This window comes from Canis lupus, chromosome 16 (assembly GCF_048164855.1).
Source record: "Canis lupus baileyi chromosome 16, mCanLup2.hap1, whole genome shotgun sequence".
Lineage (NCBI taxonomy): Eukaryota > Metazoa > Chordata > Mammalia > Carnivora > Canidae > Canis > Canis lupus.
This window is the reverse complement of record NC_132853.1, coordinates 732,781-855,268: the sequence shown is the minus strand read 5'-3', so window position 1 is coordinate 855,268 and position 122,488 is coordinate 732,781. Positions and strand designations below refer to the sequence as shown.

The window sequence follows — 122,488 nt, the reverse complement described above, 5'->3', positions numbered from 1 at the left end:
CGCAGCGGTTTGGCGCCTGCCTTTGGCCCAGGGCGCAATCCTGGAGTCCGGGGATCGAATCCCATGTCGGGCTCCCGGTGCATGGAGCCTGCTTCTCCCTCTGCCTGTGTCTCTGCCTCTCTCTCTCTCTCTCTCTCTCTCTCTCTCTGTGTGTGTGACTATCATAAATAAATAAAAATTAAAAAAATAATAATAAAATAAATAAATATTTGATGGATGAATGAATGAATGAATGAATGAATGAAAGAAATACCCTGTAATCAAACAGGGCTGTGTGTGACTCCCAGCTTTACCACTTGGTAGCTATATGTACTGAGCAAGTTACTTAACCCCTCTGTGCCTCAGTTTCCTCCTCTGCAAAATGGGGACAATATTAGTACCATCCTCATAGTGTTGTTATGAGGATTAAATGAGCTTATGAAATGCTTGGTATGTTGGTCAATGCTTAAAAGGCACTGTATCAGTGTTTCTTAAATGATCCAAAAAATTAATAAATAATGACTATTATTTATACACACACACTATCAGGAGTTTACAAACACCGTGAGTTTGTTATCTCCTTGGACCACCTCCATTACCCTAGGAGGGAATGTTACACACATTTTACAGGAAACTGAGGCTCAGAGAGGTGAGGTGACCTGGGTCTTCTGGTTGTTCCACTGCAGCTCCAGATTTTCAGACTCTGGCTTCTCTGCTTAAATCCCCTGAAAATATCCATTTGTAAGCCAAGAATGAAGGAGGGAAGAAGGAGCTGCAGGCATTCCAACCTCTCAGAGTGCCTGGAAAGGAACAGATTGTCTGACCCCGTTGCTACAAAGGACCACTCTCCTTTCCATCCAACCCAAGGCTCTCTCACCGGGCTGCCCAGTGCTCTGTGGGGTGTGTGTGTGTGTGACCAACGGGTTGGGAGGAAAGGGGCCCAGCCATGTGGCCAGGACCACAGGACCGCATCAAAGAACTGGGTGGTGAGTGAGGACTGTCAGCTGCCTGCCCACAGCGAGAGAGGAGTGCTGGGTTTGCAAGTGCCCCAGAATCCCCAGATCTGGTCCCCTCCCCCAAGCCACCCTCCAAGACAGCAACAGGCTCTCTCTCTCCTGGGGGCATCTCACAGCCAGAGCACAGGAGTGGCCTCACTGCTTTATGATTTTTCAATTCCACACCCACCCATCCTACAAATAATCATGAGATAAATCTGGGCCAACTTCCAGGACAGCTGCTGGAGACTTCTGCCCTCACAAAACTCTCAGACAGGGAGGTGAGCCTCAGAGGAACAAAAGACTAAGGGTGGGGAAGGAGCCTTGGGGATCTCCTTGCAAGGCCCACCTGCCCAGATCCTTAGGAGGATCGCAATTCCCAGATGCTGCAGGTTCATAAACCCGCACCTGATCCTGCTGCCTAGCTGAGGCTACAGGTCCCATGACCAGGCTTTGACTAGCATGGCATCTCTGGGTGCCCACTCCCTCAGCTTCTCTCCTGCTCACCCCGCCCTGCTCTAGCTCCTCAGACCCTCTCACCTCCTTTGCCCATCCACGTGCTTTAAATATTCTCTTGCTCTCTTGGCATAAAGGAAAAAATATGGACTTTAGAGACATGCGCACCTGGGTTTCCATCACACTAGCTGTGTGACCTTGGCCATATTGCTTAGATCCCTTGGGTCACAATTTCTCCACTATAAAAAGAGGGATAATGTGATGATTTGAAAGGCTGTTGGAACACTCAGTGTATAGTAGGTGTTCAATAGATGCTACATTTCCTTTTCCTCGAGGGCTGCTACCCAAGAGTTGGATTAAGAGACAAACAGGGAAAGCCTTCTGGCTTTTGCTTTCCCCTTTTATTCTCCTTTTTAATCTTGCCAGGGGTTCACCCAAAGAGAACTCCTTCTTGCAAAAATTAATGTTCTATGGGGGACATTAACATATAACCAAGAAACATATACAAATATATGTCTATATACACACATATATAATGGAATATTACGTTAAAAATATTTTTAAAAATCAGCCATAAAAAAGAAGGAAATCCTGCCATTTATAACAAACTTGAAAACATTATGCTAAACGAAGCAAGTCAGACAAAGACAAATACTGTCTGTACATGTAGAATATTAAGAAGCCAAACTCACTGGCAGTGGCACCTGGGTGGCTCAATCAGTTAAGCACCCTACTCTTGGTGTGGACTCAGGTCATGAACTCAGGGCGGTGAGAGGGAGCCCTATGTCGGGCTCTTCACTGAATGTGGAATCTGCTTAAGATTCTCTCCCTTAAACGAACTAGGGGTGGCGGAAGGGGAGGAGGGCGGGGGGTGGGGGTGACTGGGTGACGGGCACTGAGGGGGGCACGTGACGGGATGAGCACTGGGTGTTATTCTGTACGTTGGCAAATTGAACACCAATAAAAAATAAATTTATTTAAAAAAAAAAAACGATTCTCTCCCTCTGCCCCTCCCCCCTCTAAAAAAAACCCCCAAACACAAAACTGAACCAAACCAAACTCACAGAAACAGAAAGCAGACGGGTGGTTGCCAGAGGCTGGCAAGTGGAGGAAATGAGTGGTGGTCAAAGGGTACAAACTTCCAGTTACAAGATGAATACCTCGGAAGTATCGATGTACATTGTGGTAACCGCGGTTAATAACACTGTGTTGTACACTTACAAGTTGCTAAGAGGGTAGATCTTGAACGTCCTCAACACACACAGAGACAGTAACTATGTGAGGCAATCGATGTGTTGACTAAGGTTATCGTGCTAAGCATTTCCCAGTGCACACCTGTATCAATCACCGTGTTGTACACCTTAAGCTTATAAATGTTATATGTCAAATACATTTCAATAAGCTGGAAAAAAATTCTATGGGATATTCATTCTCAACAGGAGTGTGTCCTTGCTACGGAGGCATTTAAGAATCACTTCTAGGGGGGGTTCCTGGGTGGCTCAGCGGTTTAGCACCTGCTTTCCACCCAGGGCATGATCCTGGAGTCCCGGGATCGAATCCCACGTCAAGCTCCCTGCATGGAGCCTGCTTCTCCCTCTGCCTGTGTCTCTGCCTCTCTCTGTGTCTCTCATGAATGAGTAAATAAAATCTTAAAAAAAAAAAAAAGAATCACTTCTAGGTATTTTTTCAAGTCGCATACACACACAAGCACATGCGCACGTTCGGTGAGATTTTGATATTCCCTTCTTCTGAGAGCAAGATGCAAATCACATCCTTAGTGAGTCTCCATACCAGTGGAAGTGCAGAAAGGTAGAAGATGGGAAAACACTGAGATGGGTCATTTATATGCCAAACCATCTCAGAGGCACAGATCTGCTGAGATCTCAAGATCTCAGCCTGGCATATCTCCCCTCACCAGGTCTGTCCTTGGTATCTCACTTCATCTTCCTTCCCTGGCAACATAATTTGGATTGTGTAGGATCTGGGCTCCTCCTTACTCCTGTCTACTCGAAATCCTCAACTTTCTTATCCAGACCAACCCAACCTAATCAACTCAGCTCAATCTCCCACAATTCTCCTAAATTCAACTCGAGTCAACTCAACACAAAACAACTCAGCTTAATTCTACAAAGTTCAGTTTGAAGTAAACCAGCTCAGCTCTACTCACTCGACCAAACCCAAACCCAACTTCCATGCATTCCAATCAAACTGAATTTTATTCACCTCACCCACCCCTACATGATATAACACAAGTCTATTCCACCAAAACCAAACCAACCAAAAACAAAACAAAACAAAACAAACAAACAAAAAAACAAACAAAAGAAAAACCCCAAAACCAAACCAACCATGCTCAACTCAACTAAACCCATCCTGCCCAGCTCAGTTTTTCTCCCTTTGTATCTCCTCCTTCTTTCCAACACTTGATACCTACATTCCAATCCTGACTCCCACTACCAGATTTTCCTATCTTTCCCCAAATAGTCAGGCACAAAGTTAATGCCTCATTTAAAGGAAGATGAGGACATTTTTCTTTGGACTTTCTACCTTCTTGCTCTTCCCTCAACCCTAACCGTATCCTCTTGTAGGTAATAACCTCCATTTACCTCTCGTTTCCCACCATTTGTCTCTACCCTTTTTTTTTTTTTTAATTTTTATTTATTTATGATAGTCACACACAGAGAGAGAGAGAGAGAGAGAGGCAGAGACACAGGCAGAGGGAGAAGCAGGCTCCATGCACCGGGAGCCCGAAGTGGGATTCGATCCCGAGTCTCCAGGATCGCGCCCTGGGCCAAAGGCAGGCGCCAAACCGCTGCGCCACCCAGGGATCCCTGCCTCTACCCTTTAAGGAAGACTTGAGGCCATGAAGCCTCAGACATCCCAAGCCTGTGCGGGCTCTCCTGTCTGCACACGGTACTCCCAGGGGCATTATGTCGGAGGACATTTAGATTGGGAGGCCAGAGGGTTCTAGTCCCAGAGGAAATCCGAAGAGAAGAAGAGCAACCACCAGACCCAGGCACAGTGCGGGCAACAGCAGGAGCTGGCTTGACCCCTAGGGGGCAAGACACTCTGCTGCTGACTTTCCTACCCATCCTCCTGGATCTCTTTCTAATCATTTATGGCTGCTCTGTTCCTGTCTTTATCTCTCAGTCTTGGTCTCTGTATCTCTGTATCTCTGTTTCTCTCTCTCTCTCTCTCTCTCTCTGTCCTCTCGTTGTCTCTGCCTCTGTGGGTGACCCTATCTTTTCATCTCTGTCTGGAACGCTCTCTTCCTCTTTCGGTATCTCTCTTGCTGCTAGCTCCCTCTTGCTGCTCAGTCCCTCTCCATCTCCGTCTCTATTTCTGGCACAATCTGCTTCATGTTCCACGCCTTGGCTGGGTAACTCTTTCTCCTGAACACAGATGCCTCCATCTCCTCATCCCCTCCACTTTCTCCCTACCGAGGGAGCAGCAGTCATCCCAGGCTACCTGAGAGCCTCCCCAAGGCTGCTGAACCCCGAGCTCAAGCTGATTCCTCGCTCAGGAAATCACAAGTGTGCCCATAGCGCTGGAAAGGAGTTCAGGCCCATCTCCTTGTTTTATGAATGAGGAAATTGAGCCCCAGAAGTAGCAAGGGACCTGCCAAAGTTCATTTAGAGTTAGTGGAGCAAGAACTAGACACTATCACCTAGAGACCTCAGACTCTGAAGCCAGAGTAGGAAGGTCTGGGTACCAGACTAGCTGGGAGGTAGATGGAAGGACAGTGACACCTGCTCCCAGAAGCCATCTGCATGAACACGGGAATTACTTGCCTTCTACATCGTCTCAGAGCAGCAATTCCTCGTCTCTCTGCCTGTCTGCCTCATAGTAACCTGTATGCTCTGGGGGGCAGGGATGGTGAGAAGAAAGGAGACAAGAAGCATCCTGGGTGCCCTTCTGGTGAAGGTCATTTACCACTGAACCTGACCCTTCCTGACAATTTTGAGAGAACAAGCAGGAGGCCCTCAAAAGGCTTGGGGGAAAGGAGGAGATCAGGGTCTGGCCTCCTGCTGCAGTAGGGCCAGGGCTGGGGTTTTAGTCAGACTGGAGCCAGAATCCAGCCCCTGAGCCCTCAGCTGCAGGCTCCCTGCCCAGCCAGGCACAGCCCCAAGACTGTCTGGGTCTTGATCAAGGTGAAGCTTCGGACCTGGCCAAAGGCCAGGACTGCATTCCTCTTCAGCCCCACCCGGCACCAGGCTCCTGGCCAATCTGGGCCCCAGCAAGAACCAGAGACCCCTGGTGGGCCTGAGCCAGAGCCAGGCTGCAGAAACGACCCTTATCCAGCCCAGAAGGGAGGCCCCCAATACCTCCTCCTAAGCCAGTGACTGGCACACATATAACTGCTCTGGGGCCGCCTCCCTCAGCAGCATAGAGTTCCTGGGCTGCCGCCAGCCCAGGCTTCCTCAAAACCCTAGAAGGTCCGAAAATAGAAAAGGAGAAGAGAAGGCTGTAGTCAGTGTGGTGGACCGAGGAGAACTTGGGGAAAGAGGGGAACTGGTTCTAAGCCGTGGGCAGACACCACCAGGACCAGCGCTGGCCTGACCTCCAGTACTCCCCCACCCCTCTTGCCTAAGCCTCCAGCTGCCTCTCTGTACAAGGGACCTCAGATCCTTGGCCCCCCCCAAGACTCTACTGAACAAATCAGGAGGGACACCTGGGTGGCTCAGTGGTTGAGTGTCTGCCTTTGCCTCGGACCGTAATCCCAAGGTTCTGGGATCAAGTCCTGCATCAGGCTCAACCACAGTTGAGTCTCTGCCTCTCTCTGTGTGTCTTTTATGAATAAATAAATAAATCTTAAAAAAAAAAAGAAATTAAAAAAAGGGAACAGATTAGGAGACTGTGTCCCAGAGAAGGAAAGAAATTGCCCAAGGAAATATCAGAAAGGGAGACAGAACGTAAAGACTGCTAACTGGGAAACGAACTAGGGGTGGTAGAAGGGGAGGAGGGCGGGGGGTGGGAGTGAATGGGTGACGGGCACTGGGGGTTATTCTGTATGTTAGTAAATTGAACACCAATAAAAAATAAATTAAAAAAAAAAAAAAGAAAAAGAAATTGCCCAAGGACAAGTAGCAGGAGAAGGAGCCAGAATCTGGGCTCCTGGCCCTCCTAGGCCCTGCTCCTTCACCAGCAGGCTCTCGGGTTAGGGTTCTTTTTGGGTCCCAAGCCTGCCCCATCTGCTCAAAAGGCCAATTTCAAGTAGTTTCCTTCTCGTGTGAACTGTCCTAACCCGAGAGTGCCCTGTTCCTCAGAACACACAACTAAGCTTGAATCCCAGCTCTCTGCAAAGCCTTGGGAAGGCAAGGCTCCTCTGCTCCTCCTGCCACTGTTCTCTGATCTCCACCTGGCCTGGCTTTTCCTTCCCCTTTCCCCAGCCTTCTCTCCCCACTGCCACCATGGGCCCAGTGGAGCCTGGGGTAGGCAGGGAGAGGGGCCTGGCCCTGCTTCCACCCACTCTGGGCCCTCCCTGAACCCCCAGATTGGTCCCTGTCCCTGCAGCAGACCTCGCAGGGCTGGAACCCACTCGCTCCCCTGCTACCCCTGCCACCACCAGGCAGCCTTTGTTCTTAGAAGGTCCTTAAACTCTTGAAACTGAAACCTGCTTCCCTGGATTCTCTGCTGCTGCCTCCAGGACCTTCCTCCACCTGATGTGCCCTCAGAGGTGGGCAAGCCGTGCACCTTCCCTGACAGCACTGTTGCTTCAGGAGGCTCCAAGGTCAAATCCTGCCTCAGCTACGACCAGCGTGTGACCTGTGGGACTCTGCCCCATGTATCTCCTCCCCTGGCTGATCCTAATCTGTATCCTTTCCCTGTAATAAATAATAACTATGAGCATAAGACTTCCAGTGGGTCTTGTGTATTTTAGCAAATGATGAAAGCCGAGGGGAGTTTGCAGCACCTCCCGAACTCACAGTAGTGTCAGAATGACGGCGGTGTCGTGCAGACGCTGCTCCCTGCCCTTGTAGTTGGCCCCATGTCACTGCAACTCCTCTCATGCAATACCCACAACAACCCTCTGCAGTCAGTGCAATCGCCATCAGTCCTGGTTTACGGTTTAGGAAACTGAGTTAGGGAACCTAACCAAGGAGGCACTAGGGGTAAATGACAACGGTGAAATGTGAAAGCAGCAGCCAGGCACTGAAGTCTACAGCTGTGACCACTGTGCTGTGGCACTGCCCACCTCGGGATGCCGAAGGGGGACCCATGAGAACTGGCAGGGGAGAGTTTCCAGAGGGCTTCCCTGGTGAAGAAGTTGAACTTTGTCCTGGGACCAATGGAAAGCCAGGGGTGATTTTGAGCAAGGAGTGACATGAGCAGCTGCACATTTTAGCAAGGTCTCCTGGATGCGGAGAAGACCAACTGTGGCTACTGCAACAGATGGGGCATGGGGACAGCGGCGGGGGGGGCGGGGGGGGGGGGGAATAGTGGTGGTTGGACCTGAGCCTTCGTCTTGGTGATAAAGAGCAGTGGACACATTCCAGGTCTACCTAAAAGGCAGACTTGACAGGACTTGGGGACAGACTGGATTTAGGGAGTAAGGCAGTGGGAGGGGGCCCAGGGTAACACCCAGGCTTCCAGACTAGACGATCATGGTGTTAAGTCCTTGAGATAGGGTAAGACCAAAGAAGAACAGATTTGGGATGCCCTACATGACCATTAACGACCCCAGAGTCCTGAGGGCCAGGGCTGCCCTCACCCCAGGGCGCAAGGCCCTGGTCGCCTGCCAGCTTCAGAGCAGGAAAGCTGCGCCTCACCTACCCCAGAGTTGCCACCAGGTGGCAGCATAGGCCACCTTTTCCCAGGAAGGCCAGGGAAAGGAGGAAGACGGAGCATCTCCTGGCTTCAGATGCAGACCATTGGAGAGACCTCCCGAAATGGACAAAGGAGCCTCCCCCAGGGGCCTGTACATGTGAGTTCCTGCAAGTGCAGCATGCAAAGATCCCCGGATCTAGGAGGCAGGAGTCCTGGGTTCTAGAAACTGCCTGTGGTCCACGGCCAGCACCCGCCCCTCTTGGTTTCTCCCCTATAAAGAGCACTAGCCCTGCACAGGAGCCAGAAGCTGGCAGGGGACTTTGAACTGCATCTCTACCCTTCAACCCCTAATATCTGTGGCTTTCAAATATATTTCTAAAGGCAGCAATTTTTTTTTCTTTTTACAAAATCCCAAGTGCCTCATGTGTAACACAGAGAACAGATTCATACTGATGTGCTCCAGCTCAAGTAGAGCCCACGGAGCCCACAGAGAGGATGAAACCCAGACCCTTCGCCTTGGCATCCAAGCCCTTTGCTCACTACCTCTCCGTGCCTCTTCTTACCCAGACCACACCCTTCTACTCTTTCAGCTCAGACTGGACTTGCCCTTGGGAACGCACTTCTCCTCCCCTCCTGATTCAAATCCTCCTCCTCCCTTACTGTCAGGTCCCTCATCACCTCCTCTGAGAAGGCTCTTCCAAAGCCCTTGGTGGAAAGAGTCACTCCATCCTCTGCACTGCCCCACACTTCAGCCACCAAGCACCTGCTGTGGCTAGGCACCTGCAACAAGCCAACAGTCCTTCCTCTTGCTCTGAAGGTCTCATGTTCTATGCACACTCACACACCTCTCTCCCTGCTCCTGAGGACCTCCAGGTGGGGACCACGCCCCCAGTAGAGTATGTACAGCCTCACGCAGCTGGGGCTAGCAGACCGGCCTCTGCCCCAGCAGGCCTCCTCAATCCACATTAGCAGATAGCTGATCTTTCGTGGGTCTTTGCTTTCCCCTCTGTGTAATGGGGGCTGCTATTTTCTAAGCAGGACTCTGTATAGGATCAGGACTGGCTACATCATCTGTGAGGTCCAGCGCAAAATGAAAACGTGCAGCCTCTTGTTCAAAAATTACTTAAAATTTGGGATGCCTGGGTGGCATCTGCCTTTGGCTGAGGTCATGATTCCAGGTTCCTGGGATGGAGTCCTACGTCAGGCTCACCACAGGGAGCCTGCCTCTCCTTCCGCCTATATCCCTGCCTCTCTCTGTGTCTCTCATGAATAAATAAATAAATCTTTAAAAATAAAATAAAATAAATAAATAAATAGAAATTAAAGACAATAATAGTATATCATTGAGCCAAACACAGATCGTACTCCCATCAAGCTGCCCATGAAGTTTCTGCACTACACAAGGGGTCTGAAATGTAATCAGCCTGCACCCAAATGTGGAGTTTTGTCTGCCAACAAGTCACTTTTTTCTTCATTCAAAGGCACTGTCTGCTGCTCAAGTTGGATGCAGCAAGGCTGCATCTGCCCCAAAGGGAGTGACTATTCCATAAGTCACACAAAGTTATGGTATTGGCCAGTGGCAGCCCTGTCTGAGTTCTCTAAGATTTCATGACCCAGGCACCTGAGCTGCACTCGTGGACTTTTTGTTGAATGACAAAAGGGGACCAGAAATTGGACATAAGACATTGGAAAGCAGGGATGAAGCAAGCTAGCCCATAACTGTGGCCTGTTAATGTTTGATGGGCGAGTAAACGAATGGCCAAGTGAGCGCTGAAGACTCATCCCTGGGTGGCTCAGCGGTTTAGTGCCTGCCTTTGGCCCAGGGTGTGATCCTGGGGTCCCCGGATTAAGTCCCACGTCGGGCTCCGTGCATGGAGCCTGCTTCTCCCTCTGCCCGTGTCTCTGCCTCTCTCTCTCTCTCTCTCTCTGTCTCTCATGAATAAATAAATTAAAAAAAAAAAAAACAATAGCCAAACTGTGGAAGGAGCCTCGGTGTCCATCAAACAAAGAATGGATAAAGAAGACGTGATCTATGTATACAATGGAATATTCCTGAGCCATTAGAAATGACAAATACCCACCATTTGCTTCAACGTGGATGGAACTGGAGGGTATTATGCTGAGTGAAGTGAGTCAATCAGAGAAGGACAAACATTATATGGTCTTATTCATTTGGGGAATATAAATAATAGTGAAAGGGAATAGAAGGGAAGGGAGAAGAAATGTGTGGGAAATATCAGAAAGGGAGACAGAACATAAAGACTCCTAATTCCTGGGAAACGAACTAGGGGTGATGGAAGGGGAGGAGGGCAGGGGTGGGGGTGACTGGGTGACGGGCACTGAGGGGGGCACTTGATGGGATGAGCACTGGGTGTTATTCTGTATGTTGGTAAATTGAACACCAATAAAAAATAAATTTATTATAAAAAAATTTTTTTATTTATGGTTTATCTCTTTATTGTTTCTCCTTTTATCAAAACCTGTCACAGCTGGGGGCCAAGAGGAAGTAAAACAAATTGCCACAAATATTCCCCCTTGTCCCCAGTCAGTCTTCCCCCACCCCTCACCCAGAGCTTCCCACCAACCCTGGGCACACATGATCATCTCCCCCCACCCTCAGCCTTCTCCCAGCAATAAATACAGGTGATCGTGATTCGATGAAACCAAAACAGATTTCTCCATCTTAAATGCCCCCAAAAGGGACAAAAAGGGTGCAAAAGAAGTTTAATGCTGATACCCTCTTCAGGAAGAGTGGAAAACTTCTTTCCCCCAACAGACAGGGGAGATAGAACTGCCCCTGTGGGAACTGCAGCAACTCTAGAAGCAATCAGGAAGAGAAAAGGTTGGGATGGCAGGGAAAAGGATGCTCTTCAGCAACCTCACTCCTTTGATCCATTCATCCCTTATCAGGTAAGGGGTGGTCGCAGTGTTATCAGTGGGGCATATAAAGGGGAGGGCTGACAGAGAAAAATTAGGTGAAAGAAATAAAAGGAGAGAGAGCAGTCTGGTGGGGAAGGGGAAGGAGAAAAGGAGCCCTAAAGCTCACTGCTCTCATCTTCCAAGAAGCGGCATCAACACACAAGAGGTATGAATGAAGAGCGTTTAGAGGAGATTCAGGGCCCCCAAAAGAAAGGAAAGAGAAGGGAAAGCAAGGGCCTCTGTGGGATTACAGAGCTAAGAGAGATTGAGAAAACATCAAGTCTGGGGTTTGCCAACCGTGTTCTCCAAAGCTATAGGGATCTGCAAACGTGTGTTGGTGATAGGGAAAGACCAGGCGCTCAGGGATTGGGTCCCCTTCCTGCGTTTTGACTTTTCATCTGTCTCACACTGGCCTTCCCATATAAGCTTTTGTTTAAAGAAGTTTGCTGGCTCTGGAAGGGCAGGGACTCGCCCAAAATCCCACTGCAAAGCCTAGGGAGAGGATCAAAGATTTGAAGGCAGAAGTCAGCCTTGAGCTCCCAGAGGAAAGCCTAAGGCAATACAATCCAGGCAGCAGAGTGAACATCAGAAACTGGAGTTTTGACCATAAAGTTGAGGGTCCACTTCTGGGTTCTCTATTCTGTTCCACTGATCTATGTGTCTGTTTTTGTGCCAGAACCACACTGTCTTGGTGACCACAGCTTTGTAGTACAACCTGAAATCTGGCATTGTGATGCCCCCAGATACGGTTTTCTTTTTTAAAATTCCCCTGGCTATTCGGGGTCTTTTCTGATTCCACACAAATCTTAAAATAATTTGTTCTAACTCCCTGAAGAAAGTCCGTGGTATTTTGATAGGGATTGCATTAAACGTGTACATTGCCCTGGGGAACATTGACGTTTTCACAATATTAATTCTGCCAATCCATGAGCATGGAATATTTTTCCATCTCTTTGTGTCTTCCTCAATTTCTTTCAGAAGTGTTCTGCAGTTTTTAGGGTATAGATCCTTTACCTGTTTGGTTAGGTTTATTCCTAGGTATCTTATGCTTTTGAGTGCAATTGTAAATGGGATGGACTCCTTCATTTCTCTTTCTTCAGTCTCATTGTCAACTAATATTCGATAAAGGAGGAAAGACTATCCACTGGAAGAAAGACAGTCTCTTCAATAAATGGTTCTGGGAAAATTGGACATCCACGTGCAGAAGAATGAACCTAGACCACTCTCTTGCACCAGACACAAAGATAAACTCAAAATGGATGAAAGATCTAAATGTGAGACAAGATTCCATCAAAATCCTAGAGGAGAACACAGGCAACACCCTTTTTGAACTCGGCCACGGTAACTTCTTGCAAGATACATCCACGAAGGCAAAGGAAACAAAAGCAAAAATGAACTATTGGGACTTCATCAAGATAAGAAGCTTCCACACAGCGAAAGAAACAGTCAACAAAACTAAAAGACAACCTACAAGGGGATCCCTGGGTGGCTCAGTGGTTTAGCACCTGCCTTTGGCCCAGGGCGCGATCCTGGAGTCCCGGGATTGAGTCCTACGTTGGGCTCCCGGCATGGAGCCTGCTTCTCCCTCTGCCTATGTCTCTGCCTCTCTCTCTCTCTCTCTCTCTCTGTCTTCCTGTGTGTGTGTCTCTGTGAATAAATAAAGTCGAAAGGAAAAGAAAGGAAAGAAAGAAAGAAACTGGAGTTTGACCCAGGACAGGAATGTGGATTCAGTGCAGAGGATCCCCGACAAACCAGAGGGTGGAGGTCAGGGATGGTAAATCTCAGCTCAGAGAAGAGATTCGAGGTCAAGTTCCAAGTTCAGGGGTCAAAGATGAAGGCCTATTCTTGGTTCGTTCATTCAGTAGGTATTTACTGAGCACCTACTATGTACCCAGCATGGTTCCAGGCCCTGGGATATAGCAGTGAACAAAGCAATGTCCCTGCCCTCACGTGGCTCACATTCTGGGAGGCAGGGGTCTGTGTGCAGGAAATAAAGATGCTTATAAGGAAACAAATGAGGCAACCAGCTAGAGATAAGTGACACAAAGAAAATTAGAGTGGGAGGGAGAGACTGCCAGTAGGTGGGCTAGCTCATGCAGGGCGGTCAGGGAAGGCCTCCCTGAGGAGGTGACATTTGAGCTGCACTCTGAATGAGTTGGGGCTGCCAGTGTCCCAGCTGGGGGTGGGGGGTGTAGCCGCCTGCCTGCTGGGAGAGCCTGCAGATCCACACAGTGAGGTTGGGCAGGCTGGGCAGGAAGTCTGGCCCCCTGTAACCATATCCCCAGGAAGGAGGAAGCCAGGAAGGCGCTTTCAGCAGTTGTATTCATCAAGGCCGGCTGCAGTAACCCCGGGCAGCACCAGAGGCTCCTTGGGGCCCCTCTCCACCTTCAGCCGCCTGGGGAGGAGACAGCCAGGGAGGGAGGGCAGCCTAGAGCAGGCCTTGGATTCTCTTCCAGACAATAAATGCTTCCAGGTTCCTGGGGAGCATTCCTTGGGTCACAGCTCCATCTGATCTCAATTACCCCCGGTGTAGGGTTCCAGGGCTGGGTAGGGGCAGGGGTGGAGGGAAGGCCGCTTCTGCGTAATCAGAATCTCCTGGCCCGGTGGTGAAGACACCCCGGGACAGATCCCCTCAAATTTCAGGATTCAGGGAAGGGGTCCTCCCTGGAAGGAGAGGTTTGGCTGTGGTGGAGAGCCTCTGCTTCATGTTCCATTTTGCTGTGTGACCTGCTGTGAGTCACTTAACCTCTCTGGGCTCCTGTGGAAATGCAGACAAGTTCACCTTTTCCTTCCCAATGAGGCAAGAGTGCAGCCCAAGCCTGGACGGCAAAGCTCCGTGCTGTGTGCTGAGCTGGGGTGGGCTGGAGTGGGGTGGGGTTGCTAATCCCTTACATTTTCCTGCCTTGATTAGATCTTAACCGTCCTGCAAATACATCCCCACCCAAGATCATGGTGCCAGGGTTGCTGGGATTAACAGATAAAACAGAGCAGGGGCACACCACCCCCACCTGCAACCTTCCCCAACTTGCTCGGGCAACGCACTGTACCTCTGGCCTCAGCTAGCTCATGCCCCTCTCCAGGGGGGGTGTGAAGGTCTAATGAGTGACAAGCCGAAAGCCCCTTTGAAGAGATGCACCCAGTAGCCCAGTAGCGCTCACTGGATCACGTTTGCAGTCAGCAGCCACCAAAAAGGGCCCTACCTCGAAGCGCCGGGAAAGGCTCGCGTTGGCAACGTCCGCTTGCCACAGTTTCTGTGATTGATGACCTTGGGCAGGTCCTTCTCCTGGGGCCCCGGAGCCGCAGGGCCCTGTCCGCCCGCCGCACGTGCAACCACGTCTGTTTCAAATGGGCTGGTTATGGAGACCTTAACTGAGGTGACATTTGAGCAAAGACACACAGGACATGAATCACAAACAAATATGCACATCTCAGAAGGGTTTGCAGCGCGCCCCCAGGCAGGTGCATCAGGCGGGCACATACACTGCGACCCTCAGCGCGCCCAGAGGTCCATGCCTAAGCCTTGGCCTGCACGAGCACCTACGGCCCAGGGGCGACGCCCTGCACACGGCCGGCACACAGATCCAGCACATGCCGGCCTCTATGACACCTATCGCCTCTACGCACGCACAAACGTGCCTGCCATGTGCACGTGTGCACGTCTGTGACCACGCCTGCGTCTCAGACATCTGTCATCACCCCCATTTCCATACATTCATCAACTCACAGGTACGGAGCCCTGTGATAAGTGAATCTCACACATCACATACCTCAAGTACATGGTTTTCTCTAATTTCGTAAGACACTTGTCAATATAGTACATCATGATACATTTGTGTCCGTGTCGGAACACGTATCACATGAGCATATGCCCAAGGACATTTAACAGAAGCCTCGAGTAAATGCATGTCCACACTCTGCACACCCACAAACACACCTACACACGCCTCTCTCATACAAACCTGCTGTATGCACCTTTCCCGCATGTTCCCTTGTACCTATTGACAACTACCATGTGCAAATAATAGTGATCACATTAGTGCCAGACCCAGTCATAGGTGCTGAACTTGGATTATTTCATTCAGTCCTTAAGGCAACTTTATGCAACTGGCACTATTTGTTTAGCCTAGCAGTTAAGAGCTCAAAATGTGGTCAGGCTGCCTGGGTTTGAACCCCAGCCATCCCACTGTCTCACCCGAGAGCTTCAGTTGCCCGGTCTGTAAAGTGAGGGCAACTGCAGTCCTTACTTCAAAAGTTATGTGAAAAGCCAAGAAGACAATGCATGGGAAGCATATAGTACAATACCAGGCACATAGCAAGTGCTCAGTAAATGTTCCCTGTGACTTTTATTATCCATTTTGCAGATGAGAAAAATCAGTCTCAACGAAGTTAAGTGATCTGCCTAAAGCCACACAGTCTAGAAGTGGAGGAGGCAAGCCTCAAGCACAAGTCTGTGTGACCACACAGTTCAAACACAGTTCAAGTCCTTGAAGTGCTCCACTGCTCATGCTTCCATATTACACAAGAGACACCGGGCGCGCGCGCACACACACACACACACACACACACACAGCACATTCCATGCAGACTCCATATGCATGCATCACATAGCTCCCATTGTGTAGATACGAATTCATTCAACATTTATATAATCCAACCCATCCACCCAGCCAGGCACCCACCTGGGTGCTGCGGGTATTAGCGGGAAGCAAGCCAGGCTGCTGTCACGGCACTTACAGACCGGCACACACAACTTAGGGCACATACTACACATGACCTGTGAACACACTTCATGTCCACATGCAGATAACCTATACATCGAGCCCAGGTATACGACTTACTTGCACACCTCATGGTTAAACCAGCTGCACATAATCCGTGTAGACACGTCTTCCATCATTCATGCATACTCAGTATGTCCATACCACGAGTACCACAGGCACCTCCTCTGTATGCGTCACTCACACATGGCCACTGTACACACTGTGCTTAACCTATGTCCACATATTACATATACCCAGCCCGTGTCACTCATGTACCTGTTTCCCTTTCTGCCCCACGTGGGCATCTTGGGAGGCCCAGGTCAGCCCTTCTGAGCCGGTTGGCGGGGAGGGGGTGTAGGAGGTCAGAAAGACAGGGCCTGGACCCCCATCACAGGGGAGATAAGGTGGCCCGTGGCTTCACAGCTGGCGGCCAGGAAATTACAGTCGACACCAAACCAAAGCAGCCCCTTGGTGGACCAGGTAATCAGGCCTCTCCTGGATTCAGCCTGACAGCTTAAATGTTCTAATTCCGCTGCCAAGGGCCCAGCTCCCAAACTCCACGGCCCAAGCCTCGGCCCTCCGTCGTAATTGGACCCACGTTTTCATTACTTTGAGATTAGACAGGTCCCCTCCGGTCAGGACATCCGCAGCTGCATGGGAACCAGCCCCCAGCACAAATGCATTTACCTGATTATGGAGTTTATTTTATAGCAATTGCTCTGGAGTGCTGGAGGCCCCCTTCGCTCCACCCCCTGCTCCCCAGACCCTAGAGGCCTCTACCAACCCAGGACAAGTAGTTTCTGCCTAATGTGCTGAAGCCACCTCCCCCAGGTCCTGCAATCCTGGAACCCGCCTACTGGCTCCCTCACAGGGACTAGTTCCCTTTTTAAAAAAAAAAAAAATCACTTGAGGAATTTGAAGACAGAGGGAGGAAAGAGCATTCTAAGACTCTTATCCTAGGGTACAAATAGGAGTGACTGTCCTTGTTTCATTTATTCACTCAACAAAACATGTGTTCAGTTTCTGAGCTTATCGTAAAGCCACTGATGGGTGAGGACGTTCGTTCACTAAACATGGAGTGTAACAGGCCAGACAAGACTGTGCAGGGGGCCACGGCTTTCCCAGACATCACAGACATCACAGTCTAGCAGGGATGGTTAGAGGTTTTCCTGGTGCTTGGTTTAAGCTCAGGTGAGGGCTGGAGACCTACCAGAGTTAAGAAAGAGGGTTGGGTTGGCCACTCTTGATCTCAGGGTCATGAGTTCGAGCCCCATGGGGGGTGCAGAGGTTTACTAAAAAATAAACTTTAAAAGGTCGGGGGAAGCAGCGTGTGCCTCGCTGGCTCAGTCAGGAGAGCATGTGACTCTTGATTTCAGGTTGTGGGTTCATGCCCCACATTGGGTGTAGAGATTAAATAAATAAACTTTTTAAAAAGAGGGGGTGGGGATGGAGGCATTTCAAGCAGAAAACACGGCGCAAGTGCAAGAGCCTGCAGAGAGAGCCTGGTGTAGGAACTGGGAAACGATAATGAAGTTCAAGTTTCAGGTGTGCAGGGCAGAGGTGAGATTGAAGACAGAGGTCACCAGGACTCCGATCATAAAGGGTCTTGCTTAAAATTGCTGGTGCTTGACCTTGAGGACCCAGGAGCTATGGGAGGGCTTTGGAGGGACCCCCTTGCATAGCACATCCGAACATTTTAAGTACTTGCTGTGTGCCGCACATGGTTCTGACTGCCTGTGCGTGATGACTCAGTTTATCCACATGTTAGCCCCATGAGTGAGGCAGAGACCCCAGGCCCCACAATCCCTTCTCCACAGTAAAGAAATCCTAAAAGCTTCAATGACCAAAAGGTTTTACACAGGTTTCGTGCCATGCCATGTGGTGCCAAAAGTGACTTGAATCAAGTAGAAGCTATTTTTGTTCATTTCACCACCTGATGTGAATATTCATGTTTTGTTGGAAGAAAAATGAATTTGATTATAAGAAATGCCCCAGACCCCACTGGGAGGTTATACGTTGTATGGGCTACGTCCTGTATTAGACTTCAGACTCAGAAAAGCTCACAAACCATCTGACTTCACAGGTTTTAGAAAAGGGACTCTGGGTTTTTAATAGAAGCCTCATTTCACAGATGAGAAAACTGTAGAGTGAAGTTAAGTGATTTGTTTGCTTGAGATCACATAGCAGGATGGTGTCAGAGTCTGGCCACAGCAGCACACATCCTGTCGTTTGGCTTTTTATGCCCTGGAATGGGGGTCTGAGCCTGCCCCAGGGGACAAAGGCGTCGTGCTCTAAACCTGGTCCTGTGCTAGCTCAGGGGCCTCTGACCTTCAGCTGTGCCCCGTCTGGGCATCCTTAGTCTCAGGTGGGGATGGGCGGATCAGAAAAGGGAGCCACCTTGGCCCAAGTCTTGCAGCAAGAGAGCAGCAAAGGTGGGAATGGGACTTGGGGAAGCAGTCACCAGAAACCTGCCTTCCCACTGTCCTGAGAACTGGCAAGAAGGAAACAACAAGCTGGGCCAGGTGGGGCCGAGGAATGGGACCCCCCAGTAAGAAGTAGATCCAGGTCAAGAGCCTTAGCCCCAGGCTGCCCGGGGGCAGAGACATGGTGCCCCCGTGTCACCCTGGGTGACAGCCCCCACCCCCACCTCTATCCCCAGCAGGGCTGCCTCCACCCCACCTCTGGCTCCTGTGTCTCCACTTGGCGTCTGTGCCCAGCCTCCTCCAGGAAGCCTTCCCTGATCCCTCTGAGCCAAGGGTCTATCTTCTTATTTGAGCCCTCCAACCCTGCCTTCTTCACTCTCCTTCACTAATCAAATGTTAAGCTGTTTATTCACAGAGCCTCACCTGCCCAGAGACTGTGTGGTCCTTCCTTTGGAAGAGAACTGACAACCAGCTTTGGAGACAGACTAGACCAGGGTTCAAATCCTGGCTGGATCTGACCTGGGACAAATCATTTTACTTCTTCAGACCTCAATTTTCTCATTTGCAACGTGGGAGAAATAATAATGTCACGTCTCTCAGAGGCTGGCTGTGAAGGTGAAAGGAGATCCTGTCAGTGAAATGCAGGCCTCTACCTGCGGGAGCTGCTGCTGCGGTTACTCCTAGCATCCTGCGCACGACGGACTTTGAGTAAGTTTCTATCTTCTGACCATGACTTTCCCTGCTATGAGGGATGTTCCATTAAAACAGCAAAACCCAGGGGCGGTCGTCTGCCCTTAGCTTGGGTCATGATCCTGGAGTCGTGGGATCGAGCCCCACATCAGGCCCCACATCAGGCTCCCTGCTCAGTGGGGAGTCTGCTTCTCCCTCTGTCCCTCTGTGAGCTCTCTCTCTCTCTCAGAATAATAAATTAAACAAACAAACAAAAAACAACAACCAGTCCCGGGCCTGGCCCTGAGCCTACCAGGCCTCTCTCACCTCATCTCATAAGCCTTCCCTTTGGAATTCTGGATTCGGCCTTTGTACCTACTACGCATTCATGGCTCCCTGTTCCCTTTCAAAGATTTCTTACCTCCATGCCCTTGCTTGTGCCATTTCTGACCCCAGGCATTTCTTCTCCATCCATGCCCTCTTATGCATGTCTGAATTCTACTATTCATTTGCTATTCATTCCTTTATTTGTTCACAAAAAAAAAAAAAAAAAAAAAAAAAGCTTTACCAGATGTGTACTTCGTGCTCAGCTCTGTACCAGGAACTTTCATTAACTTACCTCACTCAGTCCTCATGCCAGCCTTGCAAGGGAAGGAGTTTTATCTGCATTTTACAGAGGAGGAAACTAGACACAGAGAGGTTATGTCACTTTCCTGAGATGACCCAGCTAGCATGGGGCAAAGACCTGCCAGACTCTGGAGCCCAGCTCTTTCCTCTTTGCTCTGCATGCGTCAAGGCCCAGGGGCAGAAAGCAATCCTCTGTGCCTGAGTGAGCGAGAGCTGAGTAGGGAAAGGAGAGGAGGTGGCAAGGGGGTGAGGACTAGATTTTGACTGAGCTGGGGGAGCAGGTTGTTCTGCAGGGAGGATGTGCCTGGAGGGGAGCCTGCCACAGACAGCAGCAGACTTGAACCCAGATCCACGATAGGGGACTCACGGGGAGGATCCCAGTGTGCTTGAGGAGTCAATGCGAGTCCTCCTCTACGCTGCGCACCCCCACCTCCCAGGCCAGGGCGAGACTAGGTCCGTGATGGCTGTTTTCCTGCTCTCCTTGACCAGGCCTGGAATATGGGTGGCCCGGTGCTGGCTTCTGCAGGAAGGCTCCAAAGGGTTCAGACGCCCACCCACAGCCCCACCTCCTCCTTCCAGGGTTCACAGGTCGAAGGGAGGCAGCCCTGTGCTCTCAGATTCACCAATCCCAAACAGAGGCCAGCTCCAGTAACTCAGGCAGCTGAGAGCAAGCTAGCAGATGTGGCCTGGCAGAGAGCAGCGGCAGTCAATCACAGAGAGGTGGGGGGCGGGGTGGAGAGCGAGGGCCAGGGAGAGGGAAAGAGGAGGAAGGGGCAGAGACGGACGGGACCGGGGATAGAGACAGGGACAGACAGGGGAGAGAAAAAAGCACCCGGAGATGCAAACAGAAAGAGGAGCCTGGGGAGGCTGAGAAGCAGAAAGTAGAGTGGTCCTCAGGGCCTGCATCAGGAGGCTCTGGCATCAGTACCGTGTGGCTTTTAGCCCCACCTTCCCCTCTCTGGACTCAGTGGTCCCACTGGCAACATGGGCACAAAATGGTGCCCCCTGCTTTGGTTCAGATTCCTGGATCTCCGTGACCCTGGTCTAGGGAGCTGAGGTCAGTGATGGGCAGGGGCCTGCACAGACCCGTCTCGTTCATGCCCAGGGCTGTGGCTGTGGCTCTGTCCACCTCAGGCTTCCGGCTGTCCATGATGACGACTGCAGCTTGGGTCACATCCCTGATGGGTCCCTGACTACTTGTGCATCCACGTCTCTCTCTGGGCCCTAATCCTCCACTCTCTGTTTCCATGGGGAGCTTTACGGAGTTTTGGGATGCACAGACCCCTGTCCTGGCAGATCCTCAGGTCTGATGTCCCCATCCTGGTCCTCTCCCCTCGCCCCCATGAAGTGTGCAGCCATCAGCCCTGAGGGTCTCCTGACCACACACAGCTTACTCCCCACAGTCCCCTCCAGCCTTGTGCCTGGTATTGAGTCCAGGCCTGGACTATGAACCATGATGGTCACCAGGAGCATCTGGAGGACAGACCTAGATTGGGAGGCTGGAGGCTCCCTCCTGGGACAAGCGGCAGGAATTGGGAAGACCAGCCCTAGGAGAGGTGACTCGGAAGAGCACAGTCCCGAATGCTGGCCTCATGGGGGGGCCTTGAGGGAGCACAGGTGGGCCGGGGGCCCAGAGCACAGGGTCAGGGCCGAGAGGGCTCATGCTCCTGGGCAGCATCCAGTCAGTCAGGAGCTGAGGAAGCTGGAAGAGGCTCGCTACAGGCAGGGAGCTCCTCATCCCCAGGGGAGATCAAGTGAGAGCTGCTCTGCCTCTCCACGGGAATGCAGTGGAAAGGGTTTTCATTACCAGATAAATGAGGGATCAGAAGCTTTCTGAGGCCCAATTCCGAGAGCATCCTGCCTCTCCACCCGAAAAAGAGCACAAGAAATCAAGAAAGTGGCAGAGGGCAGCTGCCCAGATTTCAAACTTTCCCAACTGCCTTGGCTGGCTTTTTTTGAGTTTTGCTGGCTGTCGCTCAAGCCCACAATGATGATACTATGAAGGCAATAATAATAAAAACAATTGCATCCGCTGGGGCAGAGCTAACATTGGGCAGGAATGCTCAGCGGAGGCCCCACCGGTTGTTAAGGTGCTGAAGTGCATCCGCACCAGTTGTTAAGGAGCCCAGGTCCCAAGCGCCCTGAGCACACCCCGGCGGGCCTAGCAGCCGGGGTTGTAACCCCCCTTTCACTCTCTGCCCTGAAAGCCTGCCTGACTCTGAGCATCCCTGGGTCTAGCTAGTTCCCCTGCAGGAAACGTCCTCCGGAACGGAGATAGCCCGCCTCAGCCGCAGAAGCTGCCCGGGGCGGCACCCCCTCTGCCAGGGCCCCTCTCCCAAAGAGCGTGAGCAATCAAGGCCCGCTCCCTCCCGGGGCTGGTGCTGAGTGCCCGCCTCCTCTGGGTCCCTCACCGGCTGCAAACCCAGCTCATTTGCATGTGGATCGTGCCTGCCACCATGGGTGCTGGGGTCAATTGAAACTCAAGAAAAGAGAAGAAATTTATGCAAAACTGTTGATTGCATTTGTATGTAATGAAATCATCCAATATTCATCTGACTATAGAATCTAATCTGAGGAGAGAACTGAAGGACATGAGTGTCACTGCAAAACCGTAATGAGCCACTGTAGTGATTAAAAAAGCTCTTGAGCCTTCTGAAAATCCAGGCAGAAATAGTGTCTAATCAACTCTGAATATAGGAGGCGAGATGGGGCTGGCGCGCTGCGCACGGCCCGCCGCAGTCCTGGGGGCGCGAGGTAAAGCCCGGCGGCCCGCTCTGGGGTCCCTACGCCGGGCCACGACGCCGGGCCACGACCGGCGGGGGACCCTGCGCTGAAGCAATCGCAGCTTGTGCCGCACGAGAAGAGCCCAGAGGCCCCGCCTGGGTCCCTTGCTTCGGCCCTGGGAAGGAGAAAGGGTGTGGGTGGCTGGGACGGTCTCACCTGGACACGCCCAGGGCCCGGCCAGCCTGAGTGGGGGAGAGGCTCTGCGCCTCTTGGGAGCCCTGGATCGGCACCGAAATGCCACCTCCTCTGGGAGGCCTTCCCGGACTTCTCCCTCTATACTGGCAGCTGCCACCAAACCTGCACCCAGTGCTCCACCCCTCACCTCTGCTTTGCCTGCAGCACTCAGCTCAGCCTGGCGTTGTCACTCTGTCGCCTGTTTAGCATCTGCCTCTTCCAAGTGAGCTCTCGGTGAAGGCGGGGACCTCATGGTAGTTTGTTCACCTCTGTGGTGTGTGGAGAACTGGGCTCAATATGCTAAAAAAATACGCTAAAAAAAGTTCTGCTATTGAGCAAGACTGAGTAGATGCTCAATAAATGCTGAGTGAGTCCATTTCAGAGGGCAGCCAAGCATGTTTACTCGATCTTTCGGCAGGTGCTTGAGGGCACAGTGTGTGCCGAGCGAGGTGGTCTCTGCTCCCTGGAGCTCACGGTCTGGGCAGGAGGCAGACCCTGAGGAGCACATGGGGCGCTGTGCTGCTGGCTCAGCCCGTGGCGGTGTGAACCGCAGACAGAGGGTCCGGACCCCATCTAGGAAGGGCAGGGCAGGCTGCCAGGAAGCAGTAAAATGAGGAGGCTGCCGAAAGGACAGCCCGGGCCAGTCGGGCAGGGTGGGTCTGGGGTGCCTCAGGCAGAGGAGTGGCAAGTGCAGTCCGGGGACCAGTGCCTGCAGGGACACAGGATTCAGGGCCGGAGCCACGGGAGCCGAGCAAGGGAGGGCCTGCTGTGAGAGGGGTTGGAAAGAAGGTTCCGGTCAGACCCTGCTGTTAGAACTTGAAGCAAGAATATGGGGCTTTTTCCTGCAGGTGACTGGGAGCCGGCATCTGAAGGGAACAGCGTGATCTGCGTCGTCACCGCACGGAGAACGGGTCCGAGGGGCCAGCGGCGGAGGAACAAGGCAGGTTCAGAGGCTGTTCAGTTATCCAGACGGTGGCAAGATCTGGGGGAACTTCTGAGCAGGCCATTTTAAGATCATTGATCTGACAGCAGGAGATGGAGCGGAGGAAGGGAAACCAGGTGGGAGGCAGCCATTCCCTCATGCACTCATTCACTCACTCACTCATTCATTCATTCACGCAGGCACGCACTTAGCATTCAACCTACAGCTGAGTGTGAGCCACCCTTCCCCACATCCTGATTTATGGTTCCCAATCTGCTCTGGGCTTGCCTACCAGGTTACCTATTATTAAAACAAGTTCTAAAGTTGGAGTCAGTAGCTTCTGAGAATCCAAGGGATTCTGTGGATCATGAGGCTGCTTTTTTTGGCTTGGACTTCCTGACATCAAAAAGGCCTTGTGAGTCATTTGCTTTCTTTAGGCCCCGAGTTCCTCATCGCTGCCAAGAGAGAGCCAAGCAAGATGATCTCTAAGTCCCATCCCTGGTCCCCAAACTCTCAGTTCTATGTCCTGTGAAGACATCATGACACCACAATGCCCAGTGGACTGCAAGGCCCCAGGTGAAGTCTGCCCTGCTCTGTACGTGGCCGGGGGAGCTGGAAGCTGTGAGGAGGCTGGAGCTCATGTCCAGCTCTGCCACCCACTTGTTCTTCTGTTTATGAGTGACTTGGTCTCTCTCTGTGCCTCAGTCTCCCCCCAGCTACTGGCTCCTTCCTGTGCGGGGCAGGGTTTAGACTGGCACACAAGGGTCCTCCTGGGCTGTCGCCCACATTAGACCCCCCTGTACATTGGAATTCCAGGAAACTACCTTCAAAAACAAACACACAGGGAGATAGGGGAGTTGCCTACAAGTCAGGAGAGCCATGCTTCCCCACTGCCCACACCAGAGACACACCCTCCTCCACCTAACAGCTCAGACCGTGGTCCCAGTCCCAACACTTAGGGCCATCCGGTGACCCTGAGCAAATCGTCTAGACTCAGAGTCCTCACCCATAAAACAGGGGCTCTGTGAGAGCCAAATCAGATGCCGTAGCTCAGGGCAGAGCACGGAGTGAATAGATGCTCAGGAGATGGGGCTGCAGTTAGGGCTGGGCCATGCCTGCCTGGATGGGCAGGCAAGGACCTGGTTCCTCTTCCTGCTTTGGCCTCCACAACAGCTCCGTTTTACCAGCAACTGGGACTCACTGGGGGCCAGGGGAATTCAGGGATTCTTTTAAAGGGTATATTTGGGTGGGAGGAGCTACATGTCTCTGCCTCACTAGGGAGGGGAGATGGGACTCGGCTGGGACTCAAGCTTCGGCTTAGTTATCAGCAATGGTGCTACAAACACCAGCAAACTAGGACCAGGTGATTTCCTGGTCAGCAAACAAGACCTCCTAAACATTTCTGAGTAGCAGCTGCCACCCCCAAGGTCCCATTCTGAAAGGAATGCTTTGAATTTCAGGAGCCTACTCCTCTCTCCCCCAAAATTGGTTGTGGGTATCGGAGCTATGATGTCATCAGAGCCTTGGTGATTTGCCTCCTACGGCGGTGGATGGGAGAGCTTGACCCAGTCTACGGACACCCCCTAGCTGGGTACTGCCTCTGTGTGGGCCTGGGGCCGGAAGTCCCTGTCTGCTGGGGGGCTCCTGTCCAGTCGGGAAGTCAGTCCACGAACATCACAAAGGGAAACACAAGAGGGAAAGCGCTTTGAGCCCTGAGAGGCGGATACCAGCAAAAGGGGAGACCACATCTGACTGGTGGATGGATTTCTGGAAGGCTTCTTGTAGGAAGTGGCACTGAGCTGGCTCTGGAGTATAGCTAGGATGTCTCTCTTTCTCTGGGAAAAAAACAAATTTAAACAAAACCAGAAAACAAAGGAATAACCAACCGTTCCTATTTTCACAAGCCCAAATTCACACTTGTAGAGTTTTCATTTCTATCCACATACATGAGATGATTTCAGGTACCTTTACACTCTTCCCCCCCATCCCCAGTGGCAATCACCATTATGAATTTGGCAAGTATCGCTTCACACACACCCCCCTTAAAAATATATGTATAATGGAAAATAGAGTCAGGAATAATTTTTAAAATTACTTTGTGTGTGTGTCATGCTAGTTTACGTAAGGGCGTCACATTGTACCTACGACTCTGCTTGCTCTTCCACTGCCTTTTGTGTTTCAGGGGCTCTCTTCTTATTCCAACACGCAGCGTCCCATGGAAGCACCACGCTGATTTACCCCCGGAGTGGGCAGGGTTTCCATGGATGGAGATCATCAAGGGCTGACATTCCAGGTAGAGGAAGTGATGGCAGCAAAGGCATGGGGATAGGAAATGTGGGGGGTGCATTTGGGGGCTGGCAGGGGTCCAGGGTGTCCGAGGAGGGAGCATCAGGCATGTGTGCGATTGCTGAGGGAGGCCCTGAACCCCGGGCCAGGAATCTGCACTGGCACGCTGGACATCTGGGGGGGTGGGGACAGGCCTTCCCCCACTTAGAACCGCCCTCCACAATAATTCCATTTATCCACCCTCCAAATCCTCCCTGGGGAGGCCTCTGTTACTCTTTCCATTAATTGTCTCATTAATGACCCACTGAAGTCAAGTACCCATTGTTCTCTGGACCTGGGGCAGCCTCCCTGGCTCTCTCCCCTGGGGGGGGGTGTAAATGTCTTTCCTTCCCCGCCTTCCTTTGGCCACCATCCTTATCTGGTCCCTGCAGCCCTGGCCTGGCTGCTGCCGCCTCTTCCTCCACCCACACCCTGGGCCCTGCGGCCACCCCCACCCCGGCGGGGCTGGTACCCCCCATGCCTCCCTCTGCTTCATTCTGTCCCCCACTTGTTTGCGTGTGTCCCTTCCCGCGCTGCTGTGCTCGCTCACCCGCTGTCTCTGTCTCTCTTCCTCCTCTTTCCTTCCCTTCCTCCTCTCTATCCCTTAACTGTGTTCCTCTCCCCGGAAATCCAGAAATCTGGCGTTTCTCCCTTCGCATGTATTTATCTCCCTGTGTCTCTGTCTCTGTCTCAGCATCTCTCTCTAGGGGTCTTGGAATGTCTCTCCGGGTGACAGTGAGACTGTCACCCTGGGTTTCTGTCTCCGTCACTACTTGCCCACTCCGTACTTGTGTGTGTGCATGTGTGTCTTTGTTTCTGATTCTGCCTCTTTCTCCCTCTGGCCTTTGTGTCCCTCCCTCTCTCCCTCTCTGTTTCTGTCTCTGTCTCTGCTCTCTCGACCCCGTCCCTCCTCCCTGTGTGTCTCTGAATCCTCTTGATTGACTATTGTCCTGTATCCAACCCCGGCCCCACCCCCAGGACTTGCTCATCCACAGGGTCCCCAACTCCCACACAGGTCAGACTACTTCCTTCTGTTGCCTGCTCCCTGGTGACAGCTCTGGCTTCCCCTGGAGGACAGCCTCAGGACCTCAGCGTAGGAGTAGGCTGGAGGTCCCACAGCTACCAGACTTTGGGATTCATACATCCGTGAAGTTAAAAAGAAAAAAAGAAAAAAACCCCAAAGAACAGAGGTGACCAACAGAAGGCGACCGTTTATCTTTCTAAATGGGATTTTTTTTTCTTTTAGAATCACCAACTTCTCATGATTTGTGATAGAAAGAACATTTAACACCAAAAGTAAAAGTATAAAGAGCAAGATCTAACAATACAGGATTGCTCTTTACATTCAATAAATTTAATTTTCTGAAAACATTTGCAACATTGTCTGTATTTTACTTATTCTGCCCCCAAATAGGAGAAGATGTTGTCAGGGACCGGCCCAGTTGTGCAGCCCCTCACTGTACCCACAGGGAAATGGAGTGACCTTTACTTGGGGTACTTAGATTGGGGCAGCCCCGGTGGCTCAGCAGTTTAGCGCCGCCTGCAGCCCAGGGCGTGATCCTGGAGACCCTGGATTGAGTCCCATGTCGGGCTCCCTGCATGGAGCCTGCTTCTCCCTCTGCCTGTGTCTCTGCCTCTCTGTGTGTGTGTGTGTCTCTATGAATAAATAAATAAATAAATAAATAAATAAATAAATAAATAAATAAATAAATAAATAAATCTTTAAGAAACAAACAAAACAAAGGGCAAGATTGAGACAAGACCATAGCTCGCAGGCACCTCCTACACCTTGTGGGGCCGGTTTGCTGAAAGAACTTCTGAAGCTGCTTGACTGGGAGTCAGACACCAGACGCCCTGCATTTTGTGTCTTCTGCTGGTCCTGTGTGTCTCTGAGCAATTTAACCCCTCCCTGTGCACTTCCCTCATTTATAAAATGAGCAATTAAGAACTAGCATCCTAGAGCTGCCTCATACCTAGCGAAGGTCCAGGACTGTTAGCCACTATCATCATCATCATCATCATCATCATCATCATCATCACCAAAGGGGGCAATTGGGCTGAGGCTAGAGCCTGGGAGAGAAGGCTCATGCACCCCAAGCCACCTCAGGGCAGGGGCAGGGGACAGGCTGTGCCCCACAATTTGGGGGGCGGGTACCAGCCTATGAGGCAGCCTTAGGGCCTTGGACCCCAGCAATTCTGCTCTGCAGGGGCCAAGGGTGGCCTGGCACTAGGGAAGAGACCTTCCCTTGCGTCTTCAGGAGCCCACCCAGCATGTTTGGGTGACCCAAGCCCAGCAGCCAGCACTCCAGTCACCGACAGACACTTCCAATGGGAGTGAAGGCGAAGCTCCAGGTGGCATTCACAACTGCAGATGCCAGCAAGGGAGAACCTGGACAGCAGAGGAGCAGGGTGGACGCCAGGTGATCAGGGACACCACGGGAGGCAGCCTTTAGATGCTAAGAAATTCTGGAGGCCGATTCTGCAAGATGAGGTTGGAGGTCTGAGTGAGCAGGTGAGAATAATTAGGGAAACTCTGGGTTACTGATGTTGAGTTGACTTCATTTGTATTCAAGGCCCAGGCAGGCCCTGGACAATTGGGCAAGTATTTCCTTCACAGCTGCTCTGAGCCAAGCACTGTGCTAGTCATGGGATGCAAAGATTAAAAGAGCAGAGAACCTTCTTTTCAGGGATTCATACAAGGCGTATCTCGGGCCTGTGGTGTACTGTCTCCGAGGAAGGCCCAAGACACAGGCAGAGCCAGCCTGAAACATTTGGCACTTCTGTTACCCGGTCCATACCACTCGAGGATGTTAGGGAGGAGAGCACTTCAAAGGTACAACTGACAGGTTGGTGACTTCCCAGAGGACCGTGTGAAGGAGAGGGAGGTGACAGGTGGCTCCCAAGGTCTTGGTTTGGCACTTGCTTGGACAGCAAGGGCATTTCCAGGAGGCAACGCAGGGGAGTGAGCAGGCCTGGCGGGGACACGTTTTCCAGATGGCGCCTGCTGAGTTTGGGGTGCTAGAGGTATATGTAGGTCAGTGGGCACACACACATTTAGGAATCAGGAGAAACATCAAGATACAGAAACGAATCAGTGCAAGGAGAGCTGTGGCGGCTGGACAAATTTTGCCTATTGGGTGGGACGGCGATCTAAGGCAGCGTGTAGCAAGCAAACAGCCAAAGGAGACAAGACACGGAAGTGGAGGAAAGCAGGACAAAAATTCAGAAAAGGTAATAATAGCATTGAGCTTAAGCACTAGTTGCCTTGGGGTAGTTGGGAGAGGCGTATCACCGCTAGAGATCCAGAGGCTTAGACGGCAGAAGTCACTGCACACCCCGGTGAAGTCTGTACACAGCTCAGCAGGCAACAGGGAGCCATCGAAGGGTGTGGAGCAGAAGACAGGGTGTGATGAAGGCTCTGTCTCAGCTTGAGCTAACAGCATGTGATGAATTAAAGACCAGAGCAGAGGAACGTGAGGGACAGGGACCGCTACTTCTTTGTTCATTCAACAAGCAGTGAACCTCCTCTGGGCAGAAGCAATCCTCCTCCTCAACCTAACATCCAGCCCCTCATCTGCTAAGGGTTTAGACACCAAAATACCTAATATTAATACTGCATGCAAAAAAGAGTAACCGTAGGGTTCTACTAAACATTTCAGTATTATCAATACATTTGAATGAGTTTAGGCCACCTCCTAAAAGAAAAGGAGTCAGCCGGACACCCGGGTGGCTCAGTGCTTAAGCATCTGCCTTTGGCTCAGGGCGTGATCCTGGGGTCCTGGGATTGAGTCCCGCGTCGGGCTCCCTGCATGGAGCCTGCTTCTCCCTCTGCGGTGTCTCTGCCTCTCTCTCTCTGTCTCTCGTGAATAAATAAATAAAATCTTCAGGGGGAGAAAAAAAGCCTTAGAAAGGAAAGAAATTCTCACACCTGCGACAACATGGATGGACCTGGAGAACATTGTGCTGAGTGGCTATTCCCCGAGATTATGACCCCAGCCCAAGGCAGACGCTTAACCACCGACTGAGCCACCCAGGTGCCCCGTAAAGATAATTTTTAAAAGGAATTTCAGAATGGATCATAAAACCTAGCTCCAAAACAGAAAGCACACCTAAAGCAGTGATTTAGAAACCTACAAATAAAGGAATGGGAAAGATACATCAAACAAATGTGAACAAAAAGCAAGCAGGGGCTGTGATCTTAAGAGAGGACCAGAACTCAGACTCCAAGCACTGAGATGAAGACGAGAAGAGCCAAGCTCTCTGGGCATCGGACAACCCAGCAAATCATCCAGGAGAAATTATAGGAAGTGCAAGAAGAAATAGGAATGCTAATAACAAGACTGAAACACCCCACTTCCAGTCCCAGACTCATCAAAAGGCCAAAAATTAGAATATGGAAAACCTAGTATGTAAATATAACCCTTTCCTGTCTCCCTTAGAGCTACCATCCCTTCAGCATTTACTATGTGCCGCCACCTCCCATGCAGCTTTCAACACACCTTTATTAGACACAGGTAAATTGTTTTATGAAAGGGAGCTTTGTGCTTCTCTTTCGATTACCTTTGGGGCCAGGCGCAGTACTGAGTGCATTCTGAGTAAGTACTCAGTGAAGACTTGCGGACTGAAGCGCACTAATTAAGGACCTACTTTAAAGTCAGATCTGGGGATCCCCGGGTGGCGCAGCGGTTTAGCGCCTGCCTTTGGCCCAGGGTGTGATCCTGGAGACCCGGGATCGAGTCCCACGTCGGGCTCCCTGCATGGAGCCTGCTTCTCCCTCTGCCTATGTCTCTGCCTCTCTCTCTCTGTGTGACTATCATAAATAAATAAAAAATTAAAAAAAAAAATAAAGTCAGATCTGAGTTTCAAACTTCACTCTGGCACTGACTAATTGTGTGACCTTGGACAAGCTAAATGCCCATTCTGAATTTCAGTTTTCTCACATGTAAAGAGAGCGGAGTAATATTTACACAGCATAGCATTGTTCAGAAGTTTAAATGTAGTAACACATGTAAGGTGTCCAGCGTGGCACCATTCTTCAGCAGGCATTCAGCAAATATTAGTCTAGGTTGAGGAAGAATAAGTAAAACTCAACAAAACAAATAAACTTAGGAGTTCCTATTTCTCAAAAAACAAAAAAATCATCTTTAAATAGAAACATCCTCCAGGGATCCCTGGGTGGCGCAGTGGTTTGGCGCCTGCCTTTGGCCCAGGGTGCGATCCTGGAGACCCGGGATCGAATCCCACATCAGGCTCCTGGTGCATGGAGCCTGCTTCTCCCTCTGCCTGTGTCTCTGCCTCTCTCTCTCTCTCTCTCTGTGACTATCATAAAAAAAGAAAGAAAGAAAGAAAGAAACATCCTCCAATGCATGTCAAATGATTTTTTTAAAGATTTATTTATTTGAGAGACAGGGCAGGGAGGGGTGGAAGGCAGAGGGAGAGGAAGAAGGAGTTGCAAGCAGAGTCATGCAAGGAGCTCGACACAGGGCTCGATGCCACGATCATGACCCAAGACGAAACCAAGAGTCAGATGTCCAAATCGATGGTGCCACTCAGGCAACCCTGGAAAATGATTCTTTAAAAATATCATGGGGGGGGGGGGGTCCCTGGGTGGCTCAGCGGTTTAGCGCCTGCCTTTGGCCCAGGGCGTGATCCTAGAGTCCCGGGATCGAATCCCACGTCAGGCTCCCGGTGCATGGAGCCTGCTTCTCCCTCTGCCTGTGTCTCTGCCTCTCTCTCTCTCTCTCTCTGTGACTATCATGAATAATTAAAAAAAATATATCATAGGGGTAGCAGTGAAGTAAGTTAAGATACATCCATATTATGGAACACTGCACTGCAACAAAAAAGGGGTGAATTGCAGCTCCATGTTCACATATGAAGAGATGGCCATAATATGTTGCTGGATTTTTTAAAAAAAATAGCAAGCTTCAGAATATGAACACAATAGTTCCCTTCCCTGCTTCTTAAAAATTATGTACATACAAAGGTCTGAAAGGATACACATCTAATTGCTAAAGAGGAGTAAGAATGGGAACTTAAGAGAAGTTTCTCTTTTAACTTTTTATAGTTTCTTTTGTAACTTCCAACACACACACACACACACACATGCACACATACACATGCGCATGCACACAAGCATATAAAACAAGAAAAAAACAGGACAAAAGTTCTTGAGTTCTCTTTGGCCTCCATGTTTTGTGAGACTTAGAAAGCTGGTGAGCTGAACGGAGGAGGTGGTTAATCCTTGTGCCAAAGGTAGGAATTTCCATCCCAGCTTTTCCTTTTGAAAGAAAGAAGTTCAAGGAAGGAGAGACGGAGAAGGCATTGCTCCAGCATTACTCATTACTCAGCAGATCCAAATAGGTAGTCTCATCCCCGGTCCCTGCCACCATGGCAGCCCTGACACGGAGAAACAGAGAAACTCTTTGATAAATGTCAACTGAAATAGAGCAATCAGCTGAAAGCCATTTGCTGAGCCGTCTGGCTGCCCTGGGCTCGAGGTTTTCCTTTATTCATTTATCATGATATACAGCTTTGGCCAACATACACACAGGAGAGAAATTATTGACATGTGGGACCCAAGTACAGAAAATCTTTCATTTTCCATCCCCCTCCCTCCCCGTCTGTTCACCAAATAAGTTTTTGTTTATTTAAAGACTACAGAGGATTTGGCTGTTAAGAACCAAATGCCTTTGGAGTGGAGTTACAACATAATTTATCATTTCCTCTGTTTATTAAAAAATCCTGCATCTTTGAGAAGTACATTTGCTGTGAGTGGGGGATTTCGGCCACTCACAAAAGACAATTGCAATGCCCCGCCATGTGGTTTACTCCAAAAAAGGGTCCTTGATTGCTGTTTCTATCCCTGTTCTACCCCCAGCTGACTTCCAATCCTGTGATGGCACTCAGGGCTGGGGTTGGACTGAGGACAGGTAAGCAGGCCAGGAGACTATGTTAGCTTCTTTCATTTTTTACCTGACTCTGACCCTGAACCCCCACCGGCTGTGCACAGTGTGCTCCATCAGCACCAGCAGAGGGAGAAGAGCAGACCTCCCACAAGGGGCAGGATCTCAGAGGAGTCAGACAGCAGGAAGTCTGGATGCTGCTTCGAGGGAGTTGCAGCCAGGCCTGGTGGCTGCCCGAGTAGGTTCCTCTCTAAAAGCAGCCATCTGGCAGAACTGGAATGAACTTCCTACCTTCCACCCGGAACATTTTGGATAATGACTTAGTCTAGTGTGCCATGCACCCCTCAAAGACAGACTTGGTCTAGTGTGCCATGTACCCCTCATATCTTATCTATTTTACATGTCTACCCAGCATGCAGCACCGTACCTGACATACAGTGGGTGCTCACTAGATGTTTATGCAGGCTGCAGGATGCATTGGGCAGAGCACAGGCTTTAGATCAGGCCTCAGTTTGAATCCCAGCTCTGCCACTTGCGAGCTATGTCACCCTGAGCAAGAAATCTGACCTCTCTTGAGCTCCTCCCTCTCTGTAAAATGAGTCTGACCATGCATAACGAAACATTTTATCACTTACTAGGCTTGTCACTTTGGGGAAGTTATCTCATGATGTCAAGTCTGTTTTCCTATTTGTAAAATGAAGATAATATACATCTCACAGCTTACCATGAAGATTAAAGATACTGCCTAGAACTGTATCTAGCTGTATTACGGCTATAGGATAGCTACATTATAATGAAAGAAAAGAATGAGGTAATTACTAAAGAAAAGGTAATTACTAAAGAAAAAAACCATACTTAACCAAAAGATAAGCCACAACAAACCAGTCCTCTGTCAATAATAGGCGGGCCCTAGGGAAAGGCAAGATTGGAAAGTGACAGAGTGATGGTACTATGATGGAAAGAAAAGAAAAGCAGTCAGCATTGTTGAGTGGCTACTTCGTTCAATTCATTCACAACATATCTGAATGCCTACTGTGTTCCAGGCATTATATCAAGTCCTGAGGAAAGTGAAGCTCTATGGACTAATTATCAAAAAGAATACTGAAGGTTCCGCTAAAAAGCAGTGGACAGCGCTAAGAGCCGACAACAGGTGTTGTAGGCTGGGGAAGACGGAAGTAGGTGATACCCAAGCTGAGACCCGAGGGACGAACAGGACTGGCCAGGTAGGTCAGCAGTGGCAGGATGGTCCAGGCAGAGGAAAGAGCAGGTGTGACAATGACTCCAGGCAAACGTATTGTCTGGTGGCTTGATACACAGGTCCTTAGAGAATGTTAATCCAGATGGACCACTCCTTTGTGGTGGTTATTTTTTCCAATTTATTTTAATTTTACTGTTAGGTAAAAATGGGCCTGTAGCAAAGGGATCCAGTTGCAGGTGAAGGCCCAAATCAGCCCAGAGATCAAAGTTGGGGACAGGGCCCAAATGATTGAAAAGGCAGCTCCTGAGATGAGAAACATAAGGTGCTGAGCCTGCCAGTGGTCCTGATCGCTTGGCAATGTCAGGATCAGGGCAAATACCCTGAGTAGAGGCCATCCACTGGCAGCAGGGACTCCTGGAGGCCCACCCAGGCAGAAGGCCAAAGCAGAATGGGTTGGGCAGGGAGCAGGAAGAAGAGAATGAACAAGTCTGGGTGTCCCTCTAGAAGGTTGAGCCACACAGTGACAACTGCATGATGACAGCCTTCGGCGTGGACAGGGAAGAGAGGCACCAACTTGCCATCCACGGGATCCAAAGAAACCAGGCTCTGGAGTACCGCTGCACCAGGTGGACTCTCATCCAAGGAGTTCTTTGGTCTTCACTGCCAGATGCCTGTCCAGCTCTGCAACTGTATCGTCAGCCATCTGGCTGATCTGTGGGGACACAAAAGGAGACGGCTCGAGAATAGCCTGGGACAGGGCAGGGGAACAAGCATTCCAAAATTATGTACAAGTTATTTGGGAAACAGCAATGGTGACAAAAGCTCACACTGTTTAGTCCCAGCCAGGCACTGTGCCAAGAACTTTATATACTGCCTCGTAACAGCAGCCCCATGAAATCCTGTCATTATCCTCATTTTGCAGATGAGGAACCTGAGGCAGTTGGGTCACCTGTCAGGACACATAGCTGCAAGTAACAATTACAAAATTTAATCCCCAGTAGTCTGATTTCATAGCCCCAAATTCTTAATTCTTATTACAGGAATACAGAGAAGCCGGCCTTATCGGTCACTAATGACTCTAGAATTTCCTCCACCTCAGACACCATGCTGTATAAAGGCCTCGTACTAATTGATAAGACTACTAAGATCCCAATAATTAAGCAGGAAAAAAAATATTGAACAAAAGAGTACATCTGGTTAACAAACATGGAAAATTCAACAGACACTAAGGAATGCAAATTAAAACAATATATAATTCAGTTATTGTAGTTAACAAAATCTGATGTTGTAGCTTTTAATTACAGTATTCAATGCCAGAAAGCTATGGTAAAATGGATGAGCTCATATATCAATGATAGGAATTCAAATCAATGCAAATGTCCACACCGGTTTTTAACTCCTAAATTCTCTCAACGGGGAAATTACCACATGGATGGAATCTGAAAAAATTTTTCTAAAGTTCCATATGCAAAAATATTTATCTAGGCTTTATAGTTAAAGATTTATTTATTTTTAGAGAGTGGGGAGGGGCAAAAGAGAGAGAGAGTCTCAAGGAGACTTGACACCAAGCAAGGAGTCTGATGTAGGGCTCAATCTTACAACCCTGAGATCACCACCCAAGCCAAAAACCCATCACCACCAGAGCTAAAATGAAGAGCTTAATGCTTAACTGACCGCACCACCCAGGTGCCCCCATCCAGGCTTTATTTTTAATAATGAAAAATCAGAAAATCTAAAGTGATATAACACAGAAGTAGTTGAATACATATAGCCATTAAAAATGGTTGAGATTATCCACTTCTTATGGAAAGGGTTCAAATATGAGTAACATTCTAGTACATATTTCTTTTCTTTTTTTTTCTAGTACATATTTCTGAAATGTTTGAAAGTTTATAACAAGTATGGATTGCTTTTGTAATCAGATAAACAGAAATAATGTTTCAAGATATTCTTTATAATACCATGGGAAAATGCTCATGTTACCTTTAGAGTTAAAGAAAAAGCCAGATCTCAAATATGTTACAAAAAATGCTTATTTCTTAAAAATGGAAGGAAACATCTTATAGAAGACCTAGTGTAGGGCAGCCTGGGTGGCTCAGTGGTTTAGTGCTGCCTTCAGCCCAGGGCGTGATCCTGGAGACCCGGGATCGAGTCCCGCGTGAGACTCCCTGCATGGAGCCTGCTTCTCCCTCTGCCAGTGTCTCTGCCTATGTCTCTCACGGATAAATTAAAAAAAAAAAAAAAAAAAAAAAAAAAGACCTAGTGTATAGCAAATGCTCACAAAATATTTACTAAATGAATAATAAAGGTTTTCTGTACTTTTCTATATCTTCCAAATTTTCAAAAATAAACATGTATTAAGAATGAGAAACAAAACACAATACAATTTAGTAAGTGTTACAGCTTCCCCCCCAAGTCTAAAAGGGACCTAAGACAGGAAGCCTTCAAGGATGGGCCCAGGATCTGTGTGCTCAGCCGCATGACGGCTGTCTTACATATTTGCAGACCACAGGCCTTAGCCAAGAACTAGGAACGAAACGCACTGGAAAGGAGAAAGGCTAAAGAGGATTTGGAGCAATTGGCCCCAGGCAGGGATACAAACAGGCTCTCACCATAGCAACAGCTGCACTTTTTGTAGCTGGAGGAAGCAGTGTCAGGGGCTGCTGGGCATGCTGGCAGAGCGGCTGCACTCAGAATGGCTGCTTGATCCCTCTTCACTCAGCCACATACTCTTCAGATCCTGCTGCCCCCGCCCGGAATAGTTGCCTTGCATGCAGGGTGGCATGATGCCCAGCAGCACTCACTCCAGCGCCTGGAAGCTGGCAGCCTGGGGCAGCCAGGAACAAGTGCCAGAAGCCTATTCTGAAAAAATGTCACCAGGGCAATTTGGGAACAGGAATGAGGACTGGGGGAGAAAGAGTACCAGGGGTAACACTGTGATAATATGGGAGCCCGGTTAAATTCTCAGTGGATGACAATGTGCAAGTCACTGAATCTCAGTTACCTCATCTATCAAATGGGGATGCTGGTCCCTTCCTCAGAGAGTAGTTGTGTGGGTTAAAAGCATTCATGAATATGCAAGCACAGTTTAAACTGGTTATTTGCTATGCAAATGCTGCTTGTGCTACTCTGATTTTTATTATCACTTCCTGACTTCTTTTCAAATTAATCAATTAATGAAAATATTTACTAACTTTCTACCAAATTATAGGCACAAAGTGCCCTTGAGGACAGTCTGCCTGTAAGTTCATCTTTTTCATCTTTATCAGACTTCTTAAAATAATGATGATTAACATGGGGTGCCTGCCTGGGTGGCTTAGTCAGTTGAACACCCGACTCTTGATTTTGGCTCAGGTCATAATCTCAGGGTCGTGGGATGGAGCTCCAAGTCAGGCTCCCTATTCGGGGAGTCTGCTTGAGATTCTCTCTCTTCCTCTCCTTCTGCCCTTCCCCCTGCTTGGACATTCTCTCTCCCTCTCTCTAAAATAAATAAATAAATAAATAAATAAATAAATAAATAAATAAATAAATAATCTTAAAAAAAATAATGATGATTAACAACAATGACAACAGCACCAGCAACAGTTCCCTCTTACCTAGTATTACTACATGCCAGACACTGAGCTAAAAACTTTATATGACTTATTTCACACTTTCTTCAAAACATATGAAATGCTATTATGCCCCTTTAAAACACTGAATATTTAACCATTTATCCTGACAGTTGCACAGTCGTTCATGGCATGCAAAGGGGTTTTGTCCTCTGTTATTTCACTCAAATCCAACAATTACACATAACTTCTATAAGGCAGGTGAGAACAGGTATTATCTCCATTTTACAGAAGAGTAAACCAAGGCATAAAATGTTAACTAACCTGCCCAAAATCACATTAAAAAGTCAGTAGTGTGACTGAGCCAGGAACTTACCCACCCTGATTGCCTTTGATGAGTCCCCAGCACCTGGCCTGGTCCTTCCTCACTCCAGTCAAGCTGTGTGAGTCACTCCAACAATCAATCCCAGCCCCACATTCATAGTCAGAAGGGCAGAGAAAGGAATGGGACAGACACATACTGAGGACACAATTACTGAGGACTGGCAAGCATGTCAGTCACTTTTCAGTATGTGTGTCACTTGGTCCTCTCACCAAACCTGTGAGATGAGCACCCCTCTTCCCACTTTATAGATGAGGAGACAAGCTCAAAAAAGTGAAGCTATTTGCTGACCCTAGCAGCGGAGAAGTGAAAGAGCTGGGAATTTGAACCAGTCAGGCCTGCCGCCACAGCAAGAGCCCTTTCCATTTTAATCTGCTGCCTCATAAAGACCATATCAATGGCTGTGGCACCAGCAGCAGCAGCAGCAGCAACGTCACATTTGCTCCCTTCTGGTTCAGGAAAGTGAAAGGAGGAGACAGGAAAGGGGAAGGCAGGCGCACACAATGCATGGCTGGGGCAGGTAGGTGGCAAGTCATCCTCCCCAAAGCCTGGCTCAGAACACCCAGTGCCTCACCCACCCCAGCCTCCCCGCCTGCTTGCCTGCCCACTAGGAGCCCTTCCCTCCTTCTGCCCATTAGCACCCAGCTTCACTTCAGAGCAGCAATTTCTCAGAAAAAGGCGGCAGTGAAAGGATCTTGGCCAGCATTACTGGTGATTTCTGCCAAGCGCTTTAACGCTCAGCAGGCCCATTTATAGCAAACTGAAGCAAAGGTGAAACAGCAGGCTGGCAGATGTCAGAGTCCCGAGCGGGTAGGCCTCGGTCCTTCTTCTGCAGAGCTGGCCTGGGCAGCTGGGTGGGGAAGTTGGTGGGTAGGGGTGGGTGAGGATCAGACGTGGTTATAGGCATGCAACCTACAACTTGATCCCTTCATTTTTATACACCAAAGAAACATTTGTATAATGTTTATAATACAGCTTTTAAAAAAAAATCCGACCTCAAAAGAATTTTGGAATGTAAAAAAAAATCCCATAAAGAATAATATTTAAATTGTTCATAATCCCATTGCCTGAAATGACCACTATTAATATTCTCAAGTGGATACGCTGCCAATCTTTTTTTTTTTTAAGATTTTAAGTAATCTCTACAACCAATGTGGGGCTCGAACTCACAACCCCAAGATCAAGAGCTTCATGCTCTACCGACTAAGCCAGCTAGGCGCTCCAAACTAAGCTGCCAATCCTTTCATGTACATGAAGATTTTCATTATAAAAATGGAATCATATTATTATACTGTTATGTAACCTACCTTAAAAAAATAAATTCCAAAAGAAACTTATTTCTGCAATATATTTTTTAAAAAGATCTATTTGAAAGAGAGCGAGCTGTGGGGAGGTGCAGAGGGAGAAGGAGAGAGTCTTAAGCAGGCTCCACACTGGGTGTAGAACCCAACTTGGTGCTCAATCTCCAGACCCTCACATTACAACCTGAGCCAAAATCAAGAATCAGACGCTTAATTGACTGTTCCACCCACGTGCCCCTGCAAAATGTTTTTATAACTGTCTCTATATAGAGATTCCAGTAAATGGATGTAGAAGAATTTATGTTCCCACTGTCAGAAATTTAGACAGTTTCTAATTTTCAACTATTATGTATATAATACATTAACAGATAATAGGTAAGATTCTTGACAATTTATTTTGAATAAATTCTTTAGCCACTGAGTCAGAAATGTATGGAATTTGGTATATACTGCTATATTATCCTTTTGAAAGGTTGTATAGAGTTATATAAAAAATAACTGAATATTTTTTGTGGAGTATAGAAGTAAAGACAAATCTTCCAAGATAAGCATCATTTCAAACTCACATTAAAAATTCTGGGTTCAAGGGATGCCTAGGTGGCTCAGTCAGGTAAGCATCTGCCTTCAGCTCAGGTCATGATGCCAGGGTCCTGGGATGGAGCCTCACATCGGACTCCCTATATATTGGGTTCCCTGATCAGTGGAGAGTCTGCTTCTCCCTTTCTCTCTCCCTTTGCCTCTCCCCCTGCTCATGCTCACTCTCGCTCTCTCTCAAGTAAATAAATAAAATCTTAAAAAAAATTTCTGAGTTCAAATGTTAGGGATTAGAAAAGGCAAAATTAAAAAACAAAAACAAAAACATCATACATTCTGAAACCCCTGTGAGTGATTTAGGCAGCACATACCAAGAATCTTAAGAATATGTATTCCCAATGTGCAATAATTCCACAGTTTGGACTTTATCCCAGGGAAATCATCTTAACAAAAATTTATGTATAAAAATATTCACTGCAACCTTATTTATAACAAAAAAGTTTAAACAAACAAAATGTCCAACAAGAGGCCTATGAAAGTGAATTATGGTATAACCACAAGACGGACTATTCTCTAACCATCAGAAATGGCTGTTTACAGACAGTTTTTTAAGACACGAGAAAATGCTAATGGTTTAATCCTAAACAGAAAATAAAAAGCTGAGTACAGAACCATATGCATACTACATATCCTCAGATACGTTACAAACTAGGTAGTTAAAAAAAAAAAAAAAGAGGGAAAGCACAAATACTCCAAAATATTAACAGCAGTTGCTTCTGCAATGTGGGCTTATGGTGTGAACTTTTCCCCATTTTTTTTTTTAAAACAGTCTTCTGAACTCTCCCTGTTTTCTACAGTGAGCATACATTACTTTGATAATCAGGAACAAAGTAAACAAATAAATTTTTAAAAACCTTGATAAAACAACAATCAACCCCCTGCCTTGCTTATTTTAAAAATGAAAACAAAAACCACAGACCCAAAACTCCAGCTCAGTGCCTCCTGGCAGGAAAAAAGGACAAAATAAAGTGTGCACAAGTCTGTCTCCTAAAGATTTTCTTACTCCACTTATGATAGATAATAAAGGCAGTTATTAACACTAATGGTAAGAACTCATGTTTAAATGAGAATATCTTAATAAAGATTGCTGCACAGGATATGTTATGTACATACACTGTGATCTTTTATTTTCTAGTATTAGCATGCCATCACGGAGAAAATGTGCAGATCTGCACTAGAATGTTACCAATGGTCATCTCTGGGTGATGAAATTTCAATTACTTTCTTCTTCATTAAAAAAAAATATTATACTACCATGCATAGCTTAGTATCAGAAAAAACTAATAGTCATTTTCATTTCGAAAGATAATAATAATCAATAGCAATAAGCATAGAAGAAACAAATCTAATCTGAAAAGGAAGGTGAAAAGCCAGGTGCTAATGTGAAAGCTTCTAGCAATGTCTTTGTCAGTGTGTTTGATCAAGGGTATACTGCTTATCTGATCATTCTTTCCTCTTCAGCGTACATGGACATGGGCTCTGGTCCCTGACGCAGAGGCCCAGTCTTGCTGAGTGAGAAGTGCCTGGCACGTTCCTGAGGTCCAAGGGTTTACTGTGAGGAAGCAAGGAACAGGTCAAGGGTGGACTGCAGAGATGGAATATCCTGGGGAGATGACCACCTGGGACCAAGGACAGACTCCTACAAGGCCTGACTAGTGCTCAGAAAAGACCAGCCTCATCTAGGAACCTCTTTTAGCTGATGCAGGGAAAGAAGAGGCCACAATGAAGGCAGGAAGGGAGCTCTGAGGGTCAGGAGGGGCCAGGTGTCAGATACTCTAATGGTGTAGAACTCTAGCATGTCTACAGCAATCTTTTAAGCTAGGAATTACAAACCCTTTTTTACAGAACAAGCAGACTTCAAGCAGTCAGGTAGCATCCCCAAGGTCACAGGACATCAAGTGCAGAACCACCTTGATGCAACTCTGGTAACATCACAGGGATACACCATTAGGCTTCTAGGTTATTAATTACCATCTGTGTTGGCTTTTGCAGAATTATCTGGGAGCTTTTTAAAAATATACATTCCTGGGGAAACCTACTAAAACTCAGTGAATGAGGAGCAGAGCCCAGGCATCCTAAATGTTTTCCTGGGTGATTGCTAGGGCTGGCCTACAACTGTCATTCTAACTGCTGGTCCAAGAGAAGGGAGCGGTTAGTCAATTTACGGCCTTCTCCAGATGTCTCCCTAACAGCGCTCATGCTCCTTGCCTCCAGCCTCTAGCCTCCTTACTCCCCATCCTGCCCACATTCATGTTTAATCTTCCTTAAAAAATGTGAATGCAGAAGCTTTGGGTAAGCCTTTAATTTCATGCTAAATATCATTCTACCTCCTAAGTACTGCTAAATTCATCTTCCTATTTTAATTCCACTGGTACCACTCAGGTTCAAGCCACCATTTCCTGGATGGATTTCTGCAACAGCCTCCCTGGCCTTCCGGCCTCCACAACCTGTTTTCTACCCAGCCAACACAGTCATCTCTCATGAACACAGATGTGATCTCCCCAGTCTGGAAAAAAGTCTTTCCAGGGAGTTAATGTATCAGAATCACCTGGGGAGAATCTAAAAATAATCTGTAGGCCCCACACCAGACTCACTGACTCAATCTCTGGGTATGGAGCCACAGAAACCTGTATTTTTATAAGATCCTTAAGTGATTGTGATACTGTGGTAGATTTGATTACTGTTCAACAAATATTCACACCCTCCCCTAGACTTCCACAAACATATATATTTCCCTGTGCTGGTGACACTGGGCTTGGCCCATATGATTTGCTTGGCCAGTGGGATGTGCCAAGAGCAGGTGCTTCAAATGTATTTGAATGGTTGGGCTTAATCTGTTGGCATCTGCTGTTGAAAGGTGTCCTAGGAAGCCTGTTGACTCCAGAAGATTGAGGGACAGAGATAGCAGATCTGAACCCAATCTAACATTTAGAGCAAACCCACTGAGCCCAGCCTAGAACAGTGACTCCCCAGCTGAGCCACAGAAATGAGACTAAGAAATAAAGGCTGATACTGTAGATCACTGAGTTTTGAGGTGGTCACAGCATTACTGTGCCCACAGATGACTGACAGACCTGCATAGCCAGCATGGGAGTGTCTGGACAGGCTGGAGTCCAAGCTGCTCAGCCTGGTTTTCAAGCCCTGCTATGAATTAGCTGCCACATCCATCCGCTCCCAAGCCTCAGCCAGTGTTCACACTACAATTACCCACCTGCATACATTCTTTTACACAGTACCTTTGCCCGTGTTATTCTACCCACCCCCATCCTTCACTATCTTATAGCACTTTGTTCAAGTGCCGCTACTCGGTGCAGTAAGAACACTGCTAAGTCCTCACTCAGAGTCCAGCACTCAGAAGAGCAACCCCCCCAACCCCCCCCCCCCCCCCCACACACACACACGTGCGCACGCGAGAGAGCATTTGCATCCAGGCTCTGAAGTTAGTCTGCCTGCGTTGGGATCCATTTCTAACTGACCAGCAGTGTGACTTGGAGCAAGTTAGTTAGCTTCTCTGAACCTCACTCTCCTCACAACTTTGTAGCGACAAGGATACATGAAATGATAGAAAGCATTCAGCACGGAGTCTGGAGCCCAGTGCATCCAGGCTCTGAAGTTAGTCTGCCTGCGTTGGGATCCATTTCTAACTGACCAGCAGTGTGACTTGGAGCAAGTTAGTTAGCTTCTCTGAACCTCACTCTCCTCACAACTTTGTAGCGACAAGGATACATGAAATGATAGAAAGCATTCAGCACGGAGTCTGGAGCCCAGCAGAGTAGAGTCCATGGCATCGTCCCTTCCTCCATGTTCCGATGGCTAAGCCCAGAAACAGAGGCTCAGTCAATCCTGATCGTGCCAAGGAAAGAGTCAGGGGTATTCTGTTGTACTCTCCCTCTCTTCAGACATGAACAAGTGGTTCCCTGGGTCAGACACATACGTACCACAGATGCTGGCAACAGTACCTGTTTTTCTATGAGCCTAATGGTGTCCTCCGAGACCTTGTCCTTTGATTTCTTCAGCTTATTCATTGCATTGGTACGAACCTTCCGTAAAGAATCCTTGGCCTTGTTGGTGTTCTGTTTGGCCAGTTTCACCATCATTTCCCTGTGCTCCCTCGTTACTCTGATAAAACAAAACAAAAAAATATTCAATAAAATCATCCTATACGTGAGCTGCTGGCCGAGAATTTAACATCACTGTGTCTACTTGCTCAGCAGGGAGTAGCTTTGCTCTCTGTCAATGGTGATCTTGACGTTCCCAAACGATGCCCACAGGTGTGCTCAGGGCTAAGTAAGTTCCTGGTGAGGGAGGTGAGGACTGCTTAAAAGCTTGAGTCAGGGCATCCTGGCCACACCATTACTGTATGCATAACTGACTTGTCTCGTCAGAGTCCCCATACAGAGGAGACAGTGTACATCAACTGTTAAGCGCTGACTATGGTCCATGTTAAGTGCTCAATGCTGACAGGCAGCGATTGTTAGCTTTAACTCTATAACCATTCTCTCCCACTAAAGATGTAGCACAAATGAGCACATGAGGCTATAGAAAGCGCGCCAATAAATCTCTAAATCACCCAGGACTCCTGGGTGGCTCAGTGGTTGAGTGTCTGCCTTCAGCTCAGGTCGTGATCCCGGGGTCCTGGGATCCAGTCTTGCATCAGGGTCTCCACAGGGAGCCTGCTTCTCCCTCTGCCTGGGTCTCTGCCCCTCTCTGTGTGTCTCTTTCATGAATAAATTTTTAAAATCTTTAAAAAAAAAAGCAGTATCTTTCATTAAAATAAAAAATCTCTAAGTCACCCAAAATAAGTAGCTATCCTCAGAATCTTACTAATTATTATAGTAAACTACTTATGAATAGCCTCAAAACTGACCAAGATGCAACATGAGCCCTAACACATGAGAACCGCCACGTCAGTTAACTTCCACAAAGAAGCCATGGGAGGGTCTGGCACATGTGAGTACTTGCCAAACATCAGTTATTTCTACCGCTTCCTTTCTCATTGTATCACCACCATGAGTACTTGGAGGGCCTGCTACAAACCCCTGGCACAGGCACTTTATAAGCTGGCTCTTACAACTACACAAGGCACTTATTATTATTATTTTACATTTACTCATCACAACGACCCAGCAGTCGCCCCGCATGCACGTTTGTTCTACCTTTGTTTCCTTGTCCTCTAGATAATGAGGACCTACTTACCTATCACAACCAGGGGTGGGCGTGAGGGTAACACAGTGAACACTGACCAACTGACCTTTGTTCTGCTCTTAGGGAGCTCAGTCAGGGAGAGAGGCAAGGAAGGAGACACAATGAGTGTGGGAAGGGAAGCAGAGAAGTACAAGGTGTCACAGGAGCACTAAAGCAGCTACATGGACTCATCAGCAACTGTCCGAGTTGGGGCAGGGGGCAAGAAAGGGGAGACCCTCCTGAAGAAATAATCTCTAAATGGGGTAGTCTTCAGGTCGCTTACTAGTGGTTTGGTTCTTACTCCTTCCAGTAGAAAGATATTTTCCCTATTGGCTCTAAAGTTTGGTGTGGTACCACAATTCGCTTTGGTCAATGAAATGTGAGCAGAAATGGGGGTGTCACCTCAGGGCAGGAGTGCTAGGAGCTGGTGTGTGCTACCCCACATTTGCTTCTGTTGGCTGCAATACAAGTGGATACAGAGCTCCTCCCATCAGCTTGGGTCCCAGAGTGACCATGATAAACAGCGCCCATCACACAGCCTGAGCAAGAAGCGGATTTCTGTGATAAGCCATGGAGACTCTGGGGTTGCCTGTTACTGCAGCACAGCCCATCCTGTCCTGACTAATACGCACACTAGGATCTGAAGAACAAATGTAGGTTGCCTGAGCTGGCATGGCAAGGAGGGCTTCCAGGAGGAAGAAAGAGCACATACAAAGGCTTTAAGCCGCAAAGAGACCATGTTGCATCCAAGGAGTTACTGCAGGACAGATAACAAGAGAGTAACAAGAAAAGAAGCTGGAAATCCATATCATGGAGGTTCTTGCAAGAACATGAGCCCCATTTTACAGATGAAGAAAATGAGGCCCAAGAAGTTTGGGGCCAAACCCAGGCTGACCTGTCTCAAATGCCAACAGTCTTAGTAAGACAAAATTCCTCGGCTCCTTGGGTCCTGAAATAGACATCACTGGATTACGGTTCTTGACCGTAATCAGTGTGGTTCTTGCTTGGTAAGGACGAGCAAGTTCTAGGTATATGTTCCATGTGAAACAGTGACAAACAGGTGTTAAAGATTTAGTGGCATCTACCTGCTATTCTTCTCTCCGCCAAGATGAGAAAAAAAAAAAAAAATCAAAGAATTTTGAGGGAAGATGAGCTCTGAAGACAAAGCAGATGTCTGCATTATAAATCAGTCCTTCTGGATTCAGTTATTTGAAGGTATTCTCAAAATAGAAATAATCCTGATTACTGCCATTATTAAGCCTGTCTATGCCAGGTGAGTACTGTAAGTACAGTACCTCACAGACCCCCGCAACAACTTTTCCAGCTAGATTCTCATCCCCCTCCCATTTTCCAATGAGGAAATTGAGGCGCACAGATGTTGAGTAACTTGCCCATGGGCTTGAGTGACAGGACAGGGATTCAAATCCAGATCTCTCTGGCCTACATGCTTTCCACTACTCTGTGCTGCCCACCCCTTGCAATCTATTTCAAATAAATTATGCACTGCTGCCATCACTTCTGCTTTCAGGCAGAAAGCTTTTCAAAGTCAGTAATATGAATCTTGGGACTGAAAAGGACAAAACCACCATGTCAGGAGTTTAGGGATTTGGATCAGATCTTGTTACTTTTATGGTTTTTAATTCATTGAACAAAAATCAGGCTGACATTTTAGGTCTCTTTTTTGTTCTGCCAAAGCATATGTCAGTATAAGGAAGGAACAGGGAAATTTAAACTTGATCCACTGATTCAAAAAACTTAATCCTGCTGAAATACTAGGAGGGGGAGAAAATTAATGAATCTAAGTCTGTAAGAAACCTCTTAAACTTCTCTAAAGAGAGATATTTCAATCTTTTATTCCATATATAATTTGAAATGGGTATTCCACTGTTTAGACAACCTTTAATAAAATAAAAAATTGACTTTCTTTTCACTACATTGTTATGTTTACACTTTACAGGAAGACAAAACCCGTATTTTAAAAAAAAAAAACATTTAAATTGGGACTCAAAGAAATCTTAGGAGTAAAAGGCTGTATAAAGAAAATCGTAATATATATAATTTGGCTTTATAACAACATATTATTTTGTATTTACTAATACAAGTGTGACATTAGTATACTATTGACACCAGACAGCTTCCACACATAATAGTATCCAATTATTGACAGTAACAAAAACATTTCAGTTTCAGGATGCAAGGGAGGCAATAATCTAAGGAAATGGAAAGCGGAGTGGGGGGTGGCAGGGGCAGACACAGAGAGGGCTGAGAGGAAGAAAGGAATATGCATGCTGGTTCAGGGTGCTGGGCTGAAAGGTCTCTCAAACACAAGTTCAGAAGTAGTTGGGGTGACAGAAAGGCACTGGTTTCAAGTCAGCCAGGCCTGTTGCATTCTCATATCTATCACTCAGAAGCTGAGTATCCTTGGACAAGTGACTTAATCTCTCTGAGCCTCAGATTCCTCATCTCTAAAATGGAGACAATAAAAACCCTCCCAGGGAGACAGGGAGAAGCAGACACAACATATATAAAGCACCAATAAAAGACAGCAGCATATAGTAGCCTTGAATAAATGATAGTGATTATGAATGTTTTAATCAAATACACTTAATTACTTCCTCATGAAACAATGAGGGCACATCTGTTTTAGAAAAGAATCATACTATATTATGGAAATATTTTAATTCCTTTCCAAACCAGTGATTAATACATCTGATCATCTCCATCTCGCATTCATGGAGTTCTCTGAGCACACGCTAGTTTGTACTCAGGCTTCTGCACTCAGCCAGTTAGTGCTGAGTACTCGCTCTGCACTTGGCGTGCATTCATTCATTCATCAGGCACTGGCTGAGGCTCCTGAGTTCTGTGCCAGATCCCGCGCCAGGCAGAGGAGCTCCGGAGAGAAGGCAGGCCTGGTCCAACTTCCCCAGAGGCTCAGCCCAGCGGTGGAGACAAACTCATCAGCCATTTAACTTAGAAAGAGCCTGAGTGCTGCTAGGACTGAGGGGTGGGCCTTCCACAGGAGGAGCAAGCAGAAGAGTACAACTCATTCTGCCTCTAGATTTGGAATATGCCTTAGAAGCATTCTGGTCCATGGCAGAAGAAAAGAGAGGGCATTTCAGGCAGAAGCACAGTAGGATATCTAGTGGTGGGAGGGCAGAAAGCTGCAAAGGTCAAATTTGTTCTGCAGGCCTGGACTTTTCAAATTCTTCTGTAGCCACAAACTCTGGCTTCAAAGAAAACCAAGGCAGAGGCTCCAATTCTAATGTATAAAACAGATAAAAAGAGAGCTCTTCCAGCTAATGAGGGGAAAGGTACTAGGGGGAAGGCTGATGCTCTATCCCAGGCCTCCAAAGCTTAGTCTGCTCTGACCCCCTCTACTCCTGGGCCTACCACTAGCTGGCTGAGGGACCTCAAGTAAATCATTTAAACTCCCAGGGCTTTGGTCTTCTCATCTGGAAATAGAAATTAAAATCAAACAAACAAAAACACCCCACCATCTACCTTTTAGAGGTCATGTGAGGATTTCATGAGAGAATACATAGGGTGTACACAGTACAAAAGCCTAGTAGAGAATAAACAATCGGAGAATGTCAGCTGCCTTTGCTGCTGCTGTTTACGTGTTGGCACTCACTGAGGCATCTTCAAATAATGAAGAGTTTATTCTTGGAGGTTTTTATCAACAGAGAAATGACAGGGCAAACAATCAATACTCCAGCAAGATGACTTTTTGAGATCCTACTAGTAATTTAACATCTCATGTACATTTTATAATCTATATGCTCCCAGCATGTAGCCTTGAAATTTTCTCTTTTCAATACTAATTCATTCATTTTGTTTATAGTTTCATGCAATAGCTGTTTACTGGGCACATATTATGTGCCAGCCCCAATGCCAGACATGAGGGATGTAGCATTTACAAATAAGAGTTTACTGTCTGGGGATCCCTGGGTGGCGCAGCGGTTTGGCGCCTGCCTTTGGCCCAGGGCGCGATCCTGGAGACCCGGGATCGAATCCCACGTCGGGCTCTCGGTGCATGGGGCCTGCTTCTCTCTGCCTGTGTCTCTGCCTCTCTCTCTCCCTCTGTTACTATCATAAATAAATAAATTAAAAAAAAAAAAAAAGAGTTTACTGTCTGGTGAGGAAGGCAGTCATTAAACAAACACATGCACAATTAATCAATAAGTTACAGTCGTAATAAGCACAATAAAGACACACAGAGTTCTATGAAAATAATTAGCAGGAGAGGAGAATCTGACCGAGGTCCCCTGGGGCTCCAGGAATGAAATGTGGGAACATTCAAGCTAAGTGACATTTAAATTAAGATGTGTATGAGTATAGGGTCTGGGGGGATCATTCCCACCCTCGGGAATGGTCCGTGTCAAGTAAAGGCATCTTTCCAGATCAGAAAGTGGGTACTGCTCTCTGAGGGACTGAAACAGACCGTGAGGCTGAGGACACAAAGAGTAGAAAGACTATCCCAAGTGTGGAGGCTGGCGAGCCTGGCAAGCTCAAAAGTATGTACACAAGCCCCTCAGTGTCACACTGAGGCTCAGGAGGTCCACTGACAAGTGAACAGACAGGCGCGAGTAGTATATACACACAGTACAACTTCATTCAGCCTTGAAAAGGAAGGAAATCCGACACGCAATAGCATAGATGAATCCTGAAAACATTATGCTAGGTGAGATAACCCACTCAAAAGAACAAATGTGACTCCACTTTATACAAGGTATCTAGGATAGTCAAATTCACAGAGACAGAAAGGAGAATAGCAATTTCCAGGGACTACATGAGGGGTTAAGGGAATGGGAAGTTATTGTTTAATAGGCAGAGACTTCTTTTTTTTTTTTTCTCAAAGGTTTATTTATTTATTCATGAGAGACACAGAGAGAAAGAGAGAGGCAGAGACATAGGCAGAGGGAGAAGCAGGCTCCTCACAGGGAGCCCGATGCAGGACTCAATCCTGGATCCTAGGATCACGACCTGAGCCGAAGGCAGGCACTGAACTGCTGAGCCACCCAGGCGTCCCATAGACTTCTAGTTTTGCAAAATGAAAAAGGGTTCTGGAGATGGTTACACAACAGTGTAAGTATACTTAATACCACTGAACTACTCATTTTTAAATAATGTTAAGTTTCTTATGTATATCTTACCATGATAAAAAAGTTTAAAAGAGTCCTAGCAGGGGCACCTGGATGGCTCAGTGGTTGAGTGTCTGCCTTTGGGTCAGGTTGTAATCCCGGGGTCCCGGGATCAAGTCTTGCATCAGGCTCTCCACAGGGAGCCTGCTTCTCTCACTGCCTGTGTCTCTGCCTCTCTCTGTGTGTCTCTCATGAATAAATAAATACAATCTTAAAAAAAAAAAAAAAGAGTCCTAGCAGATTGTTCCTAAGAACAACATGGAGTCCAATGAGTTTGAGTAAGGCCCAGGAAGCATGATCAGATTTGTATTTTGTGTAGACAGCAATGTACAAACGAGATCTAAGCACATGGCGAAAGTTTACCCAAGAGCCTCCAGGCAGGCAGATAGGAAGCCATGGACTAACCCTGTAACAGTTTCTTGGCTGGATGATGAAGACAGCAGCCTTTTCCGCTAGGGTCGGAGAGCCTCCTAGCATAAGGCAGGAGTTTTGGCTGAGCTGGCAGGGTCACACCTTATTTGTACATACTGCACCAGGCAGGTCTTCCAGTAACATCCTGGATGGGGAGCCTTCCTGCAAAATTCCTTGAGCACGTTCCCATGAACAATAAGCAGAGGGCATGCCCTGATGGTAACTCACACAGTAGAGAATCCCCCAAACTGAATGATACTTCCTATTGTTTCAGGGAGAATGGGACACACGTACAAAGCTATTCACCAGGTGTATATCAGAGGAAGCTATGCTCAGCGTGGGCAGTTACAGTAAAGCCCAGTTATGAGATGTCAGACAATCGACTTCAAAAGGAACATTGGTTACTTAGAGGGGACTTCAAAAGGTGGAACAAACATGCTCCAAAGCCAAGGAGACCTAAGCTGGAATCCCCTTGGCTCTGCTACTTTTTAGCTTCAGAACTGTAAGCATGCTACTCAACTTCTCCAAACCGGTTCTTTGTGTATAAAATGGCAGGAAGAATGTTATTATGAGGGCAGAAGCAAGTCTGAGATTACACGGTGGTAGCAAGGGGCTGGCCCGCCTCCAAGTGTGTGCATGACAGGTGCTCACTACAAGGTGGCTACCTTCTTACTCTTACCATAGACAAGATGTGAATGGTGAGGGAGAAAACCATCAGTAGGATTTAGTGGCTTGAGCCTGGGCTGCTGAGTGGATGGTAAGCAGAGAGGGAAAGAAAGAACAGAGGAAAGCAGGCAGTGGGGGCAGTGGGAGCCATGAGTTCTCTAGCAGCTGTGAGGGACAGGCTGAGGGAGAAGGAAGCTGCACTTCCAGGGAACGTCCATCAAAACACATCTCTGACAGCTCCACTGAGACAAACCCCACCACCTCTTCACCGGCTTCTGGGAGACTTCCCCCCAGTAGGAGCATCAGCCCGCAATCAGCAGCAGACACATGCCTGACTTTATTGTTTGTTGGTGGGCGCTGTCCACTGCTTTGGGGCCACTGGCCCCGAAGGAAATGTTTTTGTTTGTGTAGCCCAGCCAGACTTCCTATGCTTATGGGTATAATTTCCCCCTCCCTTCTTTCCTCACCCCTACCACCCCCAGCTCATGAGCCTGTTTTACAGACACTAATGTCTCATAAAGACATCAGGGGTCATTTTGGCCCAAAAGAAATCATACCTGCACTTTGGAGGGACTTCTACCACCTGTAGTAACTTTAATTCTCTCTGGGGACACAACTGGCCACCTGCTTTCAGACAATGGTCCTGTGACTCTTAAAGGCCTGGCTAAGCCAGACATACCATGCTGAAATACAGCCCAGCAGGATGGAGAGAGAAAGGAGGCTGAGGTTGGGGCTCCCATCTTCACATTCTTAGCAGAGTGGCCTTGATTAAGTCAGCCGACGTCTCCTTCCCTGTCACTCCTGCAGGATGGAACCCAAGTCCAAAGATGAATGCGGGAAACTCTTCCCTCAGCTCTCACATACAGGAGAAAGAACACAGGTTTGGTGATGAAGGCAGACTTGGTTTCCAATCCTGGCTGTGACACCTATAATCTGGGTGACTGAGCACAGGTAACTTGACCTCTCTGAACTGAGAAGACATCAAGGGAAGCACTTAGAAGAACAGTTCCCGAAGCCAGACAGCTGGGGTTTGAGGCTCAGATGTCTTAGCTGTGTGGCCCTGGGCAATTAATTTTACCTCTTTGCCTCAGTTTCCTCATCTGTCAAATGTGTATATTACCATTAACTCAAAGTAATACATGTGCCAGCACATGGTGATGCTCAATAAACATTATTATTGTTATTATTTCCTCAACTGTCAAATGAAGGGGAGTAATAACAACACAACCTTTCTTCCAGAGTGAGTGTGAGGAGCAAAGGAGCAGATGGTTAAGGAACTCTGCCTATTACGTATTAACTATTCAAAAGCTGTCAAGCTGTCAGTAATAAAAATACTGATGGTGTTTGCTACTGACAGAGCACAGCAGAAGGGGTACAAGCCCTGGCTCTGAGAAAGACTGACTGCTTTTCCACTTACTAACTTGTGACATTGGGCACAGAGAACACCATTCCCCTAGGACTTGGTTTCTTCATCCGTAAAAAAGGAGTAACTGTATACCTACCTCAAAAGATTGTTAGGGATCTATCACAGTGAATACAAATAGCACCTGGAATAGCAGTTTAGGCTATAGTAAGTGCTCGTATTCATCTATTCCATAAACCCTGATGGCATTTTTACATTCTTACTACACACGAGGCCCTGTTCTTTTTTTTTCTTTAAGATTTTATTTATTCATTCATGAGAGATAGAGAGAGAAGCAGAGACCCAGGCAGAGGGAGGAGCAGGCCCCATGCAGGGAGCCCGATGTGGGATTCGATCCGGGGACCCCAGGATCACGGCCTGGGCCGAAGGCAGGCGCTAAACCACTGAGCCACCCAGGGATCCCCACGAGGCCCTGTTCTGAGGCTAGGGATACAGCAACGAATGAAACTGACAGAGCAACTCGCATCCATGTTCTAGTGAAAGAGAGAAACAAATTAAGTATAAAAAATGAAATGTGAGTGCTATGAAGAAAATAAAGTGCGACAGTGAGGTAAGGAAGAACCCTGTTACTGTCATACTAAAAGCATGCTTGCATTTGCCTAGACATCTGACTCAGATGGCATCTGCTCCCCTTCAATAATAATGATACCTGACATTTGCAGAGCTTGTTCCCTGTGCCAGGCCCTGAGCTGATAATGCACTCTCTGGGCGTTAGCTCTGTGAATCCCAAGACATAGTGACACTCTTACCTGGCTTTACAGATAAGAAAAGGGAGGCTCAGACAGATCACGTAACCTGCCCGAGGCCACATGACAAGTTCCTAGCAGATCTGGGATGTGAGCCCAAGGCAGTTGACCCTTGCATTCCAGATCTCCCTTGTTGGTGCTAGACAAATCAAAGCAGCTATTCTTACTAGTGGAAGTGGTAAAAACAGCATGGCTCCTGCATTAAGGCCTGCTTAGATATATAGTTCATTACTATTCCTCCAGCTCCCCTAGAAGTCCAAGTGCAATGGGGTGAAAGGAGAGAGCGGGTCCTTAGAGGACTGCAATGGAAAAGTGATCTGACCTATAGCAGTGGGTTGCCACATTCCATACATAGGTGCAGGACACAAAGTGAGGAGGACAGAGAGGTAGGCAGAAGAGTCTGTCCTTTGGGGTGCAGCTTTTGCATAGTTATTGGTGGCACTTTCTCCTCCGTCCATGCTCCTCTCTGGAATCCTGACTGCACTTGTTTACGTGTTTCAGCCCCACGTATGTGCCAGGAGGGAGTCCCCGTTTCACACACATGGATCCTGAAATAGTAGGAGGCGTGCCTGAAAAGCTGCAGGCTAGATGGGAAGCCACGACACCGGGGAGGAGGTAGGCCCCCTAATAGTGCAGGGAGGCCTCCTGAGGGCCTGGAAGGCAGGAAGAAACAAGGAACTGGAACTCAGCCAGCAGAACTAGTGGCCCTGACCTAGCAGCGATGGCAAGCAGGCGGTGGGAAGGAGAGGGCGGGAAAAGCAGCTGTGGTGACTCAAATGCAGTTTGCGGATGCCCCAGCCCAAATGAGGTCCTCAGGCATTCTTCTCGGACTTTTTTCTCCCTTTCAGGATTGCTGAAGGCTTGCATGTGTGCAGGTTTATAAGAAAAGGGTGTTTCCTGGAATATATACATCAGACACACTACTTGGGTCCAAGGTCCACGAGGCACTAAAGCAGTCAGATAAGAAGGCCACAGAGCTAGGAGACGGATTCCAGGTCGGCAGCCCGATGAGCAACATGACACAGAACATGAGCTCTGGAAGTAGACAGATTCAGTCTGAATCATGACTCCTCTGCTTACTGATCTGTGACCTTGAACAAAAACTTTCTGATGCCCCAGTTTCCTTATCTGTATTATACCCATCTCAAAAGGGTATTTCTCTGCAGCAGCAAAAACAGTGAGATTACCATGAAGAGATGTACACAAGGCATGGTTAAGCAAAGAAAAAAAAAAAGCAGATATTCAATCCTTTTTATGTAAACTTAGGATTGTATATGCATCTTTTATAATTCGGAAAGATATACACCAAACTCATGTTACTTCATGGAAGAATATTTGGGGAACAGTAAAAGAACTTTTTATTTTTCTGTTGGGTTTGAGTTTTTGCAATAAATGTGTACTATTTCTACAATTATGAGATGAAAGTTATACGTCTAGAAGTCGAGTACCCAGAATATATAAAGAACTCTTACAACTCAACAAAAGGACAAACAACTCAATTAAAAAATGGGTAAAGAACTTGAAAAGATATTGTTCTAAAGATATACAAATGCCAAACAAACACATGAAAAGATGCTCAGCATCAGCAGTCATGAGGGAAATATAAATCAAAACTATAATGAAATACCACTTCATACTCGCTAGGATGGGTAGTAATAACAACAATAAACTAAAACAACTGTTGGAAAAAAAAAAAAAACAACTGTTGGCAAGGAGATGGAGTAATTGGAACTCTTATACTCTATTGGTAGGAATGTACAATGTGCAGCCCCCATAGAAAAGTTTGGCAGATCCTCAAAAAGTTAAACAGAGCTGTCATATGACCCAGCAACTCCACTCTTGTATATATACCCAAGAGAACTAAAAATATATTTACACAAAAGTCTGTGCAATGACGTTTATTTTTTATTTTTTTATTTTTTACAAAGACGTTTATAGCAGCAGCATTATTCCTCAGAGCCAAAAAGTGGAAACAATTAAAATGTTCATCAACTTAGGAATGGATAAATAAAATGTGGTATATGCCCCTACAATGGAGTATTATTTAGCAACAAAAAGAATGAAGTACTTCTACATGTTAGAACATGGAGGAACCAAGAAAACACTATGCTAAGTGAAAAAAGCCAGTCACAAAAGACCACATAATGTGTGATTCCATTTATATGAAATGCTCAGAACAGGGAAACTAGAGAGAGAAAACAGATTAGTGGCTGCCTACAGCAATCTCAAGGTGGGGGGAGGTGAGCGGGGCGATTAGAGGATATAGCTGGGAGTGACTGCTAGCAGGTACAGAGTTTCTTTTTGGGGTGATGAAAAGTGTCCTAAAATTGATTGTGGTGATGTGGCACAACTCTCTGAATATACCAAAAACCACTGAATTGTACAGTTTAAGTAGGTGAATTACATCTCACTAAAACTGTTAAGAAAGGTCATACGCCTCTCTGGTTCTAGTCATTGAATACTGCTCGTGTCCTGGATGGAAAGTGGAAGGACTGATAGCACACCTGTTTCCTCGCCTGGGGAATGGCAATGCTGATACTGCGCCCTGCAACAGTCAACAATCAGCACACAGGAAAGGTCACAGAGATGCTCTGAAACAACAGCTACCTTAACAGCGACCACTTAAAAAACTAACATTCACTCTCACTGCCTGCCTTTCTTTCCTCTCTTCACAGGTGTCAGGACTGAGTCATGCTCCAAAGGCTCTCCCCTCCACCCCTGCTCTCGTTCCTCTTGATCTGTCTCAGGAGCTTCTCCCAATAAATCTTCCCCAAAGTACATATGGCTATTATCCCATTCTACAGATGAGGACGCTGAGACTCAGAGAATTGAAATACCTAGTGTAAGGTCACGTAACTCCCTTTATTGGTTTTGTTTTCGTGGCTTTTCTTACTGTAACCTTGGCTCCCCCCAAGCTTTCAGTGCTGCCTTGCTCTGGCTGCATCTTAGCTCCCCACCCCCAGTTGACTCAGCCTGGGGACCATCCTACCTTGACTTACCCAGCTTGTTCTCCCTGGAAAAAACCTGGTCATCGTTCGTGAGAAGCCATACATCAGCACATGGTGGGGAAAAGCACTTGGGAAAGGGAATCCAGGCTGGGAGAACTCTAACTCTGGGCTTTTTACTAGAATCTGGTAAAACATGTGGGTCAGATCCTCCTCCAAGCTGTCACTTCAGAACAAAGTCTGAGGGAAGGAGCCTGGCCTGGGCATAAGGCCTGTCATCCTCGAGATGCCCAGAGGAAAAGTGGGAGCTGACAATGGCAACTCTCTGGCTGTTGGGAGGCCTTGCCAAGCAGCTCAGTGGGCTGAGGGTGTTAAGAAGAGCCGAGGCCCCTCTGCTCACCAGAAACACAAAGCAAATCTCACACCAACAGCCAGGACTGGTCCTCAGATTTTCTGATTTGGGATATACCTTGTAGGAGGTCTTATTCACCATAATTCACATTCAAGGAACAAACTGAATGCTCATTAACAATCAAACTACAGTGTTCCTGAGCAACTGAAATTCCAAGATAATTATAACCTCGTGACTCAACTCCTCCCATCCCTAAAAATGGAGGAAAAGATAGAAAAAGATGGGGGAGGGAGTTAGTGAGAAAGGGGGAGAGTTAAGGATCAAAGGAGCAATCACTAAACAGAAGTAAAATATCATTGGTTTTACTTCCAAATAATCAGAAAAAGAATGTTTCCAAAATTTCTTTACAAAGAGAAGTAGATAATGCCAAATGCTATAAGATAAAGGAATTAGGGACACCTGGGTGGCTCAGCGGTTGAGCGTCTGCCTTTGACTCAGGGTGTGATCCCGGAGTCCCAGGATCGAGTTCCACATATCAGGCTTCTTGTGTGGAGCCTGCTTCTCCCTCTGCCTATGTCTCTGCCTCTCTCTCTCTCTCTGTGTCTCTCATAAATAAATAAATAAAATCTTAAAAACAAAAAAAAGACAAAGGAATTAAAATTACACATGCAATCTGCTCAGGAATGGCCCTTCAGCCTGGGTGACTTTCTCAGAGGGGTACTGCAGGACAAGTCTCTTCTCACCCAATCCTCCTCTTTCTTCACTGGTGGCAAACCTGCCTTCTATCTCTTTCACGGGCATTTCCTCCCATAAACCTTTAGCACATCTGGTTCTGTCCTGGCATGTGCTTCTCATTGGACCCAAGCTGACATACCCAGAGAGATATATCAGGGATTTGAACCCCAAAACCCTTGTGCTTTCCTTTATACCTAGAGATTAAGTTGTGGATAAATCAGGTAGCTAGAACCAGTGATCATTCTCAGAACTTCTCTCCCTGGACTTAACAGCCGTGTTCGGAATGGCCAACAACTTTCTCCTCTTTAAAATGCTTTGCTCCATTTCCCAGTCCCATGCCCTCCTGGTTCTCTGGCCACTTAGTCTCCTTTGCTGGCTCCTCCTCACTTGCTGACTCATAAATCCTGAAGTGGAACATCAAGGCCATTAGCCACCAAAACCCTTCTCTTCATGATCTACATTACTCTCTAAAATAATCTCCTCTAATTTCACAGCCTCCTCTACAGGTTCCTGCCTCCCAGAGGCCCACACCTGTCCTCTAACTCTAAACTTATAAATCAAACAGCCTACTTGCCCTTTCCACTTAGATACCTCACAGTATCTCAAAATAACTACGTATAAAACCAGTTCTTCCCTTACCCCCAACTTGCCCTCCTAAGCCTGCCCTGTCAGTGAGTACCAATTTAACCCTTCCAGGTGCTCAGAACAAAAACCCTGGAGGCATCTTTGAGTCCTCTTTTTCTAAATTCACAATCTACCAGCAAATCCTGGCAGCTTTTTTTAAAAAAAAAACACATCCAGAAGCAACCTTCTGACCAACCTCACCATTACTAAGCTAGTCCAGGCCATTATCACCCCTAGGTCACTGCAATAGCTCCTAACTGGACCCTGCTGTCACCCTTGCCTCCTACAATGGAATTCTCAAAATAGCAACCAGTATGATCAAAGACTAACTCAGATCACGTCACTCCCCAGCTCAAAACCCTCTCATGACTTCCATTTCATTCCCAGCAAAAGCTAAAATCCTCATAATGGTCTATAAAAACTCTGAAAGTGAACTTTGTGTGTCAACTTAACTAGGCCACAGGGTGCCCAGATATTTGGTCAAACATTATTCTGGAAGTTTCTATGAGGGTGTTTTGGGATGAATGTAACATTTAAATCAATAGACTGAGTAAAGGAGTCTGGATCTGAGGAGCTCTGGAGGGGTCATTTGGGTGAGCTACAGATGGCTGTCTTGCCCTGAAATGTCCACATGCTAAGAAGCTCAGCAATACACGGCACACTGCTGCAAACAAGCACGAAACCATCAAGCAGCAAGAGCTGCACTAAAGCTTCCCTGTTCCCTTGTTTCCTAGGTACATTCCCCCTGCCCTACCACTTCCTACTCCAGGTAGAACCGGAAGCAAACCTTGAAGATCCTTATGACACCGTTAATGAAAGAGAAAAACTTTCAACAACCAACATTTTCAACTGGGAACTAGTTAATATTGTGTGTAAAATGCAGCTGCTAGGTGTCCTTTAAGAAGAGAGTGGAAGAATTCTCATCAGAGAGTAATGACACATTGTTAAGTTAAAAAACAAGTGCAGAACAGTATGTGTAATTTAATCCCTTATCATTACGAGAAAAATGGAGGAGACAGAAACACATGTTTGAATCTGCATAGAAAAAAGTCTGGAAAATCAAGGTGCTCAGAGTGGTTCCCCATGGAGAACAGGATGGAGGTATTTTAATTTTTTCTTTAATTCTACTTAAAATAAAATCAATGCGGACATTGATGAAAAATAACAAAAAAGGAGAACAATCAAGACAGAATGCAACCTCAGCAGGGAGTGAGTCAATCACACGTACTTTTATTTCTTCAGTGAATTCATGATTCCTTACAGGTTTTTTTAAAGGCAGATATGAGGTCCGTGCTCTCCAACAAGTAGCTTATTCTACTATCTGTGGTTTTCTCACAGCAATTTGGTAAGACAATGAGCAAGGGAGGGTGTGTTTGTGTGTGTGTTTCGGGACACGAACAGGGTCGGGGTGGAAATCTGGCCTGGTGAAAAGGATCTCCTGCTCAAAACTTTTCAGGGTCCCTGATCACTTTACTTAGTGAAGTAAAAGAGTGAAGACCTTTGTTCTAATGTGGCTTCTGCCACTTAGCTTTATGACGACCAGCGTTCATTTCCATGAGTTTCAGGTGCCTCACCAAACAGGCATTAGAATCGTCTCCTGACCTCATCAGAGTGTTGTGAGAATTTGGGGAAAAACTATAAGGCATTCAGCACAGCACCCTCAGGCACCACACCTGCAGAGCAGGTGGTTAATAAACAGTACCACAATGTGATTACATAAACAGGTAAGAAAAGCAGAAGGAATTATTTCACTGGATCTGACACATTAACAGGAATGTTCAAAGACTCTATCCAGTAGGCTGACTTCTCTAAATGAAAGAACACTGGCCAGAGGAGAAAACAAGAGCTGTACACACTGCCTGTGAGTACAGACAGAACCCAGCCTCTGAGGCTCAGTGGTACCTGTCCTGAGGCCAGTCACGAGGAGAACCTGTGCATAGCCACACGGGACTGTATTCCCGGAGGCTGGGAAAGACTGACTAGGAAAGGCTCCCAGTCAGGCCCGTTGTGGATTTAGGATTTATCTTCCCCCTACTTAAAGATCTAGTAAGAGTCACATACTCAGTAGACTCATTTAAATAAGAATATAAGAATCAGAGGATTATAATGAGGATGAGGTACTAGCTGAGATCTGCTGCAACTGCAAATAAAACTTAGCTCTGGGCAGCCAGAATTAAGGCCAGAAACCTTGCAGACTGATCATTAGGCAGAGGAAGAATCAAGATCAATAAGGAAAGGCAAACTTTTCTAGAACTAAACTTGAAATTTTACTTTTTTTTTTTTTTTTAAGTTTTTATTTATTCACAAGACACACAGAGAGAGAGGCAGAGAAATAGGCAGAGGGAGAAGCAGGCTCCCCGCAGGGAGCCTGACATGGGACTTGATCCGGGGACTGTGGGATCACGCCCTGAGCCAAAGGCAGATGCTTAACCACTGAGCCACCCAGATGCCCCTAAACTTGACATTTTATAAACAGAAACTAATCCTAGGAATGTATGTTTCTGGTTCCCTCACACCTCCTAGCCTCCTAACAGAAGGTTTAGCATATTATTTTCCCCCTCACAGCTTTGCCAATTACCAGCTATCTGACCCGGAACTAGGCCCCACTTCTCGGGATCTCAGTGTCTTCATCCTTAGAAGGGAACAGTGTTCCTGCCTATTTATGAAAGAGAATGGAGAAACATTTGCTAGCATTCACTGGATATTGGCTAAGCATCAAAATCTTTGTGTACACTATCTCACTGAAACCTCCCAATAATCTCAGAAGGCAGATCCTGTAAATGTTTTACAGATGACCTCCCTGAGACTCAGAGAGGTGGGGACAGTTGCCATCAGCACACAGCTAAAAAGCAGGACAGGATGAACTCAACTGCATGCTTCTGTGGTACCAAGGCAGAAATTTAACCATAATACTTTCCCACTTTCCCCGTCTATGTCAAGCCCCTAACAGGTCCTGGGACATAGTCTGTACTCATATCAGTTCCCTTCCTCGTTCCTAAACTATAATTCCTTCCTTCTTCCTAAACTATAATTATGTATATCGAGAAAATTAAGTTTACTGAAATAATATCAGTACCTTATATAGTTTCTTTCCTCTAAGGAGATCATACAACTTAATCTATTTTCTCTACTAATCCCACCAAATCTCTATATATCATTATGTATTATTTCACTTATTTTACAAGTGAGGAACTAGAAGGCCTCAGGCTGCTAGGGCGACGTGCACAGTCAGTCATATGGGAGTTACTGCCAAAACCAAATAAAAACCTTGGTCCTCTATGTCTAAATCAACCTTTATCCTCTCGTATGACACAGCCTCCATAATGAAGAACAGATCATTCATTTTTTATCTGGAAAACTACCAAATTTATAATTCAGTAAGGGGCCTCATGACCTTACCACCTTGTCAAAGGGAAGTAAGTATATAAAAAATGAGATTTGCAGGAGCAGACGGTTTTGGTCTGTCAACTTTCTCTTAGATTACTCCCATTAACTAACATAAAATAATGTAAAATAGAATGTAACAGATCCCCAAGTCTTTGGGAATTTAAATAAAACTCACTGATCCTTCAAACTTACATACAGTGTACATTCACTAACTCCTCTCAAGTTGCAGAGGAGCACATTATGTCAACTGGATCTTTGCAAGAAGAATAGGATACACAACCAGGCCACTCTCGGAAGAACCCAAGGCAGCAATGAGCCTTTAGCAGCATAAATCCATAGCATCCACAGACTTTTCAAGTTCCAGAAGGATCTGGCAGGCCACGGAGACCAATCTCTTCATCTGGTATACAAGGAAGCTGAGGCTCGTGGAGGTTAGGTGGCTCTTCCAAGATTTCACAGACAAAAAGGCAAGTACTAAAAGCAAACCTGCTGACTGCTATCCATTCCACTTGCAAGTCTTAACATCTGATGTCCATGAATACACTTTCCACAGTCATTATGACCCATCTATAAAGCAGTGCAGCAGAACAAGTATGTAGTCTAGTAAGAAAAACTGAGAAGGATGACTGCCCATTACTGGCCATGTGATCTTGGGCAAGTCCCTTAATTTCTTTGAATTTCAAAGTTTTCATCTGTAAAGTGTGGGTAATAGTAAATTCCACAGATAAACTGCAGATGGTATAAAAAGGGGACTGGACACAGCCTGTGAGCTCCACGAAGACAAACATTAGGTTTGTATATCCCCAGCCCCTGACACAGAGCCTGACACATGGTATATTTGTAAAAAGTTGCTGAGCAAATTAATGAACTAACCAAGCAAACAAGTACTAGACTTGAACCTAAGTCTACTTGGTTCTTAAACACTAGGTTCTACTGCTCCCAATCCATATGATTTCAAAGCACAGCATTAATTCTGATTTACAGAATACAAAGAATGATGGAATAAGACAGGCGATTTCTAGCCATAAAGTGGGGAACAAAAGTTCAGTGGGGAAAGTTCCTGGACTTTCAGTGTTAGAAATTAATTCTTATTGCTAGCATGGTATATCATGAGGCTTTAGAATCAACTAAACCTGGCCTTAGGTCCCAGCTTTAGCATAAGCTGAGTGATCTGAGATATTATTTTACCTCTTTGAGTCTAAATTTCCATACCAGCAATAAACATACATCACAGGGATTATGTGAGAAGTGAGGTAAACATATATAAATACAGGATAGTGTTTAGTCTTTTTTAGGGAAAAGACTCTATTTCCCTTCTAGTTACTTGAGGCTTCATTCATTCATTTCACTTAGGTCTCTGCTCAAATGTCACTCCCTTTCAGGGCATGTGGGTAGCTCAGTCAGCTAAGCATATGACTCTTGATCTCAGCTCAGGTCATGATCTCAGGTTTGTGAAATCAAGCCCCATTCAGGCTTCATGCTCCACACTCAGCATGGAGTCTGCTTGAGATTCTCTCTCTCCCTCTCCCTTTGCCCCTCCCTCTACTCATGTGTGCTCTCTTTCTCTCCCTCTCTCTCAAATAAGTCTTTAAAAAAAACAGTCACTTCCTTTCTGAACCTTCCTATCTACAATAAACTCCCGCTAATTCCCTATCCCTTCACCCCACTTCTTCTTTTCCATAGTCCTTATCATCACTTGACATCTCATCATGTATTTGTCTTTGTTCACTGTGCCTACTCAACTAGAAAGTAAGCCCAGGAGGACAGCAGCCTTTTGTTGTTTATTTTGTTTACTGTTGTATCAAGCCACCAGGAAAGTGTCTGGCATGTAGTTAGTACTTATTAAATATGTGTTGAATGACTAAATAAGTTAATTCAATGCTGATTTGGGACCTGCTGTCTGTGAGGCACACTGTGCAGGAAGAGGGACTTAAAGATAATAATGCTATGAGGTGACAGAAGGGGAAACTACTTCTATATGCTGTGGAATCTGCAAAGATTCCTTCTTCACCTGGACCATCACAGCTGACTCCTGGCTATTCTCTGTGACTACTCTGTCCCTCCACATTCCATTTGTTAATTCACAGCCAGAGAGACCCCCAAAAAGTCAACATTGATCAGAACACTCCGTTTAAACCCCTCCAGTGGCTTTCCATTTCAATGAGAGGAAAGCCCACACTCCTAACCGCAGCCTGAAAAGCCTTTCCCACCGTTCTCTCTCCCGCCCTCCCTAAGTTTCAGACACTCTGGCTTTCTTGTTCTCAAACATGCCAAGGTCTTGTTATTAAAGACCTTGGAGTGTTTCTTTTCCTTTTTAATTAAAAAAAAAAAACCAAAACATACATTTTTATTCACTCAAAACCCTAAGTTCTATTTACATAATTAACAATATTCTGTTCTAATGCCTAAAAGTTTCAACAAGCAAGGACCAAAGTAAAAAGTAACTCTCTGAGGAGCATGAGTTGGAGATCACAAGTGTCAAGGTCTTTTCTGATTTGTGGCCTTTGTGCTGGCTGTTCACTCTGCCTGAAAAGCTCTTCCCCACCATTTAGCTCAGCAAAAATGTTACCTCCTTAAAGAGTCCTCCCAGGCTGAAGTTGTCCTTCCACCATCACCCTCATCAAGGCACTCTACTGTGTCCCACCATCTTTTCTTTCCTCGCAGTATTTCATTATGTGAATGACTTTATTATTTATGTGTCCTACCTTCTCAAACAGAATGTACACACACTCAGACAAGAACTTTGTCAGGTCTACTGCTGCATCTCCAGCCCCTAGTAGGCAATCAATAAATATTTCTGAATCAGTAAACTGGATCTCAAAAGATGTTGGAGTTTGCCAAGACGAGAGTACAGGTAAGGTATACTACCAGTCTAACAGTCTTGATGTATTTATGTCCTTCCAGGGACAAATGCCCCATTCCGTCAAAATATGTGAATTTTAACCAAACTTACTTGGGGATGGGTACCCGAATTAGTGTCCCTTCCACTTCTGGGTTTAGATTCATTCCACTTTCTCTTATAGCCTTGATAGCTGCAGCTGTACACTGAAAACCAGATCAAAAGGTAAACAGAATTAGTAAATAATTATTACCAGATGCAAGCCCTCTGTCGATAACTGGCAACCCATCTTGGCAGAACATGGAAACATTTAGTTCTGTTACCAGTAAGATCAGGAAGTTACATTGGTGTAGAGTGCTTTGATCAAGCTGAATAGCAAACTATGTCCACTCCTGGTACCAGTATATTGCGGGAGGGAAGAAAAGCAAAGAGAAGGAAAAAATAAAAAGAAAACAGCTCTGCTTCTTTGAAAAGATTTCAATGGTTTGAGGCAACACAGATCAAAACCACAATAAATCCTCAAGGGAGGGGGGCTGGTCTGTGCAAAGATTGGTGTAAAGACAGATGAAAGATTTTATACATTAAAAATTCCAGTTGACATTTTACACTCAAAATATACCAGTGCCGATTTGGAATGAGTAAATAAATTTAACTCATTCGCATCTATACTCACACCAACCTCACTCATGTTTTGGAATGAGCAATGAGTCTCTGCTGGGTATGTGCTCTAGGAAAGGCAGTATGGGCTCTGGAGTCAGATATATCTCAGTCCACGTCCTAGCTCCCCTAACCATGTGACCCTGGGCAACAGTCGTGACCTCTCTGAGTCTCCATGTTATAATCTGAGACCACGCGGGACTGCGACCTCACAGAGGATTAAATGAGATAACATGAACAATGCAACCTGCTCTGTGCCCCACACACAGTGACACCCAGGCAAGGGGCCTTATCATATAAACTCCCTATATAAAGGTAAGAATATACAAATCCTCCAAACATGGCTAGGTTGATATCATCACTCAGCTGATGCGCTGCTGTCCAATCTGACATCCTTCAGGCTCTTCTCTGAGTAGTCTTGCTCTCTACTGAACTAGGTGGCACAATGGTACATTGGTTTCTCAACATGTGGGTCATCTCACCTCAAGCAACATTAGAACTACACCTGCTATGAAATCCCTTTTTTTTTTTTTTTAAAGATTATTCATGAGAGACACACAGAGAGAGAGGCAGAGACATAGGCTGAGGGAGAAGCAGGCTCCCCATGGGGAGCCCAATATGGGACTCGATCCCAGGACCCCGGGATTCAGGCCCTGAGCTCAACCGCTGAGCCACCCAGGCATCCCTGCTATGAAATCCTAAAAGATAAAGTAGTGTGGAAGAAAGATACTTTCATTGGCATGACAATGTGGAATTCATAAAAAAAGGCCTCTGACATTTGCAAAGAATTTTAGGTGTGACCAAAGCCAATCTACTTCACTTGGATTCACAGGGCCAGTTCTTGGCCTTAAGCTCCTCCCTAGACTTTGCGGTTTAATGAATGGGGTTTACTGCATACCTATTCTACTTTTCTAGGTTTGATTTTGATTTTTGAGGGTGTGCCTACAAAGTTTATCCATTTCATCCTAACATGACTTTAATTCTACAGGGACATACAGTGTTACCATAAGATCAAAAAGATAAATTGGAAGTCCACATGCAGATGAATCATTCCTTTGAGAGACTGTACACAGAATATAACAGTGTGACTGACCACTGCTTAAAATAGTAAATTCTTAAAATGGTACCTCTAATGACAGACCATTGAAGCTGGAAGTAATCTCTGACATAACCAGGTACAGTCCCTTCCATATGTATATAGGGACCCTGCACACATATACCATCTTCCCTGACAGCCAAGAGCAATGGTGGGGAGGACCTCATCCACATACTTCCAGTTACTGGCAAAGTTAGGAGGAGACTCCTGGCACCTCAACTCTCCACCCAATGACATTATTTCGAATTTTCTTCCAGATCTGTTAGCTCAATGTATTCAGTAATTGAGGCATGGAGAATCTGATTTTTTTTTTTTTTTTAAATAGCCAAAAATAGGGGAGCCTGGCTGGCTCAGTTGGTGGAGCATGTGACTCTTATCTTGGGGTTGTAAATCTGAGCCCCACATTGGGTGCAGAGATTAAAAATCAAATCTTAAAAATAAATGAATAAATAAAGTAGCCAAAAATAATTTGGAATTGGCCTGGTGTATAAAGGCAATGGTCAAGGTAAATAAAAGAGCTGGATAAAGAAAAAAATTTCTCCTCCATTTCTAAAGTTAGCAATAAAGGGAGAATCTCTACTTTGAAGAAGTAGCCTGATCTCAAGTCTCTGAGTCCCCCTCTTCTGAAGCTTCCCATGGAGAACTCACCTGTCACATCCCACTGCCACCAACTGCCTATGGTCATCTGGTCCACCCAGTCTTCCCATACAACCTTCTCCCCTAGACATGGGAACACCCACTGCTGTTTTGAAGCTGCCTCAATATGTACATCTTCCCAGTACAATTACAGTGCCAGGTACATGGTAATGCTCAGTAAAAGTATGTTGAATAAGTAGATTAATGAACTGGCTCAGATCTGTTAGAAAAACCCAACTCCTCATTTTTACTTCATGTATATCCCCCCCCCCAAAGTTTATTTTATACTTTTTCTGTGTCCTTTCATATGTGAAAGAAAAATTGTGAATCAGAGGTTTCATTTGCCAAGAAACCCATTAAAAGAGGAAATCTAAGTATGTACATTTTTGTTTGATACAGTAGGATATAGAAATTCAGGGAATCAGTTATTTGCCAACATGGCTTCTCAACTACTCATGGTGCAAAAAGGCACATATTTCTACTGCACTTCCATCCCAGCCTGTACCCCCTTACTGATGGGATGCTGACCAGGACCCAGGGCAAATGAGCTGTTCTTAAACAGTAGCACTGACCAACTAGTTGTAGCTGCTTGGAGTACTGTGTGGAGAAAGTTCACAGGCTCCATCTAGGGTCGGGTCAGGCAATAAAGAGTACTGTGATCCATTAACAATGTCTGCTATTGGTATTCTTAAGCTAATCTACATTAAAGGATGAAAGATGATAAAACTTCCATAGATAGGTGAACAAGAACTTTGACAATCTGGGTTCAAGTCAACTTTGCTAGGGCTATTTTAATTACTGGCCTTCCATTTTCTATATCCCAATGAGTCCCTCATGTGAAAAATCATGTGTAAAGGCAGGAACCCTGGTTGTTTTTAAAATTTTTTATTTAAATTCAATTAGACAACAGTACATCATTAGTTTCAGATACAGTGTTCAACCATTTATCAGTTGCGTATTAATCCTGGCTGTCTTAATCATCAATGAATTCCCAACCCCTCAAATAGAACTAAATAACTCATAGAAAATAAGTTACTGCTGAATTAATGTAGGAATAGTGAAAGGAACACAGGCTTTAGTGTCAAACAGACCCGTGTTCAAATCTTGACTATCCTGGGATCCCTGGGTGGCGCAGCGGTTTGGCACCTGCCTTTGGCTCAGGGCGCGATCCTGGAGACCCGGGATCGAATCCCACATCGGGCTCCGGGTGCATGGAGCCTGCTTCTCCCTCTGCCTGTGTCTCTGCCTCTCTTTCTCTCACTGTGTGCCTATCATAAATAAAAAAAAAAAAAAAAAAAAAAAAAATTCAAATCTTGACTATCCTAACAGTGTGAACATGGGAAAGATATTTAACTTCTCCAAGCCTCATCTATAAAATGGAATAAATAATGCTTCATCTTAGAGAGGACCTATGTCGATCACTGAACAAAAATACGAGAAAGTAATGCCTGGCAACACAGTAGACACTCAATACACATTAGCTTTCTTCCTTCTACAAGAGCAATAGAGGAGCCTGTTCAATTTTTTTTTTTTTTTTTCTCATTTGCCTTGTTCAAATCAAGCTGTGGTTTTTACTCCCTTCTTTCCTTTCCCATCATTAACTCTAGCTGCAGGCAAGTTTATGGAAGGCAGCAACTGTGTGTATCATTTATCAAGCAGGACACATGTTAAACAAATGCAATGCAGTTTTCTGTCTTCAATGCATTTGAAAAGATTATGCATGTAAATCTGCATCGTGTCACTATGGCATGACACAGAAATGCTCAGGTTTGGAAAGAAAGCCAATTGCATGTGAAACAGAAAGGAATTACATAAACACAGAGGGGATTAGCTCAGCATTTTGAAGCTAGGAACCTGGTTATTCAATGGACAGTTTCTAAACTGGAGGAAGGAAATATTTAGTTAGAGCTATTTGTTTAATATATACACCAGATGAGATAAAGGAATTCAAAAGACAATGTAACTCATACTTCCTCACTCTGTCCTTGTAAAGAACCTCTCTACTGAGATGATTATGAAGGTTTTTGTTTTTTTTTTTCCTTCAAAATTCACAGGATTTCAACTTAAGAGAAATGGCAAAGATGCTTTGGTTGAAAAATGAAGATATACTCCAACTTCCTAAGAAAAAATTAAGCTGTTAATACTTCCTCCTGCCTCATAAGATGCTCTGGTGGCCAATCAGATGCTTCTTCTGTGAATGCCATTTGCTATTTAATAACAGAAGTGGCTGGCTCTGAAAAGCAATCTGCCTGATGAGGTCTTCAAGCTGTGTAATTAGGAGGCTATTCCCTAAATTGGCCCTTGGTGCCTATGGGATCAGATGAACAAGGCAGAAGGCCTCAGCCATTCAGAAGGAGCCAGGAAGGGAAAGAGTTGACGATTCTCTTTTTGTCCATTTCTCTGCTTCTCAGTTACACCAGGAAAGAATGCCCTCCTTCCATCAGTCTAATGACAAGTATTCATCCACTTGAGGAAAATTGACTGAGTGCTTCCATGTGCCAGGCACTGTGATAGGTGCCAGACACAGTGAACAAGTTAGATAAGATTTCTACATTCCAAGCTCACAATCTAGTGGAAGTGAGACGGAAGATAAAGATGTAAACAAATGCCTCACTGTTAATGATGAGTATGAGGAAGAAAATGAACTGGGCTATATAACAGAGGTTAGCATGGACAAATAATTTAGATTGAGATTAGGGAAGGCTTCCCTGAGAAAGTGACATTTAAGCTGTGATCCAAAATACTAGTAGCAATTAGCCACACAAGAGTGTTCCATGCAAAGGAAACGGCATGTGCGAAGGCCCTGAGGACACAAATGGTGTGTTGTCTGAGGAACTGAAAGGCCAGTGGGCCAAGAGCAATGTACAGGGACGACAGTGGCATAAAACTACAGAGATGAGAGACAGGCAAGGGTCATATCATAATGCAAAGCCTTCTAGGCCACAATAATTTTTTTTCTTAGAGATTACATGAAGCCACTGATAAATTTAAAACATGGGAATGACATAATCTAATATGTATTTATGAAAGTTCACTCTGGTATGGAAAATGGAATGGGGGAGTGGTAACAGCACCCCCCCCCCGCCCCCCGCAAAGTATGCCTGCAACATTAGCTACAGTAGCCCTCTGAAACAGTTTGCTCAGAGGCAGGGCAAGATGGCGGAAGAGTAGGGTCCTCAAGTCACCTGTCCCCACCAACTTACCTAGAGAACTTGAAACAGTTTGTTCTTATCAACGGCTTTCCCTTACTCATACCTCTAACCCTGTCTGTCTAATCCAACAGGTTTCACTCTGGTCTCTGGGAAAGAACTACTGAAAGAGACCATTGGAACAGAAAGGTACTTCAGATTCCTTCACCGCATATTAACAGATTAGAAAATGGAGATCAGGGATCCCTGGGTGGCTCAGCGGTTTAGTGCCGACTTCAGCCCAGGGCATGACCCTGGGATCCCGGGATCGAGTCCCACATTGGGCTCCCTGCATGGAGCCTGCTTCTCCCTCTGCCTATGTCTCTGCCTCTCTCTCTCTGCGTCTCTCTCATGAATAAACAAATAAAATCTTTAAAAAAAAAAAAAAAAGCAGGGCCGGGTGGGAGCCTGGGTGGCTCAGTCAGTTAAGCATCTGCCTTCAGCTCAGGTCATGATCCTGGAGTCCTAGGGTTGAGCCCTGCATCAGACTTCCCTGTTCAGCAGGGAGTCTACTTCTCCCTCTCTCTTTGCCCCCCCCCACCCCCCCGTTCTCTCTCTCAAATAAATAAATAAAATACTTTAAAAGAAAATGGAGGTCAAACAGCCACCTGAAGGGAGATGGGACCAGGTTCCAGATTCCCCAGGACCTCCAATCTGGTCAATTCCAACTGAACCAATAAGGAAAAAGCCATTTATCTTCCTCAACTAGACTTAAAATCATAGCCTCCAGGTTGCAATGATCTAATGCAAACCATCTTTCATCTTGGAAGCTCCGTGCTCTGTGTAGTTCTACAATGATTATTCCAGAAAGGAATATGAATTCCTGAGGGTCTGCTCTACATGTTAATGCAAAGGGCACAAACTGAGGGCCCATGGACCAAATATGGCCCATTAATATGTTTTGTTTCATAGTCTTCAAAAAAAAAAAAGTGAATCAATTATCAACATTTAAACAAAGATCTTTTTTTTTTAAAGATTTTATTTACTTGAGAGAATGAGCAAGAGACAGAAAAGCACAGCAGGGGGAGGGACAGAGGGAGAGAGAGAAGCAGACTCCCCACCAAGCAGGGACCACCCCCTCAATGTGGGGCTCAACCCCAGGACCCTGGGATCATGACCTGATCCAAAGGCAGATGCTTAACTGACTGAGGCACCCAGGTGCCCCTAACAAAGATCTTATATAAAATGTGAGTTACTGACTTCTTCTAGAAACAAAAACCTTAATATCAAATAACACTGATTACCAGGTGTACATTTCTGCCTGGCAAGGATCAGTAGAAGCTGGGCAGAGGCTGCTCCCTTCAGACAGGGTGCAAGCTCTCCCACTAACCCCAGTCCCTTCCATTTGGCTAAGTGCCAATCACTGCATCGCCACTATTGTTTTCCTTAGATGGAGACTGTTTCAGTATTCAAATTACTTGCCTGGTCTTTTAGTGTTTGAGTTTGCAAAGGAATTTAGAAACAGGAAGAGAGCTTTCCTTAAATCCTTAAGTTCTCTTTATCATGCCTTCTCTTGTTTCATCCCAAACTGGAGGGAATACATCCTCTTGACTTGACCCAGCCTCCTCCATTCCAAAAGAGACCATGAAGAAGAATCCTTTATGGGCAAAGCCACCTCACCTCTGGGAAGCTGGCCATATTCACCAAAATCAGGTGTGGCGACTTCATGGAAATCTGGCCAATCTGGTTTAGAGCAAGCTTCCCATTAGCAGTTACCACAGTGATACGGTCAAGGGATCCTAGAAGCAAAGTCACAAAGTCTGAGAATTCAGAAGGAATTCCACCAGCCCCACACCCAAGTCCCTACCTAATTCAGATTCAGCTAAGATCCAGGGACTCCTTATCAATGTGACAAAACTGCTCAAGGGGCTTTCACAGGAGCAGCAGTGTCATGTACTGGAAAGAGCTCTGAAATGTTGACAGAATTAGGACTTCTTTACCATCAACCAGGATGGCCAACCATAAATGGATTATTCAGAGACACAAAGAGAAAGGCAGAGAGGGGTCCCTTTAGACAAATTGGGTGTTGTCCCAGCAAACTGTTGTTAGAATAACATAGTACTTTACTATGGCCCAAAGATTTGACTTGAAGTATTCAACCAGATTCAATGTCATTGCAAGACAGGAGGTTATTGATACCACTGGCTTCAATCTGGAAGAGTCCAGGACATATAATGGTATAAGTCTCCATGATTCTGAAGACCAATAATCTGGGTTCAAGTACCAACTCTGCCACTGCCTGATTGTGTGACCCTGGGCAAATCCCCTCAACCTTTTGGCACCTGTGTCCTGATATCTAGATGTAACATAAAAATTGTACTTCTCTCATAAGGTTGTTATGAGGATTCAGTGAAAGAGTTTCTGGAAAGCATTTGTAACTATCTTGGCATATACAAGTGCCCAGTAAATGTTAAATTATTTCTTGACTTTTGTCTCAGTTTTAACCAAACTATTCTACTTCCAATTTCTCTAATATAATCTTCTCTTTCTTGCCTCAGGACTCTGAGTATATATTTTTCTTTCTATTGAGAATGCTCAGGACACCCGGGTGGCTCAGCAGTTGGCATCAGCCTTCAGCTCAGGGCATGATCCTGGTCCGGGGATCAAGTCCCACATGGGGCTCCTTGCAGGGAGCCTGCTTCTCTCTCTGTCTGTGTCTCTGCCTCTCTCATGAATAAACAAATAAAATTTAAAAAAAAAAAAAAAAGAGAGAGAGAGAGAGAATGCCCTTCTCTGCTCAGTTAACTCCTGCTCATTCTTTAACACTCAGATATAATAACATCCAATCTCAGAAACCTTATTTGACCTCTAGGCTGCATTACAAATGCCCTTATGAGCCCCCAAGGACCCTATGTACCCTTCTATAATAATTAGTATTTGCTGAATATTTCCTATGAGAAGACATTGTGCTAAATGCTTTCTATAATGTCTTTGCTTTCATTCTCACAATGACTATGCAATATTTGCACTACTTTATGGATGAAGAAACGAGGGACCAAATGGTAACTTGTCCAAGGTCACAACAGTTCTTCATAACGGAGCCTAAATTCAACCCAGGTCTGGCCAACTCTGAAGGCATGGTCTTCACCATTCTGCTTTGCTATATGGTTTTGTCCATCTTGGTTTACTTGTCTATTCCTTCACATTAGGCTCTAGGCTCTTGGAAGGTAGGAACAATGTCTTTTCTTTCTGTATCTACAGCACCTATTAATCAGCACAGTGTAAGTGCTCAATAACATTTTGGTGAATACATAAGTGTGTAGATGGACAAATGAATGGAAAAGGGTAAGAACAAACACATGAATAAATCTATACCTTAGACAACTATTAAGAGCAATCAACTTCTTTAGAGATAGAAATTGCTGGTAGACAGCTGGAGGTGTGAAAGGAAAAGTGCCTGCTGGTTCGGATAGTAATGAAAGAGGATATGTAAAATTTGGCATGCAGAAGACTGGCTAAGTTCAGTTTCACCCAGTCTCTTCATGGCCCCAAGTTCTACGGAGAACGTTACACAAACATAACCCTGAAGAGAAGGAGGCAAAGAGGAAATACCAATGGGAGGCCTTTTGAAAATGGATCTTAGCTCAGCTTTCCTGATTTGCCATAAGATCCTTTGCCACAGAAGTTGCAACGTGGGCTTTTCAGTATGCAATTGTGGTGGTTCCCATTCCCTAAATACATATCGACATAATGCATCAAATCCTTTTCCCTCAATCTGTCCCCAGCGAGAATCTCCCTCAGCCTCATTTCTGCCCCTCATTTTCTCAGAGGTTAACATTTAACAAATTACACTCCCTACCTCTTTCCAGGCCCATCATCTTTTTAAGTTCAACAAGAGTGGAGCTTGCTGGCTAATTTTAAGTATCACATTTCTCCCTGAGCTCCTCTCAAACTGCTCTCTGGTTTCGGCTGCAGAATGTTAACAGGCCAGAAAGCACAGGGGAGACAAAGCACTTTATCAGTTTCATACCTAAAATAATAAGCAAGTTTAAAATAAACAGTTGGGAGAGATTGAATGGCACGCTCTACTGCCAGCAAAGGCAGAAATGCCCTAGTCCAAAGTTTGACAAATGACGGAATGGTCTTCTGATTTCACATAGGATCTCGTCTCTCTGAACTCAGTATGTTTCTCCTGGTGTTTATAAATGGAGCTGTATATTTTTCACTTGGTTTTCTTAAGAACAAGTTCACAAAATATTTTCTAGTTTCCTTAGGAACTATCCCAACCAAGATGTGAGTGGGAGCAGCCCAAGCTCCCAGAGATAACTTCAGAGGGGGTCTCAGGCTTGACTCTAGGATGATGACAATTTCCAAAAGGCCAATTTAATAGCAATTGGATTTTTCCTGCCTGCCTGCACCATTAGCTGACAACTCACTTCTTCCATCACATCTGCAAACAGTTCTCCTAGACAGTTCTGACATTTCCCACTTAGAAAAGCCACTTTCAGGAAGTTATTAACCCAAACGGAATCTTCCTGGTCAAACTCAGGGGTACAGATATGCCTCAGATGGATAGGTTTGCAGCCACTTGGTTCCCAGAAAGCCATAAGAATGGCCAAATAGGATAAATCGGAAAAATCAGACCAAAGATGTCAGTTACTGTGAGATTAAATACCCAAAAATGTTTATATAGCATAGCCATAATAAAACTCCCATTTTCTGAGAGTGCAATTCCATGAGAGCAAAGATTATGCCTATTTTTTGTTCACCACTGTGTACCAGCATAATACTTACTTCAGAGTAGACAAATATTTGCTAAATGGATGAATCAGGTATTACTGTTAACTATGAGCCAGGCACTGTGCTCCAACCATTCTGTATTTATTTTAATACCTACCCCAAAGATATAAAGTAGGAATTAGACAAGGAAACTGAGGACCAGAAAAGTAAAGTAACTGTCCATGGTCACCAGTTAGTAAGTAAGTAACAAAACTGGGACTGAAACCCAGCTCTGCCAAAGCCATGATCTTTCCACTATGCCCCTCTCCAAAACTTTGGTTCAGTCACTAACCTGGTGAGGTCCTTATACTGATAGTTTTATTGAAATTATCTTTGAGTGCTTCCATCACAGACTTCATTTCTTCATCCACCTCTTCCAAGTTGATTATATCCTCAACCAAGGCAGCATTAAGATTCACTCTGGTTTGGAACTGTCCTTTCCCTTTGGCTAGAAAGTCAACAATCATTGAATAAAAGAACAGCAGCATAGACAGAGATAATAAACAATTAGTGAAGAAGTACCTACTAAGTGCAGGGAAAAAATGCCAAGTGCTAAAAAATTGTACATTAACAGTATCCTAAGAAAGAACTTTAATTATTGTTCACTAGGTCCCCAGAACTGTGCTAATCACTTTCTGAGATACTAGTGAAGACACAGGTTTTATAATGAAATACTTCAGGTGAAAATCCTGACTATGATGAATACCAGTTTTATGACTTTGGGCAAGTTACTCTACTTTTCTGAGTATCGGGTTTCTTGCCTGTGAAACAGGGATAATATCTGTACTGCCAGGTTGCTATGATACAAATTAAGTAATTCAAATACCTAAAAGAGCACTGTCCATATGGCAGGCACTCCATAAATGAATTCCTTATTTTTTAGAAAAATAAACTGAAAATGAGAAAGGTAAAGTGATTTGCCTAATGTCATAAGGTCCTGGAATTGTAAAGCCAAGATTTGGTCCCAGATCTGTCTAATTTTAAATCCAAGAACTTTCCATTAGATTGTCTCTGAAAAATCTAATTGGAGACACAGGAAACATATTAATTCATTTTAAAATGAATACTAAGGGAGGATATGCAAAGTATCTGATAGCCAGGACAGATAAAAAGAACAACAGTAGTTAACAAATATTAAACACCAGTAGTGGGGGAATCCCTGGGTGGCTCAGCGGTTTAGCACCTGCCTCCGGTCCAGGGCATGATCCTGGAGTCCGGAGATCAAATCCCGCATCGGGCTCCCTGCATGGAGCCTGCTTCTCCCTCTGCCTGTGTCTCTGCCAGCCCGCCCCCCCTTCTCGTGTGTGTGCGCGCGCGTGCTCTCTGATGAGTAGATAAATAAAATCTTTAAAAAATAATAAAATAAACACCACTAGTGGTAATAACAATGGTTTGTATTTCAGAAAATCAATAGCAATGGCAGCTGAATAAAATTTGATTTTATGCCTAAGCCACCAGTTCTTTTTCCATATACATTCTATATATATAGATCACTCCCATGAGTAATACAAATATTCCTGCCTTTCTTCATGGAAAGTAGGTGAAGGGGAAAAAAAAAAGTAAAAATACTAAGTAATACTATCTTACATTTGTTAACTATTTGACAAAATTTTTTTTTTAAAGATTTTATTTATTTATTTATGATAGTCACACAGAGAGAGACAGAGAGGCAGAGACATAGGCAGAGGGAGAAGCAGGCTCCATGCAGGGAGCCCGACGTGGGATTCGATCCCGGGTCTCCAGGATCGCGCCCCAGGCCAAAGGCAGGCGCCAAACCGCTGCGCCACCCAGGGATCCCTATTTGACAAATATTTATTGAGATTTATTCACAACAAATTTCATTGAACATCTACAGTGGGCCAGATCCTGTGATATTTCTAGAGTATATATATATTTTTTAAGATTTTATTTATTTATTCATGAGAGACGCAGAGAGAAAGAGGCAGAGACATAGGCAGAGGGAGAAGTAGGCTCCATGCAGGAAGCCCGATGTGGGACTCAATCCCAGGACTCTGGGATCACGCCCTGAGCCAAAGGCAGACGTTCAACCGCTGAGCCACCCAGGTGCCCCTCTAGAGCATATTATAATAATTTGCAATGCAATTTAAAACACATTCTTCTAATTAGAGAGTCAGAGCAGTTCTCAGAGGTAAGAAAAACAGAGTTTATTATTGTCCCCCTTGTATGGGAGATGAGATGAGAAATCTACAGCATTTAATTGAATCCACAGCACTTAGAGAAATCTAAGCACTTAAGTGACTTGAATGTTTTCCCCGAAATACCAACTAGTAAGCACCAGAGTGATTTTTAAAAAAAATATGTATTTGCTTGCACCATCACTGTGCTTGAAACCTTATTGCTCTTAAGTTAACAGAATGATGGCTTAAAATTTTCAGAAATGATGAAAGATGAGAATCTTCAGATTTAGAAATACAGGTTCCAAGTAGGATAATAAAAGTAAATTCATACCTAGACATCCTGCGAATGCAGAAAAGCAAGGACAAAGAGATCCTGAAAATAGCCCGAGATAAAAGACAAGTGATCCATAAAGGATCAAAATTCAGAATAACAGCAGACTCTCCAAGAACAACAACATGAGCTAGGAACGATGGAAACAAGATCTTCAACTTTTGATCTTTCTTAAACTAAGAATGCATGTTAAAAATTTTAAGTTATGCCCAACAATATTAGAATGGATAATATGAATGAAATAGTATACAGCCATCAGAAAGAAGATCTACAACTACACAGAAGAAAATGACTCTCACAAACATAACATTGAGCAAAGAGGTTAGACACCAGAATACAGAGTGTGCAGTACAAAAGCCAGATACAAGAATACACAGTACAAAACTAATCCATGCCATTAGAAGTCAGAATAATAGTTACTTACAAGGAGTAGAAGGTGGGAAGTTACTAGAAGGGAGCATAAAGGGGACTTTTGACATGCTGGGGAATGTTCTGGGTTTTGATCTGAATGCTGATTATACAAGTGTTTTCAGCTTGTGAAAATTATCAAGCTGTTTCTTATGATTCTGCATTTTTCTATAGGTGCTTTTAATTCCTATAAAAAGTTAAAAACAGAAATTAAGGGTAACTGCTAAGACAATAAGAAATAAAATGTGCAACTTCCAAATCAGCAAGCATGAAAAAAGAGAAATCAAGAAATTGGATTAATTCAATGGAAAGGAGAGGAAAAAAAGGAACTAAAAAACTATGATAAAGTACAAAATAAACTGACAGATACAAATGCCTATAATCACAATAAATATAAACAGACCAAGAAGAGAGTTAGAGATTATCAATAAGAACTTTTTAAATCTAGTCATATACGATACATAAGAAGATTTACCAAAACGTGAGATTATAGAAAATTTAATGTATAGGAATGGAAAACTATAACCCTGGCAAATATTAAACAAAAGAAGGCCGATGCAATTATATTAGTAACTAAAAATAGATTTTAAGACAAAATGCATTATTAGAAAAAATGAAGACCATTTCACAATGACAGTAGAAATCAATTCACCAGAAAGATATTACAATTTTGAGCTTAAATATACCCCATTACATAGTCTAAAAATTAACAGAATTAAAGGGAGAAACTGATGAATCTACAAGCATACAAGGACATCCAAAATACCTTTCTTCATAACTGATAAATTGAGCAAATAAAAAAAAATAGAAACTTTGATCAACAAAATTAGCCAACTCAATCTAATGGTCACATATACAATCCTGTACCCAGCAATAAAAGAATACACATTCTTCTCAAGCACACTTGGACCTTTATACAAAATGACCATGTTCTAACCCACAAAGCAAATTTCAATAAATATCAAAGAATATTATAATAGGACACATTCTCTGATCTCAGTAGGATTAAGCTAACTCCAAAAACACATATGCTTGAAAAATTTTAAGCACTTTCAAATAACTCATGGACTACAGAAACACACAATGAAAATTTAAAATATTTAGAAAAAAACAATAAAAATACTATACATCTAAAACTTCTAGGAGGCACCTGAAGTTGTATGTATTTATGTATGTATGTATGTATGTATGTATGTATTTATTTATTTAAAGATTCTATTTATTTACTCATGAGAGACACAGAGAGCAAGACAGAGAGGCAGAGACACAGGCAGAGGGAGAAGCAGGCTCCATGCAGGGAGCCTGACGTGGGACTCGATCCCAGGTCTCCAGGATCAGGCCCTGGGCCGAAGGAGGTGCTAAACCGCTGAGCCACCGGGGCTGCCCATGAAGTTGTATTTAGATAGAAGTTTATAGCTATACATGCTTATAAGAAAAGAACAAAGGTTGAAAATTAATGAACTGTCCAGTTCAAAGGATAGAAAAAGAAGGAAATGGGAGAAAATAAACAATAAAGGGCAGAAATCAATAAAACTAAAAAGAGATCACCAAAATTAAAAGCTCTTTTTTAAAAGGCTATGAAACTGACAAACTTCTGTCAAGAAGAAATGAGGGAGAAAAGGAAGTAGAGAAATCAATAACATTAAGAAAGAACAGGAGGAGACCATTACCAAAACATTAGAGATTTCAATAATCTTAAGAGACTATTATGGACAACTTTATGCCAACAGCTTTGTAACTTAGAAATAATGAAACGAAAAAAAAAAAAAAAGAAATAATGAAACGTTTCCTGAAAATATACAATTTACTGAAACTAACTGAAGAAAAAACAGAAAATCATAATCATTAAAGAAACAATAGGATTTAAAGTCTGTCTACATATAATACCAGGTCCAGATGACTTCACACGCATTCTACCAATCATGTGAAGAACCAATTAATCCTGATCTTATCGACCATCCCACTGTGAGAGAGACAGAGACAGAGATGAACTTCCCAACTCACATTATGGGACTAATACAGTCTTGATACCAAAACCTGACAAGGATAATGCTAGAAAGTTACACTCCTCAATATCAGAGAGTTACATTAAAGCTAATCTCATATAAAAGTATAGACTCAAAAACCTTAAATTAATATTAGCAAACCAAATCCAATAATGTACATACAAATCATGTATCAAAAGTGGTTTAGGGGATCCCTGGGTGGCTCAGCAGTTCGGTGCCTGCCTTTGGCCCAGGGCGCGATCCTGAGTCCTGGGATCGAGTCCCACGTCGGGCTCCCGGCATGGAGCCTGCTTCTCCCTCCTCATGTGTCTTTGCCTCTCTCTCTCTCTCTCTATGTTTATCATGAATGAATGAATGAATGAATGAATAAATAAATAAATAAATAAATAAATAAATAAATAAATAAATCTTTTTTTAAAAAAGTGGTTTAACATCAGAGAAAGCTACTGATGTTGAGTCACCCCATTAACAGATTAAAAAAATAGATGACCGTCTCAATAAACGCAGTAAGAGCATTTGATAAACTTAATACTCATTCAAACCAAAAATTCTTAACAAAATAGGGACAAAAGATATTTGCTCAAAAGAGACTACTGAAAAATAAAGCAAACATAATTCCTGATGTTAACATAGGAGGATGCATCCCCTGTAAAGTCAGAAATGTATTAAGGATGCCTACTATCATCAGTCACATTTATTCAACTTATATTAGAGTTCTTAGTCAATGGCAGGGGGGAGGGAATTAGAAAAAGAAAAGGTATATGAATTAGAAAGGTCTATGGATTAGAAAAACAAAGCTATCATTATTTACAGATATTATGATTACCTAGAAAATCCAAAAGAACATACAAACAATAGATCTAATAACAGAGCTCAAGGTTGCAAAACACATCAGTGTATAATAACCAAAAGTGTTCCTATTCACCAGCAACCTAACAGAACACATAATCTTTAAAAGATATGAATTTAAAACAACAAATCATCCATAAAAATAATACCATAGATATACTCATGACCTTAAGGTAGGGAAATTTTTCTTAAACAGAAAAAAAAAAAAAAAAAAAAGCACTATCCATAAAGGAAAGCTTGATAAATTGGACATTAAAATTAAGAACTTCTGTTCATCAAAAACCACCATTAAGAGTGAAAAGGCAAGCATGTCAGCAATACATATGTATGACAGAAGTCTTTAAAACTCCTACATATCAATTTTTTTTAAATGGGCAAAAGACTGGAAAAAGGATAAACAAAGAGCCAATAAACAAATGTAAAGATTATCTAATCATTATTATTATTATTAATCATTACTATCTAATCATTATTCATCAAGAAATTACAAATTAAAACCACAATGAGATATAACTGCACACCCATCAGAATGGCTAGAAATAAAAAGACTGACTATATACCAAGTGTTCAAAAATATGTGGAGCAAAGGGAAAGCAAAAACATTTTTGGTAGGGGTGTACCCTGGCACAACCATTTTGGAGAACTGTATGTACAGAAACTGAATATACACATCCTCAAAGACTCAGAGTTCCCACCTCTTGGTATATGTACACCAACAGAAAATTATTCATGTGGGCACCAAAAGCCACATACAGGTGTGTTCACAGTAGCATTATTTATTTTAGCTCAAAACCAGAAGCAACTCAAATGCCCATCAACTACAGAAAGCATACACAAGTTGTGGTGTAAGCATTTCCTAGGATCCCATAAAGAAAGTAAAATGCACAAACAACTACCACATGCAACAACAAAGACAAATTTCACAAATAGATTGCTACCAAAGGAAGCCAGGCACATAGGAAGCCAGACTTAAAAAGGGCAATTCTAATCTACGGTGCTAAAGTCAATAAAATGGGTTATCTTTTGAAGGGTGACAACTGAAAGGGACGTGTGGGAAGCTTCCAGAGTCTGAGTGATGTTCTGTATCTTGATGTGGGTGACAGCTACAAGGCTGTGATTCATTTGACGAGAATTCTCTGACCTGTAACCACTTACAATTTACGTGTGTACTTTCCTGCGTATATAACTCAAAAATTTACTTTAAAAATATATGTATGTGACCAAAATGATGACTGCTCAGAAATAAACCTGATCAAAGAAATGTTCATGCAGAAATCTTTATGGAGAAAAACTCACACTATGATTATAAAGTTCATCTACAAGAGCAAAAGGCCAGAAAGAAGAAAATGAGAAAGTGTTGTGTGTAGGATGAAGGGAAAGATTTGTACCCCTAGATTTAAGACTTTATAACAGTGATTCAGGTAGAAATGAATTTAGTGTAGGGAGAGATATGTAATCAACAAAATTAAGAGCTCAGAAATAAAATACATATAAAGAAACTTGACATGCTACAGAGGAATAAAGAATGGGCTAATCAACACGTGATACTGACATAACCTATTACCCGTTATAAAAAAGAAACTTAAAAAAAAAAAAAAAGAAACTTAAAATTACATTCCCAACTCACAACATATTTAGGAATAAATTCCATATAGATTAAAAACCCATGAAAAGTAGAAATCTCTAAGATATTTAGAACTTAATATAGAAGAGCTTTACGACCTTGGATAGGTAAGGATTTGTTAAATAAGACATAAAATGTATAAATGATAAAAGAATGGACTAAAGAATCTGACCATATTAAAACTTATGCTCGGTATGCCTGAGCAGAAGATGTGGCTCAGTGGTTGAGCGCCTCCTTTCAGCCAGGCTGTGATCCTGGAGTTCCAGGATCGAGTCCCACATCGGGCTCCCTGCATGGAGCCTGCTTCTCTCTCTGTCTGTGTCTCTGCCTCTCTCTGTGTTTCTCATGAATAAATAAATAAAATCATTAAAAAAATAATAAAAAATAAAATAAAGCTTATGCTCAATAAAAGATATCATTAAGTAAAAAACAAAGCAGACAGTTATAACATACAATCTACGGAGTACTCTCATTCCTAACACAGTAAGAATCCAATAAATCTAAAAGAAAAAAGTCAAACAACTGAGTTTTTAAAGAGGCAATCAAAAAAAAACATAAAAACTAATAGCCAATTAAATTTGAAAAGATGCTGCTTAGATGCTGTTGCTAACATGTATGATGCTGTGTGTATCAGGAGCCCACCCACCCCGTTTCCAGTTCTGCCACTAACTAGATGGGACCATGGACAAACATCTTACATAGGCACCTCAGCTTCCTCATTGGCAAATGGTGAGATCTGTGCTTCACGAGATAATCATAAAAATTTCTTCACTGGATAATTATAAATCTTTCACTGGGTAGTTAAAAATATCAACATATTAAATATGTGAATTTAAAAACATTAGTGCAAGATACAGATTAAAAGTTGTTGCCATTATCAGTATTAACAGAATGTAAGTCTTCTAAGTATTAATGCTCTTTCAGTAACTTGTTCATTTTCCATTAATAGAAAAAGGAAGGTCCATATGAAATGATAAAAGCAAAGTCAGTGGAAAAAATAGTCAGCAGCGTATTCCCGGCACCATCCTTGGGAACAGACTCCCTGACCCACCACTGCAAATAGCTGGTATGTCTGACTATTGTCTGCCACTCCATTCATTCATTCAACATTTTTTGATACAATACTACGTGTTGGGCCCTGTTAGGTACTAAACAAGATACAGATCCTAACATCATAGGGTCTGGCATACAAGACATACAACAAGTAATAATTAATCTTACAATTAATTGATTAATTAATGGGTGCTGTGCTAAGGACGTCAAAGGTAAAATAACAGTGCATCTGAGTGCACGTAACAAGGGACCTGACCCAGTCCAAGAGGTCAGAGGGGGCTTCCATGAGGAATAGACATTTAAGCTGAGAGCTGCGGTATATCAAAGTTTCATTCTTGGATGACACAAACCATTAAGATCATCCATCTAAATCCATGGCTTTAAAACTTCCTAACCCAACAAACTTCTGGTTTTAATTTTACTTCCAACATAGGTCTTCCTATAAGGAGAAAATACGTTGATCTCTGCCACAAATAGTCTGATTTGCTTGGCACTTATAGCTCTGATTCTAAAACTAAAAGAAGGAAATCAGACATTTTATACGCAATGGTAACCTAGGAGGCAGCACAGTAATGAGCAAACAGACCCTCGGTTCTACCACTGTCTCTGCCACTGTAGTATCTTTTAAGCTGATCATTTCCACTGTCTGAGACACCATCTCATCATTCTTCTACAAGGAGAGAAATTCAGTATCTCTCGGAGATCCCTTCCAGCTGTGATAATCATATATCTCTACCTTTGGCTTTCTTGGTAGCAAAATGACGGACTGGTAGAGCTGGAAAGGCCATGGATTGCTCATGGTCATTTTGTCTTCCACTCACTGTCTTCAGTGTCCCTTCCGAAATAGGTCTGGTCAAGGCTGCAAGGTAGTTACAAAAGACAGGGTGGACCAAGCGGAAGCATCTTAAACCCAAGGCCATGACTGAAGACAATACTCGTGAACATTCACTAAAAAAAAAATAAGACAAAAAGGAAATCTAAGTAAAAGAGACTATGATACAACTTCAGAAAATATTTTATACCAATTATCAAGCAACCCCTGCAAACTGAGCTATGTGCTAGGCAGTTTAAATATATTATCTCCTCCCATCAGCCATCTGAGGAAATATGATTAGTCCCTATTAGAGGATGAAGATATTGAGGCTCACAGAGATTTAAGCAACTTGCCCACAGTCTAAAGGACTCCAAATCACCAGGCTCTTACTACTGTACCAAATGCCTCTTATGGCACACAAGGAACACAGAGTAAGTAAATGCGCAGCAGCCTAAGTCTTTAATGATGCTAATTAAACCCTTACATGAAAAAAAGGCAAAAAAATCTTGATAAAGTTATACTATAAAGAGGGAGGGCAGAACACTGGAAGACGACTTTAACCTAAATTAAAAAAAAAATCATTTCAACAGGCATAAAATGACTGGAAAATTCACACGACAGCATTTAACTAAAAATTTCCTTGGTTCCTTATGCACTGATTACCAATTAGAATGCACTTTAATGTGAGTCTGAAGCATGGTTGAGGTTTGAGGTCTTCCATGTTATAGAACTAAAGCTCTGGAAAATGCCACTCTCTTCTGTGTTAACACAAGTTAGACATTATACATCTAAGGTCTGACCACGAAAAGATGCTGGAGCCTACAGCTAGCATCTGCCAGGAATCTGGCTATCACTCAGTTAAAACTGAGAACAATTCGCATCAAATACCTGAAAGCTACTATCTTTGAAAATCCGTCCTACACCTCATAAAAAAAAAAAAAAAAAAAAAAAAGCCCCATTCTAAAATGTTGATGCAGTAGAACTAAGTAAGAGCATGTGCTCTGTAGCCAGGAAGACCTGGCATCCAATGCAAGCTCCATCACTGACTAAATGCTCCTGAACATTTCTGCCACTTGATTCCCTCAACTGTAAAATGCGGATAATTAGAGTTACTTCTCAGGGTTGGTAGAATAAATGAGTTTATGCAGGTAAAATAATTGTCACAGTGCCAGATGACAGCAGGAGCCCCCCAGAAAGGATAGCTGTTGATAGCTATCACCTTTCCTTTCAAAAAGACTCCCACACAAGAAAAGTCAGATACAATAAAGAAATCTTGCATGTCATTACTAATGTACAAGATAGCTTAGTCAATCAGATCTGGATGCACATTTCAACTTTGGGCAATTCACTCCACCTATCTGGGCATCCCTTTCTTCATCTCCAAAACGAGAAAAAGAATCTTGATCTTAAAATGAAATAGTATGTGTATGCAAAACACCTAGCACAGTGCCAGGGATATAATACCTGCTTAATAAATGCTAGCTATCATTATCATTATTTCTTAAAAGAAAAGTAAATAAATAGAGCAAAGGCAAATAATTTCTCCTGATGGAATTCTTTTTTCTCCTGATGGAATTTTTAATAGCAAGGGATGCTAGATGACAGTGATTAGTATACAAAGTTGGTCAAAGTAAATCTGGATTAAAAAAATCAAGAAGTATCTTTTCCTCTTTTTTAATTACTATCAATAGCTACTATAAATTGAAGTCAGGCCCAAGCTGCTTGCTTTACCTGTATATATTTCACTTAATCCTCCCAATAATGCTACAAAGTATAGTAATCCCCATTTTACAGATGTAGAAACTGAGGCTCAAGAGAGTCACTGTCCAAGGGCATGAAACTATAGAGCTCTGCCCTATCTTGGCAAAACTGTTCACAAAATTTGGCTCTAAGTGTGGTTTCTATATCTAGATTTTTCTAAGATAGCCAATGCCTAACCCACACTTATATCCAAATATGGCTGTGTAATAATGTGGGTTTTATTTTATTATTATTATTTTTTAATCTACAGGGTTTCAGTTTGGCTGCTCCATTTAAGACAGGTTTCCCGGTATTCCTGTTGCAGGTCATAGAACCAATCTGCAAAGCAACAGGAAATCAAAATGGGTTAGAAATAAACAACTTTTGACAGAAAATGCAGCACCCAAAAGCAGACCCAGTACATGTGAACGGAAGACAACTCTATAAATAAACCACATTGCTGAAAGGTTTTAGGAGTAGATTTTAATTGCACAGAGGTCAGGAAATTTCAAAGTGGAAGTTCAATAAAGGCAGTCCCTTAGGCCCTTTACTTTAAGGACATGCATATTAACAGCTCAGCACAGAAGTATTAAAGTCAAGGAAAGGAACTGTCATGGGAGTCCAAGTATTATACAACAAAATTAACCTATACTCAGAAAAAAAATGTGCCAGGAAGTCAATGGGCTTTGGATACAGTATTGAACTGGAATTGTGACCTTACTAGCTGTGCGTTCCTGGGTAGATCATTTAGCCTCTCTGAGCTAGTTTGTACCCCATTTTAACTATGATGATTTTTATTTTTTTTTTAAGATTTTATTTATTTGAGAGAAAGAGAGAGAGCATGAGCAGAGGGGAGGGGTAGAGGGAGGAGAAGCAGGCTTCTTCCTGAGCAGGGAGCCCAACATGGGGCTGGATCCCAGGACCCCAGAACCATGACCTGAGCTGAAGACAGACACTTAATCAACTGAGCCACCCAGTCACCCCAATCATGGTGATATTAATGAGCTTTTAAAAAGATAGTTTAAAAAAGAAAAGAAAGAAAAGAAAAGAAAAGAAAGAAAAGAAAAGAAACGAAAAGAAAAGAAACGAAAAGAAAAAAAGAAAAGAAAAGAAAAGAAAGAAAAGAAAAGAAAAGAAAAGAAAAGAAAAGAAAAGAAAAGAAAAGAAAAGAAAAGAAAAAGAAAAAGAAAATTATAGGGATGCCTGGGTGGCTCAGCGGTCGAGCGTCTGCCTTTGGCTCAGTCTGATCCCAGATTCCTGGGATCAGGTTCCACATTAGGCTCCTTGCATGGAGCCTGCTTTTCCTCTCTCTGCCTGTGTCTCTGCCTCTCTTTCGGTGTCTCTCATGAATAAATAAATAACATCTTTCAAAAAAAAAAAGGATGATTATAACAATAACAATGAAACAACTGCCAACACAGAGTTACAAAAAGTATTCTTAGTGCTGTACTGCACACATTCACTCACTTGAGCCTCATGATACACTATGAAATAACTATTATTAGCATACCCATTCTATGGATGAAGAAACAAAGGCACAGATAAACAATCTGCCCATTATTAGATTTCAGGAAATCTAATACCAGAGTCTGTGCTCTTAACCACTATATTATACTATTATGTATATGAAACACGCACAGCAATTACTGACATTATTATTCAAACTGTTGAAGTAATTTTTAAAGCTATCTGAAGCACATAATGTTTTTTCCAAAGTTAAGATTCTCAAAACTTGACTTTCTCTGTTTTCCACAGAAGGTGTATTTTAATTTTGGAAAGAACTAGATGAAGGACAAAAAGCCATCGCTTATCCATTGTCCCAGCAACCTCTCCCAATCCAGCTGTAGATTAGCTTATAATATGCACATTTTTATAAACACCGGTGTGGGCCCTTGCTGTATATAAAATACTTCCACATGTATTATTCAATAACCAGATTTGTGATTACCACCCACACTTTACAAATAAGCACACTGATTTTTCATTTCCTGGAATGTTCCTCCTGCTCCTAGGCCTTCAAACATACTGCTGAAGTTGAATCTGCTTGGGAATGATCTTCCCCCACCTCTTTAATGAACTACCTCCCATTTTTCTTTCAGATTTCAGCTTAAGCATTGCTTCTCAAAGAATGCCTTCTTTGGCCATCTCCTCCAGCTCAACTAGATCACATGTCCTGTAGCCCACTTTTTTTTTTTTTTTAATTTCTTTTTTTTTTTATGATAGTCACACACAGAGAGAGAGAGAGAGAGAGAGAGAGAGAGAGAGAAAGGCAGAGACATAGGCAGAGGGAGAAGCAGGCTCCATGCATCGGGAGCCCGACGTGGGATTCAATCCTGGGTCTCCAGGATCGCGCCCTGGGCCAAAGGCAGGCGCTAAACCACTGCGCCACCCAGGAATCCCTGTAGCCCACTTTCATTAACACCCTATACTTCTTAATAGCAGTCAGACTTTATCAGCTAATATTTGTGTACTTATCTGATCATTACCTAAGTCCCCCCATAAGACTATAACCATCCCAAGGACCGACCTATGGTTGTCTTGTTCATTGCCATACCTCCTGTACCCAGCACAGTCTCTGAACACAGAAGACACTGAATACGAGGGATGAATACACGAGAGTCTAGAAAGAGTAAATCCGTGCCCAAGTTCACAATTATGGTGCAAGATTTGGGATCTAAGCCTCGGAGTGAAGGTCCTGCGTTCTACTTCCCAATAGCGCTCCGATGATCTCTTGGTTTGCCAGATTTTTCGTGTAGATAGTCGGGTATGCTCTCTAAATTCCGTGCCTTGTAAAGAAAGCATTCAGTGCCTTGTAAAGGTGATTTCTAGCAACTGACTATATGGTGTCTGACTATTCATAGTATCATGACTGTCGTATAGAATCGTGTCCCTGACGTAGCCAAAGGAGGATAAGACACTTTAACAGGTGGGAAAAGAGCTTTTGCCTGACAGCTAGAAGGTATGGATCCCAATATTCCTATCTCATCACTCCCTGCCAACCAGTCCTCTGCAGACTCAAAATCATCTGTCCTCAAAAAGCATTTGTGGGGATCCCTGGGTGGCGCAGCGGTTTGGCGCCTGCCTTTGGCCCAGGGCGCGATCCTGGAGACCCGGGATCGAATCCCACATCGGGCTCCCGGTGCATGGAGCCTGCTTCTCCCTCTGTGTCTCTGCCTCTCTCTCTCTCTGTGTATCTATCATAAATAAATAAAAATTAAAAAAAAAAAAAAAAAAGAATCTCAGCCACCTGATTCTGTCACTTAGCCAAGTCACTTGACATCTGTGAGCCTCAATTTCCTCATATATACAAAAGGGGTAGTAATACCAATCTCACAGGATTGCTATAGGAGTTAGATAAAAGAACCTTTATCACAGTGCCCAGCACATACTTAACATGCCTTGAAATTGGGCAGCCCAAGTAGCTCAGTGGTTTAGCACTGCCTTCAGCCAGGGCATGATCCTGGAGACCCAGGATCAAGTCCCACGTCGGACTCCCGGTGCATGGAGCCTGCTTCTCCCTCTGCCTCTCTCTCTCTTTCTCTCTCTGTGTGTGACTATCATAAATAAATAAAAATTAAAAAAAGAATAAATAAAGAGGTTAAGGGCAGCCTGGGTGGCTGAGCGGGTTAGTGCCGCCTGCAGCCCAGGGCATGATCCTGGAGACCCTGGATTGAGTCCCACGTGGGGCTCCCTGCATGGAGCCTGCTTCTCCCTCTGCCTGTGCCTCTCCCTCTCTCTCTCTGTGTGTGTGTGACTATCATAAATAAATAAAAATCAAAAAAAATTAAAAAAAAAAAAAGGCATTTGTGGCAGCTCTTGTATGTGACCTGTATCAACCCGTTTCCCCTACCTGGGTTGTGTTTCCTCGTCCGTAAAATGAAGAGGTCGGACTAGATTCTGGGCAGCGCGGTGGCCTGTGGTGGAAAGAAGACGACACCGAGCTTAAGAGGAAAACCTGGGAGAGCGTCGTGGCTCTAGCACTTCCCAGACCTGTGACCTCGACCTCACCTGTAACAGGCGGAGGACGGCGCTGCTGGCGAGGACGCCCGAGCGAGGGGAGCGCTGCCGCGACACTAACTAGGCTGCAGCCACCGCAGTAAGCACCGTCGGTCGGTTACGAGCCGAGGCTTGGCCGCGTAAGCCCCACCGCCTCCGGCCCGTGGGGCCCTTGTCGTGCTCCCTCTGAGCTTCCATTTCTTCCTCGTGGGAGGTGGGGGGACCATGCTACCTACTCCCACGGGAAAGGTGAACGTCCCTGCCCGATAGTGCGCCGCCAAGAAGTGGCTGCTGCGGCGCAGGGTCCCTCCCCTCCGCCACCCACGAGATTCCGAGCTGGGCGGGCGAGCCCCATGCCCGCCCCCGCGAAACTCCGGGGGGGCGACAGGTCCCGCCCCCGGCCCTACGGAGGAAGCCGGACTCGCACGCAACCGGCCGCGGGACGGCGATCGGAGCCCCCCGAGGGGAAGTGTCCGGCGCCAGGGCCCCAGGGCCCCGCGCGCGCCTCCACGCCGAGCAGGGGCCACTCACCAGCTGTCGCCCCGGGCGCTCGGAGCGGACCCACGCGACCGCGGGGACGGCGGCGGCGCAGGCGCCATGACGTCACGGGGCGGGGCGGGGCGGCGGCGCAGACGTAGCGCGTCACCGGCGGCCTGGCAGCGGGCGCTGTGGAGGCGGAGGCGGACGCGTCGGGAGGGCCGCGGCGCCGCGGAGTCGGGGCCTGCGTTGGGGCATGAGCCGAGGGGACGACGCCGAGCCCACGAGGTAAGCCGGGCCGCCGTGCGCCCCTGCACCCCAGCGCCCGCCCCGCGAGGGACCCGCCCGCCGCGGACGCTGCCCTCGCGGGGCGGCCTCTCAGGCCCCGCCCCGGGCTGCCCCGCCGCCGGCCCGGAAATAGCGAAAATGCGAGAAGGGCCGCGTCGCATCTGGGGACTCGCGGCCTGGGGTCGGGAGGTCGGGGCCCGGGCTTGACCCCGCCGTGACCGACCGTCAGCTCTAGGGACAGGTGGTCCGCCCCTCTGGGCTTTACCCCTCCCCCCTCCCCCCCCGTTAGGGCCGCTCCTGCCGGTCGTGGTCGCAGGTGAGCTGCGAGGGTAGACGTGACAGCGCGCGGCGCGCACTCCCCGCCAGGGACCGGGCGCCCTTGCACACCGAGGAGCTCTAGAGGGCCGCGTGCCTTCTTGATCTCATTGCACCCTGCCGCTCCTCCAAAGGGCCTGCGCTGCGCTGTCACCGTCTTACCTGTTTTTGTGGTTTTTTTTTAAAAGATTTTATTTATGTATTCATGGGAGACACAGAGAGAGAGAGAGAGAGGCAGAGACACAGGCAGAGGGAGGAGCAGGCCCCATGCAGGGAGCCCGACGCGGGACTCGATCCGCGGACTCCAGCATCAGGCCCTGTACTGGATGCGGCGCCCAACCGCTGAGCCATCCAGGCTGCCCATGAAATTTTCTTTCTTTTTTTTTTTAAAGATTTTATTTATTCACTCATTCATGAAAGACACACACAGAGAGAGAGAAAGAGAGGGAGGGGCAGAGACACAGGCAGAGGGAGAAGCAGGCTCCACGCAGGGAGCCCAACGTGGGACTCGATCCCGGGACCCCAGGGATAGACGCCAACAAGGAGCGCAACCCGTAGGGAGAGCTTTTCTGAGAAGACACTTAACTAAAGTCATGCAGTAACTGGATGCAAAAGCCAGGGTTTGAATACAGATCTTTCGGCCCCGTATCCTGTACTCGCAGCATCAAAACACGGTGGTACCCGCCTGTGATAAGTCGTGGTTGGAAAAAAAAAAAAAAAAAACAAGTCGTGGTTGGGTATTGCTTTTTTTCAGACGTGAGACAATCAGGAGGGCCCATCATGGAAGCGTGATCTCGAATGTTAGGTCGTTTCGAGAGGCCTTCCCCTTTCCACTAATTCTTTTTTTTTTTAATTTTATTTTTTTTTTGATGATAGTCACACACACAGAGAGAGAGACAGAGAGAGGCAGAGACACAGGCAGAGGGAGAAGCAGGCTCCATGCACCGGGAGCCCGACGTGGGATTCGATCCCGGGTCTCCAGGATCGCGCCCTGGACCAAAGGCAGGCGCCAAACCGCTGTGCCACCCAGGGATCCCCCTTTCCACTAATTCTGAAGTAGTCCGACCTCCGTCTGGATGTCAGATCACCTTTTGCTTAATGGTGTTTGCAGCTGTCACTAGTTACATCTTGTTTATTTATTCTGCTTCTGTTTTGTCCCGCCCCTCTTCCAATATAAGCATCCCTAGTGGAGACTTGTTTGTTCACTGCTCTGACCCCAATATCTAGACAAGGCCTAGAAATAGATACTCGGTTTTCTTTCTTTTTTTTTTTATTTTTATTTATTTTATGATAGTCACACGGAGAGAGAGAGAGAGAGAGAGAGAGAGGGAGGGAGAGGCAGAGACACAGGCAGAGGGAGAAGCAGGCTTCATGCACCGGGAGCCCGACATGGGACTCAATCCTGGGTCTCCAGGATCACGCCCTGGGCCAAAGGCAGGGGCTAAACCTCTGAGCCACCCCAGGATCCCCCTTGGTTTTCTTTTTAAATGAATGCATGATCTGTAGGAAAATGGGAGGAAAGGAAAGCAAGGAGAAGACAAAATGTTTCTCCTCCTGTTTCCGTTCCTGGGATTCTGTTTATGTGTGTTTCACCTTTCTCTCAGGAGGTAAGAGCAAAATCTGTAGCTTACTCATATATCTGTTTTCGGCACACAGCCCTGGGTTTAGCAGTTGTTTATTATGCATTGCTGAGCAGAATGAACATGCGAGTGGGAAAGGAAGAAGAATACTCTCCCATGTGGGGCTAGATAAACACGTTCAACGATTACTTAAGGGCCCACCTTGTGCCAGACTTCATAAGCTGTGCTGAGATAAATAGGAGGTAACAGCAGTGTTCAGTCTACGTCACTAGTTTTTAAGACACGGTTCCTGCTGCACTGACCTCTGGGGCACTCCTGGTTATATAATATACATGGGTCCTATGTGTATTCTTAGTTCTGAAGTCTGGCACAACCCGCCATCTTCCCAGGTCTTTTTTCTTTCTCTGCCACATTATGTACTTGTTAAAGCTTTATTATACATCTGTCATCTCATTGTTGGTCCTCTCAGCAACCTTAAGTCACAAGCAGGCCAAGGTTTAGTATGTAGAGATGAGGGAACAAGCTCAGAGAGAAGTGACTTCCATTGGAAATGCCAAAATTTGAAACCAGGTGTTCTTGACACCCAAGTTTTTTTTGTCTCCATCATAACCCTCATCATCCTTTTCTGGTTGTGAGATGAGACTTCTCAGGATGGAAGGCTAGTAACAATTTAGGCTAACATTAATTAGAAGCTTCTTAGGTGCCATTCATTGTTCTTAATGCTTTGGGTGTGTGAACTCTGTGAATCTGCACAACTTTGATGAGATGTTACTCCATTTTAGAGATGAGGAAACTGGTGTACAGAATGGCAGAGTGACTTGAGCAAGGTTACACAGCTAGTAAATGGTGCAACTAGAATGACTGTGGAGGAGTTAATCTCTTCTTCTGAGTCTCCCAAAATAATATGATGCTAGTGGACACTTACTGATTGCTTACTGCTGTCAGACGCAGTATCTAATGATTTTTCATGCACTCTCTCTGATCTTCACAACAGCCCTCTAAGATAAGAACTGTTATCTCCATTCATAGTATAGATGAGGAAACAGGAGAACATTCCCAGAATGTTCAGGGAATTCACCAAACCCACAACCAGCTTTGAAATCGAGTTCTAACTCCAAAGTCTAGGGCCTTAAATTTCCTAGATTGTCTTGTCTGTGAGGAAAACATGTTATGTTGCTCTTTCCCACTCATCTCCTTCAGTGCCATTAAGAGTCTTCTTTCTGGTGATTTCCAAGACTTATTTTGGGTAACAGTTGCTAAACTGAAGTATCATGTAGTAATAGAGACTTTGGCCTCCTGCCCAGTCTGCCTCCTGCTTCAGAAGAGGAAAACTTTAGTTTCTGCATGTAGAACCATATCCCTTTCACCTTAAATGGAAGCTTTTGCACTCCAGCTGCCAGAGGAGCTGTCCCAAGGGAACTGGTGCTGGGGCCAGTTGTGGAATAGTTGAGGCCTTTGAAGAACCGGTCAGAGTTTGCCCTCCTTGAATAAATGTTTGTTGAGTTGAATTTAGAGTCTGGTGTTCACAGAGTGTTGCTCCTCTCCTGCCTGAATGTTCACATTTCCTTTAGTATTTCATAGAGATTGATGGAAGCAGAAACCAAAACTCTTCCCCTGGAGAATGCATCCATCCTTTCTGAAGGTTCCCTGCAGGAAGGGCACCGGTTATGGATTGGCAACCTGGACCCCAAGATCACAGAGTAAGTCTAAGTCATCTTAACTTGTTACCTACAAACCTGGGATGTTTGTAGTGATGATGTTCAGGAAAACTTTCAAGAGATGCAAGATAATTTTTGGCCCTTTTATTTATGTTTTAATTATCTTTGAAGGGTATATTTTTTTGTCACTAACCTGTTATGTTGACATTTTTCCCGTATCCGGATTCTTCAGCAAGAACACAGGCTTGGGTATTGTTTAAAACATAGACCTCTTTTTCCTACTTGCCAAAGACGTTCTCCTGTTTTCACTGATTTGAATCCTTTTACCCAGTGACTACAGTGCATTATTTTCTAGAATCAGCCCACAGCGTACTTTTGTTCCTCAAAATGAAAGAACAAGCAGGAGAAGTCTCAGCACCTTCACAAACAGGCAGAGGGTACCACTTAATTGTATCATGTAGCCATGGAACCATAGAAAGTCAGAGCTGGAAGGCATCTTAGAGATCACATCAGTCCCTTTGGTTTTCCTGTATTCGTTAAATGATGTGAGTGCCTCTTGTGTGCCAAGTGCCATGCTAAGCAGTGTTCAAATCTGAGGAACCCTGTCTCAAGGTAACCAGAGCCTATTTTTAAAATAAAGGCTCAGAGCTGTTCTGCTTAAAGGGAGGGAGGTCCACCCAAAGCCTTTTGGCAGCTGCCACCCTTTCTTTGGTGGTAAATTAGAGGACTCTGGAGCACACTTGAAAACCTCTGATATGATCCAGCTCTTTTATCCTACAGCAAAGGAAACTGAGGCCCAAAACATGGCAGTACCTTGCCCCGGGTAACAAAGTTAATTAAATTGTCCTGACTCCCCACTCTTTGTACTGTGGCCATTATAGTTTAAAACAATTTCTTAGCAGAGAGAATTAAGTTTTTCCTTCTCCTAGTTTAGTAGGTACAGGGCTGTGGTTGGTGGCAGGATGGATGGTAAGGAGTGAGTAGATTGGGCTCAGTGCGATCAGTGCTTAAAGCAAGCATGGAGTATGCCATGGGTCCTAAGAGTTACTCCCTTTGGAATGATGTTAAAGGCAAGATGAGAGGAGACAAGAGAATCCATTTATTTGGATCTAGGATAAGGGGAGGTGGTATATACAATTGGGATTGGGAGAGAGGAGGGGGTGTGAACTAATGGATCAGGATCATAAAAGAAAGTTCAGTTCCTTGATCCTGTTCAAGTTCAGTTAGCTAAGTATAGATACCTTTGGATCCCTTTAGGAATTATGATGCTATTTAAGATATGTTGTCCCCATATTATGTTACTTTGGTCATTGGGGCCCTGGAATATGAACTGAGCATTTATTTTTGTTCTCTTTTTGGCTCATTGCTTTGAGGACAAATTTGTGAATCACCCAAGCCTCTCAATTATGTCTGTTGATCAGAGAAGCTGTTTCCATCATCTAAAACCCAAGCTGTGAGGGGATGCTCCAAAGAGTGGTTTCCATCCCCACCTCTGCTTGTCTCAGTGGAAATCTGGAACATGGAAACACTATTCATTGTTTTGGCTACAGTTCATTGTAATGAGACTTGTTCTAATTGTGTCCTGCTGCTTGATAGGAAGGTTCAAATGGGTATCTGCCACCTCAGTTTATGTCATAAGCTGGAGTATATGAATGTTTTCTTCAGTTAGATCATTAACAGGAACATTGAATCGAAACTTTCCTACTGCTATCTCTGCTCTTTTTATGTCAGGCCAAAGGTGGACATCACGTACTAAACTGCAGATCAGGGCTTTGCAGGGTCTACCTGTGGCTTCCCCACGTCTTTGCCACATGCAGTTTTGTTTACCGTTTTTCTTCTATGGATTCCTTATGTTAAAACATTTTCTCTGGGGCCCCTGGGGGTTGGTTATGTGTATGCCTTCAGCTCAGGTCATGATCCCAGGGCCCTGGGATCAAGCCCTGCATCAGGCTCCTTGCTCAACGGGGAGCCTGCTTCTTCCTCTCCCTCTGCTGCTCCCTTAGCTTGTGCTCTTGTACTCTTTCTGTCAAGTAGATAAATAAAATCTTAAAAAAATTTTTTTTCTCTGCCAAACAAACTGATTTATTAAATAGTATTGTATTTATTTTTAAAGATATAGCTACCAGTCATAGCTGTGGTTGGCATGAAATGCTTAGTATTATCTCATTTACTTTACTTAATTACAGCAAAGACACCTAAAATGTTAGTAACGTAGGTATTATGGAAATGTGTAATTTCCTTCCAAGTTTTTGAATTATATAAACTTCTGGATCCTGTTCCTCTTAAAGTGGGTAGTGATGAACTTAGATAGACTATTAAAATATAGTCATTTCCAGGGACGCCTAGGTGGCTCAGTGGTTGGGTGCCTGCCTTTGGCCCAGGGTGTGATCCTGGAGTCCCAAGATCGAGTTCCTCATTCGGCTCCATGCATGGAGTCTGCTTTTCCCTCTGCCTGTGTCTCTGCCTCTCTGTCCCTCTGTGTCTCTCATGAATAAATAAAAATAAAATATTAAAAAAATATATATATATAGTCATTTCCAGACATTGTAGGATTGCATGCTGTGACTTTCATGAATGTGGGGCACCTGGGTTGTAGTTCAATCTCACAGTATTTGAATCTAGGTCTTTAAACTTGTAATGACTCTTAGGAGAAGTTTGTAGATCACACTCCAGTTTTCATAATTAAACCAACACCCCCACCCCCACCCATAAACTGCTGCTAGTTCCTGCTGTTTCCCCCTGCGGTGCACTCTTCTTATCTCTTTCCTGTGCATACCCCTGCTCTTTACTGTCCCTCTTCCTGATCTCTTTTATAAACTGATTTGAATGCCCCTCTTATACAAATGGTCTCTCACCTCTTGTTGGAGGTAATATATAGGTGTATGTTTATTGTTGTGAATAGTTACAAGGATATGTAAAACTGTGACAGTTTTTTAAGAAGATTTTTCCACTCAATTTTTCTTTTTTTTTCTTTTTTTTCTTTTCCTTTTCCTTTTTTTTTTTTAAGTATTTTTTTTTTTTAGGATTTTATTTATTTATTCATGAGATAACAGAGAGAGAGAGAGAGAGAGAGGCAGAGACACAGGCAGAGGGAGAAGCAGGCTCCATGCAGGGAACCCGATACGGGACTTGATCGCAGAACTCCAGAATCATGCCCTGGGCTGAAGGCAGTGCTAAACTGCTGAGCCACCTGGGCTGCCCTTTCTTTTTTTTTTTTTTTAAAGATTTTATTTATTTATTCCTGAGAGATACAGAGAGAAGGTAGAGACATAGGCAGAGGGAAAAGCAGGCTCCCTACAGGGAGCCCAATGTGGGACTCGATCCCAGAACTCTGGGATCACACCCTAAGCCGAAGGCAGACGCTCAACCACTGAGCCACCCAAGCATCCCTCCACTAAATTTTTCAAAGTTTATTTTGTAATTCATTTGAGTTACCCTATGTATATGTGCTTCTTAGTTATTAAGCTGAGTCCTGTTCAAATTACCTGGAACGTCCAGGTAATATAATAATAATAATAATAATAATAATATAATAATAATAATCTCCTCTCAGTGGAATATGCATTGCTAACCAACTGTGTAGCACTCTGATATTTTGCTTCATGTTAATTTGTGTTCATTGCTCTGTGGTTGCAGTATTCACCATTTCATGGCTATGCTATCTGCCAAGAATACCTGTACGACTAAATAGGTTTTAGAGGTTTAGATTTCAAGGAATGATGATGTATTATTGTTTGTGGAAGTAGCAGATTGTAAACTCATGTTCTTTCTACTCTATTCTGATTGCTCCAAACTATATGACGACTTTATATTCCTTACCTTTAAGGTGAAAATGTTCAACTAATGATCTGAACATTTCTTCTAGCTCTAATACTATATTATTCCTCTTATTTCAGCTCATAAGAACCTTATGAGGCAAGCAGAACAGATAATATTTTCTCTAGTTTACTTGTCTTTAAGTAGTCTTCACACCTAGCATGGAGCGCAGCGCGAGGCTTGAACTCACAGACCCTGAGATTGAGATCCGAGCTCAGATTAAGAGTCAGGCGCTTAACCGAATGGGCCACCCATGCACCTCTTTCCCTCTTTTCTGGGACAGGAAGAGTTGAGTACGTTGACTTAGTGTACTGAAAAATAGTGAATGATGGGACTGATTTCCCATCACCTAACTTACTGTTCTTTGTGCAGATATTCTAATAGTCCATATAACAGAACAATCCTAGCCTAAACTATCCTATTCTAAATGTTAAAATATAAGGACTTCTTTTAAATTGTTGTGGGACCCAGTCTAACCATAGGGTAAAAAACAATACCTCCAAACACCATTGCTAGTGCATGCAACAGAGAAACCAAAAAAGTTAATATCCTTAGACATTACCTATTTTCCACACTGTAGTTTCCTCTGAAAGGATTAATACTGGGTTTCTTTTTCACACATTAAATGTGCTGCGTAGAAAGCCTAATTAATAGCCACTGCATAATTCATAAGGAGAAATGAAGGGCAAAGCAGCAGAAATTCTAAAAGAAGGAGCATTCTAAGTAGAGGGTTTAAGTAGAAATAAGAAAGAGTGGGTGTGGGCAACCCAAGTGGCTCAGCGGCTTGGCGCTGCCTTCGGCCCAGGGCCTGATCCTGGAGACCCGGGATGGAGTCCTGCATCAGGCTCCCTGCATGGAGCCTGCTTCTCCCTCTGCCTGTGTCTCTGCCTCTCTCTCTGTGTCTCTCATGGATAAATAAAATCTTAAAAAAAGGGAGGGAGGGAGGGAGAGAGAGAGAGAGAGAGAGAGAGAAAGAAAAGAAAAGAAAAGAAAAGAAAAGAAAAGAGAAAGAAAGAAGGAAGGAAAGGGTGAGCAGTCTGTCGGGAGGACCTTTTTGACTAAATGAGTGGTTGAATACTCAATGATAGTGAAAACATTAGTTGGAAGAGATAGAATACTATCACATTAGGGAGTACCTGGGTGATTGATCATTTCCCTTCTGCATGAGTAGTGATCCCAAGGTTCTAAGATTGAGTCCCACATCAAGCTCTTGCGAGGAGCCTGCTTCTCCTTCTGTCTCTGCCTTTCTCTGTGTGTCTCTCATGAATAAATACATAAATTAAAAAATATAAAATAAGGAATACTATCTGATTAATACAGGGCTTTTTCAATGTATTCAAACAAGAAATGTGAATTTCTTATAGAAGAGACTTATTACTGTGGGTGTTTAGCAGGATGCCGACAACCTGGATGTGATGTTTTAGTAGAGAAATGAGATATCATATCAGTACATAGAGTGGGTTGGAGGAGCAAAGACGACCAAAGATTAGCTAGGAGAGACTGCCAGAAACTAGGCCTATCACCTTAGGTAGAGACAGTGAACCTGGAAGCCAGTAGGTGACTAAGGGATGAAGAACACAATTGAAGAGCAGAATTAAAGATGGCCCTGATGTGGAGAAATGGAGAATCATGTTCACACTGACCAGTAGAATAGCTAGAAAGAGCATCTGTTTGTGGAGGGAAGGTCAGAGTGGGTTATACTAAATAAACTTAAAAGCAGTGGAGAGCCATCCAGGTAAAAAGGTCCTTCTGAGGCCGACTTTCAGAGATGAAATAGAACAAAAGGGGAGAGCATGTGCATGGATGTGTGCAAACAGTGTGCTTACCCATGAAGAAACTCTGGTTTTCTCAGCCCATTACTTATTTTTCTGTCATGATTTATGCTGCTTTCTTTTGATGCCTTGGTTTGCAGGAGTCAGCCTTTACTGTTTGCTGCTTAGATTCGAAACACATAGACATATAGAACAGAGAACATAAAGACCCAGCAAATAATTTCTACCAGTTTATAAAGATAATTTTCTCTAAAACAAATTATGCATTTAAAACAATCTTAAGGGACGCATGGGTGGCTCAGTGGTTGAGCATCTGCCTTTGGCTCAGGGTGTGATCCTGGGTCCTGGGATAAAGTCCCGCATCAGGCTCCCCACAGGGAGCCTGCTTCTCCCTCTGCCTATGTCTCTGCCTCTGTGTGTGTGTGTGTGTGTGTGTGTGTGTGTGTGTGTCTCATGAATAAAAACGTTTTTTAAATCTTAAAAAATAATAAGTCTTAAATGTCATTTCATTGACCTCCCATTGCCTACGGCATCAAATTAAAATTACCTCACCGAGGACACCAACATCCTTCACAACCTGTCCCCTGCCTGCCTTTCAGCCTCATCCCTTAACTGCCTTACCCTCACTCTCTTCCAGTGGAGCAGACTCCTTTTTCACCTTTCATGTGATACTCACTAACCAGATGTCCCCTACACAATTGGGCCTCTTTATCTGTGTGCTCCTGTATGTACCTCTACATGCAAGTATCATAGTACTTTGTAGTTTTTTTAATCGCATATCTCTTTCCTCTAACCAGAATGTGAGGTCCTTAAAGGCAGGGACCTAGTTGGATTCATCTGGATCATTCAAGTGCCTATTACAGTTTTTGACAAGCAGTAACTGTCCATTTTAACATTTGTGTAGATTAATTACTTCTGTGCCATAAGGCAGGAAGGCCATTTTTCAAGACCCACTAGAAAGCACTATATTGCAGAAATATGTTGGGACTGGTGTACTAGCTCCTGAAGCCACAGGGCCCACATTTCATTAAGTGAAGCAAGGCTCTGAGGAGTAGTAAGCCTTCTCATACTTCAGCAGCAGATGAAAGTGCTTGCAGATGTGAAAGCAAGATTCTTCAGGCTTTTTTCACTATCAGAGCTTGCAGTTCCCATCTCCAGGAAGCAAAATAGTAAACATTTCATTCCTTTTGTTTTGGTGTTCCGATAATTTCAAGAAATTATCAAACAAGGACAGAAATCCTGGAGAAGTTGAAAGACACAGACCTAAGCAGATGTTCCTGGAATCTTAAGGTCGCACTTCTCAGGCAGAACATATTTGTTAGCTTTTCAAAGAATAATCTTTTGGCATTTTTTTTCTGAGTAGATTAAAATTCATTTCCTAGGAAATGCCGATTGCCTTACCTTCCTGCTATTAAGCAGAATGGAGCTGATGAAAAGATGACCAGCCCGCAGTAGCCCTTAGATTGTTCTTTAGAAAAACGGGCCTGACCCACCATTCATGGCAGATAACACTGTGTTGAGGCTTGAGTGGGTATAGTAAGTAGAAGATGCAGCTGTGAGTTAAGGACACAGAGGAGGGGCTCCTGGCCAGCTCAGTCAGTGGAGCATGCAACTTAATCTTGGGATCGTGAGTTCAAGCCCTAAGTTGGGCATAGAGATTACTTTAATTAATGCATTAATTAGAGACCCAGGAGAGATTCTTCCCAGCCCATCTGTGTATTCGAGAGGCTCACCCTTACGGTTAGCCTACTCAAAAATAAGTAAAACCAGAAATTTACACTTGAGGTATCTCTCTTTTCCCTAAAGAATCACCTCCTACATCCTCAGTAGTAGCTGAGGTCTCCTGATGGGAGTTGAGAATTTGGAATCTAGGGAGATACAGTTGTTTGCCCTTTCAAAACAGGTCTAAAGACCAGATTAATGTCCATAATATGCCTTGGGATCCTTGTATCCTGCCCCAGTGCAAGACCTGTATTATGTCTTCCCTTGCTATTCTGTGTCAGGCACCTGACCCAGGATAATAGGCTTGCTTGTTGATGCGCAGTAGTATCAAATTTAATATATATAGCTTATGATCCACTTCAAATCTTCCTGCCTCCCAAAGGAGATTCTTAAGAATAAAATTTTGATGAGTTTCTCCTAGAAAACAATGTGAATATAAATGTGGCTGTAACTACAGCTTTACTGACTCCCTATGGGGTAGAATTCCCAGTAATAACAGATTTAGCATGTGGGCTGATACCTTTTTAGTATCACAGGGACAGCATTGTTTAGAGAAAGCCTTGACTCCATTTGAATAGTGTGGAGGATGCCAGGAGGAAGGCCAAAGGAAAAGGAAACGGGAAAGCTGTTGGTTTGTCTCACCCTTACATCAGATGACAGGAAGTTGGAATTGAGATTGGCCACAGCAACCTGTTAAAGGCCACATCTGTTTGAATAACTTAAAAGCTCTATAGAAACCAAATAAGTTTGAGAGAAAGGAATCCAAGAAGAGGACTAGGGGCAAAATGACCAGCAAGAGCTTGGGGTCAAATTTCTTCCTGGGTCATCCATATTCTTTATCGACCATGTTCCCGAGTAGAAAGTGTGTGAAAACTCTGAGGTTGATTAGTTACCCACAGCTGGGTGATTATAGAACTGACTAGGTTCCCCTGCCCTGTGTGAGACTAAGCCTCAGTCACATTGTGGTTCCACATTGTCCCTAACATTCGGTCACTTCGGGGCTTGAAACTCTGAGGCACCTATGGAGGTGCTACTAGCTGTGGTTTGGTTTTTGGCAGAGCTTTACCCAAGTGCAATTTGTGGCTAATGATTAATTATGAAATCTATTACAGAAGTCTTCCAAGGTTGTTTTTCTGTTTGTGTGAATGTGTATGTATGTGCTACTTTATTTATTTTTGAGATGGGATAGTCCTTGGCTTTTGGAGTGTGGGTATGTGTTCCTGATGGAGTTGTAGTTACTCACAAATACTAGTTCATTGCCAAGAAATTAAAAATAAATAAATTGACACTATTTTTGAGCTTTTCTCCGAAAGAAAAACAAATGGTACATGTGGGCCAGACAGCTGTTTGTTAGGTGTGGTTTTTTGTTTGGTATTTTTGTGCTGGACAGATGCATAGCCATGACAATTCGAGTCCCATTCCAAATAGAGGCAAACAAGTCTGTTTGCCAAATAAACTAACGCAGCAGTTTGGAAGAAGGCAGGGGGCGGGGGTGCAAGATATTTTCCCCCCTCAGGATAAATTATCTCCTGCTTTCATCTCACACTTTGGGCCAAGTGGCTAGCCAGATTCCCAGAGTGTACTTATGGTCTATTCTTTCTCTACAGATACCACCTCCTCAAGCTCCTCCAGAAGTTTGGCACGGTAAAGCAGTTTGACTTCCTCTTCCACAAATCAGGTGCTTTGGAGGGGCAGCCTCGAGGGTACTGTTTCGTTAACTTCGAAACTAAGCAGGTAAAGAAACCTTCCTTTTCACGGTGCCTTTTATGCTCCCCTACTTATTTATACATCTCTCTCAACTACTAGAGTAGCAGTGCCTTGTGGGCAGGAGCCATGTCAGATTCATCTCTCTGTGCCTTGCCCTGAGTCCTGCAGGAGGACCCATGATAAACGAGTGAATGGCTTTCAAAATCTACCCTCCCCAGGCTCCCGGTCTGAGGCGGCTGACCTACTTTACTGACCAGATGCTTTGGGGTGCCCACATTAAGCACATGGACATCTTCCTCCCTATTGTGGTTTGTTTGTTCCTTTAATGGCAGGCCAACAAAGCCTCCTTTTCTTTCAGTAGTTTTGCCCCGTGGTGCAGAATCATCCCTGTGTGTGGTGAGCCACCCACAAACTCTTTTATTTTGATTTCTTAAAAATGTACCCTTCTCAGTCTCAGAACAACTGCATACAGATTTGAATATACATGAAGGAAGAGAGCATTACGTGTATCTTCTTGGAGTAAAATTCTATCTTTTGAGTGAACATACCTTGATAAAGAAATTGAATTTGAATGTTATTAAATACAGACTTACTGTTTAGTATTCTCTATAACTTTATTAGTCACGTGGAAGGGCATTGCCTAGTTATTGTTTCATTAATATTATATTTGGCTGTTTTTCTTGTTATAAAAAATAATACATGTTGAATATAGTTGAAAATACAGATCAGTGACTTCATTTATCAGCCCAATACCCAGGCATAATCACTGTTATTATTTGGTTATATATCTTTCTAGTCTTGTCTTTCTTCACCCACACACATGCATACACATATATGGCTTAGAGCACATATATAAGATCATATTGTCCTGTTTACCACTCAAAGTATATTAAAAATTTTCTGTCCTCTATTATACATCCAGATAACATTCTATACCATGATACTGTAGTTTCACCAGTGCGACTACATATTTGCAAAAAATCACTGATACAGAGTTTTAACTTAGACCTCAGTTTAAAAATGAATCAATGGGATCCCTGGGTGGTGCAGTGGTTTGGCGCCTGCCTTTGGCCCAGGGCGCGATCCTGGAGACCCGGGATCGAATCCCACGTTGGGCTCCCGGTGCATGGAGCCTGCTTCTCCCTCTGCCTGTGTCTCTGCCTCTGTCTCTCTCTCTCTCTCTCTGTGTGTGTGTGACTATCATGAATAAATAAATAAAATCTTTAAAAAAATAAAAAATAAAATAAAAATGAATCAATGTCATTTTGATGACTGCACAATATTTCACTGTGGGAATATATGATAAGTTAACTGACTAATCCCCAGTTGTTAGCTATTTAGGTTGTCCTCAGTGATTCACAAGTATAAACAGTATGCTAGTGAATATCTTCATACTTCTAATTATGCTCACACATATGTATATCCGTAGAAATGGAATAGTGTCAACAAAGGCCTTACATAATTTTTCTTGATACAACTGCTATCCTCAAGTAATGATGTATCAGTATGTTCTGAGACTGTATGAGAGTGTTGTTTGTCCTTATCAGTGCTAAGGATTCTTTCAATTTCCTCTAACTTTTGTGAGTGAGGCGCTAAGTGATACGTGGCTGTTCTGAATGGGGAAACTAGAAGAATGCTGTGTATGGTTAGCATTTTTAAATACTTTACTCTTCCCTAATGATAGAATGTGATGAATATTCTTGCAACCCTTGTAGACAGCTAAAAATCAGTGGTCATGCTGGGAATACATGCTATTTTTAAAACACTGGACTACACAGCAGCCTGGGTGGCTTAGCAGTTTAGCGCCACTCTCAGCCCAGGGCCTGATCCTAGAGACCTGGGATTGAGTCCCACGTCAGGCTCCCTGCATGGAGCCTGTTTCTCCCTCTGCCTGTGTCTCTGCCTCTCTCTCTCTCTCTCTCTCATGAATAAATAAATAAATAAAATCTTAAAAAAAAAAAAAAAAAACACTGGACTATAGGTCACAAAGCCTAGCTTCTATTGCTGGTTCTTTTATTTATTAACTTTGGGCAAGTCTCTTAACCTCTTTTGGCCTCAGTTTTCATTTAAAAATGGGGATTAAAAATACCTTTCTTGCCTTCCAGGAAGTTGAAAAAAATAGATGAGGGTATATAAGAAAATACAGTTGGCATTTAATAATGCTGTTGAATACATGAACTCTGAAGTGATATACAAAGAGGAATTTTTTTTAAACATTTATTCCCTTGCTGGCATCTTATTACTGCTGATGCTACAGAATCAATAGAGAGTACCATGTGGATTCTAATTGATTGGTGACTCTTAAGAGTAAAACGTCTCATATCTGTTTCTCAGTTAGACAAGCAAGCATGGCAGTGACTTTCCAATGGCTGACACTTAGTGAGTACACAGATGTCTGTTGAATGTCATACTGACAAACTCTGGAGGGGGAAGAGAATCACTGGTAAAACCAGACTGGAATGCCTGTGGGTATTATACTGTGATCTCAGATAGATTCTTCTTCTTCCTCTTCCTGTTTCTTATGGGCTTCTTCACCCCCTAGTAGACGTGGGTTATGCTTGGCTGAGTGCCTCATGGATACACATGGGGCAGAGAAGGTTTGGCAGGATGGAAAAGTACGACCAGGCTTCCTGGGAATGTCCTAGAATGACTCTTATCCAGCTTCAGGAATTCCTTTTAACCTTGTTGCTTCTGTATCTGATAGGGAAAGGGTCAGGGAACTTTTGGCTCCAAAAGCCAGGTGCATAGATTGGCTCACACAAATACCTTGCTCACAGGCTCTTTGACTCATTCCTGCTTTTTCCGGACTAGTTTCCTTCACTCCCATATCCTTTGAAGCCATTACTGTTTCTCGCTTTGGATCCAAAGTATAAGCCCTAGTCTGGGGTATAGTTCCAGGGTCCCTGAGGGAAGTAAATTTCTTAGCACAGTAGGTCCTGACAGACAGAAGTGTACAGAAAGGTATCACCTAGTAAGAACAATCCACTAACATTGAGTGCTTACTGTGTGCTGCATGCTTTCTTTATATGCACTCTTTGACTCCTCACAATAGGCAATGAGGAACAAGTAGTAGTATGCATATTGTATAGACGAAGAAGCTAATATTCACAGAGATTAAGGAACCTGTCAGTCAGGATATACTGCCAGTAAGTGGCAGAGCCAGGGTTGGCATTTGTGTTTGGCTGACTTTACAAAACTCATACCCTTTCTGTTATTCTGTCTTTTTCCTTTCTTTCTCTCTATTTTTTAATTATAAATCCTTTGCAAGTTGTTTATCAAAGGCAGACTGGTTAGGACTGCAACCATCAAAGCTGGTGAGGCCCTATGAGATACATACAGCTAATTAGGCATTTGAAGTTTCGGCTAACATTCTTCCCTTTCCTGGACAGGAAGCAGAACAAGCCATCCAGTGTCTCAATGGCAAGCTGGCTCTGTCTAAGAAGCTGGTGGTGCGATGGGCACATGCTCAAGTAAAGGTAAGTCTAATTGGCTAGAAAGACAACATCAAGCTTGCCCAGAATGAGTTTTCCAGAAGATAGTTGTCCATTTATCCATTTGCATCCCAGCCTCTTCACATCTGGAGCAGTCATACTTTGGTCTCCTACTTGTATTTACCATCTGTGTTGCCAGATTTTTCTTTTAAGAAACATCTCAGGAGGGATTAAGTTCTTTCATTGTTTCTTTCCACATACCCACAGATTCTGTTTTTGATTGATTTTTCCATGTGGCTGATGTGTATACTCAGACCTCTATCATGTTTTCAGTGGGGGTTGATCTTTGGAAGAAAAAATGTATTTATTTTTAAAATTAGTTGCTTTAGGCATTATTAGACTCTTCCCAGCCTCTCAATTTTGTGGAGAGCTTGAATATGTTTATCCTAACTGCTTGAGAAATGGGTGGTTTGTATGAGTGCTTAAAGCACCAGTGTCTCATTACTCCAGAGAGTTTGAGAGTTATTTGTAGGACTTTGCAGGGTCTGTTTTGTCTCCAAAGCCCAAGAAGTGGCAAATCACCTTATTCATCTTCTGGCTGGTCTCTTGGGAGAATGCACTGGAAAAGATATGACCATTTAAAAAAAAAAAAAAAAAAAAAAGAATGGCATTCTGTTTTACCTGGCCCAGAGGTGAAGTATGTGGACTGGAGCAATCCCAAGAGCTTATTCTCTTCCTTTGTGGTGGGGTCTTAACAGACCTGCCTGTGAAAAGATTTGTAACAGTTAAAAAGTGGAGCTTCAGTGTTTAGCTAAGGAGCACTGCTTGTGATCACAGACTCCCTACCCATCAAGCTTCCCAGTAAGGAGTTATGGCAGTTAAACATTTGAGCTCAGTGTCCAAACTGAAAAACAGAGCTCAAACACTTTGGATCCTCATGAAGGATCTCAGGTAATCACAGAGCCATCTCAATTTCTAGGACATGTTGCCTTAAAAATAGAAACAACAAGGAGAATTACGAAATACTTTTTTACTCAAAAGAAAATCAAGTCTCATTTGCCAAACTGGCTGTGATTTTCTCATTCTGTGTCTCATTGAAAAGACACGCAAGAGAAATCATCCTTTGTTCCTGTCTTTTCGTTTGAAAATCTCGATGCCTTGTGGCTCTCTTCTCCTACAAGTCTTTTTGACCACAGGCTCCTGATTACTCCTTAGTATTTAATTTACTTTTTACAAGAGGTATATAATTATCTGACATCAAATTAAACTACCCTTTTGCTATAGGATGTTTTCTATATCAGTGGCTGAAAGCCGTTAATACTTTCCGTCTCCAATCAGGCCTGTTAAGAATTTTGCAAAAGTCTAGCAAAATTCTTAAGTATTTTGAATAAAGCAAAATAAATATTGTAAGAGGTGATATGTGACAGTTAAAACAAAAATGTAGGAAGGCAATCCTATTGTATATTTATACCAGCTGTGAATTAGAAAGTCAAAGTTCTTTCAACTGCCAAATAAGGACGACTAGTGGCTAGATGGAAAGCTACTTCTAAACTTCTCTTTCTAAATGTATAGCTTTTAGGCAGAACGTGTGGAGTTTTGCATAATTCTAAATGTAAAGCAGTCCTCAGATTGTCTAGAAACACGCTGACAATACGCTAATAGATTTGTGGTTTCTGAATTTATGTACTACAGTAAAGGACTGGGTTTTGCTTATCCAAGTGATTTGTCTTTTTCTTTCAGAGGTACGATCATAATAAGAATGATAAGATCCTTCCTATCAGTCTTGAGCCATCCTCAAGCACTGAGCCCACTCAGTCTAACCTAAGGTAAGATGTTGTACTAAAGAGAAACACAAATATCCAAGAGTATGAGCCACTTTTCATTCCAAGCCTTCTTTCATACCTTAGTGAATCTTTAGACTCTTAATTTAGAATAGAATCCACTAACTATTGACATGTTGAGAGACATGTTCAGTTAATCTCCCGAATGTATACATATCCTCTCCTTGCATACCCCTAAGATCATATACTTAGAGAATTCATTCACTCAAAAAAGACTGGATGGACCTGCCATATACCAGCCATCATGCTGGACCCTGGGATACAGGGTATGTCAGACAATCCTAAAGAGAAGCATTTTCATGAAGCCTGAAGTCTCATCAGTGTTTGTCATTGTCTACTACTTCCTCCCCAACTGTGAGTTCCTTTATACAGAGTGTTGGTTTATAGCACTTTCATTCTCTGTGCTGTGTTTCTCTGACAGTAACAGTGTTGGTTCTAATGTGCACAAATTGTCAGTTACTTCTTCAGAGTTAATTCAAAACAGAAGGAACAAAGGGTTGAGTGGAGAAAGGCAAAGTTAAGTGGATGGTTGAGCAGAAATAGAGGGTTTTTGGATTTTTTTTCTCCCCACATTATAGCCTAGGGAGAAATTTTAATGACAATAGCCAGATTTATTGAGGTTACTCTAAAGCAGGCACTGTGCTAAACACTTCACATGCCATATATCATTTAATTATAAAAATTCTGGTAAATGTACTGTAATAGTCATTTTATATCCAAGGGAACTGATGCTTAGCAAGGTAAACTATCTCGGCCAAGATCGCACAGGTAGCAAATAGCAGATCTCAAATTCAAAGTTAGGTCTGCTGAGTTTTTGAGTTACTACTTTGAGTTACTACTTCAAAGAAAGTTCATGCTGTGAATGCAAGAATACAGTTCTGAAGCCTTTTCCAGGGGAGGAAGAGCAGATAGGTGAAAGAGCATCAGTGTCCTATAAGGGTTAGAAATCAGCAAGCAGTCATAAAGTCAGGAAAGTGATGCCTATTTGGATGGAGGACCAGACAGCAAACAAACAACTTTTCCTTGTGTATTTATTTTTTTTAAGATTTTTATTTATGTATTAGAGAGGGGAGAGTATAAGAGTGGGGAGGGTCAGAAGGAGAGGGAGAAGTAGGCTCCCCGCTGAGCTGGGAGCCCAACAGGGACTCAATCCCAAGACCTTGAGACCATGACCTGAGCCAAAGACAGATGCATAACTGAGCTACCAGGTGCCCCAACCTTTCCTGTATGTTATCTGCACCAAACAAAACAGATTTATAAGCATCTCATGAAGCTTCAGAGGAAAGTGATCCCTAAATGTTTTCAGGATAAATGTTAGTAAAGTAAAATTAATTTTATAGTTAGTAGTTTAGCATCATTGGTTTGTGTATATATAATACCTCCTGAAATATTTTGTTTGGTAAATTACTATATTTTATATATTATAAATAAAATTTAATATTTTTGTAAATATTAAATGTAATAGTTAATGTTATTGATTTCTTATTTTTGTGCTCTTTTACTATTTTGTACTCCCAGAAATTAAAAAAAACATATATGATGACTTTTGTAGGTTCCCTGGGAATTATATCCACTCTGCTGTTTTCCCCATAAAGTTTGAACCGCCGTGAATCACAGATTTTATAAATCTGACTCGTGTTGGGAAGAGACCACTGTGTTTATGCATGGTGTGCTACATGTTACAGTAACATGTTTTTAGTTTTATTTTCAGTGTTTGCACTTTTACTAGACAGTTGAGTATTTTCCATTTATTTTGTAATCCAGAGAACCTCAGCTTACATCTTTCTTATTAACATCTATACCTAATTAGAGAAATTTGTTTTTTGGTGACTCCTACAAAACAAATAGCTGGCTATCCCATTAATGGGGAAGAAATGCTGGAATACAGGTTGGTAATAAGATGCATTGGTAATACATCAGTGTTCTTTTTGATTGTAACTTAGGTTTTAAATTTTACATTGACCATGTGAAGTTTTGAGTATGTGCATCCGATGTAAACTTTTTGAGGATCTCTAAAAGGCCACTGTATACATTCCCTTCCAAGTTTCTCTCCCTGACAGTAGACCACTGACAGCACTGAGAATGGAAGGGGAAATCATGGGTCATAGAATACCCATTGCCTGAGGGCTTTGCATTCTGGTCCAGGGAAGGCAGTGACCTCCATCAGAAGGGAATTCCCCCAACTTGTGCAGTGTCTCCTCACCTCTTCTTTCTAATACAGAGCTGCTCAGCTCCCAGTCTGATGGAAAGGAGAAAGCAAGGGCTTTGGTAATAACAAACTAGGCCTGAATCCTGTGCAGGCTGTGCAGTCTGTTAGCTCTGTGAACCTTGGGCACATTACTGCTTCTCTGCATTTGTTTCTTTATCTGTAAAAAGTGCATATTATTGTAAGGATTAGAAAAAATATAGGTAAAATTTTGGGCACAGTGCCTGGCTCATTGTAAGCACTCCATAAGTGATTGTATGTATAAATACATATTTGTTCATAAAAAAGAGATTTTGTAGGATTTCCCAGGGTGTTTTTTCCATTATTATTCAGTGATTCAACAAGTAGTACAGTGTAGTAGTTAGTAGCATGGGATCTAGAATCTGTGTTTAAACCTCAACTCTTCTATTTACTAGCTATGTAATATTGGGCAAGTTAACCTTTCTTTCTTTTTTTTTTTTTTTTTTTTCAAGTTTTTTTTTTTTTTCAACCTTTCTGTGCATTGGTTCCTTCATCTGCAAAATGAGGAATATGATCTATCTTATATTTCTTTCAATCCTACAGAAATTATTTTTTCCAATTTTTTTATTACTCTAAAAGACACATAAAATAGCATTTGCCATCTTATGAATTTTTTTAAAAGATTTTATTTATTCATGAGAGATACAGAGAGAGAGAGAGAGGCAGAGACACAGGCAGAGGGAGAAGCAGGCTTCATGCAGGGAGCCCAATGTGGGACTCAATCCCAGGACCCCAGGATCACATCCTAGGCCTAAACCACTAAGCCACCCAGTGATCTCCACCATCTTACGAATTTTAAGTGTATAGTTCAGTGGTACTAAATATATTTGCAATGTACAACCATTACCACCATCCTTCTCCATAATTCTTTTCATATTGCAGAACTGAAATTCTATACCCATTCAATAATAACTTCCTATTCCTATATCTCCCAAGCCCCTGGCAACCCCCATTCTACTTTACGTCTCTGATTTTAACTAGTCTAAGTACCTTATACAAGTGGGTCATCCAGTATTTGTCTTTTTGTGACTGGTTTATTTCACTTAGCATAATGTCTTCAAGGTTCATCCATGTTGTGGTGCATGTCAGAATTTCCTTCCTTTTTAAAGCTGAATAATATTTCAGAATGTGAAATAATACCATACCCTGCTTATCCATTGATCAACACTTGGATTGCTTCTACATTTTACTAGTTTTTTTAAATTTTTTTTTAAATTTTTATTTATTTATGATAGTCACACAGAGAGAGAGAGAGAGGCAGAGACACAGGCAGAGGGAGAAGCAGGCTCCATGCACCGGGAGCCCGACGTGGGATTTGATCCCAGGTCTCCAGGATCGCTCCCTGGGCCAAAGGCAGGCGCTAAACTGCTGCGCCACCCAGGGATCCCCATTTTAACTATTTTGACTAATGCTCCTATAAACACATAGGTGTATAAATATCTCTTCCAGATCCCACTTTCAATTTCTATCTGAATTATTTGAGAGCCTATTATCTGCTGAGCATTAAGGTGTCAGTGTTTGCATCTGAATATTTAATGTAGCCATATGTGCAGTACTGTTACCAGTGTCTGAGATTTTAGTAAAAATGTAATAGATGGTTCAGGTTTGATCTCTTTTTTTAAAATGTTACTTGAGTGTGTGTTTTATGTGAAATATTTGCATATTCATGTTTTAGTATGTTGTTGCTTCTGTGATATGCACAAAAGGCGCAAAAAAGATGAGATACACAAGTATTTTCTGAGTGTACCCAGGCCCGCTCTGATCCTCTTCTATCCTTTTTTCCAGTGTCACTGCAAAGATAAAAGCCATTGAAGCAAAGCTGAAAATGATGGCAGAGAATCCTGATGCAGAGTATCCAGCAGCTCCTGTTTACTCCTACTTCAAGCCTCCAGATAAAAAAAGGACTACTCCTTATTCTAGAACAGCTTGGAAATCTCGAAGATGATGGTTACGAATTATTGTAGCAGCAAAAGCAAATTGGTCTCTATACCTGAAATCCTCTGCCTTTGTACTTTGTAGATGTGAGTGGTACTTCCCAACAGAGCACAATCACATGTTAACGTTTGGTAACATAACATTTTTGGATGTCTCATGGATGTTTCTTCCCTGAAGTATGTGTGGAATTGAGCATCATCCAGAATAAATAGGATTGTATCCAAAATTGTGATTTGAACACTGGGATGCTCTAGTTGGCTGGTTTGTTTGGATTTGTAACTCCAGAAACATTATATAGTAGGCCAGAGAGAAAGGCAAACGTAAAAAATGTTATTTAAATCAGGAAACTAAATTTATTAATGTCCATCTTAAAAAAAAAAAAAAAAAAAAGAACACTTTTCTGTGCTCAGATGTCTTTACAGCATAAAGAAAAAGTAAGAGGAAGGAAAGTGAAAAAATTTGAATCATGTTGAGAACTTATTGTTCCTGAATTTATTATGGAAATCCCTCCAACTAGACTAAAAAGGAAAAGTTCTTGGCAAAAGGAGCTGATTCTTTGAGCAAATGTTGTGGTAATCTGTTTAAGAATTATGGTTAGTGTTTCAAAATCCCAGTTAGGAAAACATGGTGTATATCTTAAGATTGTTTGCGTAAACAAAACTGTAGAATCAAATTTAGCATTTTATACCACGACGGAAGTCCTATTTGGAAATCCAGCTTTTATTCTATAGTGATCATTTTTTTAAAAATCTAAATATTTAAATTCTGCCTTCTATAATACCAAACGTTGTTATTAACGTGGGACTTTTTAAAATTGCACTTATTGCATGAGGTTTTTTTTTTTAATAGCATGAGAATGTTCTATTTGGAATTGTATCATGGCCAATCTAAATAGGAAAACAAAATTTCTTTGAAAACCTAATCGTTGTTATATTGATCTCTATCAAGCATACTATTTATTAATTAGGGGTCTGAGTAGAAGAAATGGAACTGTCTTGTACAGCATGAGGAGGGGACATAGAGTGAACACAGAAGGTCAGTGGAGCAGGCCCTCCTCTGGCACCAAGATTGTAAAATGACTTCATGTTTTATGTAGTTTTTAAAGGTTTGGAAGACTGTATGACTTTAAAAGGGTTCTTCCTTTGTAGCACATACTTCTGCCCGATGTTTTGCCACTTGGAATATCTTAAATATAGGAGCAGAGAGAGAAAAATAAATCAGCAGATTTGGCAATGTGTTTCTATCGGCAGTTTTGGTCATTTTGGTGCCAGGTTGACAGTGTTTCATTGGGCAGCACCTTTGCTTCTTGACCAGGTAAATCATTTTGATACCTACCCGCCATTCTTAGTGATTATGGACACTTACCATTATTTTTCCTAGCAAGAGGAAGCTTGCGTTATAGGAATTCAAGTCTTCCTGTGGGCATAAGTGAGTTTAAGACACTTGAACCAAATCTTGAGCAGAGTGAGGTTTCAGAGTTTATAGAACCGGTTCAGAGAAATTCTCCTCTTTCCCAAGGTAAATCTTTTTAGATAGCTTTAGATGGTAAATACTTTCTGCACTTATTAGCTCTGTCTATGATGCAAGTAACTCTCCTTCCATTTGAGGGATAGTTCAGGGAGGTGGGAGCATTATCTCCCATTTTTCTGGTGACTTCTTAAGAGTACTAATTCACCATTTTATCCTTACGTCCTCAAGGGGTTATGGTGGAGTAGGACTTAATGCAAAATAGTCTTCTATTTTTAATAGGAACCTTACCTAACTTTGGATTATCTAGAGTTGTTTCCTTTAGAAACCAGAGCTATTTATTTGTATTTAAAGCAATGTTAATTATTTGTACTGATTCTTAATTCCTCTGTGTGAATAAATGCAAGACAGTGCCTGTGTGGTTGTGTCTTCTCTCATTTATTTTCTGGAATAAAGACTACAGTTCTCTGGTAGGTTCATTTCCCCTCAGGACTTGGGCCGGGGTGTCTAGATGGGATGTTTTTTCTAAGTACCTTCTCTGCAGAAGGCTCTGGCTAGCGGCGACCTCAGAGACCATTCTCTCCACCTGGTATGCCTGCCTACTTCTGTTGTTAGAGATGAGAAAGTAGTTTTCACAGCAAATCTAACCCTTTGAAAAGAAGCTGTAAGTGAAGTCACTGAACGTATCACACTGTATTTGGTCCTTTCAGATTAGAGGTTTCAAAGAATAAATGTGTGTGTCATAAATATGCTGAAAGCAGTCTGGTGTAAGGTTTGTAAAATACGAGTTAACTTGATTGACTCATTGTTTGAAGTTACAAGAGTGAAGAATTTAGGGAATATTCAGGAAAGTGGTATGAGCTGTATTCGTAATCTCAGCTCCTGGTTTATCAAATGCAAAATGTAACCGTAACCAGTGGACATTCTGTAACAGGCATTTCACTGTTGAGTAAGAGGATCACAAGAGGAATGGTTTTTCAAAGCATGTCAAAAATCAACAGCAAAGGTTTTTTAAAACCAAATATCCCAGAGCTCTGTCCCTTGTTTAAATTACATACAGTCAATTTCTGAATCAGCAAATAGAACTGATTGTTTTAATACTACTGTACATAAGGGATTAATTCTTCCCTTATAAATTGAATGTTAAATGTTTCTTATATATAATCACTTTGTTCTTAAAATATTATTTGATCCTGGGGCGCCTGGTGACTCAATAAGCTTCTGACTTTTGGTTTTGGCTCAGGTCATGATCTCTGAGGTTGTGAGAGCAAGCCCCGCATCGGCTTCTGAGCTCAGCTAGGAGTCTGCTTGGGATTCTCTCTCTCCCTCTTCTTCTGCCTTCCCCTGCTCTCTCTTTCGACTTCTCAAATAAATCTTAAAATATGATTTGATCCCATCGTATTTATCCTTGACGTCTCTTTCTCTCTTACTCCTGCCCAGTCTTTCAACGAATCCTGTCGACCTCGTCTTCAGAATCCATCTTGAATCCAACCACTTCACACCAACACCCAACACTACAGTTTTTGTTCAAGCCGTTGTCATCTGGACTCTTGCGGGGCATTCCTGATGATTTCCCTGCCTCCATTAGTGCCTCCTCAGAGTCAATTTTCCACACGGTTGGCCAAAGTGATCCTTTTTAAAATCTGAGCACATCGTTCCTGTCTTGGTGGCTTTGCATCACACCTAGAGTAGAATCCAGAGACCTCCAGGGCCTTGAGTGGCCTGTCTCCAACTGCCTGTCTGTCCTGATGGCTTCTTGCTACCGCCTTTGTTCCTTGTGCTCCAGCCACACCAGCCTTCTTGCTGTTTCTTGAATATAAGGAAGCCCCCACCCCAAGGCCCTTACATCAGATTCCACAGAGCCCACTCCCTCATTTGTCTGTGTCTGTGTTCAAATATCAGTGGTCAAGAGGGCACCTGACCTCCCTTTCGAAAATCACAGCCCTGTCACTTCCCAATCCTCCCTCTTCTTCATTTTCTTTGTTTGTTTTTTTTCTTCTCCTCTTCATTTTCTCTCTCTTTTTTTTTTTTCTTCTTCATTTTCTTAATAGCATTTACCACTATCCAATTTTAGACATCAGTTTAATCTTTTTTTTCCCATTAGAATAAGTTCTCGGGCAGCCCCGGAGGCCCAGGGGTTTAGCGCCACTTTCAACCTGGGGTGTGATCCTGGAGACCCGGGATCGAGTCCCACGTCAGGCTCCCTGCATGGAGCCTGCTTCTCCCTCTGCCTGTGTCTCTGCCTCTCTCTGTGTGTCTGTCGTGAATAAATAAAATCTTAAAAAAAAAAAAAAGAATGTAAGTTCTGTGTGAGCAGGAACTTCTACTTGCTGCTACATGCCCAACATGTAAAACCATGTGTTGTCTACATAATAGATGCTCAATAAATAGTTGTTGATTTAAAAAAAAAAAGTGTGGTACTTGAGAGCTGAAGGGCTTTGAGAGGCTGACCCATATGGCCCCTCATTGCCCAGATGGAAAAACAAAACGAAACAAAACAAAAACCCGAGAGAGACAAAGAAGCTTGGCTGGGATCCCATAGTAAACAGCACCAGGTAGAACTCAGGCCTGCAAACACCTATGTTTGGTGTTACACGGATGTCCCTTTCTGTACAGCCTACAAAGCTAAGAATGGCTTGCACATTGTTAAATGTTGAGGAAAAAGAAGAATACTATTTTGTGACACACGAAAAATAAATGAATTTTTAATTTCAATGTCTGTAAAAATAAATTTTTCCTGGATCATAGCCATGTCCACTCACATACAGAGTGGCTATTTTCCCACCACAGTGATAGAATGGCGTGCAGTGAGTATTGTCAGTTCCTCATCACATCTTTTGGGATAGAGACCTGGCTATCCATACCATCTCTGCACTGAAAAAAAATCATACGGGTACGGATTCAATGTCCTCCTGTGCACAGGAGGAGACTAAGACCCAGAGAGCTTTGGCATCAGGTATGCTCTGAGTTAGACTCATAGCTCCAGCTGTGTGAGCAGATGAGTAAGGACTCACTTCAAGTGACAAATACTACTCCGGCTACCTTATGGTAGGAATTTACTTGGCTTACGTAACCAAAAAGTCCAAAAGTCCAAGTGTTCGATACAGTCAGAAATCGATCTCTCGATTTCATCTGGGTTGGTTCATTCTCAAGCAGGCTCTCCCTAGTGGTCTCTGGAGAGAGACTTGAATCCCAGATATAAAAAACAGATCTGTCAGAATTTATCCCGGGATGTGGGACTATATCTTCCTAATGCATTTGGTCTTACTTGGCTAGGAGTCCTAATTACACAGAATGGCATTTTGTTTTTAATATGTCCTGTGATCTTTGTAAGCTAGAAATAGAATTTAAAATTTAGCCATAAAAAATCAAATTAAGTTTTCCTCTTCTAAAAGCAGATCTCTCCCCATTGAGAAGCTTTCTGGTGGGCGACCTCATCAAAAGGAAAGTTATTCATTCAGGTATGTGCTGAGCATCTGCCACGTGCCAGGGGTGGCGGGTGTGAGATGGGAAGGCACAATCTCTCCCCCCCCTTTTTTTTTAACATTAATGCAAGTTTTATTCAAGAGATAATATTGAAGAACTGAGTTTTTAACGAAGGAAAGATTTACCAGTTTTCCACTCTGTAGTAAGAAGTGGAACTGGGGGGATCCCTGGGTGGCGCAGCGGTTTGGCACCTGCCTTTGGCCCAGGGCACGATCCTGGAGACCCGGGATCGAATCCCACGTCGGGCTCCCGGTGCATGGAGCCTGCTTCTCCCTCTGCCTGTGTCTCTGCCTCTCTCTCTCTCTCTCTCTCTGTGTGTGTGTGTGTGACTATCATAAAAAAATAAAAATTATAAAAAATAAAGTGGAACTGGGGACCATTTGCAACACATAAATAAACTCTACCTTTACATTTCTGAATAAAGCTGTATTCACTTCTGAGAGAGAGCCATTTAACTTTTGCTGATAAGGCTTTGTGACCATTTTCCAGAGAAAGCAATACCTGAGCTGAGTGCTGCAGGATGTTTAAACACAAGCCAGGCAAAAGGTTTAGAAAAATGCAGGAGGGGGTGCCTGGGTGGCTCAGTCAGTTAAGCATCTGCCTTCGGCTCAAGTCATGATCCTCAAGTCATGGAATCGAGCCCCACATCTGGCTCCTCACTCATTGGAGGGCCTGCTTTTCCCTCTCCCTCAGCCTGAGCTCACCCTGCTTGTGTGCTCTCTCTCTGTTGTCTCTCTGTCTCTCTCTCTCACTGTCAAATAAATAAATAAAATCTTTAAAAAGAAAAAATAATCTTGGAGGAAGAGGAACAAAGCCTATTGAAGTGAGAGCTAATCATATGAGGAGTTAAGACACCTCTGAACCTCTGTACCCATAGGATAAGCCAGGTGTCTGTGGCCTTCCACAATCTGTTCCCAAACACATTCTCCCCCTAACCAAAGCCAACTGCATGGACACCCCAAAGGTGATGCAATCTGCCAGACCTCCCATTGTCCTCGCTCAAGATGTTCCTTCTACCTGGGAAGTCCCTTCTCACCCGCACCCCACTCGTCAAACAGACATCTTCCTGCTCATCCTCACTGTCCCCAAGGCAGTTAGTTGTCTTTCTGCTTCTCAAACGTCCAATTCTGTTTTAGCTTATATCACTGTATGTCCGACAGAAATACAAATGATAAGATTTACATGTTTGTATACTTTTAAAAATTATTTAAGATTTTTTATCATTCAAAAATCACTCTCAGGGCAGCCCGGGTGGCTCAGCGGTTTGGCGCCTGCCTTCAGCCCAGGGCATGAGGCTGGGATCGAGTCCCACGTCGGGCTCCCTGCATGGAGCCTGCTTCTCCCTCTGCCTGTGTCTCTGCCTCTCCCTCTCTCTCTCTCTGTGTGTGTGTGTGTCTCTCTCTCATTAATAACTAAATAAAATCTTTTAAAAAAAATCACTCTCACTGAAAATAAGATTAGCCTCAGGGACAAGTTGCTTTCCCCTGAAAACAAAAAGCAAACAAATCAACTCTCTTCTGTATGTGGAATTAATCCTCAAGGCTATAAAAATCTCAGCTCCCATGGCTTCAGCTGCCATCCCTGCACTGATGTATTATCGGAGGTTCCCTTCTGCAGCTCCAGCCTGTCTTCTGAGCCAGACCTAACATCCAGTTCATTCTGGGCACCTCCACCATACTCCCCTGGCATGTTAAATCCAATCTAAGTTCCTTATTCTCCTTTGCCCAGTCACTCCCATGTTCCATGCCATGAGGAAGAACATCATAAGTAAAAAATGAGAAAACCCTGAGTTATCTTCGACATTATTTGCCACTCCCCTACTCCTCACATCCTGTCTTCTAAACGATCAATTTTACATATTAGTTATATATGATGTTGTATAGACGCATATAATACATAAAATACATGTATTATATATAACATATATAATATGGTTCTGCATAACATCGTATATATTGTATGTATAGTTATAAATATATATATGATCCTTTATAACATAATAACGGGACATACAACAATTATCTCTTCATTATATTTCTTCTTTCTTCTATCCTCCTTGTCCTTGCAACTGCCTCCTCACCTCACCCTTAGATAATTGCAATATATTCAGGACTCAGTGCAGTGAAGGATACAGCCCCTTCAGATCTGTCCTCAAGCCACTGCTTCAATCATCTTTCCAAGCCCTCAATTTGACCATGTCATCTTCATTGTCAAAAGCCTTTGAGGGACACTCACAGTTTGTATGTTAAAGGCATCTAGCCCTTTGAGGACTTCCCACTTAATAAGAGCTTTCTGTGCCCTCGTGACACTCACTGGGTGACCACATGCTTGCTGGATGCCAGGCCAGTGCCAAACTTTTACCTTGGAGATGTATCTTGGTCTTCTTTTTTTTTTTTTTTAAGGATTTTATTTATTTATTCATAGAGACACAGAGATTGAGAGAGAGAGAGGCAGAGACACAAGCTGGCTCCATACTGGGTGCTGGTTGTGAGCTCGATCCCCGGTCTCCGGGATCACGCCCTGGACTGAAGGCGGCGCTAAACCGCTGAGCCATCCATATCTTGGTTCTGGGCTCATCACAGCTCCTTTGGATTCTGTTAATGCCTCGTTTATGGTTGAGGAAAATGAGGCTCATGGAGCTCGTCACTTGCCTTAGGTCCCACAACCAGTGTGTAATAAAGTCAGGTATCAACTCAGGCTACCCAGTTCCAACCCCGGCATCCCTAGCCACCATCCCAGACTGCATCTGCAGAACCAGGATGCTGCTTGCTGTACAGTTCGGCTGGCAGACGCAAAGCTTTCCAGATGAATGCAAACTCCTCACCTGGCACTCAGCCCTCCACAGTCTAGTTCCTTTTGCCCCCTCAGCTTCATCTAATGAACCATCCACTGGGCACCCAGAGTCCATCCTGACCCAGCTCCTCTCAGGCCTAGCCTGAGTCACAGTCACTCATCCTCTAGGACTTCACTCAAAGGTCACCTCCTCCAGGATACCTTTCCTGACACGCCTGCCCTGTAAGCCTGGTGAAATGCCCCTCCTTCTGTGCCACCCACTGTGGAGCACCTGTCACGTTACACTGCAAATGCTGGCTGTCTTCTCTCCCAACAGACTGGGCTCCTCGTGGGCAGGGACCAGGATGGTTCATTCTGTGTTTGCAGCGCCTAGCCTGGCAAGGAGTAAATGCTTTATTATTGCCCTTTGTCCTGAATTCACATAGCAAATGTCAAAACTAGAAGGGGACTCTGGGTGACTGAGGTTTAGTTAATTGACCCTTCCAAGTTCACCCAGGCAGGAAGTGGCTGGGCTGAGACTGGCTTTGGGTTGATCTGACTCCAAGGCTAGTGCTCTTTCCATCACTTCCCCAGTGGTCTGATTCAGATGACACACACACATTTTACTAATGAGGACACTGAGGCCAGGGGAGGCAAACTCCTTGCCCAGGTCATGCAGTCCATACTCTTTCTGTGGTCTTTCCTCCTCTCAAACAGGAAATGCCCAGGAGGGTCACAAGGTAAGGACTGGGTCCCGAGCTGGGAAAGGGTGTACTGCCTGTGTCCCTTCCCATTGCTCATTTCCCATTTGTCAAACCTGAATGTTTAAATCTTGTATTTAGTATTTACTCTGAAATGACTTTCATCTAACTTCCCCGCCCCCCTTGCTCACCAATTTAGCTGTCAGAGTGAATAAATGTGAAGCTGGGTCTCTAGCCTCCCCTGGGCTCACATTACCTTCCTAGAATTACACCCCAGTGGGGCGGAACTGCTGCTGGGGGGGGGGGGGCACTCCCACGAATTATCCAGTTATTATTGAAGCCTCTTTTTAAACCCAAACCTTGGACCTAGACTTCAGTGGAGAAGAATGGCAAAATTCACCTTGGAGGATGAAATGATCACATCCTATTTAGTGACCAGGAGAAAGAATGAGATAAAGACTAGATCACATTGTACCCTATATGTGATGCTTATGATGTCATATATGCACGATGCCGATGACATTGTATATACAGATTCTGTATGACATTCTACATGGAAGGTATTTATACAACGCCAGAAACCGAGGTGACACTTTACAAATATTAGTTTTTAATATATGGTTCATTGCTACATTGCTGAGAGATAATGTTGGAATCTCCATTCTGCAAGCGAGGACACTGGGGCTCAGAGAAGCTAAGTGACTTGCCCACAGTCTCCTGTAGGCAGAAATTTAGTATCCTGATGGAATGCACTGAATTTGCTGATCCTGATTTTCTCAAAGTCACTCATATATGGACTCTCCTTCCTGCTAGAGTCAGGAGTTGTTAGAAGAGAGATTTCATTTTTCAAAGTAAGTTCAGTCCTGTCTCCGTGGAGGTCAGGCAAATCTTGGATTGGAATAATGGCTCAGCAGCTCCTTCAGGTAAGTTATTCGAAGCATATTTGATCATTTGGTTGATTTATGCCCTGCCATCCCCCATTTAAAAAACTGATGTGGCGTCTAGTAGAATAATACCTGGAAGATGTAGCCGGTCCATCCTGTAAGATGGGAGCCCTTTGACATAGATCATTTGCTCAATTTTCACAAGGATAAGAAGTGGACTCTGTTGTCACACCCATCTCGCAGATGAGGAAGCTGAGGCTGAAGCAGGAACCGAACACCTTGTCTGGGGTTACGAGGTAATAAAAGCCAATGCTAAGACTGGCTCAAGAGTCTCTCACTATTGAGATTAACACCTCTTATTCCAATTTTGATTTCCTGCGTACCTAATCTGAACTCAGGAGTGGAACTGAGTAGTAGGTGAGAGTTTGGTTTCTGGAGTCTGAGTGCTACAGCCTGAGATGGGGCTCCTGCACATTTGTTTCCTCAACTACAAAATACATATAATAACAGGGGGATCTGGCTGGCTCAGTCAGAAGAGCACGCAACTCTTGATCTCCGTGGTGAGTTCGAGTCCCACATTAGGCATGGAGCCCACTTTTTAAAAATAAGTATAATAACATAACCTCCTTGTAGTGCTGCTGCAAAGGTTAAAGAGAATAATAGAGTAGTTGAGTTTACTCGGTGCAAAGAGATAACTAAGGGGGAGGCAATTATTCATCTGTGGTTATGTGGATGTTTAAGGGCGCATGTGTATGTGTGTGCGCATGTGTGTATATGCACACATCTCACTAGCTTTCACACGGCAATCATGCTCTTCAAATAAAGATTAAGATTCAGAGAGAAACTTCTCACTCTAAATTTCTGGGTCCGAGAGCACTAAATCACTAGGTGGGAGTGGGAGATGGCATTGGATGGGGCTGGGGCTGATTCTGTGTATATTGGTGTCTATAAAGGAACAGTATTTGCATC

General features: G+C 44.3%; 2 protein-coding genes and 1 long non-coding RNA gene across 10 annotated transcripts; 2 read left to right on the top strand and 1 right to left on the bottom strand.

Annotated features, from left to right (window-relative positions):
* The first annotated feature begins 23,647 nt into the window (after window positions 1-23,647).
* On the top strand, window positions 23,648-27,625 carry LOC140605670 (uncharacterized). The gene is made up of 3 exons (XR_012008245.1): window positions 23,648-25,067; window positions 25,659-25,769; window positions 27,048-27,625. It is a non-coding gene; the product is annotated as an uncharacterized lncRNA (long non-coding RNA).
* Window positions 27,626-32,268: 4,643 nt separating this feature from the next.
* On the bottom strand, window positions 32,269-90,046 carry MRRF (mitochondrial ribosome recycling factor). 7 transcript variants are annotated; one of them, XR_012008255.1, is made up of 9 exons: window positions 89,972-90,041; window positions 89,295-89,358; window positions 83,627-83,838; window positions 74,774-74,929; window positions 71,383-71,501; window positions 64,300-64,391; window positions 43,692-43,851; window positions 36,517-36,766; window positions 32,269-34,616 (listed from the first exon to the last, which is right to left on the bottom strand). XR_012008255.1 is itself a non-coding variant. In XM_072777838.1 (8 exons), the coding sequence occupies exons 3-8, from the start codon at window positions 83,808-83,810 to the stop codon at window positions 34,539-34,541; spliced, it is 789 nt and encodes a 262-aa protein (XP_072633939.1). In that variant the 5' UTR covers window positions 83,811-83,838; window positions 89,295-89,358; window positions 89,972-90,046; the 3' UTR covers window positions 32,269-34,538. The 7 variants fall into 7 exon arrangements, 4 of the variants coding, with proteins under 4 accessions (XP_072633939.1, XP_072633940.1, XP_072633941.1 ...); XR_012008256.1 differs by having other exon boundaries at window positions 89,453-89,992; XR_012008257.1 differs by lacking the exon at window positions 74,774-74,929.
* Window positions 90,047-90,060: 14 nt separating this feature from the next.
* RBM18 (RNA binding motif protein 18) lies at window positions 90,061-114,089 on the top strand. 2 transcript variants are annotated; one of them, XM_072777842.1, is made up of 6 exons: window positions 90,061-90,205; window positions 93,672-93,800; window positions 102,676-102,802; window positions 106,165-106,251; window positions 107,947-108,032; window positions 112,060-114,089. In XM_072777842.1, exons 2-6 carry the CDS (start codon window positions 93,688-93,690, stop codon window positions 112,217-112,219), a joined length of 573 nt encoding a protein of 190 aa, XP_072633943.1. In that variant the 5' UTR covers window positions 90,061-90,205; window positions 93,672-93,687; the 3' UTR covers window positions 112,220-114,089. The 2 variants fall into 2 exon arrangements, with proteins under 2 accessions (XP_072633943.1, XP_072633944.1); XM_072777843.1 differs by having other exon boundaries at window positions 90,080-90,205; window positions 93,682-93,800.
* Window positions 114,090-122,488: the final 8,399 nt, after the last annotated feature.

What these genes read in the sequence shown, in the direction of transcription:
- RBM18 (XM_072777842.1), top strand. Translation starts at nt 93,688, where the DNA reads ATGGAAGCAGAAACCAAAACTCTTCCCCTGGAGAATGCATCCATCCTT. An exon ending in CTGGACCCCAAGATCACAGA is followed by an intron (nt 93,801 to 102,675) that starts GTAAGTCTAAGT and finishes CTTTCTCTACAG; the next exon opens with ATACCACCTCCTCAAGCTCC. An exon ending in GGGCACATGCTCAAGTAAAG is followed by an intron (nt 106,252 to 107,946) that starts GTAAGTCTAATT and finishes TTTTTCTTTCAG; the next exon opens with AGGTACGATCATAATAAGAA.
- MRRF (XM_072777838.1), bottom strand. Translation starts at nt 83,810, where the DNA reads ATGGCCTTGGGTTTAAGATGCTTCCGCTTGGTCCACCCTGTCTTTTGT. An exon ending in ATTCGGGTACCCATCCCCAA is followed by an intron (nt 43,852 to 64,299) that starts GTAAGTTTGGTT and finishes TTGTTTTATCAG; the next exon opens with AGTAACGAGGGAGCACAGGG. An exon ending in TTAGGCTCATAGAAAAACAG is followed by an intron (nt 34,617 to 43,691) that starts GTACTGTTGCCA and finishes GTGTCCCCACAG; the next exon opens with ATCAGCCAGATGGCTGACGA.